Source organism: Asterias rubens, chromosome 17, assembly GCF_902459465.1.
Source record: "Asterias rubens chromosome 17, eAstRub1.3, whole genome shotgun sequence".
NCBI classification, from domain to species: Eukaryota; Metazoa; Echinodermata; class Asteroidea; order Forcipulatida; family Asteriidae; genus Asterias; species Asterias rubens.
The window spans coordinates 4,989,833-5,115,239 of record NC_047078.1 but is presented as its reverse complement, the minus strand read 5'-3'; the positions used below and the strand labels follow the sequence as shown (position 1 = coordinate 5,115,239).

The following is a 125,407-nucleotide window of genomic DNA, read 5'->3' as shown; positions in this document are numbered from 1 at the left end:
TCCACTGATCTCTATTATTCTGACGAGGAATAAGCACGGTTTAAACCCGCTTTTGTTCTCAGTAGCTGCCTTTTTGGGGAAAACGCTTTACCCCGGGTTAACTTCCTTAACCCTATAAACCCTGAGCAGGTTTAACTATTTACCGGGAATTAATAATTTTCCGGAAAATTCCCGGGAGTTTTTTTGGTAGAGTAAACATATCGAGTTTCCCGGGCAATACCTTTAGTGTGAAAAGGGCTTATGGTTTACTCAAGAGACACGTTGCAGCGTAAAACATCACCAATAGCTGACCTACTGTGGGCTAGAGAATAAGTCTCATTTTGTAGGTAACCATTAATTATGAATTTTATTCTTATCCGAGCAGGGCGAGCCAATGTAAATCCATAACATTGTGTATTGTGATAAACTTGGATGCAATATACTGACAAGTCGTGCACACGCGTTTTTCACTCTCTGGAGCTGTTACAGTAGTTCAGTCTACTCGAGATAAACGCACAAACCACCAACGCTCAATAAATCCTTGAGAAAGTCTGTGGATCGAGAGGGATGGAGGAAACTGACTGACAAGTCTCCAGGGGGTGCCCCACGGTAGAAGACTACGGGATATACGTAACATGTAACAGTATCAAAGTATACTACTTAAACACATTATGTGGTGCTGTATTCATTTGGAATCGTTTAAGGTTTTGTTTTGCACAGAATTTGTTAATTTCCAAGCCATAGAAATACTAATAAATCATTAAACAGGCCTAATTAAGGCAACCTGGAGTGTTAATGAAATTGTAACATGAGTTTGTCTGAGAGAGTTTGATGTTAACAGGTTCACAATTAACTACGATTTTTTTGTTTGCCTTTTTCGGTAATATTAAAGAAAATGTTCTTGAAGAACAGTTTTTAAATTATGCTGTTTTTCTCCATACAATATTTTTGGGAGAACAAATTCAGTATCGGGTGCACAAACTTAGCATGATAAAGGAGGGGTAGATTTGTTTATCCCTTGAAACTAAAACACGGCAAAATGTGCGATATATTGTAACAAATCAGTGGAATTTATCTATTTTTAAAACGTTAGCATAGCAAAATTAGATTGATTCGTAAAATCTATGAGCATGTTTTTCACGATTTGGAGGATAAAAAGGTAAAACAAAAACTAATTGCTTTAAAATCCTGTTTCGAGAGCAATTCTCAGACCACAATGAAAATTTTAAGATATGAACTTGACAAATAACCAAAAATAAACAGGTTCACAATTAAATAAACAATTTTTAGTTTTGTACTGTTTTTGGTAATACATAGTAACTTTTCTTGAAGATGTTTTCAAAATGTTAAACTATACTGTTTTTCTCCATAAAATACCTTTGGGAGAACAAAGTCAATATCGGGTGCACAAACTTAGCCAAACAGAGGAGGGGTAGATTTGTTTATCCTTTGATGCTCAAAACCAACCGAAAAAGAGGAAGGGATAGATTGTTGTATCCCTTGAAACTAAAACACGACAACGAGTGTGATATAATGCAACAAATACGTGTGATTTATCCATTTTGAAAACGTTAGCATAGCAAAATTAGATTGAGTCGTAAAATCTACAGCACATTTTTCACGATTTGGAGGAAAAAATTGTAAAACATCCTGTTTCGAGAGCAATTTACAGACCATAATGACAATTTTAAGCTGTAAATTTGAAAAATAACCAAATCTAAAAAAATACAGTTAAATATGAACCTGTTTGTTGCCAATTTGACATAGTTATATAATCCCCTGTGTGAGCTTTGCCAAGTCACCCTTTCGGGATTTCTGAACCCTTTTCTTGGACAAGTTAACTCTCAGAGTTGCGCACACCCCATCTTCTAAAAATCGTAGATACACTCTTGTTATACTTACCAGCCACATTATCATTATTAGTTTTGACGATCGTCACTTCGAAGGGCTTAAGCTCACTGTTGTTTGCTTCACACTTGAAAATTAAGTTGTTTCTTTCAAGTAATATCTTTACTGTCACCTTGGAGTTAAACGTGCCGTCTACAAAGAAACATTCTAAGAAGAGTAGATACAAAATGGATTTAATTTTTAAAATATTTAATAACTTGCTCGTAAAAAAAAATAAAATAAAAACATAAGCTGCTAAAGGCTGTCTAAGTTATGGTAGCGGCAAAGACCCAGCGAAAGGTGACGGACGTGAAAATCCCAAAACGTAGGCGGCAAAGCGACGGCATAAGGGGGAAAACAAAAATTCGCTGGAGGGCGGTATAGTCTACCGTCGATATCACCAAACTCTTCCTAACTTAGGACCAATCTCAGGGCTAAGGACAAGATTTAAGTTCCGTATCCGAAGACGTTTAGGACACGTTTAGGACTCCCAGTCCCATAAATGGCCGACTGTGTTAGTTCGCAAAGTAAAATGAAAACCACGCAATTTCGAGGCAAATTTGTGTGGATCATTGTATTCTACTTTTAAAAAACCTTTCCAACCATGCAATTTGAAACAAACGGCTATAAACGCTTTTTATAGACCAACTCGTCCGATCCAAGGCAACGTGTTCCTTTAATGATGAACGCATAATATAATTTGGGGGCTTTTTCCTGACATCAAATGATCATAATACTGATTGATTGCTCCTTAGTTTTTGACATTACCATGATGATGACAAAGATTACTGTAAAATGGAAGTTATTAATGAGTAGGCCTTACCAATGATGACTACCTAGTTTTATTTGATGTTACGTTTTTTTACCACAAGCACAAGCTTTTGAAAGTTTCCTTTATCTACTGTCCATCCGTGTAAATTACTTTAAAAAATAAGGAAAAAACTGAACATGTCAATAGCTTGTCTTCTTCCGTACATGATCATCTAAAATTAATTAGGAATATTGCAGTAAAACTTTAATAAAGAAAACAGTTATAATGTATTTCAAAGCAAAATATTTGCCAAAAACTAGCTTATAAATGGATTATAGTGAAAGGCCAAAGATACACGACTTACTGTGACTAACGCATATACAGCAAATAAATACTAGTTTAAGAAAATGCTCATTAACTCAATAAATACTACAAATGGTATAATGTTTACCTTCCAATATTTGAGGGGTAGCTAAGTTGAATAAAGACACTGGACATGTTTGATAATAATAATATTGTCAAAGTTAGACCAGTATTCGCACCTGGTGTATATCAACATACTTGTATAAAAATAATAAATATGTGACAATCTGTTTCAACTGTTAGTCATCGAAGTTGCAAGAGAATAATGAAAGAAAAATAACCATCTTTCGCACAATATTGTGCTTGCCTTCAGATGCCAATAAAATACTTCAGGTCTGGAGTCTTTTTCAGATTCTAAAATATTATTTTAGTGAGAAGTTAACTCTTTCTCAAACAATCTTTCTCTAGAGGAAGTTGTTTCTTACAATGTTTTTTTTTTTTTAAACAATCAACAGCTATCATGTTTTTAGTAATTACCAGAAGTGTCCAGCGCTTTTAAAATAAACTATTACGAGTGTTTACGACCTTTTGCAATCGACGAAATTTAGCTACAATGACAGTTCAAAGAGTATTGACAGGTTTCAACCCATGTTAATCAAAAATCACTTTACTCCGGAATTCGCAACCTGAAAACCTCTGATAAAGTCACAATTCAGTCTTCTTAGGAGAAACTGCAAATCCCAACCATTCTTTACATTATATCAATCTTCAAAAAAAACAAAAACGTTTTTGTTATAACTATGAAAAAAAAAGCAAATATTTTACAGCAACGTCAGGCGAAAGACCTCTCTGAAAATTGCAGGCAACAATAAAAATCACTTGTATCGAATGTCAAGGCACAACTATAGTTAAGGCAAAACAATAATCATAGTAAATGTTTGCGGTAACAACATGTGATGATAATCTTTAAATGAGTTGGAGTCAGGATTATACTGATCGAAACGTCGAGTTGAAACCATCGGTTCTTTTCAGAACCACACCAACTCATTTGGAGATTATCATTACATGGTGTTTATCACAAACCTATATCGTATTTTCAAAATTCAAAGTTTCAAATCCTACAGAACAATAATGTATCAGCCATTGCTCGAAAAAGTCCGCCAATTATTAGTAGCTGTGAAATAAAGTGCTCAAAATTAGCCTTTGTCGGGATCTCCCGACAATATATCACGTGACCAATTCTTATATCTTTTATAAGAAACGTTTTAAATTTTGTTCATGGTTCCTGACCATTAAAAGTAAAAGTTAAACTTTTTTCGTTAGAGCGGGTAATACTCTTTGAAATACCATTCACTCAAAAAAATCTATTTTTTAATGTTTGGGGCCAAAAATCTGACATAGCATCTTTAAGGGCGGAGTACTTGAATGTCTCAACTCGAGATATGATTAATTCTACCGTTTCGTGAAATCGGCTGCTGGACTAATAATGTACATCGAAAAGTCCAACAGCAAGAATTGTTCTGTGTGGCAGGACTAACCGGTTTCACAAGGAGCACGTTCAATCTGACGTGTGCCTTGAATTTCCTCCCATCTTTTTGAAATTGGAAACCAGACGAACCAACTGATGTTAATGGCCGGCTTAGCATGTTCTACTCTGCATGTCAAGTTGAGGTCAGCTGTGTCGGATGGCACTTCAACTGGGTCGGATGACTCTATTTCTTCCCATGACGGTTGGTCGTCTCTATACAGAGAAACCTTAGCCCGTTTTGATTTGCAGGACACTGAAAGGACAATGTAATTGAAATGGATCTAAGCATGGATTTTGTTTCAACTCAGTTTTAAGATTGAACACTTTAAAGGTAAATGCCATCCGTACTAAGTTGAAAAAAATGGCAGCCAATTTTGCTTTTATTTGTTTATATATTATGTTCTGGCTTTATTTTTGAGTTTAAAGTCACCTGGAAATAATTTTTTTTCTTCTTTCACACATAAGAGTATATGCTTACGAACAATAAAACAATTTTTTTAGTAAATGTTTGTAACGATTTATATGTTTAAAAAATAGATAAAGTTGTTTGGGGGGCTGACTCCGCCTACCCCTTTTGTGACGTCAATCGAGGCAGACTTTGCCCGCAATGCGTATAGTAAACACACGTGCAAAGTACATGTACGTCCAAGTCGTGAGTTGGTACATTTCAAAAAGTGTTTTTCTGCATTCAGCAGCAATACGCCTGGATGGTCGGCATTGTTGGAAAAAAAACAACAATATTTCTTTTGAAATGTACAAACTCACGACTTGGTCCGTACATGCACTTTGCAATTGTGTTTACTCTACGCATTACAGGCAACGTCTGCCTCGATTGACGTCACGAACAGCGCCCTCTCGGGTCGGGGTCTACTCTTAAATTTGTAAATAACATAAGAACTGATTTTGTAAAACCTTAGTTAACTGTTTATTCAGATTCCACTCATCAAAACACATATATTGGTGACAAAAGCTTTATTTTGAAAAAATACCACTTCCAGGTGACTTTAAAGATAGTATAAAGCGCTATATAAATGTAATCATTATTATATGAACAATTAAAAATTAAAGCCTGGACAAGACCCCAATGTGCACCATTTCACCAGCAATTGCAATTATTAAAATTAACAAAAGTGACATATGGACAACAACACTGGGTGAGTGATGTTTTTTTTTTCAGGAATAAAGTGAGTCTGCACACGTTCGTCCTGGAAAAAAAAAACGTCACACGGATGAGCACACAGGGGTCAACCCGGTGGTGAAGCTAATCAAACCCACCCAGTGTAGCCAACATATAAGATGAAATCACATTACGAATGATTTGCCCAACGTTTGCCCAATGTCGCTCACTTCTTTTAAAAAAGAGGGAATAAAATATTGTCAAACAGCAGCAAGTATTACTTAACATTCGTTCAGTATTAATATACCATTAATCTTGGAAATGACTTCGCCTGATGACAAATTTGTCAAAGTATCTGAACAACGATTGTGCAGTGTGAGAACTTCTACGGATTGAACTTGGTTTTTGTTCTCACATGAGTTACAAAATACTCAGTAGGTCTAACCCTTCTATGAATCCATCAGTAAAACATAGTTTTTAAACTAGGTCACATGGAGTGTACGTTTCGAACAACATTCAAGAACTTTAATTCTTGCAAAGATATTACATAAGCAAACTATATTTCTCCAAATATAATTCTTTGAAATATTAAACTTTATTTAAGAGTTTGACTTCTCAAACACATTTGAAGGTAAGTTAAAGTTGTACGATCATACACCGTGCAAGCAATTCAGTGAAAGCATTTGCGTGTCGCGGCCGAGCGGATAAGAGCACCTGACTGAAGCGCCAGTGTTTCTGTTCAGTAGAGTTTGGGTTCGGGAGTCGTGACACTCTCCTTTAGCAAGACACTGAACCATTATTGCTGCGTCCTTCGGATGGGACTTAAGCCGTTGGTCCCGTGTGCTGTATTACGCAATTAAAAGGACACACAGTGCACTAATCGTAAAGACAGAAGGGGCTTGCATTGGCGTTCCTGGCGTGATCGACAGCATTAAGGCCGGTTTATAGTCGGTCGCGCGATGGTCGCGCGACGGAAATCTTACGCGCAATCCTAAGACTGAGGCCTAAAACCGTGTCTTTTTATGATCGCGCGTCAAGATTTCCGACGCCCGACCATCGCGCGACCGACTATAACTCGGCCTTTATGCACCACATCACATTGTAACCCATTACATTGTGCTAGATTAGAAATATGTCTCATACAAGTTTTCAATACTTGACTCCACTCTTCCAGGTTACAATACAGAACACTTTAAGAATTCAATTGTTAAGAACCCATACTCACCCTTTTCAGAAACATCAACTGATCCATCTTTGGGCGCTTTATACCATGACACATATCTGTAGCTATATGTGCCTTCTGCTGACACAGTTACATTGGTGATCACCAACGAAGTATTTTGAATGTCATACCGCTCAGTGTTACTGCTTTGATGGGTAGTAACTCCGCGGAAATATGTTATTATACTTTCCGGGGAATGCGAGCTTCCCTTCGGTAAGAAATACCAGTAGATTGCTTCGATGTCACTTGCTGAATAGCCTCTATCCACAATATCAGGACAAGGTACAACCCCTCGACTGCCTCTCTCGAATTCAACGTGCGTCGGAGAGATGCCACTGGTGCATGCAGCTGGAATCAGTCTTATTATTACCAATATGCCAATCATGATTGATGATAACATCCTGTTCAAAAAATTATAGTAGTAAAAATACTAAAATATTGAGCTCCAAAAACAAAAACAAAAACAAAATCAAAACAATTATTTTGAACGGTACGAGAAATGGAACGAGAATTCCCTATAATATCTCCATACGTTGAACACAGCAAGCGAAATGCGTACCTTACACACAGCCACGCAAACAATAATCACCAGGGGGTTTTCCAACTTGGGTAACGTGTATGTTTTTCATCAGGCCGGGAATCTCCAGCCTACAGATATACACCCCATTACGTATACATGTTTCTGTGAATACGTACGTAAACCGTTACTGGCCTTTGTACCTTTTATTCGAACTTAATTGCATGACTGTGTTTTTCTCTTCAGTTTAGCAATTATTAACAATTAAAAAGACACTGGACATTATTGGTAACTGTCAACGAGCAGTCTTCTCACTTTGTGATTCCCATCTGCATGAATTAACAAACCTGTGAAAATTTGAGCTCAATCGGTCATCGAAGTTGCCTGCTTTCAGATGCTTGATTTCGAGACCTCAAATTATAAATCTGAGGTCTCGAAATCAATTTCGTGGCAAATTACTTCTTTCTCAAAAACTACGTTACTTCAGAGGGAGCCGTTTTTCACAATGTTGTATTCTATCAACCTTTCCCCATTACTCGTCACCAAGAAAGGTTTTATGCTGATAATTATTTTGAGTAATTACCAATAGTGCCTTTGCATAACTGACCACCGACTGCCTGTGGCTAGAGGCAGTTCGAATCCTAGGTTTTTGCAACGGGTACTGCAAAATATTGTTATGTTAATTTGTATCGCTATAAAGCATATTCATTTTGGTTTTTACCCATATACACCGATCCCAACTAGCATCAAACCACCGGGCCAGGGCTGGTCCAGGCCTTGCTAGACCTGGCAAGGGGGTACTGCAAACGATTTAATATGCTAATTTGCATCGGGGACAAAGAATAGTCATTTTGGGTTATACTTACCCGAGGTTCTGTGAAAACATTATCAAAGGCATTTAAAAATAGCATTAATAAAACTAGAAGGAGAGGGCGAGAGACTACACATAATAATAATAAAACCCATAACCCAGATATATTTTTTTGCAAAACATGAAAGGACAAAGAGGTGTTGGGACATGACGGCGAGAGAACGAACAAAATGAATCGGCATAGAGGTCACCAACGCCAACACGACCGTCTCTTTTGTCAACACGAACATTATTTCAATAGCTCCCACAGCTTGGATTCGGTAGAATTGCAGTTTCAGTTTCTCATTGGGAATTTCCAGATAGCCTGGTGGGGATTTCCGATAACGGAAGTAAACCTACGGAGCTCCAGGAGTGCCATCCCACATATTTCATTACCAACATTATTTATCTTATCAAGACGACTTGTTTCGTGGAATAAGGTATCCTACCGACATAATTTACACTCATTTATTTCATCTAAATTTAAAATATCTGAAATATTTGCACAGATCCCAGATTCTCTGATGCTCCAAAGTATGTTTTGGTCAAACTATAAGCATCATATAACTTACAAAGGACTCCTGGGTATCGCACCTAGTGGTGCAATAACATTCATTAAGTCAACTGTATCCTGGATCAATGTCAGATAGAGAAACAGTTATACGGAGTGGGTTTCTGGATCCCAAGCTGTTTCAAAAGGGTGATGTTGTGATGGCAGACCGTGGTTTCACAATTGATGATTTGCTAAAGCCAATGGGTGTCAAACTAAATATCCCTGCCTTCCTCAAAGAAAGGAAGCAGTTTGAAGAAGATGAGACCATTGAGACACAGCAAATAGCAGCAGAGAGAATCCATGTCGAAAGGGCGATAAACAATGTCAAGAAATTTCGTATTTTTGACAGTGCGATTCCTCTGACCATGCACGGCTCCATTAATCAGATTTGGACAGTGTGCTGTCTTTTGACAAATAGTTTTAATCCAGTAATCTCATTATACTCAGATACGAATAAAACAAGCAGACAAATTATATTTTGATTGATTGCCACAGCCACTGAAAACTGTTTTATTTCCAAAACAAAAATTGTGAAGGTTGCCGAAAAACTTATGGCTAGCCAGTGACACACATAAAAATAGCTCAGGGTACACATGACCCCACAAGTGTTTGGCCAGTACTTGGCTTCTTCTGCCCACATAACACTCATCAAATTTGCCCAGTACCTGGATTCTTCTTCCCATGAACACGTGACCTCAACCATTACTGGACACCACGCCCGAAGTAATTAATTGGCAAACAATTGCCACACCACAACAAATCTGGCCAACATGGCTTCTTCTTCCAATGTACACGTGACACAACCATTAATGGGTACCACGCCCCTATTACTTATTTGGCACACAAATGTTATATTTGTTAACTGGCACCTGGCCAAACATTAATCTGCATGCCCACCTGACTCCAATCACGTGGGCACACAGTCAGAATGCACTAAAACAATTATTGAAACTAGTCATACCTTACACAATGAGGTTAACCCATCAATCAATTAAGTTGTAAAATTCCACCTTGGGACATGAGGTCGGACTTAGCCCCTAGGGAACCTCAGAGCGATAACACAACTTATTGTTACAATATTTTAACTCAATATTACAAATGGGCGTGTAAGTTCCTTAAACAATGTGTACAAAGTGAAAGAAATAATTTGACAAAGTACATTTACTTGCAACTATAACCCCCTATGCTGTGTATAAAGCATTTTTTTTCCTTGAAAGATACAATGTGATATTGTCTGGTAATGTGTAAAACAAACCATTCCTTGTAAAAAAATACAGACAAAGTCACTGATATTCATTTTATACGTAGCACTCTCATGCCTTTTATTTAAATACTACTTAAAGGTTTGTTAAAATACTAAGTAATGGTGCTTTTATGTTACACCTGTATTTCCTTAGTTAGAAAAAATCTTGTTGTACATTCCTGTGTACTTTTAAATGATTAACTAATTTGTTTTTTAAATATTAGTCTTCAGTAACGCTAACCTAATTTGGCCACTTGCTGATATAATGTATGGCTGAATTCTCAACGTGAGGTCACATGCATAACATAATAAGTCATCGCAAGTGTTTTTTCTACTATAAAGAACAGATATTTTTCATTGTTTTGGAAGACCCTGTCCCAGAACAATTGTTCTCTGGAATAACTTATCAATATTATTATGTAATGATGACTTCACATTGAGAATCCAGCTACATGTGTGTACATGTATTTGTCAGTACTCAGCAAGACTATTTTTTAAAATACACAGGAGTGTGCAAAATTATTTTTTCCAACTGAACTATTGTATAAAGAATACAAGATGCAAAATTAAAGGATCATCAATTTGTATTTCAGCAAACCTGTCAGAAAAGAATTATTTTGGAGCATTCATTCACGTCAAAGAATGTTTGTGTGATGCTTTGTAATGCAAGGCCTGTTGAACAAATATGAGGGCTAACTAAAGTGTTATAATTGGCTTGCTGAACATTTTTTTAACCGTTTTGGTTTGTTTTCATCTGAGTGCGTGGAAATAACCTCTGAATTGAGGTGTGCACCACGGATTGCAGGTTTTGACACTCAGTCAAGTCCTTCTGTGGCCTAATTCTCATGTTCACAGTGTCTATGTGCATATCTATCTCGCCGTGTAAGGGATGGAAGGCTTTCAAGCCTCTTACCCCAGTCAGTAGAACTGCCCCACTGGTGGTATGATCCTTTCTTGGGAAAAGGGTCAGCAGAGTGTATGGTGCATATAGGCCGAGTTGGTACCCTTTGTGCCCAATGCTTATCTGGGGTGGGATCAATGACTGTAGAATGCTTGCCATTTGAAACAGTCTGTTGAATTCTAAAATAGCAAATAAGAAAAGATGAAAAAACATATCAAATACAGACTTTAATTCATGCAAACAAGATTGCACTTGTCATCTGATATTTTCCCCAATACTTTCTCAAAGAAAACCATGCTGCTAGCTGCAGGCATGTCATGGGGGGGCGGGGGGGGGGGGGGTAGCTGTAAGAGCCCTTTCCCTCATCCCCTCCAAAAAACAGATTACCCCCTCATGACAGCCTTAAGTCTTTCTCCCCTGTATCCATTCTAGGCAGTTACTCTAACCTTGGCCAGCGACTAATATTACATGTATACCCTAAACCTCCCTTTCCCACAAACACATGGCATTCACTAGTTTTAATCAGCATCAAATGTGGTGTATTTTTTATTCAGCATACATACCTCTGTATCAGCTGTGCCTTGGTTTTCAGGCCTTTGCAGGAATCTCCACGGCATTGAAGCCAAAACTTCAACTCATGACATTTAAGTTTTTGCAGGGCAGGTACAGATACATCCTGTTTTGCTCCTAGGATGTCCACTTAATGTGTTCTGTGAGACCAGTGGACATTGCCTAATGAAGGATATGTCAACAGTTTTCAATTTTTTTTCTATAATTTATGCAATAATGTCAAGGAATGTCTCTGATATAAATTTTCTAAAACAACAAACAAACTCAACAACTGTCAAAAACATGTCGGTCACGTTTGTAACCAACCGGAAATATAATGAAAACCTGGATATCAAAATGACCTACTTTGATATGTTGAAGTAGCTAGTCTGTCATCAACATTGTTTAATACACTTAAGCATACCACAAAAGTGTGAAACTTGTCAGTCTAAAAAAAAAAAAAAAAAAAAAGGGAATGTTTGAAGTGTTCCCTAATGACACTTGAATAGAGCATTAAAAATTCCAACGTAGTCCAAGTAAACATTTTAGAATTGATTTATAATAAACCCTTATTATCCATATTTACAATCACTTTGTCATTAATTGTTGAACTCATTGATTGTATTTTATGATAATTTATTTTTTAGAAAATAGAATTAGCTGTTGCAAACAACTTACCAACCAAATGGACCGAGAGTATAAATGCGAAAAATAAGTTAATGGCCTGACGTTTCGACCCTGCAGAGTCTTTCTCGAAGGCTAAATGACAACACACAACAAACATGAACAGGTAACTACTTTTTGCAGTGAGGTGGAAATACATGAATAAGGTTAGAAAGCATACAGAAAAAGCAAGGGGGTAAACAGTGAACAGGAGAAAAAGCAAGGGGTAAACAGTGAGTAGGGGACAAAAGGGGGGAGGAAGGGGCTGGCTTGACTACAAGAAGATAGAAACACAAAGGACAATATCAAGGGTGGGGAGGTGGGGTAAAAAAGTAATTGATTAGTGAATGAGGCTCAAGCTAAAAGGCTGTGGGGAAAAAGGAGATGGCAAAACAAAAGGTTTATTAGTCGATTCCTTCTTGGATGTTCAGACCATGGGGTTGAATGGTGAGGAGGCGTCTAATCCAGAGTTTCTCCCTACTCAAACGCACAGTCTATCTGTGGTTGCCTAGTGCTTCTATGGCCTGTAAGATCATGTCAGAAATGGAGTGATTAGGAAGATTAAAGTGATGTCCTACAGGTATGTCTAGCTTTTGGGTCTTGACTGTAGATCTGTGGCCATAGAAACGCCTCTTGAGTGTAGTTCTTGTTTCACCTATTATGGAACACCACAGACTCTGCAAGATATGAGATAAATGAGATTAGTGGTGGTGAAGGTGACATGACCCCTTGTCTTATGGGTGGTACCGCCGGTGTTACTGGTGAAGGAGTCCGATTCCCCGATGTGTTGTCTACAGATGATGCATTTGGAGATGTTGGAACACCTAAAAGTTCCCTGTGGTAGAGGGGGATTAACATCATCATTAATGGGAGGGACTTCTGCTCGGACAATGAGATCCCTGAGACTTGGTGGGCATCTGTAGGCAACTATGGGTTCTTCCTGCACAGCACGTTGAAGTCGATCTGATGTGTGAAGAATATGATGGTTCGAACTGGTTATTTTACGAATGGGAGGAAGTGAGGGGTGGAAAGTGACATTAAAAGGAACTTTCCCCGTAGGACTCTGTTGTTTTTTGGGTCCTTTGGAAAGTACTGACTCCCTTGATATTCTGGATCGCTCGATGGACTGCTAGAGAGCTATGACCCCTGGAAACAAGGTGTTTCTTAAGTTCCTGTGAGTGGTGGATAAAATCAGAATCATAAGAACAGATTCGACGGAGTCTGAGGGCCTGACTGTAGGCTATGCTGGTTTTGCAGTGTCGGGGGTGACAGCTAGTGGAATGTAGGTATTGGTGTTTATCTGTGGGTTTAACGAAGAGATCTGTGGTTAAGCCTTCATCCGTCTTGAGGAGAACCTTGACATCCAGAAAATGTGTATTCTTGGTTGAGTATTCGCTCGTGAATTTGATGGCCCTGTGGAAGGAATTCATGTGATTAATGAAAGCTGTGGGGCTTGCTTCATCGCTTGTCCAGATGAAAAAGATGTCATCGATATAGCGCTACCAGACCCAGGGACGGCAAGGGGCTGTTGCCAACATGTGCTGTTCAAGATGGCTCATGAAAAGGCACGCCATTGATGGTGCCATACGTGTGCCCATTGCAGTGCCATGTACCGGTAGGAAATTCTTACCCAAGAAAGAAAAGTTTACTTTTTGTTAGAACATGTTGCATGAGGGATACAATGTCAGAAATGGGCGGTGACGTGTGACCACTCTTAGCCAGAGCTGAAGAGCAGGCAGCAATCCCTTCATCTTGGGGAATGTTGGTGTATAGAGAGGTTACATCAAAACTACCGATGATGGCTGTGTTTGGGACCTGGTTCTGAATACCTGAGATTTTGCGGAGGAAATCTGGAGTGTCATGAATGTATGATGGAATCTGCGGCATTAACGGGTTGAGAAAACTGTCAACAAAAAGAGAGATGTTCTGAGTGGGGGAACCATTGCCAAAAATGATGGGTCTTCCTGGGTTGTCTGGTTTGTGTACCTTGGGAAGGAGATAAAACCTGGCTGTTCTACAGTCGACCGGGGAGAGAAACTTGTGAGCTTTCTTGGTTAGGTTGTCACGGTCATGCATTTCGTCCAGTGTTTGTTGAATCTCCTTTGAGAAGGTGCCTGTTGGATCAGTGTCAAGTGGTTTATAATTAGTTTGGTTGTTCAGTTGTCTCATGGCTTCATCGATGTATTGCTGACGGCCCATGACAACAACAGCTTGTCGGCTGGCTTGATGATGATGTCTTTCCGTGCTCGTTGAGTCTTAAGAACCTCACGCTCTTCTCTAGGGAGGTTGTCATGAGTCCTGTGGGTAGAATGATCATTCGAGTTAATTTGTGAACTAACAACCTGCAGGTAAGTTTCAAGGGACGGAACACGGTTCTTAGGTGGTACCCATTTACTCTTACAATAAAATGGCTCAGGATCCATGGATGGTGAGTCGAGGAAGAATTCACGGAGTCGAATTCTACGGTAGTAGAAATTGTTGTGAATACAAAGAGTACAATAACTTTATTTCATTCCTCCATTCCTCCATGGTTAATACTTATGCTCTTCCTTTTTGGGCTTCATTGGGGGTAGGGTCTCTTAGTCTTAGAGCAAGGCTACCCGACATGCCCAAGTTTTCGGTACTCCCATTTTGTGCCCAATTTCCGGACACACCGTTTTTTTGTTTTTTTTTCGGGGATCGGGAATGTTTCATAGCACGGAAATCGTTAGCAGAGATTAAAAGGCAAGAGTTTTGAAAGTAAAGGTACCAGTAATTCACCGAATAAAATTAGAATTTGTCAACGACGAAATGTGGCAACACTGACCTCGAAAAGTGTCAAACACAAGGTGCTCCACATTAAGTGGTCGAGTTTCTGAACTCCAACAAGCAGTAACTCTACGTATTCGTCAGGTTCCACGTCACGTCAAGGATCAAAAACACAAACGGTGCGTCAAAACCACAACAGAAAATGGTCAAATTATCCTTTCATTTTAAGTGACATGATTACGAATTTATAACATAACAACATCTGATTTATTCCATGCAACTTCAGCTACAAAAAATAAGGTATAAGGTAAAAAACGACAGTTTCTCAGCAAGTAATATTTTAGGTTATTGGTTCACTGAATTTGGGCATATATTTCACAACGAAATTCCTTGGCATTTGAACTTGAGGTGGCTCTATATTCTAAAACTTACTTTTTTGGGCGAAAAGTTTTCTAAAACAGTTACCCTTCTGTCCATGGCCTCGCATTAAAGTCAACAACACTGGCGAAAATGTAACGACTAACTTTCAATCATTGGTTGGTTTTTCCTTACTTCGCAAAGAAACCACACCTCTTCAAAGAGCCAGAACCCACTTCCAGAAGTAAAACACATCTCCATTTTTTGAGAGAGAGTAGATTTTTGGCCACACAGCTGACAATAACCAGAATCATAAATTTAACATGGAATGTTTTCACAGGGAAAAACGAAAAGTTTGTTTCCAAAATGCTATATATGCCAATTGTTCTTTTTGTTTTTGGTAGACAACTTATTTTTTCCCTCAGTCATAATTTTTTTTTTTAAATAAACACAAAGATGTGATTTAAAAACAGTGTTATACAAACAGTTATGGTAAAGTAATCAAAGTTATCTTTCTTTTTGTTCATAAAATATTCAAGATGAGAATTTGTAGTGCAATTTTCTGCTGAATATGTGGCGTTTTGGAAATAAACTCTTCACAATTTTTTTTTCAAGGGTACAATAACTAGATATGCTTAAAAGAATTACATTTTGTTTAGACATCGGGGATTACAATTGGCAAGATAAGTTCACTTTTGTTGACATAACTTTCAAAACTTGTTTTATTGGTCCTGTCAGTAATTGAACATGCAGAAAGTAGTCACAACAGTTATTACTGAGATACGGTTTCAAGCGGGGCACACACACTAGTGCTGACTTTTTCTTTGTCCTGAATGTTCAAGACCGGCCTTTGGAAAAATTGCAGTGTCTTCCCTCAACTTTTTGGGATAGGACAAATTAAAAACATAAAACGATGCAAAGTACACCTCAAATGCAGAAAACAAGGGTGTGGTCTTCATGACGGTCTCCTCTTCGATGATGACCTTGAATGTGGTGTCATCGTGTTGTTGGATGACAGGATGCGTTTGTGAATCTTCAACTGAAAAGTGTGAGAAAAAAAAGTAATACATATCAGAGAGTGAGTAAATGCATGGATGTATGAAGGCCAGTATTCGGTGAACGTGTTGCAATAAACCAACCAATGAACCCCCATATTGGCTTGCAAGTAAAACCCCGAGGCTTCTTAAGTACCGGCCAAAGGAGCAACGGGATCATGCTTCATGTAGTCTAGGTTTGGAGTGTACCACTGAAATGATGACTGGAAATTATTTGGCAAAATGAAAATCCTGATGCAATTTCACCTGTACTTGATTAAGTACATGTGCACATTCATTCATATAGCTTCACTTGCAAGTATGATGGAGGGTGAATGGGGATTATGAGCATGTCACTATTTGAAAAAATGTTTCCAAACAGTTCGATGAATTTGAAAACTCCAGCCCATACTTATGTGTCTGAAAACCACTTCCAACCTTTTCATCATCCTTCCTGTTGAGTCAGCTGTCGACTCGATTCCAGGACTCGGACTCGATTATTTTCCCTGACTTGGACTCAACTTGAGTCACGTCGGCCAAAGACTTGGTCTCAGACTCGGACTTAACCTAGGTGACTCGACTACAACACTGCAGATTACTTTGAGTAAAGCCCGGAAAGCCGAGTGCTTAAATGCACAATGTGTCACCACTTACCCTGACGGTTTTCTTCAGTTGTTTCAAGTGATGCAGATTCAACCAGCTTCTTGATGATGGTGTGATCCTGCTTTTTTGGCTAGAGCAAAAAGCTGCTTGTGGTACTTCTGCAAACCAGTTGTCAGTTTCTTCCCCAGTTCTTCAGTTGATATGGCTTAAACTCTTTCAGAACCTGCACAATATTGATACAATATTCATAAATAAAACATAATTAAAACTCAACATAAACAAAACAAAATTGGCAATTGGAACAGTATATTAAACTGTACAGAAAAATTGTGCTTTTCCTATGTACAATGTATACTGCAGTTTGTACTCAAACAGTCCATATTAACAAACATATGCATCAAACACTTGTATTACAAACTATTATTATTATTTTTTTTATATATATATTTGTGTTTATACAATGTACATTTTATTAAATAAATTTTGCCAAATTGGGATTTGAATTTGAGGCTGTGATTTAATGTACTAGCGATCTACCGATTGAGCATTCTGGCTATATGTTGATGCTTTCCAAAAATACCAAATGTCTTTGCTCAAGACATGCCATTCAGAAAAACATAAAGTTACCTCACTTCCCCCTTTAAGAAGAGCTGGAAAATCTGCTTTGATCTCCACCGTCAGTGGATTTTTTTTTCACAATGATGTCCCTGCGATCAGCAAATGTAAGGGTCATTAGACGATCGATCCGACTTTGCTCTGGGTTCCTCTTTGTGAGTTCAGTCTTCATTGCAGCTCTGTGCCTTTCAATTGAGGTAGCGTCTTCGCCCTCCGGTCGCTGACTCATGTAGTTTTTTAGGCCCCACATCAATTTGTCACTCTGCTTTTGAGGTGGTCCCGCTGTTGCATTTTTATCTGAAAGTGTGCGTTTTCCTGGAACATAATCCCTTCTTCTCCTTTCGTTCTGAAACCGCTACTGAATCCTTTGACGCCACAGACTCTGAAAACAAGATAATTGAATTATAATCATTTTAACAACGACTGTTTCACTAAAGATCGCCAGGTGCTCTTAGTTTGGTTTTTATTTGTTTTTCAGATTTCATTGCAAGAAATATAGAATAATAACACATGATAATGATATTAAGTTTTGTATACTGCAATGCAGGAGTGTATGCTTCAACCACATGTTAAACTCTTACCATGGACAAATTGTCATTGGACTTCACTTTTGGAAACGTCTCTACGAAAGCTGTGACTACCTCGGTGTATTGCCACTCTTTTGTTGAAAAGAAGTAAAATTAAATGCCAAACATGAATGGGAAATTAAAGGATCAAATTCACCACTCAGCATGAAAACTCATTGCAAGCCCTGAAAATCCTGAAAAGTGAAGTTTTAAAAAATGAGATACATGTAATTCCATTTCAAGTTGCTTGCAGGGATCCTCTTGTGCTTTTGCTAACTAAATGGAATGAAACAAGTGTTGTAATATTGTACAGTTGTGGAACTTGCCATTTGTAAGGAAATAGGATGCTGCTTTAGAATAAAGTGCATGGAGGCAGTTGATAATGTAGAACTACAGGTCCCTTGATTTAGCTCGACTCATATGTATGCATAAAAGAAGGATTATGTCCAACTTGAAAAATACGTAAGTTATTCAGACTTACTATGTATACTTTGTCACATCCTGATAAATAGCATCGGTGATCTGTGTTCTGTTTCCCCTATCTAGCTTTTCACCACCTCGCAGCTTCTGCTGCACTCCAGCACGCAGAGCGTACACCGGAAAGTTGAACTTGATTGGCCACACCCGAAAAGCCTTTGCTGTAGTTGCAGTGCTCAAAGTAGGGCTGCTGAAAACATAACATTAAAACAACAAATATTTGATTTCAAATCAATGTCATTAACTGAGCAACGATTTTTTTTAAATGGTCCCTCAGAAAAAATTAAATGACAAAAACCGTAGTTGGACAATTAAAATATGGACACCATTTTTGTAGAGGATTTTAGTTTATTTTGTTTCAATTTTCATTCACCACAAAGGTAAAAATATAACAAAAAGGAAGAAACAGACTTTAGAGACTGATTATATTTTACAGCGTTTTATTTAGATATTAAGCTTTATTAATACACTGCACAAGATACATCTTGACAGTATCTGTATTTATACTGGCCAGTATATTAGAATCCATCCGGTGCGAATAAAGGGGGGGGGGGGGGTACCCCCTGCGCCGAAACAAAAATGATTAAAAAACATAATAGGGTGTTATTATCAGACATAAAGTATAAAAAAAAAACCTGACCACATGCAAACAACTCTGGATCCGCCCCTGCCTTCACTTAATGTTTAAAGCCTTGCCTGTGGTGATTTTTAAGATGGACACATCCTTTTTATGTCTATCAGGCAAAACTTACCATTCAATGGCTTCAGGAGTTTCACTGCAGCTACTAGACGCAGAAGACACCACATCATCATTGGCATCTGCAGTCAGGACTTGCAATCTCGTCATATATTCAAGAGAGGACATTGGGGCCACGTCGACCCAATCTCCGAAGTCTTTGTCAAAGTACTGCAGTAGCATGGTCTCCCATCTCTTGGTATTTTGAATTGGCTGTTTGTTTCACCCGGAAATCTGCTATTGTTGAAGCCATCATAGTGGGTTTATTCACCCTGTCAGTTTTACCATAAGAAAAACTCCCAATCCTTGTGTTCAGTTGGTCCAGGCTGAAGTAACCATCTGATACAAAGTACAACACCAGATTCCGAAGCACCTCTGGGACGAGCCCCTCAAAGAGATCATGGGCAATGTCCGATGGCAATCCTCTGGTAACATGGTAATATTCTAGATTATTAAGAACACAGTCTCCTTTCACGCCATAGGCTGTCGCCAATGCTCCATCTTCGGTCACCATTGCAACTTGTGCATTGTAGCTCTCTTAGGTTCTCATTTCACAACTATCTGTGGTCAAGCAATCATCAAGGTTTTGTCTCGTGGCCATACAGAAACGACTGATCCTTAACCCACTAAAGCTTTCATTGAATCCTCCTAGTGAATGAGCACCAATATTATCTTAAGAAACAAAAGACACTGTGCCTCTGAATCGATGGTCATGACTATCCCAGTGCGCACACAACGTTATTTCAATGTTGGATATTGGTTGATTTGGCGTCGCAACGTTGAAGTACCATAAATCAACGTTGTTTCAACGTCACATTTGCGACGTTGATTTTAGGTTGTTCTTTGACGTTCCATAATCGTTGGATAAAGGTTAACAACCAAAATTCAACGTTGATCCAACATCAGTCTGCCAACGTTGTATCAATGTAATGTTTTTGACGTAAGTACAACGTTGGATAAAGGTTGTTTTTGCGTCGGGATAATAACAACCAAAAATCGACGTTGATCCAACATCAGTCTGCTAACGTTGTATCAATGCAATGTTTTGGTCGTAAGTACAACGTTGGATAAAGGTTGTTTTTACGTCGGGATAATAACAACCAAAAATCGACGTTGATCCAACATCAGTCTGTCAATGTTGTATCAACGTAATGTTTTTGACGTAAGTACAACGTTGGATAAAGGTTGAATTTGCGTCGGGATAATAATCACCTAAAAATCGACGTTGATCCAACATCAGTCTGCTGACGTTGTATCAACGTAATGGTTTGGTCGTAAGTACAACGTTGGATAAAGGTTGTTTTTTGCGTCGGGATAATAACAACACAACATCAACGTTGATCCAACATCAGTCTGCCAACGTTGTATCAATGTAATGTTTTTGAAGTATGTAGGCCTGCAACGTTGGATAAAATCAATGTTGATCCAATATCACTCTGCGATGTTTTTCACGTTTTACATTGTTGCATAAAGGTTGTTTTTGCGTCACGGTAATAACCTCAAATCAATGTTGATCCAATATCAGTCTGCTAACGTTGTATCGACGTAATAATTTTTGATGTATGTGCAACGTTGGATGTTTTTACCTCACGTTAACAATAACCTCAAATCAATGTTGATCCAACATCAGTCTGGTAACGAATTGTTTCAACATGAGGTTTCTGACATACAATGTTGGATAAAGGTTGTTTTTGCGTTGTGATGATAACAACCTAAAATCAACGTTGGTCCAATCCGTCATCAGTCAGGTAGTTTCACAAATTGGATAAAGGTTGTTGTTGCATTGCAAAATAACCAACTAAAATCAATGCTTATTCTTCCAACGGGCAGTTTAAGAAATTGCCATGTTTATTTTGCAATCATTGTGCCATCAACATGTTATCTTTTGTGGAAAATTTATGTCTCAGCGGGAAGGGTTCGTGCACTCACCAAAATATGTGACACAATTTGTGTGTTCTGAATAAAATTAATAGACAACTTGCTGGCAGAGATTTCGGGATAAGGCCGGCGAAATGTGCATTATCTGATGAGGTCATGTCACAATCAATGCTTTCCTGTACATGGATTAATAAGCAATAGCGGAAAGCATGATGTGTTGCTTTCCAATGTCTCCACTGGCTTCCCGTATAAAAGAAAGAATTCTCTTCAAAGTACTTTTGTTTGTTTTTAAAGCCTTCCATGACATGACGCCATTATACATCAAGGGTTGCTTTACATTTCACAACCCCATCTCGCCATAATCTTCGCTCTTCTCGAGACCCATTTTTGCTTACCATTCCTAGGACCCGAAGCAATCTGGCGATCGCACATTCACTGTAACTGCATCCACAGCATGGAAGTTAAGACAAGTCCACAGACCAATTTCAAAAACTTCTGAAAACACATCTCTTCCCTGTTTAAGCTTTTCTCTTTTTCTTATTTTTTCGAACATTGTGTATGTAGCTTTTCCGCTAAGATTGTGCATTTAAGTTGCTGTAAGCGATGTGATATAGTTTTCTATGGGGAGCATTTCTAAATACCTGTTATTCTTAATATTATTAATGTGGGACCAATGATGGCTCTGTCTCGACATTTACCACAATGGACTTATGTGGCCAACGCCGGTTATTATAGTGCTGACACAATGTTGGCAGCATTTAAGCTATAAACTATAGCTACCATTGATTTTTTTTATTGGGTTACATTATCGGCGAGCTGCCGTGGGCAACTTATGTTGAACTATGTTGAAGCGGCAATTCATAAAATATAACTGTCCTAATAAAATAGTTACAGAATAGTTTGCTTGTTAATATTGTAAAACAGGTTTGAAGGTTGACGTTGACGTTTTTTTTTTTGCTTCACGCTATGGAATTACTGGAACTGCCCTTAACTGGTTCTCTTCTTATCTGAACAACAGAACCCAGCATGTTCTCATCAACAGTGTTAAATCAGATCGCCATCATCTCTGGTGTGGTGTTCCACAAGGTTCTGTAGCTGGGCTACTTGAATTTATATTGTTCAGTGCACCCTTGCAAGACCTCATTGCTGCTCATGGTATTTCTAGTGTTGCTTACGCTGACGACACACAACTTTACATTACATTAATTTGATCCAGCTGATCGCGCTTCTGCCATTGCAAAAGTTGAAGTGTGCATTCAAGATGTCAAATCTTGGGCGTTGTCAAATAAACTTGCTTTGAATGACTCAAAAACTGAGATTAATTTTTTGAGATCTCGTTTCGCCAAAAAGATTTCGCCGCCAACAATACAAATTGCCCAGTCTGTCATTGAACCATCTGAATTTGCCCGTAACCTCGGTGTTATTATGGATTCATCATTGTGCATCCTACCTGGATGAAGCAATTACTCTTCGTCTTGTTCATGCCTTCGTCACCAATTCACTTCTGTATGGACTCCCCGATAAAGATCTTGCTAAAATTCAACGTGCACAAAACACTGCTGCTCGCCTCGTTTCTTGTCTGCCTCGTTCTCACCATATTACACCTGTACTAATGCAATTGCATTGGCTCCCAGTTAAGTCTCGAACAGTTTACAAAATTCTTCTGTTAACTTTAAAGGCTCAAACATGTCAATCTCCTGCTTATTTATCTGAACTTGTTCATCATTATTCCCCTACTCGGACTTAACGATCATCTCAACAGTCATTGCTTTCTGCTATAGAGCTTCTTCCATTTTTTATGGCCACAGATCTTTTCCTACGCCGCACCGTTTCTTTGGAATAGTCTTCCTGTGCATATTCACCAAGCTAATACTTTACAACGTTTTAAGTCCTTGTTGAAAGCTCGTTTGTTTCAAGCTTCTTTTTTGTAATTTGCCTATTTGTATCTTGTATCTTTCTCTAATTATTTATTGTTTTTGCATTAGGCGCTTTACAAATGTCTTATTATTATTATTATTATAACCAAGATGCGAAAACTTCAGTGTTATACCAATCGATCACACTATTGTTGATCCAACATTGATCCAACGTTGATTTAACATTGACATGATATGCAAATTGGGGGTCACGTGGCCTAGAAGTGTATTTTTGATAATAAAACACTTTGGTGTAGTTAAGTTATCCGAGGAAAGTTTCTGAACTTTTGTGTTTAATTCGAATGTTAAAAAACACGAACAACAAAAGTCCAAGCAAAAATTTGTAGTTTAAACATTTGAATTAATAATTAAGCAGTTTTTAGCTAAAAACGGAGTAAAACCACGACTAGAAAATTTAGGGATCTTGGTCTACATATATACAAGACATACAGTGTGAATAGATGTATAGACCTTGATAGGTTGTAGTCATGTATAGAGTTAGTATAAATATTAAAGTACGTGTAAATAACTAACTAGGGAATTAAAAAGCCATTGTTTCTACATGGTGATTGCAACGTTGGTTCTACGTCGGCATTTCAACGTTATAACGATTTGCAAATCCAACTATTATTGAACGTTGTTTCAGCGTCTAAACCTGACGTTGAAACAACATGGTGATTTTAACGTTGTTTTTACGTCGGCATGTCAACGTTAAAACGATTTGCAAATCCAACCATTATTCAACGTTGTTTCAACATAGAAACTTAACGTTGAAACAACGTACAAATGCCGACATTGAAGCAGAGTTAATATTCCCACGTTGTTTCTACGTCGGCATTTCAACGTTAAAACGATTTGCAAATCCAACTAATATTCAACGTTACTTTAACGTCGGGGTATGACGTTGTTTCAACGTTATTTCAACGTATTTTGCCCACTTGGATTCTTATTCACACAAACATCTTCCTCTTCTAACACTGCAAGATCAAGAAGCAATGGCTCGAGTACTTTCTTAAATCCATACTTTTTTCAGTGTTTTGATTTGTACACATGCGACCTAGACCTGTATTGTGGTGAAAAGTTACCAAGCACAAAAATAAAATGCTGCAAATTTGTAATTCTTGACCTTATTTCCAGGTGGATTTACAATGTTAAAGACATCATAATATAACACAACCTGTAAACTTGAAGAGTCAAAGGCGAACAATTCATTTTCTCTGAAGATAGTACCATCACAAAAGTCTTTTAATTTACCATCCTCAGACTTGTGACTCTGCACAACCTCTGCTAATACATCTTCATTTTGCAAGAGTAACTTCAATGTTTCCAAAATGGGTATATAAAATTCACATTTACCCCCAACATCTGCACCAAGTACAAATTCGATTGGTTCAACAAAGGGAAACTCGGACTGAACATAACTACTCAGTTTTCTGTTATCTTCGAAACTGTGAAAAATGTCTTCTAATTCTGTTGACTTAATAACAGCCAAGGCAGTCGCAATCTCATCTCGATTGACATCATCTTCAAGAAGAGCTGCATCCAACTGAGAATGCATCTTTGTTTTAGACATCTGCAAAATATTTACAATCTCTGACGCAACAAAACTACAAACAGACCCCGGTACTTTATGTAACTCTCTTAGTTTCAGAAGAAATAGTACAACCTTTGGCTTAAGATCTATTTGCATAGGAAGGCCTACGTTTTGTACATCTTGCATATCCACATCACCTTGATCTTGTAAGCCTACATGCTGCTCAGGTGCTCCTCCCATGATGCCATGATTTACCACAAGCTCATTGGCATCATTACCAACATTTTCAACTGCATTCACGTAATGTATGCGGTAAAAGTCTTTGTGAAGTACTCTGATGTGGTTGACAAAACATCTTACTGAAGAGAGATTTCTGTGACATCCATTTATATCTAAAAATGGCATTTATTCTAAAAATGGCATTTTCAATTTCGTGTACAAACCTATAATGGTTGAATAGTCTCCTGAATTGATGGGTTTCATAATCACAATAAACGCAAATAAACACATTGTTCTGGTCTTCCATAATGGCGCAGGCAAAAACACAACCTTTGTTGTTTATACGCAGGGGAGGGCTGTTGCTCTATACTATAACGCAGGCAGCAGCAGCATGCGCGCGTGAATGTTATACATGTACAACTAAAAAGTATCACATTGCTTACGACAGCTATTACCTACACAATATACAGTACAGTACATGCATGCCTATATAGCCTACGTGCAGTGTACACGATGTGCGTATGGCGGCTGTAATACAGTCTACCGTGCGTTTTGTACAACTAACGTATGCAAGGGAAAAACGGCTTATAAAATTACAAGTCTGCCTCGAATGTATTGCATTTTAGCTCAAATAATTCACTACAACTGGGTAATGATCTTCAATCAAATTGTTACCCTTTTTTCAGAAACTTTACTGTTATGTGTCAATAGAAAGAATATCACACACGACGATGCGTCTGCTCAAATATTATTCACTAGTTCAACTGGGCAATGATCATCTGTCATCAATGCACAAAATGTTACCTTTTCAGAAACTTTACTGTGCCAATAGTAAGAAAGAATATCGTACACGACGATGCGTCTGCTCAAATAATTCACTAGTACAACTGGTTAATGATCATCTGTCATCAATCACAAAATGTTACCTTTTTTAGAAACTTTACTGTGTCAATAGTAGAAAGAATGTCAATGCATAAAGTTTTTTTGAAGCGCGCATCTGTTGGCCAATCGGTGACTTCGTTTTTCGGTCCCCGGAGCCGATTGTTTAATTCGAAGTCACTGATTGGTTTACCATATATTTCTCACTGCTGTGTATGTGGTCCTTGCCTTCAACTTTGAAACTTCTCACAGAATTCTGGGTCAGTTCTACTTGTAAAGTAGCGGTTACGGAAAAGCGGGCACAAATTAAAGTGGAATGCGAATTTCACCGTGGTTTTCCATTGCACGCAACCAACCATCACGACCAGTTGCAGTTATGGGTTCTACCAATGCAAGAATGAGCTTGCCCACAGACAAATTTAGGATTTGACCCTTTCTCACTTTTTTTGGCTTACAAACAGCAACGTTTAAGCGTAACTTTACAGAAAGAAAATAATTGTTGTTAGTCTAAAACAAAACAAAACTCAAAGAAAAACTATTTAATTATCTTTTGTGAAGTTTGTTTAAGTGAAATATTACAAAATAGAGACGATGTTCGTAAGTGACGAAAACAATCGTGTTTTTGTTTGGATTAATGTCCCCCTCGATCGGACCAGAGCAGAGATTGCGCAAACACGGATGGGCGAAAAACAAAGAGGGCGCTCGCTGTGAACATAATCTTGTCATACTGGGACAGGTATCTTATCAGTATGACAAATGTATCTTGTCGTTTCCATTGGCAAGATGGGTTCTTGTCACTGAGACCAGAATTGCGGATTGTCGAAAAACAAAGAGGGCGCTGTGAACATAATCTTGTCATACGGGACAGGTACCTTGTCAGTATGACAAACAGTTATTGTTAGCACAAAACCTTACATGGTAACGGGCAACGGAGAGCTGTTGATAGCATAACACATTGTGAGAAACGGCTCCGTTGGAAGTAACGTAGTTGAGGAGGCTTTTTCTCACTATAATAATTAAAACAATTCTGGCCAGAGGGCTTTTTATCCCTTTCTGAAAGCACACTTTTGCTGTCCAACAAGGGTGTCTTTTTCATCCGTGCAACTTCAATGACCAGTTGAGCTCAACTTTTCACAGATTTGTTAATTTATGCATAAAATTATGTTGGGATACACCGAGTGAGATACTGATCATGGACAATTACCATACGTGTTCAGTATACCTTTATTCAAAGATAAAGCAAATAATTTTTACTTAGGAAAACTATTAGGAGTAGGTGATTTTTTTCTTGATACTAAGGCAAGAGGGATTTGTTAAAAAAAGCACTGTGGACTGATATAACTTACCTAAAGGCCGAAACCGTGAATCTTTAGGTCGAAGTTGAATAGCCTCCACACTCTGGTAAAAAAAAAGGAAATGAAACGTTGTGACTTGGCCCATTATTTGGATGGGTGGTTGCGTACAACCTACGCCTATACATAAATTCCTGGCATCAACACTTTGCCGTACTATGATTTTCTAACGAACATACATATATATCTTAAACACACTGAACACTATTGGTAGATGTAAAAGACTAGTGTATCTCAACATATGCACAACATAACAAACCTGTAAAAATTTGAGCTCAATCGGTCGTCGAAGTTGCGTGATAAGTATGAGAGAAAAACACCATTGTTACACACCGTTGTGTGCTTTTAGATGGTTGATTTCGAGGCCTCAAATTCTAAGTCTGAGGTCTCGAAATCAAAATTCGTTGACAATTACTTCTTTCTCGAAAACTATGTCACTCCAGAGGGAGCCGTTCCTCACAATGTTTTATACCATCAATCTCTACCCATTACTCGTCACCAAGTAAGGTTTTACGCTAATAATTGTGAGTAATTACCAATTGTGTCCACTGCCTTTAAGATGGATCAGTTCTGAACTGTATTTCACCTACTTGTGTTTTTCCTTGGCTGACACAAGCAGTTAAATTTTCAGCAATTTGTAACTTCCTTTCAAATCGCTGCAATGACTTAACATAATTTGTGTGAATAGGTTTTTTAATCATTACATTTTTGGGGGTGGGGGGGGGTTGATTTGAGCTATGACAAGAACTCAAACCATTTAAGCACTAATACTGATATTAATATGTATTCGGCAAAACATTTACAAGTACACCCCCACACACAATAAAACTACATGTTTATTAAAAACTTAACTTAAACAACAGTTGGATGCCCACAGAAAAGCATCAGCCGGAGTTAAACATTTAAAAGGTGTATGTCTACAAAATCCCAGAAAAGCCAGACAAAAATAAGACAAGGAAGGGCATAAAACAACACATAAAAACATTTGCAACGGGGATAAATAATATTAATTCTGTTTTTTACAAATACACCGATGTTTGTTAATGTTAGCACGTACATTAGTTTGAGAAATCAATTAATCGTCACGATTCTATTTAACATCTCTTGTTTCGCACGTCAGTTGCGCTACATAGTGCTTCCTCATGTTAACGTGTCACAAGAACGTTTAAGACTTTGTAGTTATCGTGCAAACTCGACAGGGATTCAAAGTTCTCAACATATCGCAACTTTTTATACCAATAAGTGAATAGATTTACACCCTTGGCCAATGACCAAACAACAGTAAAAAATTACAACCGTAAAAATACAAAATACCTTGATCATTTATACAAAAGAGTGTCATATAAAAAAAATAAAAAAAATTAAGATGATTGGCAGAATTGATTTGCCAGCATTAAGTTTTACATTACAGTTATCAAACAGGCCTACTGTTCGTTTTACATACCGATTTCCCGCAGTAAAGGATTTAATACTCTAAACTCGAATCCAAACAAATGTAAATGGTTGGTGGTATTTCAATGGTTGCTGACACACAGTGGTTCTTCTTTTTCACATGAATGGTTCTCAATTTGAAACACCAATGATTAAATTAACAGTTGACACAAGCCTTGCCTCCGGAATGCAAAACGAAAACAAAACAAACGATGTCATGTTCTAGAACAAACATTTCACTTTGTGAATACAAATAAACATTACCTTTTCTCTCGTATGCGAGTTTCTTTATCGTTATTACTTTAAAATATCGTCACCGTTTTCAATAAGGGTCCTTACTTTATGTTTTGCAAACAAGACGGGCACATTCATTTTCATCAACAAAAAGTTGGAAATTCTTACGATGACACCAAGCCTCCGACTTTTCCCAGCTGAATCTGAACATGTCTTTGACAACACCAAAGTAGTCTTTAATAGTGCATGACTGTATGTGTAAATTGTAATGGTTCGACAGACCCACTTGATAATGTTTAATGCAACTTGCAGCATGCAACCTACTTTATCTTAATAAGTATTCCTGATCTCTGAGCCATGCGATCTTTGAACCGAAACAGTGAACATGTGCCTCCCCCCCCCCCCCCCCCCAAACAAAAAAAGGTTCTCTAAAAGGCCCGGTCACACCAGGCCCCGATAACGAGAACGGTAAAAATGCACGCCTCTGTTGGTTGAAATGCTCCACACAGAATACGCCCACGCTCATTCAACCAATCGAGGGCGTGCATTTTTATCGTTCTCGTTATCGGGGCCCGTGCGTTCAAAATATAGCTACAGTGGTCCAGCGCTTTACAAAACAATAGCATAGTTTTCGGGGACGGCACGGGATTGGGACTTGGTCAAGTCTAACGGTCACACAGAGTTCAAGCACAAACCTTTTATACAGTAATGTATGGCGTACACAGTGGTTGGCAGAATTATGCTGCATGAGTTAGTTCGATTTGAATGCGATTTGAATAGAATGTTAACCTTAAAAGGGACCAATAAGCACGACAACATACAGCAATGCTCTTGGGCAAATCGTTGAAGTATTTTCAGTGACGATGTCAAACTGAAACAAATGGTGTAATGAAGATACCTCGACTGTTAAATGGGAGCTAAAATGTGATAAATAAATTGAGTTTATACTGCGTCTTAATTTACATGTTCGAGCGCATAATACAAGAATTAGATAGTGATTAAAAAGCTAACAACTAGTAAAAATCAAGACAGTTATGAAAAGCACAAGACCTTACAGGACTTCCCAAACACGAATCAAAATGAATTGAAATACGAAAGATGTTTGGCACAGTTACAATCTGTTATTTGACGTCTTGTAAGAAATCAAGCATCTGAAAGCACACAACTTGTGCGACAAGGGTGTTTTTTTCTTCGATTATTATTTAGCAACTTCGACGACCATTTGGATTCAAATTTTCACAGTTGTGTGTGCATATTATGTTGAGATACACCAAGTGAAAAAGACAATTATTTGACATCGAGTTGGCCATATAAATAGTTCGAAGTATTTATCTCACTTTGTGTATCTCAACATGCACAAAATAGCAAACCTGTAAAGATTTGAACTAAAAAATTGGTCGTCGAAGTTGCGAGATAATAATGACAGTAAAAACACCCGAAGTTGTGTGCTTTCAGATGCTTGATTTCGAGACCTCAAAATCTAAGCGAGGTCTCGAAATCAAATTCGTATAGAATAACTTCTTCGGAGCCGTTTCTCACAATGTTTTATACTTAGCACCCATAACTGATCGTTACCAAGTAAGGTGTTATGATAATATATGTTTTGAGCAATTACCAATAATGTCCACTGCCTTTACCCTTGAAATAAGACACGTCTGAACCTGGAATACAATACAAACCCCGTCTTGCGAAATAAACTATTACGTTTCTTTTCAATAATTTAATGCAATGACTTGAAATGAGTACATGTAGTGCAATATTTTTGTTGCCAGCTTTTAATGGCAAATTTAGGACCATACAAAATGGAACATTAATATATCATTTTTATTTTAAAGTCGGAAATAAGTAAGCGGCTTGAGAAATTTTGAGTGTTTTTTTTCTCCTAAGTTTAAACAAACTGATTTTAAAAATAACGCTCATATTGTTATCCCACTAAGGTAATTTTATGCAATTGACGTCAGGTGTTGATTAGGACCTTTGTCAAAATTTAAGGTAGTTGTCTGAACCAGGATCATGGAAGTTGTTTTTAACAAATAACCATCTGTAAACGAGAACAAAAACGTTTTACATTTATAAATTTGTTCGTCACCAGGTAGAACTTGACAAAAATTATCATTTAAGGGCAAGATCATAGCTCGAATTGTGAACTTATGTCAAGGGTAGGGCCTACTTGTCCTCCCCTTACCGGTCCCCGGTAAGTCTACGAACAGCCATAAGCGGCTAACAGTGCATCGTGAACTGTCATTTCTCCGTCAGATCTCCACATTCCCCGTCAGAACTTCTTCCCAAAAACTTAATGCAGACCAACCTCTTAATTTATTTTACTATTTAGTAATTCCCTTCACAATTATTAACCGGTATAAAAGACAAAGACGTTTGTACTCACTTTTCAAAATACACCTTTAGAGCAAAATATTGTGAAGTTTTGTTGATTGTTAGCCATAGCGGTCGGGCCGACGCCACAAAACTGGCGCCGAGCCCAGAACACAGTTTTGAGCGCTCTACATACTCAAAACACAAACTGGCAACCGATCAAGTCTCAACACTTCAGGCCGTCCACAAAATACCACTAAATATGGCTTTTGACCCTCACAAACTACTTATGTGAAACATTCACGCAAACACAATTATGTAAAATTCCCGCGTGCTTCCCAGTCCCAATTGTTCATTCCCAGTTTTGTTTGTCCAAAGTAGACCCCTTGATTGAAGAACTTGTGTTGTTGTGTTAGCAACGAGAACAACAACTGCAAAAAACAACCCCCAAAACGCACGCTCATTGGACTTTAAAAAAAAGTCAAATCAGGCGACCAACTTGCAATTTGTTTTTTTAAGCCCATTAAACTGAACTCAAATGTGTTCAATAGAATTGTTTAAGCATGCTGGCTACTTTTTATCTTCTCTGGCAACTCAAAACCATTAATCCTCAATCGGGCTTCTCCAGTGCACCCTGAGTTAGGATGAGTTACTGGTCCTAACTTAGGATTGGTCCTATCTCTTAGCATTGCCTAGGACTAGTCCTAAGTTAGGACTACCTTTGTGAAATCCACCCCTGGGCCCCCAAGTAGTTCAGTGAAAACACCTAAATTTATTTTCCCTAAAATGATAAACCGATGTTTATAAAGCCCCCGGAGACAACACTAATACTTAATTGATTATGTCACCAACAAAATTTTTCAGTATTGTTACACAAAATAGGGAAAGTTCAAATGTTTACATACAATTACCGCAGAAAACACATTATTTCCTGTAGAACTTGGTGTGATTTTTAAAAACATTTATGGCAAGATCATGGCAAAAGAATATACTTTTGGAAAACACGTCGGGTTATTTACGATTTTACGGCAGGTTCTTGATTTTGTTTTGTATTACTGTTTTTTTTCCTTTTTTGTGGGGGGGGGGGGGGATCCTGTCCTGCAGCTGAAAGAACAATAATTCATGAAAGATTTGCAAAATCTTCAGGTCAGCGCAAACATTAACGATTGGTTTTCTTTTTCTTGTTGCAACAGTTTTCAATAGTAATAGCACAACTGATAACTTAAGCTCAATCGGTCATCGGAGACGGGAGAAAATAAAGGGAAAATCCACCCAATTGTTTCCGTTATTCTCTATAACGAGAATTGATAATTGTGTTAATGTTTTCTCTAAAAGTAAAGCATTTCATTAAATAATATTTCAAGGGAAGTCTTTCACCATTACCTTCTGTAAACCCTGAAACTTATTTGTAAATCTGTAAACTTTTAATGTTTGTTCTCTTCAGAAGGTGTCCAATGACTTTAAAGAGATGAGTCTTAAGGCGAGACTTAAACTAGCAAATGGCAGTTTTGTGTGTCACGTGGTACTTTTATTTGCCTTGAGGGTCAAAATTTCCGCATGAACATCTTCTGGAATTTATGTTCGCATGAATCCAAACTTTATAAATGTGACAAGTAGAATAATTCACATTCGGGTACTTTGCACTTATTCATACTCACCTTTTTAAATACACCGGTTAGCGCGCCCTCATCGGCCGCAAGACGTCAGAGGGCCACTCTTTCCTTTGACGTCGGAGACTTAACACCACATTATTTTCTCCGTCTTCAATCCAGGTAATTACCATTCTATTTTCCATCCATTCTCCCCTAGATTTCATATAAATTCCTCTTGTATAAATTATTCGTAGAGTTTAGCCTATTTTATGACATGTTTCTTTTTGACAAGAGAACGGTTTTCTAGAGTTAATTTACTTAGTGTTTGGTCGGGAAAGGAAACTCCCGTTATAGATATATTTCTTTTTGATTTGAATTTCCTCAAGTCTCCTCTCTTAGATTTTGTTTCTAGTTCTGCATTACTAGAGATCTAAAGTAATGCCGTACTTGTTTTCCGATTTAATGATGTAAATATTGCTGATTTTGCGGAGTTATCCTCTAATTTTGGTACAATTCCAAGATGGCGGACGACATTAAACTTTTGGCGGGAACTTTAATTATATTATTTAGTTTGCCGTTATTTATGCTTTTCTGTTTGCCATCCATTTCCAATCTTTGGCAAATCGTTTATTATAGATAGTCTTTACCCAAGTTCACGGATTATTTCATTGATTTGTTTATTCTAAAATACATAATTTCTAGGCTAGAAAACAGCAACACTCTCGCGTCTTTTAATGATTTCCTAATTAATTGTAAATAGTATTTGTGACCTGTAAGTTTTATTCTTAATGTTCTATTTAAACTATGTTTATTTAATTAGACTCTTTCCTTTGACGTCGGTGACTTAACATCACATTATTTTCTCCGTCTTCAATTCAGATGTAAATAAAAGTCTGGAACAGCGAAGATTGTGTCCCGCAGGATCCTTTATTTAAGCCGGTCACATAAAAAAAAAAAAAAAAAAAAAAAAAAAAAAAAAAAAAAAATGTTGTTTGAGCAGAATTTGTTTTATTTCCATTTAGATTAAATATTAACCAATCTATTAACCTCTTGAAATGGAAATATCGAGAAATGTAAATGTATGAACAATTTTTTGATCGTTATTTATTCTACTTTACCATTGATACAATTAATTTGTGGCGAAATCAGAAACAAAATATGCTCAAATACTTTGAAAATAATGTTAGTGGCACTTGTATAGAAAAAATAGAATAACATAGTTGAAAAATAAGTAACGGAACCAGCTGTTTGTCTCATTTGTTGATTGTTCTTTATTCACAGTTTAATCAGATGGTAAATCAGGAACGGTGGATTGTTATAATTCGGGCTAATTGGATCAGTTGGTTGGTACGAAGGCTGGGTAATTACTTGTAGTTCAGGATAGTAAGGTTGATTCATTTCTGGATCTGGATATTATACTCCGATAAAAATGGATATCCGCATCGCATCATTTGTTTATACCAATTATATAATAGTCTGCAAACAAAGGGAACAAACAGGGATTAGGAAATCAATGATGAAAAACAACTAATAAGAGCGATTGGCAGATAATTGGAAAAGGCGATGATAAATTATTCCCATTGGATTGATGCATACAAATATGGAAAGGACGTCTATTTCCGACTGACTTTTTTTGGCTAAAAATTCCGATACTTACACAATAGTATTTCACCAAATATGAATGATAAACAATCTAAATCAATTATACTAAACAATTACAGACTAGGTTTTATCAAAACATTATTAGATTAATCAATAAGTTTACTTTGATTGGGAAAACAACTAGCCTTTCTGAGGAGGACGCGAGAGCACCTTTTCGCCGCGCGGTCCTCTTTACGCTGCAATTTCACAACATAGTATTATTATTATAATTTATGCACAATACACTTGTATGTACAAAGTAAGTCCCGGTTCATACTTCCTGCGACAACAAAGATGTGTTGGGACATGGCAGCGAGAGAAAGAGATGAATCGGCATAGAGGTCACCAACGGCAACACGACCGTCTCTTTTGTCAACACGAACATTATTTCAATAGCTGTCACAGCTTGGAATCGGTAGAGTTGCAGTTTCAGTTTCTCAAAGTGGGAATTTCCAGAAATAATTCAGCCTGGTGGGGATTTCATATAACGGAAGTAAACCTACTGAGCTCCAGAAGTGCCATCCCATATATTTCATTACCGGCATAATAATTTCATCAAGACGACTTGTTTCGTGGAATAAGTTAACGTACCGACATAATTTCTACTCGTTTATTACATCTAAGAAAAAATAAAAAATAAAAATAAATAAATAAATAAATAAATAGATAAACAAAATAGTAACATTTAAAATAGTCCGTATCAACATGTCAGCTCTTATTTCGGGTAACACCATTATAATACTTTCTCTAGTAATATTTAGAGAATACTGATCGAAACGTCGCGACGTTTAGTTGAACCCAATGGTTCTTTTCTGAACCACCCGAACTCATTTAGAGATAGTCATTACATGGTGTTACCGAAAACCTTTCCATATCGTGTTTCTACCACGCAATATTCAAATTTTAATTATAATTTTTGATATTTGACTGCAATATTGTGATCAAAGTGACTTTTTTCTTTTTTTCTTCTCTCTTTTTTATATTAACACATCATTTATATTTCTATTTAAAAAACACACGATACGATCGCTGGTAAGCTTATACGGCCGCACCTTTCATCCTTATAAACATAATTTGCTTTATCGAACGCTAAAGTGTGTGCGTCACATGAATGTGTTTGGATGTGCTGTGAGTAACAAAATGCTTGACTAGCATATCCCGTTATGCAGTTATTAAATGGTAAGTATATGCGGCTGTAGTACAGTATATGCGGCTGCAGTACAGTACATCCTTTGCGACTGTTGTGTACAAACCTAATCGGAAGACTGTGTTAGTTTTGAGGGACACAAGTAGCAAGCAATGGGTGTTTTCGGGATGCATAATACGCGAAGGCCTATGGTAGATGACAAATTAAGCTTGATAGTCATCAATTATTGATGTTTTTTCTATACCTGACTGCCAGACCTTCAGAAACTCCTGAGTAATCACAAGCATCTTGTTAGGTGCTGATTGTCAGGGATTCCAACAAATTGCATAGAATCATGTCATTGAAATACTGTCCAACCAAACTTATCCTCTAAACCATTCTGTGATTCAAAGCAGAACTGGTAGTATATTTTAACTCACCTGTATTATGACTGTACTTTTTGTGACCGCAGTGGTTTATTTACTTCATGCGAACCGTCAAGACGCCGCACAGGTGAACTGGAATAGTGAAACATTGACAGACATTGAATTCACAAATCTTGTGGCACACTGATAATACGTCACAAAGGGGCAAAGAGTGAATACAAAGTCTGATAACAATACATGAAGGTAGCTAAACTGATTTTAAAGAAGTCTGCCTACCGTGTGCGGGATAACACATTAAAGAGTTGCAATGCTTTGGATAGTATGAACATAAACCTGACAATGAACGATTGCAACTAGAAGAGTATAAGACAACCAGGAAATAACATTATTTGAAACTTCCGCATTAAAGTCAAACGATGAACCTTGACATACAATTATGCAAATAAGTTCATAGACATAAGGTATGCAACAAATACCCTTCGAGCATAACACCCCGAAACGAACGATCATGTTTACTATCTATACTATTAAAAGCGTAACCTGCGCCATCTTGGATTGAAAATTAGAAGGTCCAGTGGCATGGCATCCTTGTGGAATCCAACACGGTTGTGTCGTTACAGACGTCGGGTTGCAAGTTTACAAAACCCTGAACCGAACTTCCTCTTACGAGTTGTCTGATTGGCTGGAGTCACGAGCGATATCTCCTAACATGTGTGGTTGTCTGGTTTTGATATGGGCCACCTGTTGGTCGAAGGGGGAAGCCGTAGGCTGCACACAGAGTCACCTCTGTGGTTGTCTGGTTTTGATACGGGCCACCTGTTGGTCTAAGGGGGGGGGGGGGGGGGGGAGAGCTGTAGGCTACACACCGAGCCACCTCTTTAGGTTTGAAGTGGGTGGCAACCTCGGACTTCCATTAACATTCCAGAGTGACTCATTGATGTTTCGCAGAGGGGTAAATGGCATTGTGTATATACCTTTTTGTACAGGGGGAGGGGGTTAATTTCGCGTGTTAAGCTAAAAACATTAGGCTTTAATTATGGTGGCCCTGAAGGGACACAGCATGTCGTGAATATTTTTTGCGACGTCGTGAATTTATTCACGACAAGTCGCGAACATTTTTGCAACGTCGTCAATATTTTTGTGACGTCGTGAATTTATTCACGACAAGTCGCGAATATTTTGGCGACGTCGCGAATTTTGTTCACGACTAGTCGCGATTTTTTTTACGACTTGTCGCGAACATTTTCATGACGTCGTAAATATTTCTGCGACTAGTCGCGAATATTAATTTTTTTCAGTAGCTTGAGTGTGTAATTACTGTATTCACGTTGACGGCTTAGTAAGACTAAGTAAAAGCTGTTCCGTACGATGGATCCGGAGGAGAATTCCGACTGATGCAAATCGATGGTGGGTTGTTTAAACACAACTAAGGTAAAGGAACACGTTGCCTTGGACCGGACGAGTTGGTCTATAAAAAGCGTTTGTAACCATTTGTTATAAAATGCATATGATTGGAAAGATGTTTTAAAAGTAGAATACAATGATCCACACAATTTGCCTCGAAACTGCGTGGTTTTCCTTTTACTTTGCGAACTAACACGGTCGGACAATGTGTTCAAATATTTTTTGCTTTCAACCAGAGTAGTTTCCTTCTCTATGGCTCTCAAGAATTAACATTAATTGACAAATATAATTGAATCCTCTTTGATTTCTTGAAGTGTAACAAATGCTTATTTTATCAACAAAATTTCTCAAAAACACATACAATAAATAATATAAAAACAGAGGAAATTTATGTTTGTTTTTTATTAATATAAACAAAACTGTCCAGCTAACTTACACGTAATAAAAATATAAAAAACAGTACCAATAAAATAGTAAAACAAAACATTAAGGTTGGTTGAAAATAAAAAGTAAGTAAAAATTAACTTACACGTGATAATAAATAATATCAAAATCTATTCATGTAAACTCATTCACACCACATTCAAGTGAACTTACATTTAAATTTAATTAAACACATATTAAAAAAATAAAGGAAATAAAGGACGAGAGTTGACTTGGGACCGAGTTGACTTGACCGAGTTGACTTGGGACCGAGTGACTTGAGACCGAGTTGACTTGGGACCGAGTTGACTGGGACCGAGTAGGCTTGGGACCGAGTTGACCAATACCCAAACACATAGCCGAGTTGAAACAATCGTCATAGCTTGGCTCTCTACGCGTGCCATGTAAGAATTACACACTCAAGCTCCTGAAAAAAATATTCACGACTAGTCGCGAATTTATACGAGACTTATCGCAGAATTATTCACGACTAGTCGCAGAATTGTTCACGAAGTCGTGAAAATATTCGCGACTAGTCGTGAACATATTCGCGACTAGTCGTGAAAATATTCGCGACGTCGCCAAAATATTCGCGACTTGTCGTGAAAATATTCGCGACGTCGCAAAAATATTCACGACTGGCTGTGTCCCTTCAGGGCCACCATATTTAAAACATGCATCTGTTACATATGTGTTTATTACCCTTAAGGCACTCATGCAGGCCTACCCAACTTTCCAGCATTTTGTAAACGCATCAAACGGCAACCCATTGTTGTGAAACCTTATTTGTTCCATTTAACTCTGCACCATTAGTCGTACAGTTCATCTCCCCTGCACACAGAACGTATACACGCAAAAGTTGAAACATTTCCAAAAAGAAAGTAAGTACATTACTGATTCTTTTCAAAAGAGTACATTAAATCACCGTTTAAGAATAGTATGCTTTCATAGTTACGAACTTTGTGAAACATCAACGGCTGTTTTGAAGCTGTAAACGAACATTCCATTCAAAGTTCTGAAGCAACAAAATTGTTAGAATGCAGTTTGGTCAGGACTCGGGATGTAAATTTTGCCAAATCCGTTTTGTATTAAGCAATCGGCCGTCGGGTTTTGTTATCGAAAGAGCCCCCATGTGCAGCTGAATCGGGTACTTTTTACGAATTTCTCAATACAAAATTAACCAAACTGGCCTACAAACCCTTAAAACAACGAGGCAAATGTTTTCTGAAAGTGAATTAAGTGAGAAGATGTAGGGGTAGCTGGCATACAAACCCTCAATATAACTAGTCAAATGTTTTCTGAAAGTGAATTAAGTGAGAGAATGTAGGAGTAGTTATTAAAGACCAATAAAATTACCGTTTCTAATATTTTAGTTTGTATAGGGTTCCACAGATAATTATGATAACATATAACATTGGATGTTTTACCAGGGGACTTCGTCACGCGGGGCGCGCGCCCCGGCGGATGTTGACCAGAAAGTTTACATGAGAATTAATTGATATGAGAATAAACTAAAAATTAATGAGGCCGACGCTCTGTTACTCTTAAAAGCGGTGCTAAAAACAGTAGATAAGATGTTGCACAGCGTGTTCCGAAACAATTATTAAACACAAAACCAGAAAGTATAATTCGGAAAGAAAAAACGTCGCCTTCGCCGATTGAGTGCATGCAAGCACTACGCTACATTCCAATGTGTCAACGGTTTTGTCAACGGCACGAATGTCTTGACAAAATGCCATGTTTGTTTTCCGCACAATTGTAGGCCCCTAACAATTTCAATCTTAGATTCTGTGATTAGAGTGTTGTTTTTCACTCGTGGATTTTAAGCATGATAGGAACACATGATCGAAACAAACCTGTAATAATTGTCTTGCATGCGTAATAATTAATGTGCAAGAGCATGTTTCACCCCGGCATAACGTGCGGAACACTATGAACGGTGCGAATTGTTTAGGGTTCGTCTCAACAGCACAGAGGGTTAGTTAGCACAAATCGTCATCTTTATTCAGTTTGAATAAGGTACAAAATAATAATAATAGCACATGCGTGTGTACATCTCATGCGACTGTTGTGAAACGGTTTGTCATTTTGGATTGCTTTCAAGGGTGCATATACAACTACCGTAGACATTTACCGACAACAACAGCTACATAGGCGGCCAAACCGTCGAAGGCAAAGCAATACAAAAACACTTTTAGTGTTAAACATAAACCAACACATCGGTGGTGTTAAGTTTTCCCGAAAATATTTCACCATATCAAAACAAAACTTACCTCTTGTGCGAAAGAGTGTTTTGTGGTATTATTATATCCTACCAATGGTTGAATCGCTATCCGAGTGTGTGCTGACTAGCATAGCCTCGTGCATTTACATTAACATAATCTTTGCACAATGACGGTGGGCCAGGAGGTGCCTCACTGGATTGAGGAATGTGTGAAAAACATCTGACGATCCATTAAAATTCCGATCGTTTACATTTTTATTTTCTGAAACCCTGGGAGGTCAGCTTAGTAGCTATACGCCCCTTTTGCTTCTTTATTTGTTCATTTTTCTTCGTTCCTTCTTTTTCTTCTTCTTCTTGTTTGTCTTATAAAAAGAGTGTTTCATAAAGGGGTCCTTTATTGGAATAGTTTAAGAAGATTTTGATTGATTTATACACTACTTATTAATTATATATCTTTTTTGTTTTAATACACAACTTTTTTTCGTAATTATTTATCTATAGCCCAGTCTCACTCATGCTTAATGTACATAACGTCCATGTCCTCTTTGTTTGTTTGTGTATGCTTTTGTGTAAAGTGTCCTTGTCTTTAGGGAAGAGGGAAAACAGCTCTTGCTTCTTCTTTCTCCTACATCTTAAAGGCAGTGGACACTATTGGTAATCGTCAAAGACTAGTTCACAGTTGGTGTATCTCAACATTATGCATAAAACAACAAACCTGCTCAATCGGTCATCAAAGTTGCGAGATAATAATGAAAGAAAAAAAACACCCTTTTCGAACAAAGTTGTGTTCGTTTAGATGATTTCGAGACCTCAAGTTCTAAATCTGAGGTCTTGAAATCAAATTCGTGGAAAATTACTTCTTTCTCGAAAACTATGGCACTTCAGAGGGAGCCGTTTCTCACAATGTTTTGTACCATCAACCTATCCCCATCACTCGTCACCAAATGAGGTTTTACGCTAATAATTATTTTTAGTAATTACCAATAGTGTCCACTGCCAATACGTCAAACTGTTTTTTTTATAATTGTTCATTAACTGGATTAAGTTTTCCTTAGTACAAGTTATTATATGTTTTCTGAACAATATTATCACACTGTATTAATTGATGTTGACATGAAATAAATGTATCTAAAAAGATAATTGGTACCACTCTGCAGTATGTCGTGGTTGAATGTCATGGCTTCTATCACATAACGATATGCACTGTCTGGCATTTGGAAGGGCGTGCATAATATGCAAGGCGGCGGTATTAATGCGGTCGAGGTCATCAGTGAAGCAGCTGCAAGTCTGGTCTTGTTATTATTTTGTTAGTTCAGTTTGTATTGTATTTTTTGAGAACACATTTGCGGGTATACAACCATGCAATAAAGCTTTTTATGGCGGCTCTGAAAAGAGCCGCGGTTTGGTTTTCCACGTTTCGAACACAGCAAAGTGACGTCCCATATACTAAGGTGACGTTTGACGTCAGTCTACAGGCCTAGTCAACTCATACACTGCAAAAACTGGTGTTGTTTACATAACACGATCCAGACAGTACCTGCTGGTGGGCATCGCTCTCGGTCGCGCAGCAATAATATGCAAAATTTGCAAAATGATTGTCGTGTATAGAGTGTGACCCTGTGTGCAAATATGTCGGCTCAAGTTCAAGGTTCATATCATGTACTCAGACTGATTGAAAGATATGATATACACGAATGGCACGTGACGCATCATGGCAATGTAACCAGAGTATAGGTTAAAGACAGTGGACACTATTGGTAATTGTCAAAGACCAGTCTTCTCACCTGGTGTATCTCAACATGCATAAAATAACACAACCTGTGAAAATTTGAGCTCAATTGGTCGTCAAAGTTGCGAAATTACAACAAAAGAAAAACACCCTTGTCACACGAAGTTGTGTGCTTTAAGATGGTTGATATCGAGACCTCAAATTCTTAATTGAGGTCTCGAAATCAAATTTGTGGAAAATTACTTCTTTCTCGAAAACCATGTCACTTCAGAGGGCGCTTTTTCTGACAATGTTTTATATTATAACACCCCTTACAAGTATTCTGCCTGCTCATTGGTTTAGAGCGCGTCACATGACATGTCTTAGTTTGGCTAGACGACGACCGTGTGATAGTGCGTTGGTTTGCCGTGCGCTAGTCCGAAGACTAGCACACGGCGCGCAGTACCCAGACGTCCGTTGCGTGTACGAGGATGATAAATTAATAGTCTGTAACCATTTCGGATTGCACGACACTACATGCAGCACAGTAAAAGTTTTTGCAATCTGTATTCGCGTCGTCCGTGGATTGTAGCATTCAGGTCTGTAACTTAATAATAATAGTACAGTATTTAGAAATGTTTGGGGTGTTACAAAACAAATATTGGCTGCTTTTATTCGTGCAATGGTTTAAACTATGACTCCCTCGGTGATCCCCGTAGCGTTCTATTTTCCCTCGGCTTCGCCTCAGGAAAATACAACGCTCCGGGGATCACCTTGGGCGGAGTCATAGTTTTAACCATAGCACTCGAAGCAGTCAATATTTATATACTATCAACCTCTCCCCATTACTCGTCACCAAGTAAAGCTTTATGCTAATAAGTATTTTGAGTAATTACCAATAGTGTCCACTGCCTTTAATGTCGACAGCAGCTGTTGTGCACAGGGGACAGGTTCAAAGGGCAACACTCCTACACAACGTGATAGGTCAAGTGTGTCGCGAACTATGCTTTCCCTTAGCCTTTCCGTTTAATAATAAACTTGAATGTAATTTCTTTGACACTGCTTAGAACTACTCTTGCGTTACTTCCTCCAAATACACAGCGTTTCATAATGGAGTTCTCCCATGATGGTTTCATACTGCATTCATGCAGTAATCATACCTAACAGACACAAGTTGGGGTTACACAACAGAACACTGAAATTAAGTCTATGAAATGTACTGATGGTTGGGCAACAATGCATTCAAATTGTACATTATTGTGGGCTGTTTGTTTCATAAATGATCCCTCTTATATCCTGCAACATATTCAAGTGTCACGGGTGTTGTTTAATATAAACAAAAACACATTTCCTGTCAGTCAATAGCTGTTTTAAGAATGATGGAAAAGGGTGAAATGCTGTGCTCTTCGTTTGAACTGCGAACGATGCCAAAGTTGTTGTCTATTTTTATCACATATGTTGTTGTCTGATTGTACATGTATTATCTAACGTCAACCCTTTTTTGCAATAACTCGTGTCAATCCTCAATTTTTGTTAACATTAAGTTTCAGTAAATCAAAGACAGTAATCACAAGGAAAACTAACAGGAGTGGGTGATTGAAACTATGGGAACAATATTCCCTTAAAGGCACTGGACACTATACATTGGTAATTACTCAAAATATATGTTAGCATAAAACCTCACTTAGTAATAAAACATTGTGAGAAACGGTTCCCTCTGAAGTGACGTAGTTTTCGAAAAAGAAGTGATTTTCCACGAATTTGATTTCGAGATCTCAGGTTTAGAATTTGAAGTCTCGAAATCAAGCATCAGAAAGCACACAACTTCGTGTGACAAGGGTGTATTTTCTCCCAACTTCGACGACCAAATGAGTTCAAATTTTCACAACTTTGACATTGAGTGCATATGTTGAGTGAGATACACCAAGTGAGAAGACTGGTCTTTGACAATTTCCTAGCGTGTTCAGTGCCTTTAATCAAACATTTATAAAGCAATCAAACAAGGGGAAGCTATTAGGAAAGGGTGATTGTTTTTGTGTTGAAAATAAAACAACACCATTCCTCAAGAGAGACTTGTTTTTGCGCTTTGTAAGTTTGTTTCTTTATTATTATCATTCATATTAGAATATTTCGAAACGAATGTGCATTTCAAAAAGTTAAAGGTTGCCATCTGATTTCCATTTAGCTTTGTTTATCAGCAATCTACCGTCATTTAGGCCTATGTTTTGATGACACTTAGTATAACATTGGATGGGAAATCCCCTTATATAAATCGAGCACGCAATCACAATTTTAAGGCTCGGGCTTATGAATACGAGTACGTGTGAATAGTCAGTTCTTGCCGCGCCCGTTGTATTGCGTGAATGTACAACTCGTGGAAAAAAGGCAAACAAACAATAACTTACAACTACTGTTCGTTAGTCTAATAGACATGAATACACGCGTTCGCTATAAGTCCCGCCTTCAAATGCTAGCAGATGTCCCATTCACGTGATTACAATAGTATGACTGAATAAAGCAGTGTATTTTGTTAACCATTTAAAGTGACCGCTTCACCCTACGCGTGTAGTCATTTGTTTGTATATACCAATAAATAATAACATAAATCATGCAAGTTAGGTAATGCAGTATCCTCTCTCGTTCAGTTATATTTTTTAATGAATCACCTAACTACCGTCTCACCGCCCCCTCCCCCCCCCAAAAAAAAAAAAAAAAAAAAAAAAAAAAGGAAAAGCAAGTCTGATATCAAAATAATAATTAATTAATTAGGCAAAACAAAAAAAGAGATAATAGTAATAATATTATCACGTTTCGAATAATCCAGTGCTACTATTGAATTGAAAACAGTTGCAAAAAAGAAACAGAAAAACAGTCGTTAATTTTTTGTGCTGACCTGAAGATTTTGGGGGACCGGTAGGGAAATACAAGTCATAAGGCTCTAGTAGGCTACCCAAAAGCATATTTCACAAAAAAAAAAAAAAAAATTCCCGATTCCGCATTAATGGTTTTGGTTTAAAGGCTGACAACATTGTAAATGTCAACATAATCAATAACCTGACGTCATATTATTAAATTACAGTGGGGTTACATGAAATATCTGGTTGTCTCAAACTCGAAAAACACTCACATTTCGTTTAAAGTTTACTTTAAAGTTGACATTAAACAAAAATAATATATTTGCTATATCTGCTCCTCATTTTGTCACATAACTGCCATTAAAGGCTTGTCAACAAAATAGTTCACTAGGCCTACTCATTTTGTTGACTGTTGTTGCAGAATGCGTATTATATGTTTTTCACACGTCACTAGGGTTTGTGGGAAATGAATCACCCTTTCAGTTTCAATGTATGGTGCTACACTACTCCTCAAAAGCTACCAGAGTATGACTGCGTATTTGTGTGATTACCAATGTGAAACATAATAGCTTATTTCGCAAGATTTGTGACATGCATGACTGTCGATGTGATGTAGATGGCTCACCCACTTCACAATGTTGTTGTGATACTGCAACGTACAGCTTGCAACTGCATCTATTTTTAGAGCCTGTGATCTTTGACCTGAAACAGTGAGTAGCAAAGGGGTCTACTTTGGACAAATACGACTATACAATAATATGCATTGACAAATGGGAGTGTGAAGTACACGGGAAATGTATATTGTGTTTGCGTAAATGTTTACTAAGTAATCAAAAGCCATGGTTAGTTGGCGTACCAAACAATCTCGCAGTTTAACGCACGCTGAATGAACTCTGGGCTTGGCGACAGTTTTGTGGCGTCGGCCCTACCGTTACGGCTAACAATATTTTGCTCCAAAAGTGTATTTTGAAAAGTGAGTACAAACGTCTTTGTCTTTTATATCGGTTAATAATTGTGAAGGGAATTACTAAACAGAAAATTAAGAGATTGGTCTGCATTAAGTTTTTGGGAGGAAGTTCTGACGGGGAATGTGAAGGAGTTCTGACGGAGAAATGACAGTTCACGATGCACTGTCAGCCTATGCTAAAAGCTTGTACACTTACCGGACTTTCGGGGACCGGTAGAGAGACAAGTCATGGCCTTTAGAAGGCTACCCTGGACATCTTTCACAATTCGAGCCACAATCTTGCCATAAAATGTTAATTTTGTGACGAACAAATCAATGTAAAACTTCAAGGGGGTTTTGTTTTTGTACTCGTTTATAACAGATTCTTATTTGTTAAAAACGACCATCACTTCCCGATTCCGCATTTTTCCGCATTACTAAATTTGGACATAGGCCCTTATCAATAAACTGACCAGGCATGAATTACCATAGTGGGGTAACAATATGGCGTTATTCTTAAAATCAGTTTGTTTCAACTTGGGAAAACACTCATATTTCTTAAGCTTACCGATTTCCGACTTAAAAATAAAAATGCTATATTTCTGCCCCTCGTTATAATGTCACAAAATAGTATTGCACTACTCATTTTTTGGTTTTTGTATTTTTTGTTGTACTGTCAGACGGCAGACAGTAGCGCATATGCAAAGCTGTTTTTATAACACGTCACTATGGTTTTGGGGAAAGTCAACCTCTCATCGGTAGATGCGCTCCACTCCTTAAAAAGCTGTCATGACTGCATATGTGTGATTACAAAGGCAAAAATAATCAGAACTTATTGTGCAAGACAGGCTGTATCTGTATTGTATTCATAGAGCTATACACGCTCTATGATTGTATTTCAGTTTAAAACCCTGCGTTAAGTGACCTTGCCATGAAGACGATCAGAGCATACCGATCGAAACGTCGAGTTAATCCAACGGTTCTTTTCAGAACCACCCGACCTCATTTAGAGATTGTTATTACATGGTGTTACCGCAAACTTTTCTATATAGACATTGCCATGGTTTTATTGGCACAATTAGCGTGTTTTGTACACTCCTCTCATGAATAAAGTAGAAAACCTTTTTTTTCTGGACTTCCTCCACTATACGATTGAGAAGCATAATGTAGAATTTGAGTGACCTAGCTTATCAGGTTTGTCTGTACAGGTCCAAGGTTCTGGGTGATTTCCCAATAGACTAATGTTGCAAGAGAAAACTTAGCATACATGACATGTACCAACCTACTGATTGGCATGAAAATGCCAGGCAAGCTTTGTCTGTCAACAGATATTAAGTTTAAAAATGTCAAGGGATATTATGTTAATAGTGACGTATGGTTCGACATACCCACTTGGCAGTGGTGTTATGGGATGCAACTTGCAACCTATTATCATATTTTGGTCCTGCGTATAATATGGACTGCCTGTGTGATCTTTTGACCTGAGACAGTGAATAACATCTCCAGAGTAGAATTCTCAAATCGTTCCATTGTCCTTTCTCTATGGCTGTTCACACTTCAACAGGTGGCCCATATCCTCTGTAAGGCCGGGGATATTAGCCCCCCCCCCCCCCCCCCCTAACATTACTGACCACCCACCTGCCCCCCCCCCTCCGTTGACCATTACACCATCTCACTTCTAGAATCTAGGTGATGATGTCACCAATCTTATATCATTTCTAAATTTAGTGTTCCCCCACCACCAAAATCCTATATAAGCTCTGCCCAACATTCACTCTGGTGGAGAATTAGCATTTTTCCGCATTACTAATGAGTTCTGGGGTTGCCGACAGTTTTGTGGCGTCGGCCCTACCGTTACGGCTAACGTAACGAAAAGTGAGTACAAACGTAAAAAATATTTGTTGTGTAGAAGTCGATCAACTTAGGAATATTAACTGCCCATCCATCGTCCTTTGGTATGTGCACACTCACACCTAGCATTCCTGATGGTGCCATCGTCATTCAAGTCTATCTGGAAATAAAAAAAAAAAAAAAATACAAAAAACAATTATAATTTGTTTACAAATACTATTGAAAACACACACGAAATTCATTTGGTAAGTTAAATTGTTTTTGAACATTAATAGTATAATACTTTTCAGACGCAACCTAGTTTTTTTCTAGTGTCTGAAATAAGACCCACCTTTGTATTGCAATGTGATTTAAAAAAAACAAAAAAAAACATGGTGCTCTTAAAATTTACGTTTCGGCTCGAACTAAAGCATTTTTGTTTTGCTACACCTGAAGCAGAAAAACCAACATGCACCCAAGTACGATCCGCTAACAATTGATAAACGTAACTATAAATGAAACGACCATCGAAAAACATTGTACAAAACACGTTCGTTAGCGATTTCTTTTTTTTAACGAAGGTACTTAACCTCTACTTTGTAGTTCTTGTTTCGCTGACTAGCTTGAACACTTCCAAGGAATTGTAGTTCGTGTTTCGCTGACTAGCTTGAACACTTCCAAGGAATTGTAGTTCTTGTTTCGCTGACTAGCTTGAACACTTCCAAGGAATTGCCCTGTTGTATTGTCGAAATGAAACTTCACCAGATGATTAGATTTCAGGGCAATTTCACCACGTGTGTATTACGACATCGACATGTTGTGTGGATCTTTGATCCCCAAACATGCAAATTACACAGGTCGCACAGCGCGTGATCCGGTTGTTATGGAGACGCCCTCTGAGGTCACCTCAATGACGTCACCACTTCGCTCGCGAATATCGTGTATAACCCTTCGAACATTATAGCATTCATCTCATTGCTTTCCAGCGGCAGTAACATCAAGGCAGCTGTCAGTGAAATATTTGTTACCAGGAGGATAAAGGCCAATGAGATTTGCAAACACGCTCCAATTGATGCTGAATTATTATTCATCAGTTGGAATCTGAAGCAACAAAATTGGAAGAACTTACAGCAGTTTGGTCAGGACTCAGGATGTACATTTTGCCAAATCCGTTTTGTACTAAGCAATCGGCCGTCGGGTTTTGTTAACAAAAGAGCCCTCATGTGCGGCTGACTCGGGTACATTTTTAGGAATTTCTCGATACAAAATTAACCAAACTGGACGTACAAACCCTCAAAATAACAATAAAAATGTTTTCTAACAGTAAAATAAGTGAGCGGATGTAGGAGTAGTTATATTCAAGACCAATAAAATTGCCGTTTCTATTAAGGTTGTATAGGGTTCTAGAGATATGATTCATATAAAATTGGATGTTATTATAAGCAACTAAAACCATAATCAGCCTCAATTCCCAAAATGCTCTAAAATCTATAAGCCTTATTTCAAATTTTGAAGTTGTGCAAAGTGAATTTGTATGTTACCAAATTGTTGTATTGGTTTTTTTTATTTTTTTATTCTCGTACTTTGTAATGGTAAACAAAATTCCGGACTACTTTATTCTAATTATGAAGTGGCACAGTGGCTACTAGTGTTCAACCGTTTCAAAATATTCATCCGTAGAAGATAACTGGAAACTGAACAGTATTTTTTGAAGTCGTTGTGTAAACAAAGCTGCGTAATGATCATGTGAATGGTTTCTGACGGAGTACGTGTGGTTCATGGTGGCACTCTCCGCATACTGTCCATATACTAGCTTACATGAGGAATATTTCTTTATCAGAAAAATGCAGCGTACTTCCGTGTGTAGTCGAGACCAAACAGTTCGACACTGTGAAGATGTGAACGTGGGAAGCTTGTGGGAAGACGTACAAAACTGGCACCATAAAAACTGTTCGAATACTTTGAAAATAACGTCGGTAGCGCTTGTAAAAAAAAAAAAAAGATAGCATAAAATATTATTTCTATCATCATAATTTATGCACAATAAAAGCGAATTTCTCTGCCTAACAAAGGGAAATGGAGTGCGTGTACACGGGTTGTTGCGTTACCGAAATTCGCTTCGCACTCGCCGTCTCAGGGTGAACCAGGTCTTACTTTTAAGTGTAGTGTGCATAAATTATAATGATAGCAATAATATTTTTTACATTTTTATAGGTGTTCGTGCATTTCAGCACGAACACCTATTGTTTTTGTTCCGTTTTTTTTTTAGGTGTTCGGCCAACAGCCGAACAACTATTGTTATTGTTCTGTTTTTTTTTTTTTTTTTTTAGGTGTTCGGCCAACAGCCGAACAACTATTGTTATTGTTCTGTTTTTTTAGGTGTTCGGCCAACAGCCGAACAACTATTGTTATTGTTCTGTTTTTTTTTTAGGTGTTCGGCCAACAGCCGAACAACTATTGTTATTGTTCTGTTTTTTTTTTTTTTTCCTCGCGTTCTTCTTTCCCTGCGAACCTTCTCCAGCAATTTTAAACAAAAGTAAAGCTTGTACAAACTTAAAACTTACTATGTACATAGGCAATAGTGAGTAGACGAAACCGCCACTTTTTGGGAATGATGACGTCATTGATGACGTCATGGCAAGGTTTTTAAAGTTGAAAAACGACATTTGCTTTTCGCTGTATCTCAACGAATATCAATGCTATGATGTTCATACTTGGGCATCAGATAGATAAAGACTTGGACAACATTTGAAAAGTTAACGCCAAAATCGTATGACCTTAACTTCCGGTCGTTACCCTGGGTCAAAGTTCGCCTTTGTGTATTTTACATAAAAAAAAACAACTTTTGAGCTTTAAAACAAAAGTAAAGCTTGTACAAACTTAAAACCTACTTTGTACATAGGCACTAGTGCGAAGATGAAACTGCCACTTTTTTGGATTGATGACGTCATTGATGACGTCATGGCAAGGTTTTTAATGTTGAAAAATTACAATTTGCTTGTTGCTGTATCTCAACGAATATTGAAGCTATGATATTCATATTTCAGCATCGGATAGATAAAGACTTTCACAACATTTGAAAAGTTAACGCAAAAATCGTACGACCTTAACTTCCGGGTCGTTACCCTGGGTCAAAGTTCGCCTTCGTGTTTTTTTATTCGTTTTTTCATCACAAAACAACTTTTGAGCTTTTAAACAAAAGTTAAGCTTGTATAAACTTAAAACTTACTATGTACATAGGTACCAGTGAGTTGATGAAACCGCCACTTTTTTGGAATGATGACGTCATTGGGTCGAAGTTCACCTTCGGGTTTTTTTTTCGTCAAAAAACAACTTTCGAGTTTTTCCACGGAATAACTCAAGATTGAGATTGAATGGAATGTTGAAACTCAACAGATAGTTGAACCTCAGTATCAAGACAACACATACTTAATAACGTCATTATGACGTCATCGGGAATTGAATTACGTTAGATAAAAGTTTGATATTTGTAAAAATCATAACTCAAAAACTATGATTCGGATTTTGACAATCTACACATCATCGGATAGATCATTAAAAGTCGGACAAATGCTTAACAGAACACGTAAAATATTTTTAATACTTCTAGTGCTAAACGAAAGTTGAAAATTTCATAAAATCTTATCGTATTCATGTTTTTAAAACTACTGATCATTTCAACGTAATTTTTGTTTCAGATTGTAAAACAGCAATCCCGCTCAATCTTTTGCACAGAAATAACAAAATTTGGACCTTTACATCAGTCGAAAAGCGACGTCAAAGCACCTGTTGACCCACGCGTTTACCCCATTTTGATCAACAACGCACGCTATGTACGCTATGCAGTGCAAGCGCCGAGTTTTTTAGGTGTTCGTGCAATATGAGCACGAACACCTCTTGTTATTGTTCTGTTTTTTCTTTTTCTTCTCCTTCTTCCACGCAACTCTTCTCTGGATAATAACTCAATATTGAAACTGAATTGAACCTTGAAACTCATCGGACAATTGAACCTCAATAAGAGGACGGCACAGTTGTCATTACGTCATGATGACGTCATCAGGTGTTGAATTACAGGGTTTTTAAAATTGAAAATGACCTTTTGCTTTTTGCTGTATCTCAGCGAATATAAAAGCTATGATGTTCAAAGTTTTTGCATCTGATAGACCAAGGTTGGGGCAACATTTGAAAAGTTAACGCCAAAATCGTACGACCTAAGCTTCCGGGTCGTTACCCTGGGTCGAAGTTCACCTTCGTTTTTTTTTGTCAAAAAACAACTTTCGAGCTTATCTACGGAATAACTCAAGATTGAGATTGAATTGAATGTTGAAACTCAACAGATAGTTGAACCCCAATATCAAGACAACACATACTTAATTATGTCATGATGACGTCATCGGGCATTGAATTACGTTAGATCAAAGTTTAATATTTGTAAAAATCATAACTCAAAAACTATGATTCGGATTTTGACAATCTACACATCATCGGATAGATCGTTAAAAGTTGGACAAATGCTTCACAGAACCCGTACAATATTTTAACTTACTTCTGATTATAACGCGAGTTGAAAATTTTAGATTATCTTATTTTATTCAAATCTTTAAAACTCTTGATCACTTCAGCATAATTTTTGTATCAGATTGGAGAACAGCAACCCCTCTTAAACTTTTGCACAGAGATAACAACATTATAATCTGATGCATCTAGTCAAAACTAAAAAATGAAGCGCACCGTCCTACTCGTACCCCCCCCCCCCCCCCCCACCACTTTCATTGAACACGCATTGTACACATAACGTGTAAGAGCTTTCGCATCCATCGGTGTTACAACATATATTGCACCTCATCGGATAATCCATACACGCTAAATCTACAATGCACGTGAGACTCCACATTTGTATACACTGTACATGTACTGTAGGTATTAATCTTGGCCCAAGACGCCAACGATCGATTGTCGCGCCCTATTATGGCTTGAATTAACCAACTTGATTAGAACAAATGAGAGCTAGTAACACAATACGACCTCCGCTAAGTGTGAATAGCGCCCCCAAGCATGGAATTGGAACAACCACGTGTAGCGTACATTGAAGAGAACACTTTAATGGTAGTCTATTCATGTAGTTCATGTAGCAGCCACTTCGTAAGGGAGTTTCAACCTTTCAGAAAGACCAAATAACTTCCAATCAAACCTCAACAAATTGTTATTAAAATGAAATCCTGATTGTTCTAGAAGACAGCTCATACTGTAAACATCTTTTTGTAGCTATTGCTATTTATTTATTGATAGTTGCTTCTATCAATCAAGTTTATTTAATTAAAATGCATCAAAAGAAAAACACATACAAATGACAATAGTTTTAGATTGGTTGATTCTTGGACCTTTAATACAATCGTTTATGTCATTACATGATACAAGCAATTTAGTAAAGTATACCAAGCTTAATAATTCAGAAGACATTATTATCTGTAAAACAAATTGCTCTTTTTTATTTTGTTAATGTGTGAACGGTTGATTCTTTGAATCTTATAACACAATCTTTTCTACTAAAGTAAAAACAATGGTGCAAGTTAGTATGATACACGTTACCCATTAAACCTAACCTTTTTTTTTTCTTCTCCATCTTCTTTCTTCTTCACCGTCAACTCTTATCTACAGCATAACTCAAGATTCAAGCCAAACTGAACATTGAAACTCACCAGACAACTGAACCTCAATACGAAGACGGCACAGTTTTCATTACGTCATGATGACGTCATTAGGTGTCAAATTACAGGGTTTTTAAAGTTGAAAAGGGACCATTTTCGTTTTGCTGTATTTCAACGAATATGAAAGCTATGATGTTCAAAGTTTCCGCATCTGATAGACCAAGACTGGGGCAACATTTGAAAAGTTAACGCCAAAATCGTACGACCTTAGCATCCGGGTCGTTACCCTGGGTCGAAGTTCACCTTCGTTTTTTTTTGTCAAAAAACAACTTTCGAGCTTATCTACGGAATAACTCAAGATTGAGATTGAATTGAATGTTGAAACTCAACAGATAGTTGAACCCCAATATCAAGACAACACATACTTAATTATGTCATGATGACGTCATCGGGCATTGAATTACGTTAGATCAAAGTTTAATATTTGTAAAAATCATAACTCAAAAACTATGATTCGGATTTTGACAATCTACACATCATCGGATAGATCGTTAAAAGTTGGACAAATGCTTCACAGAACCCGTACAATATTTTAACTTACTTCTGATTATAACGCGAGTTGAAAATTTTAGATTATCTTATTTTATTCAAATCTTTAAAACTCTTGATCACTTCAGCATAATTTTTGTATCAGATTGGAGAACAGCAACCCCTCTTAAACTTTTGCACAGAGATAACAACATTATAATCTGATGCATCTAGTCAAAACTAAAAAATGAAGCGCACCGTCCTACTCGTACCCCCCCCCCCCACCACTTTCATTGAACACGCATTGTACACATAACGTGTAAGAGCTTTCGCATCCATCGGTGTTACAACATATATTGCACCTCATCGGATAATCCATACACGCTAAATCTACAATGCACGTGAGACTCCACATTTGTATACACTGTACATGTACTGTAGGTATTAATCTTGGCCCAAGACGCCAACGATCGATTGTCGCGCCCTATTATGGCTTGAATTAACCAACTTGATTAGAACAAATGAGAGCTAGTAACACAATACGACCTCCGCTAAGTGTGAATAGCGCCCCCAAGCATGGAATTGGAACAACCACGTGTAGCGTACATTGAAGAGAACACTTTAATGGTAGTCTATTCATGTAGTTCATGTAGCAGCCACTTCGTAAGGGAGTTTCAACCTTTCAGAAAGACCAAATAACTTCCAATCAAACCTCAACAAATTGTTATTAAAATGAAATCCTGATTGTTCTAGAAGACAGCTCATACTGTAAACATCTTTTTGTAGCTATTGCTATTTATTTATTGATAGTTGCTTCTATCAATCAAGTTTATTTAATTAAAATGCATCAAAAGAAAAACACATACAAATGACAATAGTTTTAGATTGGTTGATTCTTGGACCTTTAATACAATCGTTTATGTCATTTACATGATACAAGCAATTTAGTAAAGTATACCAAGCTTAATAATTCAGAAGACATTATTATCTGTAAAACAAATTGCTCTTTTTTATTTTGTTAATGTGTGAACGGTTGATTCTTTGAATCTTATAACACAATCTTTTCTACTAAAGTAAAAACAATGGTGCAAGTTAGTATGATACACGTTACCCATTAAACCTAACCTTTTTTTTTCTTCTCCATCTTCTTTCTTCTTCACCGTCAACTCTTATCTACAGCATAACTCAAGATTCAAGCCAAACTGAACATTGAAACTCACCAGACAACTGAACCTCAATACGAAGACGGCACAGTTTTCATTACGTCATGATGACGTCATTAGGTGTCAAATTACAGGGTTTTTAAAGTTGAAAAGGGACCATTTTCGTTTTGCTGTATTTCAACGAATATGAAAGCTATGATGTTCAAAGTTTCCGCATCTGATAGACCAAGACTGGGGCAACATTTGAAAAGTTAACGCCAAAATCGTACGACCTTAGCATCCGGGTCGTTACCCTGGGTCGAAGTTCACCTTCGGGTTTTTTTCGTCAAAAAACAACTTCCGAGCTTTTCTACGGAATAACTCAAGATTGAGATTGAATGGAATGTTGAAACTCAACAGTTAGTTGAACCTCAGTATCAAGACAACACATACTTAATTACGTCATTATGACGTAATCGGAAATTGAATTACGTTAGATCAAAGTTTAATATTTGTAAAAATCATAACTCAAAAACTATGATTCGGATTTTGACAATCTACACATCATCGGATAGATCATTAAAAGTTGGACAAATGCTTCACAGAACACGTAAAATATTTTTAATACTTCTAGTGCAAAACAAAATTTGAAAATTTCATAAAATCTTATCGTATTCATGTTTTTAAAACACTGATCATTTCAACGTAATTTTTGTTTCAGATTGTAAAACAGCAATCCCGCTCAATCTTTTGCACAGAAATAACAAAATTTGGACCTTTACATCAGTCGAAAAGGGACGTCAAAGCACCTGTTGACCCACGCGTTTACCCCATTTTGATCAACAACGCACGCTATGTACGCTATGCAGTGCAAGCGCGGGAATTCCCAAAAGTGCTCTCTTTAGTCCAGCGGAAGAGGGCGCTGTAACGTTTTTAGTAACATCGAGCGCTGAGTGAATCGCGGTGAATCGCAATAGTTGAGTAATAATGAACAACGTCTCGCACCAAAACTACAAGTAGGAATACATATGCATTGATGTTATAAGATACATTATACACCTTCAGATAGTCCATCACATAATTATAAAATGTTTACAAGTCATACATCAGCTGAAAGGTTTTAATGAACTAGTCAGGATCTACACAAATGAAATCAGTTTAAACTTGGCTTCTTGTTCAAACCAGAGGTTGACAATAATTGGTCAAAGAAAAATAATTTCACAACCACATATTTGATTTTTTATATATTTATACGTCATTGGGTAGGTATGTAACAACTTAAGAATTGATACACAACATTGACTATTAAACCTTGACCTCCAGTTAAACAGGACGATGCAGTTAATTATTTGAAAAAATATTACTTCAGAACCAGAAATTAGTTGTTTATTATCTGAACGTCGTCAGATAAGGCTTTGAAAAACATTACTAACGCTATAATTTGTGACCTGAAAAAATTGTCTTCCGGTTCAAACCGGATGTTTAAATTTTATATTTGAAAAAAATCATAACATCTGAACCATGCATTGGATTTTATCAATCTATGCATCATCTGAAAGGTCTTAATAGACTTATCACGTGCTATACAATATGCGACCCTGTTTGACCTTGACTTCCAGTTAAAGTTGGAAATTGATTATAATGTTTGAAAAATAAAAAAATCCTAAACCACATGATTTGATTTTTATCATCTATACGTCAAAAGAAAGAACTCAAAAGACATCACCAACGCTACCAAGTGTGGCCTCATTTGACAGTACCTTCCGGTTCAAAACGGAAGTTGAAACTTTATATTTGAAAAAATAATAACTTCTAAACCAAATATTGGATTTTTACAACCCATCCATCATTTAAAAGGTCTTAATAAACTTATCACGCGCTGCATAAAAAGTAACCCCTATTTGACCTTTTATCCGATGCAAACCGGAAGTTGGTGTTTAATTTGTAAAAAATCATAACTCCTTAACCAGTCATTGGACTGATGAGATAAAATGTTGTCACCAATTCATTCACTCACTCACCACGAACACCTTGTTTTTGTAGTAAACAAAAACTGTACATGAACCTCTAGTTTTTACTTATAGTGACACCGACGTTATTTTCGAAATATTCGAGCCGTTTTTCTGATTTCGTCTCAAATTTTAAGTGCTTCCCCCTTTTTTTTCTTCTTTTTTTTCTCTCTCTTTTTTTTCCTCAATACTGTTCTTTTTTTAATTTGACATATTCAAAAACATGGCATTAAATTATTTATAGATTGATTCTTAAAGGTTGTTATAATCACAGGTGTATCTCATTTAAGAGGATGAAACAAATAAGGCACATTTATTTTGTTTTAACATTTACATTACTCGATATTTCCATTTCAAGAGGTCTGATTGGTTCATATTTAATATAATTGGCAAAACAAATTCTGCTTAAACAATATTTAACAAAAAAATTATAAAGTTTGGATTTTTGCGAACACAAATTCCAGAAGATGTTTTGGCAGCATTTTTAACCCTCCTCAAGGCAAACAAAAGTACCACGTGACACACAAAACAGCCACATTCTGAAGAGCACAACAATTAAAAGTTCACAGATTTACAAATAAATTTCAGGGTTTGCAGAAGGTAATGGTGAAAGACTTCTCTTGAAATATTACTCCATGAAATGCTTTTTTTTTGGTGAAAATATTAAAACAATTATCAATTCTCGATATCGAGAATAACGGAAACAAGGGTGGATTTTCCCGTTATTTTCTCCCGTCTCCGATGACCGACTGAGCTTAAATTGTCACAGGTTTGTTATTTTATATATCAGTTGTGATACACGAAGTGTGGGCCTTTGGACAATACTGTTTACCGAAAGTGTCCAATGGCTTGAGGCAGTATTTTTTAACATTCTAAAATTCGAATTGTCGTTATTGTACTTTTTACATTGTAAAATGAAAACGCTGTTAGTATTGTCCATTTTGTATCAGTATTCTTGACATTGACATTAATTTAACTTTTTAATTTAAATCTCATCTTTTTAACTGGTGGTTTACATTTCAACTTTTTTGCCAGCTTTCTTTATGATTATCTAAATTCCTGAAATTATTTGTCTGTGTATTACTTTGCTTTGTATATAAATATTTGTCTGGTCCAGACTTTTATTGCTGTTCTTTCCGAGCGCCCTGAGGCGGATTCTTTCTGCTTTTGTTTTTGCGCTTTGTAAGTTTGTTTCTTTATTATTATCATTCATATTATAATATTTCGAAACGAATGTGCATTTCAAAAACTTAAAGGTTGCCATCTGATTTCCATTTAGCTTTGTTTCCCAACAATCTACTTCATTTAGGCCTATGTTTTGATGACACTTAGTATAAAATTGGATGGGAAATCCCCTTTTTGGAAATCGAGCACGCAATCACAATTTTAAGGCTCGGGCTTATGAATACTAGTACGTGTGAATAGTCTGTTCTTGCCGCGCCGTAGTATTGCATGAATGTGAACTCGTGGAAAAAAGGGCAAATAAACAATGACTTACAACTGCTGTTCGTTAGTCTGATAGACATGAATACACGCGTTCGCTATAAGTCCCGCCTTCAAACGCTAGCAGATGTCCCATTCACGTGATTACAATAGTATGACTGAATAAAGCAGTGTATTTTGTTAACCATTTAAAGTGACCCCTTCACCCTATGCGTGTAGTCATTTGTTTGTGTATACCAATAAATAAATAACATAAATCATGCAAGATAGGTAATGCAGTATCCTGTCTCGTTCAATTATAATGAATCACCTAACTACCGTCTCACCGCCCCCCCCCCAAAAAAAAAAAAAAAAAAAAAAAAGCAAAAGCAAACTACAACACAAGTCTGATATCAAAATAACACAGTCCGGGTCTCAATAAGGCAAAACAAAAAAGAGATAATAGTAAATATTATCACGTTTCGAAAAATCCAGTGCTACTATTGAATTGAAAACAGTTGCAAAAAGAAACAGAAAAACAGTCGTTAATTTTTTGTGCTGACCTGAAGATTTTGGGGACCGGTAGGGAAATACAAGTCATAAGGCTCTAGTAGGCTACCCAAAAGCATATTTCACAACTGTAATTGTAATTTTCACTATACTTCTGTAAATTCATATATATGTACTTTAATTCGATTCCATGCCTTTACATATTAATTTAAGTATACTGCCTTACAACTTCGGTTGGACTTCTTAAACAGTGATTGATGATCTTACAATTCCATTTTGTCACTTTTATCGTGATACATTTTACATGCACAAAATTAATTTGCGTAGTTTATTGACTTTATGAATATCTGTTACTACTTAAAGTCCAATGCTCTTTTTGATGATTAACGGTAATTATATAATTTCACTTTTACAATCTAAAAACAGGGCAATTTAATTCCCCCAGATAAATGTAATGTGAGGAAGAATTCCTAGCAGTATTTGTAAACATCCATGACAAGTGGCACAAATCATGACAAGTCTCAACCCCAACTTTACACACAAAACAAAAGCACTTTCCCAGGCCACTGGGTAAGGATGATTTCCCACTATTTTATCTCTAGAGTAGAATTCTCAAATCGTTCCATTGTCCTTTCTCTATGGTTGTTCACACTTCAACAGGTGGCCCATATCCTCTTTAAGCCCGGGGCTATTAGCCCCCCCCCCCCCTAACATTCCTGACCACCCACTTATACCCCCCCCCCCCCCATTGACCATTACATCATCTCACTTCGAGAATCTAGGTGATGAGGTCACCAATCTTAAATCATTTCTAAATTTAGAGTTCCCCCACCACCAAAATCCTATATCAGCTCTGCCCAACATTCACTCTGGTGGAGAATTAGCATTCAAGAACATTATTTCTTGCGTTACATCGTCACATAATATTTATTATCAGCGATGGCATCAAAACACATTTAGTGGTCGTCACACTTGGTCTCGTCATGGTCTCGTGTTATCAGAACTAAACCATTTCCACATCACAGCCTTGCAATAAACCATGCTACCTTTGTTTACATGGTGACCTTGTACATTCTAAAGCGTTTCCTGGAGGGGGCATACTACACACAGGCTATGGGAAAAATTTAATTTTATAATTTTCACATAAATTCAAAATTTACAAAAGCAACCTGTACAGTTTTAAGATGTGCCCCCTTTCTTCATATCAAAAGTTGAGAAAAATCAGACAATGCAATCTCCATAATATAAAACATAACATTTGTTGTTTTGTGCAATACTCTATGGTACAATGTGCCTGCAGGAAGTTAAGACTCTGTGGCTCTTTTGGAAACATTTGACGACACAGTTCACACATCGTCTATACCCGGCCCTACAACAATAGTCACAACTGTACACGTACATACGCCACCAACGATGATTTTTAGTCAGTCCTTAGTTTGTCGTAAATGTTGATTACATGCTCAGGAGACTGATACGGTTTGCATTTTGTCCTTAGCTTTGACAAACGCCCTCAACATTTTGTAATAGTTAGTTTGAGTTGCGTTTACAACGATAGCCGATTGATGATTTCTCTTTAATAAAAGTTGGAGCTCTATTAAGTGCTATCCTGTTAACGTGTCACATGAACATTATACTTTGTGATCACCGTGCAAATTCGACAGCGGTGCAAAGTTTCCAACATATCACAACTTTTTATAACAAGAGATAGATAGGTAGCTTAGTTTATTCTCGTTCCATTTCTCGTACCGTTCAAAATAATTGTTTTGATTTTGTTTTTGTTTTTGGAGCTCAATATTTTAGTATGTTTTACTGATATTATTTTTTTGAACAGGATGTTATCATCAATCATGATTGGCATATTGGTAATAATAGCACTGATTCTAGCTGCATGCACCAGTGGCATCTCTCCGAGGCGCTTTGAATTTGAGAGAGGCAGTCGAGGGGTTGTACCTTGTCCTGCTATGCTGGATAGAGGCTATTCAGCAAGTGACACCGAAGCGATCTACTGGTATTTCTTACCGGAGGGAAGCTCGCATTCCCCGGAAAGTATAATAATTTACTTCCACGGGGATACTACTCAACAAATCGTTAATCCCGAGCGGTATGATATTCAAAATACCTCGTTGGTGATCACCAATGTTACCAAGTCGGCAGAAGGCATATATAGCTGCACGTTTGTTCCGTGGGATGGAGCATCCGAAAAAGGATCGGTTGAAGTGTCAGAAAGGGGTGAGTAAATGCATATACTTATACTTACTTATTTGTGTACGAACTGTATAATCGTACAAATATTATACTTTTTGACAGACCCACACATTTCTAGTGTGTTGAAGAAGTCAAACCATTGAATAAAAAGTATTTGAGAATCACGTTGGCACATCTTTGCAGCAATTTTAATGATCCATTTTACATATACTTCCGTTCAAAACAGGAAGTTGTGGGCATGACCTTAACAAAAACCCTGATAAAGTTCTCCAATTATGAGCTTACACACTCTATAAACGTTTTTGTAACAAATCTATAAACGTTTAAAAAAAAAAGAAATGCAATTAGTCAAATACTTTTTACGCTTCAAATTGCAGATTAAAATGTTTGGTCTTCATTCGGGAATACGTTCATTTTAAAACATTCTTATAGTGAAACGCACAACTATGTTTTACTGATTGATTCAACTTAAAAATAATAGAGGGATAGACCTACTGAGTATTTTGTGACTCAAAGTGAGAACAACAAAACTAGTTATGTTGTATCACTGGGAACTTCCCACAACAGAGAAGGCAGCGTCAGAGCCATGAGATTGGACATCGGTCTCCCAACACTTCAAGACCGACGATTACAATCACGTCTAAGTCATGATGTACAATATCCTCAAACATCAGATAGCCATTCCTCTCTCAGACTACATCAAACATAAGGACAGAGCAACCAGAAGTCAACATCGCCTGAAATTTACAAGACTACGAACATCATCAGACTCACAAATACAGCTTCTTTCCTCGCACCATAAAAGACTGGGATGAGCTTCCTCAAGACATCATCGAGCTCGCCTTGGAGCAGTTCAAGGAGGCCATCATGCGAGTAGGCATCATAGAGTCATGTTTTTACTTTCACACATCTCTATTTGTGTACATATTTTGGCACCCACTGAGCACACAAACCGTCCACCGTCGGCAACCGCACCCTTGTCTAGATGCTGAATATGCTTTGACAAGTATAGCTGGATAGATATAGATTTAGATCGTTCTTTTAATAATTTGACATGGTCTGCCATCAGGTGAGGTCATTTCCAAGATTAACGGTAGGTGAATACTGATCGAAAAATATATTTGCTGCTGTTGGACAATGATATCCTCTTTTTGTTTTAAGAAGTGAGCAAAATTGGGCATAAAAAGCCGGAACATTACATAAATAGTTTAAAACAACATTGGAAACATGTTTACATTAATTTAGATGACATTGTCTTTTCAGTTTCCTGCAAATCAAAATGCCCCAAGGTTTCTCTGTATATCGACGATCAACTGACATTGAAAGGTACAGATTCATCCAACACAGTTGAAGTGCCATCCGACATAGCTGATCTCAAGTTGACATGCAGTGTAGAACATGCTAAGCCGGCTGTGAACATCAGTTGGTTCGTCTTGTTTCCACTTTTGAACAGATGGGAGGAAATTCCGGCCAAACCTCGTGTTCAACCTGCTTCCTGCGAAACCGGTTAGTTTTACCTGCCATACAGAACATTTCTTGCTGCTGGCCAGTCCCATGTTCAAAATTAGTGCAGCAGCCGATTTTTACGAAGTGTTAGTATCCTATCTCGAGTTAGGACGAGTGCTCATCCTAACTTAGGATGAGTTCAGTAAGTCCAACGTTTTCTGATGCGGAATTTGAACTCATCCTAAGTCCTAGGATATAGGTTAGGAAGAGTTCGGTGAAATTGACGGCAGACTCTTGTAATGTAACACCAAGTTTTTGCCATTTCGTTTTAAAATTTTAAAGTTGAAGGAGAGACGATCATCCATTCGTTTTTACCCGCAGGCTGGATTGACAAATAAATCAATGTTTAGTAGAAAATTAAAAAAACAAAACATTTTGTTTTGTAAAGTCTCTCGTGTAAGTTTTATTATCTGTTCACAGTAAATTTGACAGCTTAAAGGCCGGCTCACACTATGACGAATAGGGGGTAGGGTACACTGGGGTAAGATGGGACACTGCCTATTCAATGCGTTATAAAATAAACCAAATCATGTATGGCAAACCCATCCTATGCATAACAGTTATTTCGTCCATATCTGGTCTGTATATTTGGAGGTTGCCCCTTTGCCATTTCCTTTTTCTTCTTTTTTCGGTAAGCGGCAGCAAACAAAATTTCGTGTCCGTTGTATGATTTGTTCACGGTCAATGATGTTTGTTTCCAGATCCCCCTGTCCCTTATGGCTATTTTCAAAAATTACAAAAACTGTAAACTAAATTGTTAGTATTACATTTTGGCTTAAAAACCATTTTTGATTCACCAACTCGTCATCGTCGCCGCAACCCACCGTCAGTTACCGTTCCTTGTCGTCAGCCAATCCGCTGACCTCGTTCCTGGTTACCAGGCTCCGTCAAGACAACGTCAACTTTTGCTCGCTAGACCCAGTTCCCGGCTGCAGCCATTCCCCATTTGCCGTCGTGCTATCGCTGATGGTCGTTCCCGCCCGTCAGCAAATTTTGGTTTTCCCCCTCTTGCCGTTGCTTTGAGCAAGCCTTTAGCAGCCTTATGTTTTTTTTCTTACCGAGCAAGTTATTAATTGTATTTTTAATTAAATCCATTGTGTTTCTTTTCTTAGAATGTTTCTTTGTATACGGCACGTTTAACTCCGATGTGAGATTCAAGGCATCACTTAGAAGTAACAACTTAACCTTCAAGTGTGTAGCAAACAACAGTATCCTTGAAGACATCGAAGTGACGATCAAAACTCAAAATGATATTGTGACTGGTAGGTATTACAGGGCGTATCTACGATTTTTGAAAGATGACCTGTGTGCAACCTTTGAGAGTTAACTTGCCAAGGAAAATGGTTCAGAAATCCCGAAGAGTCACTTGGCAAAGCTCACACAGGGAATCTATAGCATAATATGTCAAGTTGGCAACAATCAAACTCTCTCAGAAAAACACTGGTTGGAATCTACCCAAAACTTGAAGTTCCAGGTTGCCAAATAGGCCTGGTTGATAATTCATTAGTTTTTCATTGGCTCGCCCTGCTCGGTTTAGAGTTTATATTCAGAATTAATTATTACTTACAAAAACATGATACCAGTGTTCTCTAGCCCACCGTCTTTATGTCAGCTTGTTTCTGTCTCAGGCCCTGTCCAGTCATTGCTTATGCAATTCCGGTGACGGTATTTTTCTTAATCTTTTGGGGATCGAGCTTTTGAATAGGCGTGAGATCTTTTCTTCCACGGTAAAAAAACAAACCGCCCCTGATATCCCACCCGATGTATTTGAGCAACCAGGTATACTGGCCCAGCTTCAAGCTGTTCCCTTTTGGGTCATTGTTGTCCAGTCCACAACCGTGGCTCCCCTCCTGAAACCAAACATTAGACACAACTTTAATTCCCCTGAGTCAAAAATCTAGGGGTGTTTTTACTGGTTAACTTAGCAGCCCTGATAACCGCAATGTTTTTTAATCTGTTTGGATGACTTTTCTTTACAAGCTTTTTACTAACTATGCTATTATTGTTGCACCCCCACTGCATATAAGTACAGTGTATTGTACTGTATTAAAGGAACACTTTGCCTTGGGTCGGTCGAGTTGGTATAGCACGGTCGGCCATTTTATGGAGTCAAAATTATGAGTCCACAGAATGGCCGACCGTGTTTCTGAGCGACGTATAAAAGTAAAACCGTGCAATTTCGAGTGATACTTGTATGGATCATTATTCTGCTTGTAAAATAGCTGTCTAACCAAAGGCATTTCATAACAAACGGCTACAAACGCTTTCCAAAGACCAACTCGTCCGTTCCTTTAATGTTAATTAGTTTCTGTGATGTATGTTTTTTTAACCGTATCGGAAGACCTGATAGATCACTTTTGTTATCTGTTTTGTGGATTGTGGTATTTTCGAGGTTTTTACAAATTTGTGTGTGCTTATTTTGGGATTTTCAGGTTTTAGCTTTCCGATTATTTTCTTATTGCGTAATGGTTTGTTGTTGATTATTTTGGCAGGCCCTTGTGTACGATTTATGGAATGGGCGTAATGTAAAGTAATGCATTATAATAAATAGTACTGACTACTTTTTTATATCACCCTTTATAAGACAAAAATTCCAGTTACCGCAATATCAATTGTATAGTTGTTTTGTTTCAGCTAACCCACAAGAAGTGACAGATCGTGCAAATTCTGGCTTGAATGAACCAACGACGCCGATGCCAAACCTCACTATGGGAATAGGTATCTTGATCATTCTGGTGACTGCTACGGTCTTATTGATGGTATGTTGTACATGCAGTTGTATTTATTACTGTTGCTTTTTTCATGCATGGTTTTAAAGTAAAATAAAAGTTTCACCTTTCTAATTTTCAGAACATAGTGCTGGTGGTCCTACATTTGTTTTTGAGGCATAGACATTTGAAGCGGTTGGACAACAATCCAAGACACCAAGAAGAACCAAAGTTCGACAACTTATTAGTCCGAAGGGTTAATATGAAGTAAATTCTTTATACAAATAAAGAAGTGGGAAAACGGTTCCAGAAACAACAGTCTGTTGAATGAAAAGGGTCAGTATTTATAAGCCAGGAAATCTTGGATAGCATGCAGCCGCATGACTTTGGTAATTGAAGAATAGTAAAGCCTCGGTCACAACCCACCGTGCGTGTTTTTTTGTCCGTACGTTTTAATGAGAGGCCAGGGCCGCCACGTTTTTCTGAAAACTTGGGGAGGGAGTACTTGTTTGTGCTTTTTTGGGTGGTGTTTGGGGAGGCTCTCTGCTATCATTGTCCTCGGGCCCAGTGGGTTGGCATGAATCTGTGAGGGTGCACTCTGTGCCAATTTTATTTTTTATTTTATTTTTCTGAGGGTTTTTAAGTCCATTCTATGTTTTTTTATTATTTTCAATTGTTGTCCCTTCCTCTTATCGCTGCGGTGTTTTGTTGTGGGTGTAGTCTTGTGTTTTAATGATTTCTATTGTGTGATTCTAAAATGTTTCAGTGTAATCTCCTTTTTATATTGTCACGGTCCAGAGTAAATGGTCCAGAGTAAATATCCGGTTTTGTAAATAAGCGTAATAGGATTACAGTAACAATGGAGTAATGTTTCTTTAGTTAAGTAGTTAATACTATACGTGTAGAATGTTATAGATTTCCTTAGAGGGGCGAGCACACATACTTTAAGTTTGGGGTGAGCAGTCACGCGTGTGTTAAACTCGTTAATCGGTTGGAACTTTTCTTCGTACGCCACACAAACACCTGTTTTGCAGACATGAACAGAATATTGGAATTCGCAGAGTTTGGAGAATGCTGATAATTCAGGATTCGCTTTATAAGGAAGGATTGCGGCCATCCTCGTCCCTCACATTTTTAATTCTTCAGTTTCGGGGCGGAGGTCTGCAGAGTAGCAGGATTGCGGCCATCCTCGTCCCTCACATTTTTAATTCTTCAGTTTCGGGGCGGAGGTCTGCAGAGTAGCAGAGTTGAGTGGGCGGAGAATTCCCTCTGAGTATGCCCACGTTGGAGCGGCGTTTTTAATTGCCGAACTGTGATGTTCGACATGTGTTAGTTTCGCCGTTCCTGGACGGATCAATCCGTGAAGCCTCCAGTAAAGTTAGTCGCTGCCGAAACCATGCAGTAGGCTGCGGTGGCTCTTCAATGACGGGGAGTTTGCACGTCGACGAGGCGGAGCTGTGACTTCCCGAGAGCGTCGAACTTTACGACACACAGACTCGTGACTTGCGTACTGTGTGAGTTTTCTTTTCCTCCGAGCTGCGGTTGTCGGACTTTGTTGTACCGGTTGCGTTAAGCAACGACGGTACGAAAGCAGAGAGCACCGAGGGGGCCGACCATTTTTCCACACCGGGTTTCATCACATCGCGTACCTTGGAAGGACAACAATCTACGGGGACATTTTCATCAGAATAGGCGAACACTGGTCTTCAGCTCTCTCCGAGAGAGTCGAGGTATTTCAGAGGCTGTTGGGTCTTCAACCCTATTTTGCCTATAGCTGCTCGCCCCCCCCCCCGTTTATATCCAATTCATGTAACAACTGGTTAACTGCCTTTTTGTATTGCCTTATTTTTGTTTAAGTAATGGTTTATATTAAATTTAATTGAACATACTTGCTGTTTCATATTATACTGGTCTGTTTGACTACTTTTGTTACCCTTATTTTTTTAGGGCGGGGCTATTTTTCGAAGTCTCTGGCCATAGGAATTTGGATCGTAACAAATTGGGGGCTTGTCCAGGAACTGCAAACCAAAAGCAAAGCCAATTCTTGTTGTGTTGTTGAAATTTAAGGTTGAACAAAAGTCAAACAGATTGTTACATGATTGTAATTTGATTGTTGTGCCATTTACTCATGTGAGATTAATTCTTTAGTACTCATAGGTGCGGATGGTTTATGTAGTTTTTTTCTCGTACCATCATAGGTCGTCATTTTCAGGTCAGACCAAACGTTGGATGGACGTCAATGTTTGACGTTAAAGTGACGTAATTTTTACACCCACGCGCGACGTCAAATTGACATAGGTTTTTGGTCAAACCCAACGTCTAACTGACGTTGCATGACTTTGTTTGACGTCATTCCTACACTGATGTAATGTTAATTCAACGTCAGTTAGACGTTGGTCTTGACCAAAAATCTATGTCAACTTGACGTCGCGCTTTGGTGCAAAAATTACGTCACTTTAAAGTCAAACATTGATGGCATTCCACACCCAAATAGACACGTCCAATCGACGTCACCAGCAACGTCTAACAATGCAATAATGACATGGCTGGACGTCATTCCAGCATTGATGTAACATTGGTTCAACGTCGGCTAGACGTTACCCAGAAAGCATACGGACGTTGTCTCAACGTTAATTTGCTCATTAATAAAAAATGTCAAATTACGTCAGCCAATTAACGTTGAAACAACGTTACTTGGGATGTCTCATTAACTTTTACCTGAGTTATTAGTGTAATTTATGCATTTGTCTTTATATAAATATTAATACTACACTACTAATACACTACTAATGTTGATACTACACTACTACATGCTATCCCTCATACCTATAGCATACAACACGTTTCATATATAAATAGTCTAGGATACATAGAATCTGCAGTCATGGTTTTATTTCATTTAATTGGTTACATTTTTAATTAATAATTAGCAAATGAAAGTATTGAAAGAAGTGTTGAGGCCCAAAACATTTTTTTTCTAAAAGAATTTAGAAAAGAAACTGAACAATAAATTATTTAATTTCCCAATTACACCAAAATTGTTGCATATTAACTTCGAGTTTGGACTGCTATTTGTATCCGGCTATAAATGTGCATATCGAGGTCAACCTAAGGCAACGTTGACACCTGACCAAAATATGACGTCTATTAGACGTCATACTTTGGTCGAAACTAACTACAATATATCAGCGCCAAATTGATGTCAAAAGTTGACCTTCAAATGACATTTTACTGATGTCAGTAAATTGACGCCAAATTTACATCACGGGATGACCTTATAAAATGGACGTTGTATTAACGACGTACCAGCATTTTACTATATCTTAACATGACCAAAATATGACGTATAACTATTTACGTAATTCCGACGCTAATTGATGTCAAAAGTTGACCATTAAATGATATTTAACTGATATCAATAATTAGACGCCAAATTGACATCACAGCTTGACCAAAAATGATGTTGTATTAATGTCAGCATAATGACTCAAACATTACATCTCAACGTGACCAAAATATTAAGTCTAACGAACTATTTAATTCCGACGCCAAATTGATGTCAAAAGTTGACCATTTAATGACGTTTTACTGATGTCAATCATTTGACGCCAAAATTACATCGCAGTTGACCTTAATATGACGTTATTTTAATGTCCGCGTTTGACTCCAAAATAACATCTAAACATGACCAAAATGTGACGTCTAACTAACTACAATATTTCGACGCTAAACTGATGTCAAAAATTTACCACTAAATGACGTCTTACTGATGTCAATAATTTGACTCCAAAATGACATCGCAGGTTGACCTTAATATGACGTTATTTAAACGTCCGCGATTGACTCCAAAATAACATCTAAACATGACCAAATAACGACGTCTAAATGACGTCAATAGTTTCACACCTCACTGACGTCTCAATTTGACAACAGTTTGACGTCTTTCTGACGTCAAAACTTAAACACCAACCTGAACGTCATAGGTTGACCAAAATATGACGTCACACAAACGCCAGGCACCGACGGCGACCTAAATTGACCCTTTTTAATGTCAGCCCGACGGCGGTATGCTGTGTGGGGTTGGTCTAGTGGTAGAACCATTTGCCTCCGAAGTCGGATGTCCCTGGTTCAAATTCCGGGAGGGGTGTACAAAGTTTTCTGTTACGACTTAGATTTAAACAACATCGATGGGTGACGGAAATGTATCAGTAGTTTTTTTTTCATGATTTTCAAACTGATCAAGTTGGTCTAGTGGTAGAACCGTTTGCCTCCCGAGTCGGATGTCCCTGGTACAAATTCCGGGAGGGGTCTACAAAGTTTTCTGTTACGACTTAGATTTAAACAACATCGATGAGTGACGGAAATTTATCAGTAGTTTTTTTTTTCATGATTTTCAAACTGATCAAGTTTGTCTAGTGGTAGAACCGTTTGCCTCCGGAGTCGGATGTCCCTGGTTCAAATTCCGGGAGGGGTCTACAACTTAGATTTAAAAATATTGATGGGTGACGAAAATTTATCCGTAGTTTTTTTCATTATTTTTTAACTGATCGAGTTCGTCTAGTGGTAGAATCGTTTGCCTCCGGAGTCGGATGTCCCTGGTTCAAATTCCGGGAGGGGTGTACAAAGTTTTTGTTAAAACTTCGATTTAAAAAAAAGCGATGGGTGACGGAAATTTACCAGTAGGTTTTTGTCATGATTTTTCAACTGATCGAGTTGGTCTAGTGGTAGAACCGTTTGCCTCCCGAGTCGGATGTCCCTGGTTCAAATTCCGACAGGGGTCTACAAAGTTTTTTGTTTCGACTTATATTTAAAAAAAATCGTTGGGGGACGGAAATTTATCAGTAGGTTTTTGTCATGATTTTTCAACTGATCGAGTTGGTCTAGTGGTAGAACCGTTTGCCTCCCGAGTCGGATGTCTCTGGTTCAAATTCCGGGAGGGGTCTACAAAGTTTTTTGTTTCGACTTAAATTTAAAAAAATTGTTGGGGGACAGAAGTTTATTAGTAGTTTTTTTACTTGATTTTTCAACTGATCGAGTTGATCTAGTGGTAGAACCGTTTGTCCCTGGTTCAATTTCCGGGAGGGGTCTACAAAGTTTTCTGTTACAAGTTAGAGTTAAAAAAAAAATCGGTGGGTGACGGAAATTTATCAATAGGTTGTTTTCATGATTTTTCAACTGATCGAGTTGGTCTAGTGGTAGAACCGTTTGCCTCCGGAGTCGGATGTCTGTTGTTCAAACTCCGGAGGTGTCTGAACAGTCTTTGTTACGACTTAGATTAAATTAAAATCGAAGGGTGACGGAAATTTACCAGTAGGTTTTTTTCATGATTTTTCAACTGATCGAGTTGCTCTAGTGGTAGAACCGTTTGCCTCCGGAGTCGGGTCCCTGGTGCAAATTCCGGGAGGGGTCTAAAAAGTTTATATTAAGACTTAGTTTTAAAAAAAAAACGATGGGTGACGGAAATTCATCAGAATTTTTGTTCATGATTTTTCAACTGATCGAGTTGGTTTAGCGGTAGAACCGTTTGCCTCCGGAGTCGGATGTCCCTTGTTCAATTTCCGGGAGGGGTCTACAAAGTTTTTGTTACGACGTAACAAAAAAAAACTATGGGCGACGTAAAATTATCAGTTGGATTTTTCCAGGATTTTTCACTTGATCGAATTGGTCTAGTGGTAGAATCGTTTGCCTCCGGAGTCGGATGTCCTTGGTTCAAAAACTTGCCGGGGTGTCAACTTTATTGTTACGACTTAGATTCACAAAAATTTATGGGTGACGGTCATTTATCACCAGGATTTTTTCAACTGTTTCGCCTCCGGAGTCGGAGGTTACTGGTTCAAATCCTGGCCAGGGCAAGCACAGTTTTTGTTACGACTTAAATTTGAAAAAAAATGATGGGCGACGGGAATATATCAGTAGTATTTTTTAAGAATCATTTAAGAATCATGATTTAAGAATCATTTGTCTCCGGAGTCGGATGTCCCTGGTTCAAATTCCGGGAGGGGTCTATAAAGTTTTTGTTTCGACTTGGATTTACAAAAATCGATGGGTGACGGAAATTTATCAGTAGGTTTTTTCATGACGTTTCAACTAGTCGAGTTGGTCTAGTGGTAGAACCGTTTGCCTCCGGAGTCGGATGTCCCTGGTTCAAATCCGTGGCGGGGCCTTTAAAGTTTTTGTTACAACTGAGTGTTAAGAATTTGGATTTATAGTTGTTTATGCAACCTTACGTAAGTCACATCATGTTAATCGGTGGTCACGATTCTCGTCTTGATGACCCATTGTACCCAACCGCAGAACATTGGAATTCAACACGAAATCGGTGTTTAAAATGACGGACAATAGCCTACTCGCGACTTGGCAGATTCTAAGTTTTGGTTTCCAGAGACGTACGGATGAGAACTCCAACTGCCGGGATAGCAGCCATGAGGCGTGGCCCCGATGACTTCTAACATCTGGCTGACTGTGCTGGGTCCTTGCTAGTCTTGGTTCAAGACTCTCCTGGATTTGTCACAAGAGGGCGCGCTATCACCCCAACGCGCTATCAACCACGAACCGCTATCACCCGAGAGCGGTTCTCGGGTGATAGCGGTTCGTGGTTGATAGCGCGTTGGGGTGATAGCGCGCCCTCTTGTGACAAATCCAGGAGAGTCTTGAACCAAGACTAGGTCCTTGCAGGTGTTTGAGCGTCGACGACCGGGCTAGCAGCAGTGAGGCCGTAGCCCGGTGACTTCTAACATCTCCTGCTGACCGTTCCGAGTCCTTGCCGGTACACCGACGAGTGACAACCCAGTAGAACACCTCGCGGATCCGTCCACGACCGGGCCATGGCAGTAACGAGACTTCAAACCCCAACTGAGAGTTTCAACGGAGGTAACTACTCCCCTATTTCACGCGTTCCGTTACCACCACCCCCTATTTTAATTGTATTTAATTTCTCTTCATTGTGTTCATTTATTTTCATTTTACAAATTTTTTTTATTGTGTGTAAGTAATTCCACTTCTCAGTTATGCTCATTTATTTTGAAGCGCTGAGTATGTTATATTTTGTTGTTCCAAACCTTGACTCCCATTCACATTAATTCAAGTGCGTTGTTCCCTTTAATTTCTGTGAAGTTGTTGGATTTTCGACTTCGTAACACTTAGATTTACAAAAATTGATGGGCGACAGAAAATTTTATCAGTAGGATTGTTCAACTGATCGAGTTGGTCCAGTGGTAGAACGTTTGTCTTAAGAGCCGGAGGTCCTCGATTCAAATCCCGGGCAGGGCACACAACATTATTAAGGTTTACAAGGTGCTACGGCGCATACAGCAGCCACAGCCAGGAACACCGGGGCGAATCCCTTCTCTTTTCGATAAGGACACACATTCCCTTCTTGTGCAACCCTGTGGAGACATCTTTTGTTCTTTCCATCGTCCCTTGTACTGTAGATCTTCCCATAAGCTTTGTACACAAAATTCCATGTGAAGCACCCAGGTCTTTAGAATTTCCCCATGGAGTCCTTTTATTTTCCCTTTTTTGTTTTGTCCTTGGTCTCAATAAGGTATACAAGAAAGGAAAGCACTGGGTTCTTTCACATGTGTTGCACAACTGGGCCCAATTTTATGGCTCTGCTTACCGCCGAATTCCTAGCTTACGATCACGATTACCCCGCTTACGTGCAAGCGCCGAGCTTCTGTGCTAGCCTTGTAATCATAGAATATCTAGTAACGTGGAGTACACACGCGCAGAAGCCAAAATTCGCCGCTAAACCATGAAATACGCTCGCCGTAAGCACAGAATTCCCTGCTTCCGTAAGCGCCGATTATGTGCTTACGGTAAGCAGAGTCATGAAATTTGGCCCCGGTTAACCGCAAACAGGAACCCTGGAGACACAACAAAACCGTTTATCCAGGTGGGGGTCATTTGAATAAAGTAACGGTACAATGATAATTATGTAAAATCTACTGGTACAAAAAGCAACTGTATTTGTTTTCTTTGTACATAATATTATAGTGTTTGTCAAACAGTAGGCCCAAGTGTCGTGCAGTACATCTAGCCAGCCTATGTCAATCAAGAGGAAGGCCTCGTCAACACCATTCCACCTTGATCTTTCTTCTGCCTGTCGCAGCCTTTAATACAACGTGTCCACATTCTCTGATGTCGTCCATCCAACGCCGTATTGGTCTGCTGCCTCTTCGCCTCGTCGGTTTTTCTTGGGGTCCATGCTGTCATACAAGGTGTCCACCTGTTGTCAGGACGCCTTCAAGGTGGCCTGCCCGTATATCCAGTTCTTAATTTTTTACTTCCCTGTATGGAGTCCCCGTCATTTGTTTTCTTACGTGAAGTGTTCTGCAAAACAAGACTTATTAAAGCATTGGTTTTGCTTTTCAAATCTGGATTTAGATCTCCTCAGATATTGCTTTTCAAATCTGGATTTAGATCTCCTCAGATATTGCTTTTCAAATCTGGATTTAGATCTCCTCAGATATTGTTTTTCAAATCTGGATTTAGATCTCCTCAGAAATTGCTTTTCAAATCTGGATTTAGATCTCCTCAGAAATTGCTTTTTTTCTCAACATGAAGGCCTGGAAGAAGATATCCATTTTAACTGTTACCCTTTGCTTGTACATTGTTCTTGGCGGGGTTTTATTCATACACTTGGAAGAAGAACAGTCACGGGAGGCACAAGTACAATTTATTGACTTTGTCCAGAACTTTTTAGCGAACAACAGCGAGTGTGGCTTAAATATTGACGCGACCAGGCAACTGATTCAAGAAATAGAAACTGCCACGACAGACAGAGTGTCATCTATTGTGTACGGTAGCCCTGCGGGTGTCGCGAAGGAGGTTTGGTCCTTGCAAAACGCTGTTGTGCTTTGTTTCACAATAGTCACCACAATGGGTGAGTTGAATTTCTTTCAAGTATTTTCCAGTAAAAAGGTAAATACAAAAATGTTGTTTCACTTTTTGTCTCTAACTCATGGGAGTTTTGTGGCCGAGCGGATTATAGCATCGGACTCAAGTTCTGGTCGTTAAGGTCATCGGGATATGGGTTCGAATCCCGGTCGTGACAGCTGTGTCCTTGAGCGAGACACTTAAAGGAACACGTTGCCTTGGATCGGTCGAGTTGGTCTTTGAAAAGTGTTTGAAACCGTTCATTATTGCAAATGGTTTTAGATAGATAATTTAAAAGTAGAATATAATAATCCACACAAGTATCACTCGAAATTGCACGGTTTTCCTTATACGTCGCGAAGAAACCCGGTCGGCCATTTATGGGAGTCAACATTTTTACTCCCATAAATGGCCGACCGTGTTAGTTCGCGACGTATAAGGAAAACCATGCAATTTCGAGTGATACTTGTGTGGATTATTATATTCTACTTTTAAAATATCTTTCCTAACCATAATGTGTTTCATAACAAACGGTTTCAAATGCTTTAAAAAGACCAACTCGTAAAGACTTCTCTTGAAATATTATTCCATGAAATGCTTTACTTTTTGAGAAAACATTAAAACAATTATCAATTCTCGACAACGAGAATTACAGATTATAGTAAACACATGTCATGACACGGCGAAACGTGCGGAAACAAAGGTGGGTTCTCCCATTATTTTCATCCGACTCCGATAACCGATTGAGCATAAATTTTCACAAGGTTTGTTATTTTACATATAAGTTGTGATACACGAAGTGTGGGCCTTTGGACAATACTGTTTACCGAAAGTGTCCAATGACTTTAACCACAAGTACCTGTGAGGGCAGAGATGGAACGCGCACAGCACAGGCTGTATACCCCCAGTCGGCTGAGATGGTTTAACGGCACTGTACACGATTGCTCATTATTGTCAAAGACCAGTGTTCTCACTTGGTGTATCTCATCATAAGCAAAAAATAACAAGCCTGTGAAAATTGTGGCTCAATTGGTCATCGGAGTTGCGAGAAAATGATGAAAGAAAAAAAAACACCCTTGTTGGACGAATTTGTGTGTTTTCTTGGAATAAAAGACTTCTAGCTAGTATTATTTTAGTGAGAAATTACCTCTTTCTCCAAAACTACGTTACTTCAGAGGGAGTCGTTTCTCACAATGTTTTACACTATCAACAACTCTCAAATGCTCGTTACCAAGTCAGTTTTTAAGTTGATATTTGTTTCGAGTAATTATCAACCGTGTACCTTCCCTTTAAGGGAATGAATATGACCCTGTGACCAGGGGTAACAATGGCAGAAGCTCTTTGTCGGGCCGTATAAAGCGCTATATAAAAGTCGATTATTACGGAGACGAACAAATTTATCTCGTGGTAAAGAAATACAATTTCGAGGGGACGAAATATTAAGTCCAGGTATCAAAATACTATTTCTAGGGGACTGTTCGAACCCTATCTTGGAAGGTCAGGATGCTTAAGTCTTTGAACATAATAAATGTTTATTCCCGTGTAGTTACTGCTCGTCAAAGAACACAGCACACATTACGAAAGAGGTTTTTCTCATGGTTCGTTACAGGCACACTCGCCCACAACTTTCCCCAGACTTCAAAGTTTTATTGCCTTTGTTGGCCTTCTAAACATCCTTAATTTCATGACCACAACAATAATATAGCAATACAACTACCATTATACAATTATAAGAAACCAGTGCAGACCTGGGCCCAATTTCAAAGAGCTGCTAAGCACAAACAAAATGCTAAGCGGGAAATTTCTTCCTTGATAAAAACAGGATTACCAACCAAATTTCCACCTGATTTTAAGGATAAGCAAACATCAGCCGAATGCCAGTAACAAGCAATATGCAACTAACAGAAATTTGGTTGCTAATCCTGATTTTATCAAGGAAGAAATTTCATGCTAAGCAATTTTGTGTACATATCAGCTCTATGAAATTGGGCCCAGCTTATACACTTTATGCATAACTGAAGTGAATACTTTGTTTTTAATATTTTGTTCTTTTAGGATTCGGATGGATCACCCCGAAGACAAAGGCAGGCCAAATGTTTTGCATATTTTATGCCATCATTGGAATCATTCTGCAGGGATACATGCTCTCTGTTATCGGCGACACATTCCACGTCTTCTGGTTGAAATGTTCCAATCTTTTCAAAAAAGGTGTTGCGTGTATCAAATCGAAGCGACGGCGAAGTTTCTTCGGTACAGCAGCAATTATTACCACCATGTGGGCCATCCTCATTGTTATCCCCGCAGCCATTTTCATGCAAACGGAGAACTGGTCTTTCATGACGGCGCAATATTTCAACGTGGTTTCACTCAGCACCTTGGGGTTCGGTGATGTTGCTCCTTCGCACGCTGCTCTTCCGTTTATGTATCATACCGTCTTCAATGAATGGGCGTACAGGCTTGGTCTCATGCTCTACATGTTCCTTGGTATGGCGATTATTTCCATTGTTTGCGTCGGTGTCTGGCGCTCTCAGAAGAAAAATATGAAGAGGGCCATTAGCAGTACTCGACTTCGTCTGATGAAACGTGGGATTGGAAAGAATAGCATCAGTCAGAATATTGAAGAGGACATCGAATAGTTTTAATAATAATATCGAAGTCTTTTAATATAGCGCACGTATCTACCAGACAGGGTACTTAAATGCAGTGGACACTATTGGTAATTACTCAAAATAGTTATCAGCATAAAACCTCACTTGGTAACGAGTAATGGGGAGAGGTTGATAGTATAAAACATTGTGAAAAACGTCTTGCTCTGAAGTAATGTAGTTTTCGAGAAAGAAGTAATTTTCATCGAATTTGAATTCGAGATCTCAGATAGAATTAATTTGAGGTCTCAAAATCAAGCATCTGAAAGCACATAATTTCGTGTGGACAAGGTTTTTTTTCTTCATTTTTATCTCTCACAACTTCGACGACCGATTGAGCTCAAACTTTCACAGGTTTGCTATTTTATGCATATGATGAGATACACCAACTGTGAAGGCTAGTTTTTGACAATTACCAATAGTGTCCATTGTTTCTAATGTGCATGGTTTATATAGGCATAACATGGGATGGGCAATAATATTGTTTGATTGTTTGAGTCACTATGGTTGGAATGTCCCGTCAGGAATATTAAGTGTTTGTAATGGGTTTCGTAGAGCGCACTATAAAACCAAAGGAATATGATTATATGTGGTTGAGATTTGCGTTGCTTGGTGCTGAGAAGGGTACTGTTTGGGTGTGAACCAGCGGACAGTTATATAGCCAGCGCTGAGGCTGTGTCGTGTCGACCTGTCTAGCACGGGTAGGGGTCCGTCGTATGTTTTATAAGGCCCATCAGCAACGCAAATCCTCCCGGGAATCTCGGACCCAAGGATAATTGGTGTCGAAGCCAAAAGCATTGTGAGTAACTTTAAAGTATAATTTATTGGGATTTAATCAAGCTATGGGTTATTCTCAAAATGTCCCTTGCAAAATTATTGTTGGGTACTTCTATTAAATTGTAGTTTCTTCATAATTTCTAATTTGGTGTCACTGTGTTCCATTCTTGTGTCTGGGTTTTATGTTTGATATTAGTCTGAATAGAGTGGCGCAAGGTTCCACGCGATAAATGGGAAGGTAGTGCTCACTGTTACATGCCAGGCTTCGGATTGATGATACCCAAGCCTTCACCAGTATGGACTGTAAAGGGGGTAACCCTGTTTCAGCCCCAGGAGTAGGTGGTCCCTATAAAAAAATATTGGAGCCCACACTTTAAAGAATTTCATAAAAAAAAAATGACGCACCAGATATACGTGTACAATATAGACTGTGCAAGTCTCGCGCGCACCGGAGCGAGAAAACACGACAACTGAATAACTTAATTTGTTTATGAATCAAATCTTTGCTTTAATTTTGTCTTAATGCCGAATCTGAACAACAAAAAAAACCCATTAGAGCTTGTTTAAATTAGTTTTAGCTTTTTAAACGAATACACAATTATCGGTTAAAGTCTATATATAGACAAAAGTAAAACTCTGGGACAAGGATGTTTGTTTGATCTTAAATGTTTTGAAACCCCTTTTGTAAATCTACGCCCGAATGTGAAACTACTGAAAGCTGGTTTATACGCGGACGCACGATAGTCGCAAGAAGGGCGTTAGATAAACGCGTGACACATTTTAAAGAGGAAGCCGACGCCTAAGCGACTAATGAAAAGGCTTTCCACCCCGCGCGGCCAAAACAAGCGTCTGTGTAAGTTTCGTGATCGGAGATGGGCACAAATTCTTAATTTTTTACAAGTAACCTGACCTGAGGTCAAGTTTAAATATCGGTTTTTCTTCGTTATTATGTTGACTTTAATTTTACTTTTATATATGTTGTTAATTAGTATTACATTTTTAACAACATATGTCATTTTTATGGTCATAAACTATATTAAACTAAAGTAATGGACGAAACAAAATCTCCCCAACGTAAAACTCCATCAGGTTGGGACCACAATGGTCCCGGAAGTTCAAATCTGCGCGAGACTTGCACAGTCTATTGGCAGCTCTGATATTTTGGGTAAAAACAATATTCATGTGAACAATTTTAATTTGAAGGCATAATCTCCTTGCATTTGTTTTCCCCTGGTTATAAAACCGGCTTGTGAATCAAGTGACCACACTTCCAAACACTGCACTCTATAAACAGTGTTTAGGTTTTTAACACACCTTCTATGCATAAGTTTTGTGACCCACTTTTTCCTCATGTTTATCCCTAAACTTGATTTCTTGTTGTGTTTGAATCCTAAAAACCATCTAAGCAGGTGTCAAAATGATAAACATGTTCGTAATTAAAACATGTTTACAAGGTGGGTATACAACTTATGTGTTTAAACTCTAAGCACTGTTTTGTGTCGTTGCTGTGCGGTTATGAGCATTGAAATTCCGGACTGCAGCCGATTTCACGAAACTGTACGCAACTGCGTAAGTCCACTTGCGCAACGTTTATGGCGCAACTTACGCCATAATCGTTGCGCAAGTGGACATACGCAATTGCGTAGAGTTTCGTCGTCTTTCTGAGTGATGGTTCGAATCCTCCGCCCGTGACGCTTGAGTCCTTATTGCCTCGTCCTTCGGATGGGGCGTAAAGCCGTTGGTCCCGTGTGTTGTGTAACGCATGTAAAAGAACCCTGTACACTTATCGACAACATCACCTTGTAAACCACAACATGGTGCTTAGGATTGGGTTTCATAATTCAAATTTCATCACACTCACCTTGCATGCGGAGCGGCGCTTTGCATATTTTGGGAAACGGGCGTTTTATCAGTACAGCTATTTTTTATTGTGTTTGTGTAATTTCTTCTCCGTTCATCCCCAAAAAGAGAAAATAATAATAATAATAATTGACCTTGTAATTAATAACCTGTAACAGAAGCCTTGGGAGCAAAGCACAATCGTTTTGTTGCTTGCGGGTAATTTAAATATTCAACCAGCTGTTTAGGTATAACAAATTCTAGTCTGTACATGAGGTGATTTAGCAAGATATCACAGCTGGCTGATTTTGAAACTGTTTTTAATAACAGACCTTACGGTACACTTCAAATCTGGACGTATTGGGTACTTCAGCATGAAAGCTTGGACGAAAATATCTATTTTATCTGTGATACTTTGCCTGTACATTGTAATTGGCGGTGTTGTATTTATGTACTTGGAGCAAGGAGAGTCAACGAGAGCGCAAGCAGAATTGTTCGACTTTGTAAAGAAGTTTCTGGCAAACAACAGCGAGTGTGGCATAGATATCAATGCGACGAAACGAATGCTAAAAGACCTAGAGATAGCCAGGCTAAACCATGCAGATATTACTTTTGGTGGTCACCCGGCTGAGATGATGCAGGTATGGTCCTTGCAAAATGCTGTCGTCCTTTGTTTTACGATAGTGACCACAATGGGTAAGTTTTATTTTTGTATTATCTTCTCACTTTGAGGCAGTAGACACTATTGGTAATTACTCAACATAATTATCATCATAAAACCTTTCTTGATTACGGGGAGAGGTTGATAGTATAAAACATTGTGAGAAAGTAATTTTCCATGAATTTGATTTCGAGACCTCAGATTTTAATAGAATTTGAAGTCTCGAAATCAGCCATCTAAAAGCACAAAACTTCGTGTGACCATGGTGTGACAAGGGTGTTTTTTCTTTCATTTATATCTCCCTACTTCGACGACCGATTGAGCTCAAATTTTCACAGGTTTGTCTTTTTATGCATATGTTGAGATACACAAAGTGAGAAGACTGGTCTCTGACAATTAACAATAGTATCCAGTGTCTTTAAGGAAATCATATTTATGGGGCTTTGATAAAGCCCGGTTCAGACTGTGTCACAGATTCTCAACGAACATTATTAGCAACAATTGAGCTGCTTATTCTCATCGTTAACCATATTGTACTACTGTGACTCCTGTGTGGAGAGAAGCAACTGTGATAAAGTAAACCTTGCTCAAGGATGAAAGTGTCGTGACTGACATCGCAAGGATTTGAAAGAACATTCTGTATTAATTATAGAGCTTGAGTCTACTTCCCTGGCCGCTTGACCAAAGAACGCCCGTCTATTCTGCGACGAAATAAAATTGTTGTTTCTTTCTTTTTTACTTTCCCAACAGGATTCGGTTGGATTACACCTAGGTCATTTGGAGGTCAAATGTTTTGCATTTGTTATGCAATAATTGGAATTCCTCTGGAGGGATACATGCTATCTGTTATTGGCGACACATTCCACTTCCTGTTTTTGAAATGCTCCAATCTGTTCGGAAAGGGTGTAGCGCGTATCAAGTCAAAGCGATGGCGAGGTATCATTGGTTCATTTGCAATCATTGCCACCATGTGGGCTTTCCTCATAATAATTCCCGCAGCCATTTTTATGCAAACGGAGAACTGGTCCTTTCAGACGGCGCAATATTTCAACGTGGTTTCACTGACGACCATTGGCTTTGGTGATGTTACTCCTTCGCACGTAGGTCTTCCACTAATGCAGCAGACCTTTTTCACCGAATATGCTTACAAGCTTGGGGTCATGCTCTACATGTTCCTCAGTATGGCGAGTATTTGCATCGTGTATGTCGGTGTCTGGCGCTCTCAGAAGAAGAATATGAAAAGGGCCGTTAGCAGTACTCGACTTTGTCTGATGAAACGCGGGATTGGAAAGAACAGCACCAGTCAGACTATTGAATAAGACATTGATACAAGTGTCATTCACACGACATCAATTTAACTGGGGTACCTTGCTTAACTTTAGCTGAGGTCTCGATTTCAATTCAAATATTTAAGTGAGAAATTACTTCTTTCTCAAACACTACGTTACTTCAGAGGGAGCCGTTTCTCACAATGTTTTGTACTACCAACACCTCTCCATTGCTTGTTACCAAATAAAGTTTTATGCTGATAATTATTTAAGTACCCTGTCTAATAAGATTTCGATATTATTATTGATATTATTCCATGTCCTCTTGAGTACATCGAATAATTGTTTTGAGTAATTACCAATAGTGTCAGTAGCCTTGGTGAGGTCACCAGTAGTAGTTGGTGATGGAAGTAGGGGCTGGTAAGGAGATGATCCGTTGTCTGCCGCTCTCTGTATTCACAGGTATTGGGACCTGCAGTGTTTACCACCTTTAGCATAATTCACAATACACCATCAGACTCTTGTGCGCAACCCAGCTATGTGGTCCATCCAGTATGAGTGCCAGCATATCATCGAATTTGAAAAAAAAATACAAAATAATAACAATGCTCTGATTTTGTTAATACTCATTTACAGGCTCTATCGGCAAGTCAACGTTTCCTTTCGAAGGGTGAAAACTGTTCTAAATTCTTTAACTTGAGATATTGTAAGTAACACATATACTAGCCATGCCGTCATAATTGACGTAGGTTCAAATGAAGAGTTTCTTCAAAGGCATCTATACAGTCACCTGGAGAGAATCTGCGGAAGATTCGCCGCTGGTGATTGCAACAGCGCCCTCTTCCATAATAAGATATCTGCATCAAGTATTAAAAACACAATATTGTCGTTTTATATTTTTCATTCTGCAGTTTATTTCTTTTCAAAACAATTAACAATTCTGATTTGGTTAATTGAAACAACTAATTCCTATACCTTGCCAGTTGTTAAAGTATGGCGAGGCTTTTGCTTTTTCTATAGAAGTTTCTAATGTATTCCCGTAATACGTACTGAACATTGCACTAGCATTGAACCGTGAATGTCATCAATTCTCCGCCTCGCCCCCGCACCTTTACTTTGTTTCCGTTATTGATTTGACCCCCCCCCCCCCTTTTCAGCTTTTACCTTTTTGTTTTGTGATATTATTAATAGCCTTTGAGAAAGACTCTGCTAGGGTCGAAACGTTAGGCCGTTATTTTTGTGTTTAAAGGCAGTGGACACTATTGGTAATTACTCAAAATAATTATTAGCATTAAACCTCATTTGGTAAAGAATAATGGGGAGAGGTTGGCAGTATAAAACATTGTGAGAAACGGCTCCCTCTGAAGTGGAGTAGTTTTCGAGATAGGAGTAATTTTCCACTAATTTGATTTCGAGACCTCAAGTTTAGAACTTGAGGTCTCGAAATCAACCATTTAAACGCACACAACTTCGTGTGACTAGGGTGTTTTCTTCTTTCATTATTATCTCGCAACTTTGATGACCGATTGAGCTCAAATTTTCACAGGTTAGTTATTTTATGCATATGTTGAGATACACCAAATGTGAAGGCAACTGTGACAATTTCCAACAGTGTCCACTGCCTTTAACCATGGCTATGGTTAAGGTCCTTAGCTATGGCACAGGTCCTTTTGCTTAATTCTATTTTCTTATGTATTATTAAAGAAGAAATTGCACAGTTGGCAGTGTTCAATTAACAGGATTACTACGAATTGAAATAATTATAAGTAATTATTGAAAACCCATTTTGTTGCAATGTGGTTCTGACCAATGTGATCATCTCAAACTTAAAGCAATCGCACAACATCGGTGAACAGGATTTTCCTAAGGCCCACACTTCGTGTATCACAACTTATATATAAAAATAACAAACCTGTGAAAATTTAGGCTCAATAGGAGACTTTCCAACGCTAGGCGGCAGCAGACATACCGGGTAATTCCCATTGTTTACGTAGTTCTGAACATGCGCATAATTCTGAGAACAATGGATTTACCCGGTAAGTCTGCTGCCCTCTATCGTCCCCAGAAAGTCTCCCATTGGTCATCGCAGTCGGGAGAAAATTACGAGAAAACCCAACCGTGTTTCCACACGTTTCGCCGTGTCATGACATGTGTTTAAAATAAATCCGTTATTCTCGATATCGAGAATTGATATTGTTTTAATGTTTTCTCAAAAAGTAAAGCATTTCATTGAATAATATTGCAAGGGAAGTCTTTCACCACTACCTTCTGTAAACCTTGTAAGTTATTTGAAATTCTGTGAACTTTTAATTTTTGTTCTGTACAGAAAGTGTCCAATGGCTTTAATCGTCTTGTTTTTCTTTTCTTTTGTATACTTGAAACTTTTTTTTTTTTTTTTTTTCAAAAATCTTTAAAAAAGCTTGAATCGGTTAGAGGAAAGATCTTCTCGTAGCTGTTTAGTTCTGTTCTTCCTTCCTAAGCATCATCATAGCACGTCTTCCTACTGTAAACACAAGAAAGACAAACGGTCATTCGTTGTTTAAAGGAACGTTACATAATTGGTAAGAAACAAAAATCGTGAAGATCGCAGATTTACGAAATAAACCTTACACAGTCTAATGATGATGATAGTTGAACACATCCCTTGAAATATTTCTGTCTGAAATTTCATATTTTATGAGAAATAAATAATCTAATCTCGCGTTTGGAGTTTATCGCTCAGTGAGCGTTTTATTCATTTTTTGTTTTGGCATCGATGCAATGCAAAATTTGGAATCGGTTTTTCACTATTCTCTCGTGACCCAGATGGCCGATCGATCTCGAACTTGTGTCAGTTTATGCATGTGGTGGATTACATAAAGTGCTTACACTGCCAGCAACTTGTTTGCTAGCAAAACCAATTCTGTAATGCTCCTTTAATGGTTGTCATTGTTTGATAATATAGAGTTAACATAAAACGGCACAACACATTTTCTTCTGTTCTCCCCCCACACTATTTATTCAAACATTATAAAACTATTTTACCGAAGTATTGTAAATGTCGGTGTTTAACGTGTGATCGTTAAATGTTGGTTCTTTAATAATTGGTAAAACATTAGTATGATGCTATCTGAAGGAGACACAATTATATTTTTGGCGACCTCTTACTAGAAAAAATGTATAATACATTGCTAAGCCAGGTAATGTCTGCTAAGTTAAAGTAATTTAGTGTTCAACATAATACGTTTGTGATTTAACATTGAGGCTTTTGCTAACTTTCCCGTCATGATTTAAAAACAGTAAATTGTATATTATTTGAAATATTGTTGTAACTCTTCCCCGGCGAAATGGGATATGTTCATTTTTTCAACAAATCAAGAAATACAATCAAATCAATGAGGCACTGGATACTATTGGTAATTGCTCAAAATATTTGTTAGTATAAAAACTTACTAGTAGCGATCAACGGAGAGATGTTGATAGTATAAAACATTTTTGAGAAACAGCTCCCTCTGAAGTATCGTCGTTTTCGAGAAAGAAGTTATTTCTCACTAAGATATTTGGTTTTGATTTCGATACCTCATCATTGATTTTGATGTCTCGAATTCAAGTATCTGAAAGCATCTGAAAGTTTTTTTTGTCTTCAATTATTATTTCACAACTTCGACGACAAGTTGAGTTCAAATTTGTACAGGTTTGTTATTTTTGGGATATGTTGAGATACACCAAGTGGGAAGACTGGTCTGTGACCATTACCAAAGGTGTCCAGTGTCTTTAATCTTGTGTCGGAGCATATTATAGTTGTCTTACCCAACAAAATCGCAGTAGTAATCTCTGCTGCATGAGGACCAATCCCAGTACACTTTGTTTTTACTCGCCCATGGTGACATTATGTATTTACCAGGACCGCATATTCCTGGTTTGTCATGCTTCATCGACAGGCTGTGTATATAAATAATTTAATAAGTATTTTGTTATAGCCATTAGAACAACAAATGCAACCCAAAAAACAAATCCGGGATTCCATTATCCCAGCCAGGGGGGCTTGACTTAATTTTGGGCCAGTTTGACCCGGAATTTGTATCAACGGGTCAAACTGACAGAGTCATGACTATGGGAGAATTTTGAACGCTAGGTGGCAGCAGACTTACACGGTAAGCTTTCGTTGTTTATGTAGTTCTAAACATGCTCACACTTTCAAGAACAATGGATTTACCTGGTACTATAGTGTTCCCGGAAGTCCCCAAGGTAAGGACACAAGTCATGTTAGGCATGCAATGTTAATCACCTCTCAGCAATTAATATTATGCAAATGATTACATGTGACGTACTTATGACCAATCTCGTGACACATTGTACCTGCCGTTGATGTCAGAGTCCGACGTATGGTGACGGACGCGGAGCCCTTCTTACCGCACGACCCAAGTGTAGCAAGTCCAGTTTTACCTTTGACTGGATATCTATATTATTGAAAACAAAAAAAGTGTATGCAGGACTTTTGAACAAACACAAATTTTAAGCGATGGACTAGCGCTGTTGTCGATAGTTTAACAAACACTGAACGCTTTGAAAACAAACAACATACTGGACCCACTGGGCGCTCCGGAAGTCATGTATTGCGTTACAGGTAAATAACGTTAATGCCGCGCATATAAATCTGGCGTTTCCCATTGTTTCAGCATCGGTTTCTTTCTAAGATGGCGGCTGGATGACATCAATGTATTATACAAATATTGACTGCTTCGAGTGCTATGGTTAAAACTATGACTCCCGAGGTGATCCCCGGAGCGTTCTATTTTCCCGAGGCGAAGCCGAGGGAAAATAGAACGTTTCGGGGATCACAGAGGGAGTAATAGTTTTAACCATTGCACGAGTAAAAGCAGCCAATATTTGTTTTATAACACCCCAAACATTTCTAAATACTGTTCAGACTTTACAGACCTGAATGCTACAATCCACGGACGACGCGAATACAGATTGCGAAAAACTTTTACTGTTACATGCAGTGTCATGTAATCCGAAATGGTTACAGACTATTAATTTATCATCCTCGTACACGCAACGGACGTCTGGGTACTGCACGCCGTGTGCTAGTCTTTCGGACTAGCGCACGGCAAACCGATGCACTATCACACGGCCGTCGTCTAGCAAAACTAAGACATATCATGTGACGCGCTCTAAACCAATGAAAAGGCAGAATATTGGTAAGGGGTGTTATAAAGGTATATAGATGGATTGCACATAGCGTTAAGGCCGAGTAAAGGTCGAGTTATAGTCGGTCGCGCGATGGCCGGGCGTCGGAAATATTGACGCGCCATCATAAAAAGACACGGTTTTTAGGCCTCAGTCTTAGGATTGCGCGCAAGATTTCCGTCGCGCGACCATCGCGCGACCGGCTATAAACCGGCCTTTATAGTCGGTCGCGCGATGGTCGGGCGTCGGAAATCTCGACGCGCGATCATAAAAAGACACGGTTTTTAGGCCTCAGTCTTAGGATTGCGCGCAAGATTTCTGTCGCGCGACCATCGCGCGACCGACTATAAACCGGACTTTACTCTCAGATAATGGTAGCCCTTCATGCGTGCACGTGTCATCAAAGATGGTGGTCAATGATGACGTCATGTGCAACCCATCTATAACCTTAGCATAGTTAAATGATGTCATGTGAGTTTAGGTTTGTGTTAATTGTGTCAACGACTTACCCAGAAACAAATGCAGCATTGTCCCAGTGCGTTGGATCAGACGCGGGTGGATTTGCCATGCCGCAGTATCCTTTAGCCGCCCTCAACGTCAGTCCTATGCTTTCATTTGATTTGAATACCGTCTGTTCATAACGCGGTATGTTCAAAGGTAGAAGGTTCTTGTGGTTAGTTTTACACAGGTTTCAATAGTGTAGTTCACACAATAGATTTCACATTAGTACAAATCAAATAAATAAAACATACCTTTAACACAATTCCGTCAAATTATCAATTTGAAGATCAATTAAAGCGGATGAAATGGATGACGCTTTCTTTTGTTTTGGCAAGGTCTATGTTGGATGAACATGTTGTGGTTACCCCGGCTTCAGTTGTTGATATCCAATCCATCAACTATTATTTTTTATTTCTAATTTAAAAAAAAAAGGGTAACTGAAATTAAATTAAGGCTGGCTAAATGAGTAGCCCTTCTTGTGGTTAACCTACCTCGTCGGCAAAATAAGCGGCATTGACTAATTTGGGAACCAAGTTCGTTCCGACGAGAGATGGCTTCTGGAAGACGCCTTTTACCTGCATTTAAAAAACAACAAAAACAACAACAATACTCTCTAATTAAAGATAAAAAATATGTTATATATTGTTATGTATGGACACTAGAGGGCGATATTCTTCAAATCCTGGGTGTTATGTAATATGCTTCCATGCCAACAAATATATATATTTTTCTAAAGTAAATCCAGCCATTTCAATGTTCATAAAAACCTCTTCATTGCCGCCAGCAAACTTGTTGTTTTCATAAAGGGGGCAAAATGTATCACGAGCATGGGGCGCTGTTCTTCAAACCCTGTTTGTATTCAGGCAATGCTCGTTAGTCGATTAAAAGTGTACGCTGTAAGTGTTGATGAGCTGATTCTAAACACTATTTATGCCCTCACCAAATTAAAAAGTGCCAAGTATTCAGAATGGAAAGTGTCTCCAGCTTGCTGCCAGGCTTGGAAGTCGTAGAACATTGCCAGCTCAAGATATTTAGTTGACTGTCCATCACACGAGTAGGATTCAAAACCAACTTCACCTTCGTCGATATCGTCAACATCTTCGTCCTCTATGAAAGAAAGAAAATGTAATAACTGTCATCCTACAAGCTGCATTCAGTTTATATGCATGTTATAATATCAAAGTTGACCAAAGAACAATGAGAGGGGACCAGTTGCTCTTTGACTTAAAGGCAGTGGACACTATTAAAGGCAGTGGACAAACATTGTGAGAAACGGCTCCCTCTGAAGTGACGGAGTTCTCGAGAAAGAAGTAATTTTCCACGAATTTGATTTTGAGACCTCAGAAATAGATTTTGAGGTCTCGAAGTCAAGCATCTGAAAGCACACAACTTCGTGTGACGAGAGTATTTTCTTTCATTGTTATCTCCCAACTTCGACGACCAATTAAGCTCAAATTTTCACAGGTTTGTTATTTTGTGCATGTTGAGATACACCAAGTGAGAAGACTGGTCTTTGACAATTATTAATAGTGTCCAATGTCTTTAATGCCTCTTTTGCTGGTTACCATACTTTTGCGGACGCGTAAAGTGGATTGGCCACATGCCTATATTAAATTGTGCCAGCACATGGACGTTGTCTCAACGGCAGATCTCTGGCAATATTCACGAGCCTCGAAGTGTGGCGTCAAATGTTCATGCTATTAGGCTGGGGGATCTATAAAAGACCGTGCAAGTCTTAGCTACTCGAACACTTTGATCCGAATGCGTGTGTTTGTCTTTGTTTCCAAAGTGGTCCCGTTTTGTTTTTATATGATGCTTTTGACGTGCGCTGTCTTGTATTTCTTACCCGTTCCACACATAACATCGTCGTCATTGCCCTTGTACACGACATGAGGATGACCAAGTCCTAAGGTTGCCATCTCCAGTGCGTTTTCCCCGCTCAATGGTTGGACTACCATCGTTCCCTTTTCATAGAAAATGATTGCAGTCTACAAGAGAGTAAAAATAAATAGTACAATATCATTGTTAGTTCATTATGAACCCAGCAATTGGTAACGGGCAACTTGAAGGCAACCAAATTGCAGTGCATGACCACTTTGGTAGCACATTGGTAACTTTGTTCAACCACGATGTCTTACGAACCCACAAGCACGCACGTGCACAAGCCAAAATTCCCCACTTACCCGTGAAATTAACACGCTTGACATAAAGCGCACGCCATTATTCGCTTTTTCCGTACCGTAAGCCATGATTCTTTGCTAATCCATGAAATTGGGCCCTGGTTTGAAAAAACCTCGTCACTACTCTGGTATTACCAAAGGGTCCGGGGTGGATTTCACAAGGAGTTACGACTAGTCTTATCTCGAGCTAGGACCAGTTACTCGTCCTAACTTAGGACTATCCATGCAATTTGTATATCTCGTCCTAAGTTAGGACTAGTCCTAACTCGTTGTGAAATCGACCCCCGGGTACCTTTTGTAGGACATAATTTTACACAGATTTACAGTAAAAACTCGCACAGTTTGAAAATAATGATAGTAGAAAGTTTCCCTTATACTTGATGAGGTGCTGCAGCTTTTAAGTAAAACGAGTCACAATTATGTTGGCATGTAAAACGTATTTACGTTACACTGTTTAACACATTTCTAAACTACAGCACCTCAGCAAGTAATGTTAACGTAGGCTTTCCTCTATCATTATCTTTAAACGGTTTAAGTTTAACGTTATTCAAGTTAATGTTACAAAAAGTACCCAAATCCATACAAATGTACTGTTCAGATTGTACTAAGAGATTTTTTTTTTTTTGGTAGGTTGTCAACAAACACTTACCAATCCATGACTGGTTTCTGCTGAGACAATGGACTCCGGGTCAGAGGTGACCGTTCCAGAGTACATACGATCTGTACGGAGTGGGATCTTGAACTCTCCTTCTTCAGATATTCTCACCATTTCTCGCGTGACAACGCCTTCGTCATCATGACGTAGGTTCAAATGGAGAGTTTCTCCGAAGGCATCTACAGTAATCTGGAGAGAATCCGCGGGGGATTCGTCGCTGGTGATTGCAACAGCGCCCTCTTCCGTTTGTATCTTAGGGTAGACAATTTCGTACTCAGGTGCTGCATTAAAGATAGTGGACACTATTGGTAATTGTCAAAGACTATAGTCTTCACAGTTGGTGTATCTTAACATATTTAAAGAAAAAACACCCATGTCACACGAAGTTGTGTGCTTTCTGATGCTTGATTTCGAGACCTCAAATTCTAAACTTGAGGTCTCGAAAAATTCGTGGAAAATTACTTCTTTCTCAAAAAATACGTCACTTCAGAGGGAGCTGTTTCTCACAATGTTTTATACTATCAACCTCTCCCCATTACTCGTAACCAAGAAAGGTTTTGTTATGATAATTATTTTGAGTAATTACCAATAGTGTCCACTGCCTTTAAGTAAACAACATGGCAACAAAAACGTGTTATAAGCTATCTTGATATCTCGTGGAGTGTCTGGGTATGGGTACATGTCTAAAGAAAAAACACAAACAATGGCAAAAAGAAGTCGATAATTAACATTTTAAATAATTTCTGCAGACATTAGAACGATGACGGTGATGATGGGGATGTGGGGTGATGATGATGATGATGATGATGGTAGATTTTTATTTCAGGAATATGCACCGATTAAGTCGAGTCATTTGTGTGTCCGAGAGGTCATTCGGTTGTGACACTGGACACTATTGGTAATTATAAAATACCAGTCTTTTCTCTTGATATATATCTCAACACATGCATACAATAAACAACCTGTGAAAATTTAAGCTCAATCGGTCGTCGAAGTTGTGAGATAATAATGCAAGAAAAAAAAACGCTTTTGTCACACGAAGTTGTGTGCTTTCAGATTCTGAGGTCACGAACTAAAATTCGCGAGAAATTACTTCTTTCTCGAAAACTACGTTACTTTAGGGGGAGCCGTTTCTCACAATGCTTTATACTATCAACCTCTCCACATTACCAATTAAGGTTCTAATAATTACTTTGAGTAATTACCAATAGTGTACACTGCCTTTCAGAGTCTGTCGAATAAGTTCATCACTAAAAACAACACGAATCGACATAATATTATTATCTGTGATTTCCACAAGTTTCACAACAAGGTTCTTACCATCGTCGTGATCCTGGGCTCCAAAGATTCTGTATACATCTGAGGAACCTAGTCGCAATGCTCTATTCTCAATCAAAGCTGACAGGTGACCAGTCTCTTCGTTTGAGGACAACTCCTGTGAAGAATGTCACATGTTTCTTATTTTGTTAATAATTAATACTAAAACAAATGATCGAGTGCACGCTTTACCTAAAAAGAAGCAAAGTAAAATAATCAAATATTCATACGCACACAAAGTAAAAGAAAGTATAAAATCTAAAATTAATATTCCGGTGTGCAACACAAAGGTAACAAAATGACAGGGAAATGATAACTAAAAAAAAACCTGATAAATAATGGAAAGGGGAGTGGAAAACAGCTCCTCTACAATAAACATGAATATTTTACCCCACTTGGCTTGGCCGAAACGGCAAGTGCCAACGACACAGCTAACAGTACTGAGATCTTCATTCTGTAGGACTTCAGTTTTCCCTTTCTGACTCCAACGAATTTGTAAAGCATTTTTATACTGAATTTTGCTCATCTCTACGTGAACAATAACGACATTCACTCTAATTATTTTTTTAAGACAAAACGAAACACGCGGGGACGAGAGCGACAAAAACGATATTATAAATTAAATAACCGTAAATTACTATTTTGGAAGGCATGCATCATGAGTTTTATTGCAGCTACATTATTAACTTTGTCATAGAAAAATCAATTAAGTAAGAATTATAAACCCTACCTGCAATAATAATGTGAAGTAATTTTATGGTAATTGTTTATATGTAAAGGTGAGCTTTAAGCCTAAATTATGGGTTTCCTAAAGAGTTCACCATGCACTCTGATCGAACCCATAGAGGTCATTAACACTTTCGTTGTGGTTTCGAGAGAGTTTTTTGTTTCGTCTTTTTCTGTAGCAGCTCACAGGGTAGGATTACATAATAATGCTGCTAGATAATAATAGGTTTTCTCGGTCAATGTCGGCAAATGAGCAGCCAAATCAACCTCCAAACTATTCTATTTCGCGCTAAATCGAATGCTACTTAAAAGGGTCATTCGATTTCGTTTTAAGACTAGTCAAATGAAATGTTGCGTCATTCGAATTAACAAAATAATCATTCAATTTAACAATTCATCAAAGCAGCATTCAAATTCGCAGACGCTTCTTGAGGCGTGTGTGTCACGAAAAAGAATGACGCTACGCTAACTTGAACAGAGTGCTAAAGGAATTTGACTCGACCCAAAACCAAATTGAATGGCCGAATTCTGAATTTGAAACGCAGTAACAATTGGAGAGGCAAAACAGCTTTAATTCGAACGCATGAAAATGAAATTGACTGCTCATTTGCCGAATTTGACCAAGAAAACCTATACTATGAACAAGCCTATACACTAATTGGTATGAGCTAAATTATTTCATCGAAGCTAACGACGATGAAATAATTTAGCTCATACCAATTAGTAAACACAAAGGAAATTGTATTTATTCATCATTAATATTGATATTGTCGAAAACTAACGCCTTCGCATTTAATTAGTTTGAGCATTGAGTCAGATAAAAGCCTTGAAAAGCTATTGTGTCCATTTTATCCTTACAAAAAAATATTCGAGAGCCGATTATTGTTCCCAATGGGAGCTTGTACTTTTATACAAACATTACCGAAAGGGTAAAAAATTGTGCATAAATATTAAGCTATCTTTTAAAAATTTAACTACGATTCCAGTTGTTTACTGCAAGAATCTTGAAAAATTGGTTTTCAGAAACTCGGGCGGTGCAGGGACTATAGAGGGTTAAATTCTTAATCACTTAAAGTACTTAGGTTTATAATATGTGCCGTTACTAATTGCGTACTAAAATAACAATGACCCTCCAGTTAGATATATTTTTAATTAAGTAGAGATTACTTTAAACTTTGGATGATTGGTGCATTTTTTTTAATACTCAATTCGTTTAAAGAGCTCTAAATATTCCTTTTAATTGATTGCTTTGGTGTTTTTGCTTATACTCCTTTTTTCCTGCCGTGCTTTTCAGCTTCTTCATGCATTCACCAGAATTACACAAACAGCAGAATTTATATAAAGTCGAAGTACATTATAATATTGTACTATTTTTAATTCTCAAATACTTTAACACACAATACACAGTACAGAATGCACATCAGTCGACACTTACTATTTAAAGTACACGGTGCCTTGGATCGGGCGAGTTGGTCTATGAAAAGTGTTCAAAGACACTGGACACGTCTATTGGTATTTTGTCAAAGACTAGCCTTCACAGTTGGTGTACTTCAACATATGCATAAAATAACAAACCTGTGAAATTTGAGCTCATTCGGTCGTTGAATTTGCAAGATAATAATGAAGAAAAAAACCACCCTTTGTCTCACAAAGTTGTGTGCTTTCAGATGCTTGATTTCGAGACCTCAAATTCTAAATCTGAGGTCTCGAAATCGAATTCGTGAAAACAATACTTCTTTCTCTACATTACTTCAGAAGGAGCCGTTTCTCACAATGTTTTATACTATCAGCCTCTCCCCATAACTCGTTACTAAGAAACCTGTTATGCTAATAATTATTTTTAGTAATTACCGATAGTGTCTACTGCCTTTAAAACATTTTGTTAAAAACGCATTATGGTTTAGAACGATATTTTAAAAGTATAATGTAATGATCCACTCAAAAATATACCACGAAATTGCAAGACTTTTCTGTTACTTTGCGAACTATTTCGGTCGGCCATTTGGTGGACTCAAAAATTTGACTCAACAAATTGGTGTTGCAGTTTAAGTAAGACGTTTAAGGAAAACCATGCAACTTTGTCGAGGCATTTTTTTGTGTGGAACTTTTTTCTTACCATAATTTTTCATAACAGACGGTTTCAAACGCTTCACACAGACCATTATTCCTCCATGCATAGACCAACTCTCCCGATCCAAATTATAATTTAATACCGAGTTAATTAAACAAAATTATTTATGAATTGAAGTTGAATATAATGCTGATTTCATATACCCTCGAAGCAATGTTGAGTAATAATAATAATAATACCAATAATAAGAGGAAGAAATGCTTATTAGCGCATTTCAGTACTGCAAGTACTCACAATGCGCTTTACAAAACAAATAAACACATTTATACAATAGAAAGCAACAAATAAACTATTAACAATACAATATTACAAAAAAGATTGAGTGAACAAGTGAGTTTTGCGATGGGATTTGAAGAGGTCCGGGTTTATCTGGGAACGGAGGGTAGCCTGCAGGAAGAGAGTTCCAAAGGGTGGGTGCGCTGAAAGCAAAGGTTCTTTTACCGTACGTTTTTGTTCTGTATGGGGGAACTTGTAGGAGAAGCTGTGAAGAGGATCTAAGGGACCTTGTCGGAGTGTATGGCGTTATCAGTTCAGAAATGTAATGAGGAGAGAGACCATGGACAGCATTGAGTAGTGGTTTTGACTGAATGCAAGACTTTTAAAGTGAAATGTACATCTGTGTTTGTCAACTTTGACCGGAAAACGTTTCATCTTTTTTATGTTCCAACACCGAGAAATTCGTAACGAGAAAAGAGTTTCAAACACTACGTTACTACAAACCGTCCTTTGAGGATGGCATTATTATACAATTTACTCTAACGAAATTTATAATAACTGTACATTATTTCTAATAATGTGTGCGCATAAACTCTTGGTTTTTTTTCTTCTAAATCTGCTTGCAGACAAAATTTAAAAAGCATAATAAAATTCCAAGAAATGCAGTTTATATTTACAAAATGTAATAAAAGTCTTTTCCTTCAATTATTAAAGAGGAACACTGTGTGAAACTCAATTGGCCGTACACGGTTGTTGACTATTAAACGAAACGCATGTTATGCGCTTCTTGAATAGGTATTCAAATCTCCAACCCCCACCCCCCTCCTACCCCCGTAGCCCCACTTTTTACTGTTTTGAATATTTCCGTAATGATTTACCTTTAATAATTATATTTATTATTTATTCTGTTTGGATTAAAACACGTAACATGCCAAAACTAAAATGACATGTTTACAAAATTCAACAAAAAAAGACAACATTTATTAAGTGATTAGTCTTTATATTTCTCTTATTTTCATGCTGCATTTCTTGAATGAGTAATCGAATCCTCCCCATATCCCCACTGGATCCCTTGACTGTTTTTAACACTTCCGTAAGGATAGTATTTACCACTAAGATGCGCGTCAAAACACCCAACGAACCACCAGGCACCTTCCCGTTTTACTGCACATTTTTCTAGTCAACATGAATCGCAGTCACGATCCCTTGTAGTGAAAGGATAATCCATTGTCAAGTCCCAGTGAGTCACCTGTTGTCTGGCTCTCAAACCAGCTGACAGTGATTTTGTAATCATCACCAGATTAAGCAAAACTCCTGTAAAGGGCCAATTGAGAATTATCATTCCAGTCAGTCAACTCAACACGTAGGTGCCACCGTCCAGTCGCAGTTAATGTACGCAGAATGTCATTGCCCAGCCAGAACTCACCATTGAGGTCCCCAAACTCTGCTTGGTATTCACCCCAGTTGCGGTAAAAGTCAACAGAGCCATCTTGTCTTCTCTGGAACAAGATCAAGCCTCCACCGTCGGTCTCCATGTCACAGTAGATCTGGACGCCCTCTGGCAGACCATCATCCCAGGGTAGATTGTGTATTGTCCATTGTCATTAGTACCTGATAATAGTAACTCTTTGCAGCTCTTGTAGGTACCTGGTGAGTTTGTTAGTCTTCAGTCTCTGCTTCTCGTATTTTCATGTTGCATTCTTTAAAGGAGTAGCCAACCCCAAAACCAGATAACCACTGAATCCCCGTGTAGTAGGCCACATTTGGGGTTTGAGAATACCGACCGTTGAGATGAGAATCCAAGCAGTTTTTAAACCACCAGGCACCTTCCCATTTCCATGCACAGTTATTCTGGTATGCATCGTTGTCATGGTCAAATGTTGTGAACGAATACCCATTATGGTTTGCCATCATTGAGTCGCTTGCTGTACTAAGAGTATCATATAAGCTGACAGTGATTCTGTACTCGTCACCAGATATGGCAAACCTCTTGTAAAGGGCCCAACGAGGGTATCCGTCCCAGTCGGTTAAGCTAACACGTAGATGCCACTCTCCACTCCCAGTTAAAGTACGCAGAATGTCATTGCCCAACCAGAACTCACCATTGAGATCGCCGAACCCTGCTTTGTATTCATCCCAGTTACGGTAAAAGTCAACGGAGCCATCTTGTCTTCTCTGGAACACGATCCAGCCTCCACCGTCGGTCTCCATATCACAGTAGACCTGGACGCCCTCTGGCTGACCATCGGGGTAGATTGTGTATTGTCCATTGTCGTCATTCGTACCTGATAATAATAACTCTTTGCAGCTTGTGTAGGTACCTGGTGGGTTTGTTAGTCCATTTGCCGGTTCAGCCTCCGCTTCTCGTATTTCCATTTGGCACTTTTTAAAGGAGTAGCCAACCCCAAAACCAGATAACCACTGAATCCCCCAGTAGGAGGCCACATTCGGGTTTGAAGAATACCGACCGTTGAGATGAGAATCCAAGCAGTTCTTAAACCACCAGGCACCTTGCCATTTCCATGCACAGTTATTATGGTATGCATCGTTGTCACGGTCATATGTTGTGAACGAATACCCATTATGGTTTGCCATCATTGAGTCGCTTGCTGTACTAAGAGTATCATATAAGCTGACAGTGATTCTGTACTCGTCACCAGATATGGCAAACCTCTTGTAAAGGGCCCAACGAGGGTATCCGTCCCAGTCGGTTAAACTAACACGTAGATGCCACTCTCCACTCCCAGTTAATGTACGCAGAATGTCATTGCCCAACCAGAACTCACCATTGAGATCGCCGAACCCTGCTTTGTATTCATCCCAGTTGCGGTAAAAGTCAACGGAGCCATCTTGTCTTCTCTGAAAGACGATCCAGCCTCCACCGTCGGTCTCCATATCACAGTAGACCTGGACGCCCTCTGGCAGACTATCGGGGTAGATTGTGTATTGTCCATTGTCGTCATTCGTACCTGATAATAGTAACTCTTTGCAGCTTTTGTAGGTACCTGGTGGGTTTGTTAGTCCATTTGCCGCTTCAGCCTCTGCTTCTCGTATTTTCATGTGGCACTCTTTAAAGGAGTAGCCAACCCCAAAACCAGATAACCACTGAATCCCCCAGTAGGAGGCCACATTCGGGTTTGAAGAATACCGACCGTTGAGATGAGAATCCAAGCAGTTCTTAAACCACCAGGCACCTTCCCATTTCCATGCACAGTTAGTATTATAGTATTCATCGTTGTCACGGTCAAATGTTGTGAACGAATACCCATTATGGTTTGCCATCATTGAGTCGCTTGCTGTACTAAGAGTATCATATAAGCTGACAGTGATTCTGTACTCGTCACCAGATATGGCAAACCTCTTGTAAAGGGCCCAACGAGGGTATCCGTCCCAGTCGGTTAAACTAACACGTAGGTGCCACTCTCCACTCCCAGTTAATGTACGCAGAATGTCATTGCCCAACCAGAACTCACCATTGAGATCGCCGAACCCTGCTTTGTATTCATCCCAGTTACGGTAAAAGTCAACGGAGCCATCTTGTCTTCTCTGGAACACGATCCAGCCTCCACCGTCGGTCTCCATATCACAGTAGACCTGGACGCCCTCTGGCTGACCATCGGGGTAGATTGTGTATTGTCCATTGTCGTCATTCGTACCTGATAATAATAACTCTTTGCAGCTTGTGTAGGTACCTGGTGGGTTTGTTAGTCCATTTGCCGGTTCAGCCTCCGCTTCTCGTATTTCCATTTGGCACTTTTTAAAGGAGTAGCCAACCCCAAAACCAGATAACCACTGAATCCCCCAGTAGGAGGCCACATTCGGGTTTGAAGAATACCGACCGTTGAGATGAGAATCCAAGCAGTTCTTAAACCACCAGGCACCTTGCCATTTCCATGCACAGTTATTCTGGTATGCATCGTTGTCACGGTCATATGTTGTGAACGAATACCCATTATGGTTTGCCATCATTGAGTCGCTTGCTGTACTAAGAGTATCATATAAGCTGACAGTGATTCTGTACTCGTCACCAGATATGGCAAACCTCTTGTAAAGGGCCCAACGAGGGTATCCGTCCCAGTCGGTTAAACTAACACGTAGATGCCACTCTCCACTCCCAGTTAATGTACGCAGAATGTCATTGCCCAACCAGAACTCACCATTGAGATCGCCGAACCCTGCTTTGTATTCATCCCAGTTGCGGTAAAAGTCAACGGAGCCATCTTGTCTTCTCTGAAAGACGATCCAGCCTCCACCGTCGGTTTCCATGTCACAGTAGACCTGGACGCCCTCTGGCAGACCATCAGGGTAGATTGTGTACTTGTCACTACTTACATAACCATCTGACAATAAGTCCTTGCAACTCTTAGGCAGTATTGTAGGTGCATTTGATAATGTCAGAGTTTCAGTTGAGGTGTCGAGCTGTGCATGTGTGGTGGATGATGTGAGAGTAGACATTTCGTCGCTAGATTCTGGTACTGTCATCTCTTGCGCGGAAGTCTTCGCCTCCGGTCCAGTAGTCGTTTTCTCAATTGTTGACGAGGAGTATGTTGATTGTGTGGTTTCAGCTACCGTTGTGTTACCGACTGAACTTGTTCCAAAAATGGAAGCTGAGACTGCCTGGGACAAACTGACAACTTTAGTTACGGCCTGGGATGTACTGTCAACTTGGGTTATGTCTGTTATAACTGAAGTGATATCAGTTGTGGGCATGGTTTGTGACCCTACTTTGCTATGGGTGGCAGATGCTGTAGTGTTGGCTCTTTCTTTCGCAGTTTCTGGAACAGAAACGGTTTCAGTTGTGGTAACCGGAACCACTGTGGTTTTCAGTGCATCGTCAGATGGCAAAGTGTCAAAGTTCTCTTCATAATAAATACAGCTTTGCAGCTGAAATGTATCATCAGGTGTTGTGGCTTTGGATGCATTATTCAACTCACAAAGATGGTTGGTGGAGCAGTAGTTGAATGATTGACATTGGGGGCTGATGGAGCAGTCTCGACCACACAGCACTGGAGAAGATACAGTCTTCCACTGGAAACCATGGGCCTTCAAGAGGTGGTTGTCCGTCGGGTAGTAGTTGACATTCAGCTTTCGATCACACCCATGACAACTTGTTAATAGCTGAGTGGCCAGAGCTAACACAAAAACTATCTTGACCTTCGTGCAAATTGAGCTAGGCATGTTTATGATCAAATTGACAATGCTAATCACAGTACACGGTAGTGTCTCTTTGACGAGCAAAATGTGACTGTAAACCAATTATTCGAGCGATGACAGCTTCGTCCAACATCAGAAAATTGTTGACATCAAAGGTAAAGCGTTGCTCTGACGTCCACGCAAGCTGGGCAGTTATGCCAGTGCGAGCGACCGTTCGTCCTTCATGTACTGTTCAATACAAGTAAATTTTAGTTGAATACGGGAGTGCCTTGCTAGTTTGAAGAGCTCAGTTTTTCTGTTAGAAGAAAAGAAAAAAGGGACTCGATTGTGATTGGTCCACGTCTTGCTTAATGTTTTATTCAAGGTAACGACTGTTCATATTACTCTGTATACCGGCAATTGCCCGTAGATTTACATACAGTTATTGGCTAAATTGCTTACTGCACTTTCTAGTAGAAAGACTTTAAAGGCAGTGGACACTATTGGTATAATTACTCAAACTATTTGTTAGCATAAAACCTTACTTGGTAACAAGTATGGGGAGCTTCTGATACTAATTATAAACATTGTGAGAAACGACTCCCTCTGAAGTGACGTAGTTTTCGAGAAAGAAGTAATTTTCCACGCATTTGATTTCGAGACCTCAGATTTAAAACTTGACGTCTCGAAATCAAGCATCTGAAATCACACAACTTCGTGTGGCAAGGGTGTTTTTTGTTCAATATAATCCCGCAACTTCGACGACCAATATTGGGCTCAAATTTTCACAGGGTTGCTTTTGTATGCATATGATGAGATACACCAAGTGAGAAGACTGGTCTTTGACAATACCAATAGTTTCTAGTGTCTTTAATCGCTGAGACAGTGATTATAGTTTCGAAAAGCAGGATGGCTGATTTTGAAAGGGCCCTAAAGAGACAATAGGAGACTTTCCAACGCTAGGTGGCAGCAGACATACCGGGTAAATTTCCATTGTTTACGTAGTTCTGAACATGCGCATAATTCTGAGAACAATGGATTTACCCGGTAAGTCTGCTGCCCTCTATCGTCCCAGAAAGTCTCCCATTATTATTTATTAATATTGTCAAAATATGTATAAACGACCCCGTACATAACGTACAGACCAGTGTGGCGTCAACGAACGTTTTATTTTATTTATTTATTTATTTATTTTTTTTTTATTGGGGGGGGGGGGGGGTCCTGCCAGAAATAGTTGAAGGCTACCAACCACAGCGAGTTTTTGCACCATTCAACATAATAGACCCTTTATAAGAGTTTCTTCCATAATAATCTCTTGGGGAAAATGAGTAGATCACAAGACTAAGTTTGAACATGGAGCCTCTCTTTAACCATTAGCCACTGGACCGCATAGCTGCCTAGCGATACACCGTATGCGGTAAGAGGAAACCTCGCTAGCTTGTGTTTGTATAAAAAAAAGGGAACATCTAGTTGTTTGTAGATCATTAATAATTCTCCCTTCACAGTTGACTTGTCGATGCTAATGATGATGAAATAATTTAGCTCTTACCCAATAACAAAAAGCTCATTAGTAAACACAAAGGAAACTGTATTTATTCATCATTCATGATGATATTGTCGAAAACTAACGCCTTCGCATTTAATTCTTCATTAGCATGAACATAAAGTCAGATAATTAAAAGCCTTGAAAAGCTATTGTGTCCATGTTATCCTTACAAAAAACATTCGCACAAAAAAAAAAAACGTAGCCGTTTATTAACGAGAAGCGATTATTGTTCCCATGAGAACTTGTACTTTTATACATAAAGTATTACCGAAAGGGTAATAAATTGTGCATCAAATGTTATTAAGCCATGGCTATCTTTTAAAATTTGAACTACGATTCCAGCTAGTATTTTACTGCAAGAATCTTGAAAAATCTATTTTCAGCAAACTCTCGGGCGGTGCCTATAATTACTGAAGTCTTTTAAATAGATGGACTGCTTTGAAACAAATCGAACTATATGCACAATTTAAGAAAGAGAAAGATCAAGAAAAAAACTGTTGTACATTATGCTTTAAATTACGGCTGTAGTGAGTTTGTGGATGTAGAAACACAGTGGTGTCCCCTCTCGGTACATTGATCCTTGCTGTGTCTCGATGAGTTAGGTGTATAGGCCTTACACATTCAAACCGAAAAGATAACAATAGGCTATACGGTTCGGGGAAAGGTCCACAGTTAACAAAATGTGTACAAAACCAACAGGAGCTGTTGCAAAAAAGGTTAAAAAAGAGTATAAACAAAAGAGGGACAATATTGGAGGCCACTGTTGCAGGGGAATCTAGCCCTGGCGGCCTTACACTTTCTTCGGATTATAATTACAGTGATGTCCTGGATCAGGGTCTATTTCTGGGGCGGAACATTTTCAAAGCTTCATAACTCAAATCTTACCTAAAAGAAGCCACTAATTTCAACAGATTCACATTCCATATAGACCCCTTACAGGAAAAAGCAATGCACTAAGAAAGAAGTATGCTGCCATGGAATGTGAATCTGTTAAAATTAGTGGCTTCTTGCAGGTGAAGATTTGAGTCATGAAGCTTTGAAATTTTCCCGCCCCAGAAACAGGCCGTATATAGCTCTGTGTCTGTGTACAGCACAGAGGAGGAGTTATAGGACTATGTATACACCGCACTTGAGTGCTTTGAACCCGTCCTCATTTTATGTCAGGGAACGTTGAAATTGAGGTCATTTCAGAATAATGATGTTCTAAAATTTCAAAGAGGCTCATCTCGATTAGCTGCTAAAATATTCATCAGGGGACGTTGGCCGATAATGTACAATGCGTATTGTCAGGAAACAACAACACGCAACTTTTGTTTGTGTGATAGGAATTAGTTTTTGTTGTGTGGTTTTTATTGGTCGTTAGTAACCAATTTGAGTTTTTAAAAGCACTGTGAGTGCCCCGTACATCGATAATGTACGTGCTCAAGGACAGTCCGTCTCCCAGTAAGATATTTAATACTGATGACAGTTGTTTAATTGTTTGTGGGTCAGTGTACTTCTTAATTACGAGGCACAGTCAGGAATTATTTTGCTCGAACAAGAAATTGCTGCAACACGTTGTTCCTATATCACTGCAAAAATTGGGGGTGTTAAAGTGGTTCTTACTGGTATCTATACGAGACATCACCAACATGGTGTTTTTTTATCCCCATTGATCGTTGATGAAATCATTCCTCCATGATGAAATTAACACCGTGTCGGTGTTGTCACATAATTCAAGAAAATTAATTTAACACCCTGGTTTTTGCAGTGTACACCCCTTGTGTATTTTCCTAGCCCTAACCCCATGCAACCTTACAAATCCAACCCTATAACCCTACCTGCAGCCCTAACCCTAATCCTAACCATGGCGTGTAAACCTAGGTTTCGAACCAGCAGTCAACCTTTTAATTCCTAGTCCATTATGACAAATTGCTACTTTGTCCTATGCAAACATAAATAGTGGCGAGCCTCTAAAGTGAGACGTTTTAATGACCCCGTTCCCATTGTGATCGATGGTTTGTTTTGTTAATGATGCGTCCAAATTGCTTTTTTTAATGGTTATAGAGTAAAATTTGAACGTGATTGTTGTGGTATTGTGTACGCATGTTAATTGAGATAGACTATAGGCAAAACAAATTGTCTTTCTAAATAATATCTCAAGGCCAAAAAATTAAGAGACTGAATTGACAAAGAGCGTTCTTCAACTTGATAACTAGACTCGATTGTTGGGTTGTCGTTTTTTTTTTGCTTTTCGGAATTACTGATTTATTTGAATTACAGGCCTTTTTTCGAATCCAATAATCGGCTTTGGATTCGGCTTTCCCGGCTCTCGTCTGAAGCCCTGAGCGCGTACGCAAAGCATGCGAACTGCTTGTTGCCGACATAGACCTTTCTTTTGCAACGTCACAGCCCGAGTTTTTGCCAACCCAGATTGGAAAACTATGGAAAGCCGTCCGTAAGTGCAAATTAAGAAAAGATCGCTATTTTTTGTAACAATGTAACCAAATTTGTTGATTTTGTTAAAAACAAAACAAATAATTGTGAGAGGTATTTTATTTAATTGAAAATTTGCAGAAAATGCTGAATTTGGTTAAAACATCTGTTTTTAAGATTTAGTGTGTTACTAACATTCGGCCGACCATGCCAACCAAGGCGGTTTGTTTATCAACAAAAGAAAGGTCTATACTGGATGGACCGTATTCGTGCGCGAGAGGGCAGTAGTCTCATAGCGGGCCCAGCAGTCTCACGAGAATCCGCGGGAATCGCGGGGAGATTCGGAATAGAGTCGGAATGCTATCACCCACCGTGACAGACATTTTAACGACTTTTTCAAGTCTAGCCTTGAGCCGAATCTGGAGCCGAATGGGTTCGAAAAGGGCCGGTGTGCGGTGTCATGACCCGCGAGCATTCTGTTGGTTAAAAGGCAGTGGACACTGTTGGTAATTGTTTGTTTTAGTTTTTTTTTTGTCCAAATATCACAATAAATAATCATAAAAATACAAGAAAAAAAGAACAAAGGGTGATAAGAGGAGGGCACCAGGAAAAAGCCTAGGCATGTACAGAGCCTGGACCCTGTATGTATAAATTAATTGGTTTTACTTTATAACAATAACAATGTTGATTGATGAAATAAAAGTCCAGTGAAAGGTATAATGCATACAGCCAAAATAGCACAAATTTGTGTTTGTTTGTAATTAAACTGTTTTCAACAATTAATTTGTTTGCTATGCAGCCTTAAATACATATTGATAGTTGATAACAAAAACGAAAATTAACAGAAAAGTTTAATTACAAAACCAGATATTTTGGAATGGATAATCATGGTACGCGTGTAGTTACAGGCTAGGTGGTGTCATTTTAAACGATACTGGCGTTAAGTAGTTTTTTTGTCATGTATCAATTGTGTCCTCAATGCAATACTGTCAGCTCCGGACACTTTTGCATATGCAACCGTGTCCGGGGCTATGCAAAAACCGTCTGGCGGACATGACTGTACATGTATGTGCGCGTGTATAGGGAGCGTACATGCACTTCACATACGTACAAAAATATGCAGCATGAATATTCACATAATTATTTTTATGATTGCAGCGAATACTCAACAGCCGAACATTTCCCATGTCATTCATGAATTGTACTTAGCTTGTAAAAAATGGCGAACGTATTACGCGACCAAGGGCGTTTGTTTTACAGCAAGTACAGTTTTGCACGGAGCGGACACAACTGCATATGCAAATGTGTCCGGGCGGATACAGTGCATAATATGCAGCAGCAGCAGCGGACACGATTATGCAAAAGCGTCCGGCGGACATTTTGCATATGCAATAATGTCCTCCGGATAGTATTGCATAGAGGACATAATTGCATGCGACACCGGCTTCAGAGGAGAGAACGGAGCCTCAAGCCGAACCCGAAGCCGAAGCTGTATTCGAAAGGGGTCGCAAGGAAGCCTAAAGTCAGGCTAAAGTCTCACCCTACCTAGACGCTTGAGGGCGGGCTGTTGGTTGGTGCAGAAGTTGAACTTTGACATGTTTGATGAAGAATCGGGCATTATTTTTAACTTTCCGCGCAGTTTGTCTTTCGGTGTTTTCACCTTCAAGAAGTGGGTGAAGTACTTTGAAAAGTCTTACTAAATGAAAGCAGGATGCCTGCCATTAAGTTACAGTATGTTGTGTCGTCTAGCAGTGAAGATACGGTGAGTATCCGTCGTAGGAAACTTGGGTCTTCTCCTTGCTTGATTGAATATTGATCATCATGTGTTGTTGATGCATTGTATTGTATTTGTAATTGTTGATCATGTTCTGTATGTGTTGTGTAGGCAGAACAAGTGTCCGTATGGCGCCACCACTTTTTCATTAAATATTACATAGCTATATATAGCAATAGGAATTTATTTTTTATAGGATCCGATAGTAAAACTAAAACTCAGTAAAATAAAATTATCTTATTTAGTAATTAATTTACCTCATAATAATATTTATAAAAATAATAACATTGACTCGAGTTGAGAATGAGATATCCCTTTTTGTAAAAAATAGTGAAAAAGTGGTGGCGCCATACGGAAAGTTATCCGAATAGTTCAGTAAATTGTCCTAATTAGATTTAGCCGACAAAAAAAGCTACATGATTAATAATAATATTATTAAAATAATAAAAAATCTTTCCATATATCTATATATAAATTATAAAATTATTTATAATGTATAAAATAATAATATATTTTAATCCTGCCTACCACCACCTTTTCACTAATTTTTCCAAAAAGGGATCTCATTGATTGAGGTACACTAGATATTATATTATTTCATATCGAATGGAAAAGTGGTGGCGTGATAAGTTAGGTGTAATACACAAACTTTTCCAACAGATAATAGTGTGGTGGCAGGGTACGGAAACTTTTCCATCTGGGCTGATCTCCGAGACTCTTGTTCAGTCAATTTTTTGGTGGTCTCAGACTTGGAATTGGACTTGATCTCTCGGAGCACCGTGGCGTGGGGGTTGTCTCAGACTCGGTCTCGATGGGATTCGGTGCCACCTGACTGACTCGGGACCAGCAAAAGTCTGGGAAAGTCTTGTCCAATCGTTGAATAAAATGTTTTGTCGATACCTGCTTCTTACCTCTATATGTATGAGGTTGTTCGGCTATCGTCCGTTGAGACGAAAGCGGAACGAACCCCATAGTTCCAGTAACGAATACCCGTTTTGCCTGTCGTCGTATACAAATTATACCTATCAATTTACTGTTGTTATACATCACACATGTAATAAATAATATTCTAATGTCTCTGTTTCCAGACACACAAGGCAGACAACCTTTTGAAACCAGAGTCTTATCGGAAGTGGAAATGTGCTGAAGATGCTGAAAGAAAAGCCTCTGTTATTCTGCAGGTAAGACGCGCCCAGCTGTGTGTAGTTTAAAGCCATAGGTATTCTAAAAAAAGTGCAAGCAATAACTCTGCTTGACCTAAGCGCGTAATTCCCTGCTTCCATAATCGTTGATTTCTTACCTTTGGTAAACAGTAGCCATAAAATTGGTCCCAGCTATGAAATTGGGCCCAGGGCCCAATCTTGAATGTATGAGTCGTCTCATGAGTTTAAATCGCAGTCAGAAAAAAAATGTCTGCTCTAGGGGTTTCGAGCCAAGAACTTGAAGACATTCCTTTTGATCCAGAGTTTTGTGGATACAGGTCTTCTCCAGTAGGTTTTGTTGCGTACAGTGTTACAGACAGTATTCGTGTTGCAATAGCAGCAACTCTGCTACCAAAATGACTGTCGCCAATCAAGACGAGCAAAGATTTGAATGGTTTAAAACAACATCAAAATAACATGTTACCAAGTGTAGGAGGTTTCAAGTCATAAATTGGTAGGGTGGCCGATTGGATAAGAGCACAGAACTCAAGCTCTGGTGCTTCTAAGCAGAGTGTGTGTTCGAATCCCAGTCATGACACTTGTGTCCTTGAGCAAGACACTTGACTATAACTGCTTCTCTCCACCCAGGGGTCAATAAGCACCTGTGAGGGCAGAGATTGTTCTTGTAATTGGTTTAGCCGAGTAGCGCATATGTAATTGTCGCATAGGCTGTGTACTCCCCAGGGAGTTGAGATGGTTTAAGGAACAATTTAAGGCCCAGTAATAAAGTCGGAAGCGCTTTGAGAAGCCCTTCGGGTGTGAAATGTACTATATAAAAACTGGTTATTGTTATTATAAATTTAAGGTGTGATGTGTTTTTTTCTTCTTGTTTAAATACATGTAGTTTGAGAAAGCGTCCCAGATTCATTCCATTGATATTGGAAATGACAACTCTGCATTTGTGGAGGTGTTGGTCGGCCATTCCACTTCAACCTCATCAGATGACTATCAGGTAATTTTTTAATCCTCAACTCCCCAAGTATTAACCAAAACAACGGGGAAAAAATCATATTCAAACTGGCTGCAAAAGATTTAAAGACACTGGACACTAATTTTGGTAATTACTCAAAATACTTGTTTGCATAAAAACTTACTTGGTAACAAGCAATGGAGAGCTGTTGATAGTTTAAAACATTGTGGGAAATGGCTCCCTCTGAAGTAACATAGTTTTTGAGAAAGAAGTAATTTTACACAATGATTTCGAGACCTCAGATTTAGATTTTTAGGGCTCAAAATCAAGCATCTAAAAACGCACAACTTCATCGTGACAAGGGTGTTTTTTCTTCCAATATTATCTCGCAACCAATTGAGTTCAAATTTTCACAGGTTTGTTATTTTGGGCATATGTTGACATACACTAAGTGAGAAGACTGGTCTTTGACAATTACCAAAGGTGTCCTGTGTCTTTAAAAAGAACTGGACATGATTGTTTGGTTATTGTCAAAGACCAGCTCGTAAAATAACTAATCTGTGAACATTTTTACTCAAATGTGCATCAAAGAAAACACACCCTTGTTGCACAATTGTGTGTGCCTTCATATGCCTAATAAATGCTTCAGGCCTGAAGTCTTTTATTTTTTTTGTGACAAAATTACCTCTTTCTCAAAAACTACGACGTTTCTGCAGTGCAAGCTGTTTCTCACAATGTTTTATACTATCAGCTGCTCTCCATTTTTTGTTCCTCTTTTATGCTAACAATTATTTTAAGTGATAACCACAAGTGTACCAGTGCTTCTTAAATCAAGAAACTGGGCAGACAAAAGTTGTCGCACATGTACCATGTAATAGAGTTTATTGCGTCATCTGTTTTACTCGTCATTTATAAATGCATCTAGACCTATACTATTTTCACTTTCTGAGTTGTTTAGGTGGTACTTGTTACATCGTCATTCATGAGCCCCATGGATAGCAAGAATGGAATCAACACAAACCGCGTCCGCATGTTTGGTCCTGAGAAACTCTCTAAAGCTGTCTTAGACAAGAAATGGGATCGAGCCAAAGTTGTTTGCTCTCAGCCTTTTAATAAGGTAATAATCAAGCTTGTTAACATTTCCTTATTTGTCCTTGTGTTGTGTTGTGTCAAGGAGGGCTTAGAGCTCCGTACTCGGGTAGGTTTAACTTTGACAAACTATGCCCATCCAGTGTGTGTTTTTTTTTGGTTTTTTTTTCAGTTGAGTTCATACGGCTTGTCTTTTATCAAGTTCCACTCTCCGCCTGAAAAAACTGAGGTGTCTTCATCAGCCAATCAATCGGAGCAACAGGTAAATATTTAAAGTCATTGGACCCTTTCGGTACAGAAAAAAAAAAAGTCCACAGATTTACAAATAACTTACAGGGTTTACAGAAGGTAGTGGTGAAAGACTTCTCTTGAAATATTATTCCATGAAATGCTTTACTTTTTGAGCAAACAGTAAAACAATATCAATTCTCGATAACGAGAATTACGGATTAATTTTGAACACGTGTCATGACACGACGAAACGTGCGGATACAAGGGTGGGTTTTCCCGTTATTTTCTCCCAACTCCGTTGACCGATTGAGCCTAAATTTTTGCAGGTTTGTTATTTTTTATAGAAGTTGTGGTACACAAAGTGTGGGCCTTATACTGTGGGACAATACTGTTTACCGAAAGGGTCCAATGGCTTTAAAACAATGTCGGATGTTTCTAGTCTACAGTGAAAATGGAGGGAAAACTCTGAAATGTTCCTGTTTGAATTCAAGGCCTAAGATTGAAATTAGACTTTTGATAATATTTCTTTCTGACCTTTTCACCATAACACTTTGTATGTGTACATGTACGTGTGAATTGACTGTGAATCTCCGTGTGCAGTGAATGCAGGGTCAAAGTTATACTGTAAGGAGTTCATCTGAGGCTGGTGTCTGGTGTAATCTTGAGCTTCAAAGTTTGACGTCAGATGTTGAGGCTACCTGTTGCCCAACTATTCTTTTCCAACATGGTTGTTATTTTCCCTCTCTCTACTAATATATCGCTCCAATGTTTGTTTATTTTTGTAGAGTTCCAGTAAACTTGGAATGTTCAGACTGAAGGAGGACACCAAGTCCACAAGTTTAACGGCTGGAAGTTTCTTTAAACAGAGAAGCATACCAAAGACGGAACCAGCGCCACTTACTGGTCAGTCATTGCTCTAACTGGTGTTTCTTTCTTAAAAACGTTTCTTGGTGTTCAAGTGCCTTTTTAGTACCTTACTGGTAGATATGTGTGCTAGATAAGACTCAGGTGTGATATTAATCCATCAGGTAAAATGTGCCACAAGGGTTTTTCAGACCATCAGGTTTTCCTCCCTCGGGAAAGATCAAACACTTTTGATCACTGGCTGTGCTCCGTGGTCATAATGGGTTCATGTGGCTGGCTGCCAAAGGCGCCCTTGCATGTCTGCTTCTCGAACACGTTGTAGCCGCGTCCTTCGCAATTCAGCTTACAGCTGCGAGTAAGGATGATTAGCCTCCCAAATTATTATTGTTATTAGTATATAACTTGTGGGCGTTAGCACCTAATACAGGGTCACTGCGGCCTAGTGGTTAGATTGCAAGATATGCAATCACACAGTTGTTGGTTCGAATCCTCCCAAGCTAACCGCTGTTTTCACAATGACTAGAGTAAGTATTGTCGTCTATTTACTGAATCACAATTTCTTGATTTGTGCAAGTAATAATCATAGACGTTAAAGACGTTGGACACTATTGGTAATTGTCAAAGACTAGCCTTCACAGTTGGTGTATCTCAACATGCATAAAATAACAAACCTGTGAAAATTTGAGCTCAATTGGTCATCGAACTTGCGAGATAATAATGAAAGAAAAAAAACACCCCTGTTGCACGAAGTTGTGTGCGTTTAGATGGTTGATTTCGAGACCTCAAGTTCTAAATCTGAAGTCTCAAAATCAAATTCAAGGAAAATTACTTCTTTCTCGAAAACTATGGCACTTCAGAGGGAGCCGTTTCTCACAATGTTTTATATCATCAACCTCTCCCCATTACTCGTTACCAAGAAAGGTTTTATGCTAATAATTATTTTGAGTAATTACCAATAGTGTCCACTGCCTTTAAACCAATGTTTGTATGAGAGTGATTGGCTGTTGCAAGCTTTGCTTTTTTATCCCCTTGTGGGAATTTGCCAAATCCCTTGACAAAAAGATCATCTTATCAAAGAAAAAAATACAAACAAACATGTGACAAGAGCTGCAGAAGCAAAACAATTGGAATGATGATGATTGAAAGTTACTAGGTAAACCAAATATCAATTTGCCTTGAACTTTGTATTACTTCATCAGACCAAAGATTTGCCTGAACCATCTTAACCATCTAAGATCATGCAGCCCTGGCTGTCGTATCGACTTGAACAAATAAGTGGTGATGTTACCTTGGACTTTTTCTCAGGGCCATTTAATATATTAGAGTCATACAAATGAAGAGTAGATTCCGAGTCATTGATGCTATTTTTATTGTGGAATTCTTCTTGACTTGCAGGTGCTGCAGCAGTGCGGGCAGCAGCAACTTTAGCTGCAGCATCCTTAAAAACCTCAGTTTCAACCTCACAATCGACAATGGCAGCAGGACCAACAACAACAACAACAACAACAACAACAACAAACCAGGTATGTACATGTATGTATACCCACTCTGTGTCCAACTTTATAGAGCTACAAAAAACACAAAAAGTAGCCAAGCACAGCAAATTTATTGTTTATAATCAAAATGCTATAGACCTTTAAAATAGTGCAGCCACCTGAATTTCTTCCATATCAATGTTACAAAACCGAGGCTGGATGAACAAAATAGTCTGTTTCCTATTTGTATAATGATTATTAGCATCCATTATTGTTATTCAATACAAGGAACATGACCAGGTTGGAGACAGCATGATAAAGGTCTATAGACTACTTCACAAATACTTCTTCTTACACGGGCATTAGCCGTGATAAGAAAGTGCATGCTGTTCTAGATAGTAACAGTGTTAGTCCAGCAAGCACCTCATTCCTCGGCTAACGCTTGCATGAAACGTATTTTGCAAAGTGCTCAATGTCACATGTACCATCTGCGGCTGGCATCTTACTTCTTTTTTTTGACAAGCAGGCAACTTTTAAACAAATGTTAAAGATGGTGCGTAGTATCAACTGGAGAGATCATGTGTCCAGTAAGGCATGTTACCACGGATATCACAAAAGATTTCCTATAGACGGATGGACCTGGTGGGACCAACTGATGGGGTGAGGCTGAAGGTCAGACAGAGAAGGAGCTATGTCAGTTCCTCAGGAGTGGTGCTGGTGTGAAGACCACAACAAAGCTTGGACTCCGATACATCTACATGTACTCAGCGGTAGTAGAGAAGTCTCACGATTTCCGAAAAATCTACTCCGAAGTAGTAGAATATAAAGCATTCAAATGTAGAGTCAATAAATACCTTAAGTAACGTCCTGTTTTACGGCAATTATGATTGCAGGTGATGCTAGTTGTTGTGTCTCTCATCACTTTCTAGTGAGTAAGGCATAGTCCAATAACCATTTTTCCCTTTCTTTTCTTCGTGTTTTTTATCGTGGGATGGTCTGTTGAAATAAGCACTTAGCTATCCCTATGGGATATTATGCTTGTTTTTTTTTTCATTGGGCACTCCTTAAAAAAGAAAAAGAAAGAAAAAAAAAAAAGTTCTCAAAAGAATATAATCTAACAGCGAGGAGATATACGTATAGTGTTACCGCAAACCGAGTTAGTTGGGTTCGTTGAAGTTGTGCCTGCGGCCGACATAATCAATACCAGGGTAAAAAATATTGTAATTTTTCCCCCAGGTCAGACCATCGACCAACTCCACTCCTAAACCAGCAGACAAACACAGCGACCGACCCCAGAAGGTGACTCAGAAGAGGAGACTCTCTGATGAGGACTCTACTCCGTCATCGAGACCAGGAGACTCTCGGAATGCTGCGACGAGACGGAACAACGCTGATAGAGAGGAGAAGAAGACTGCAGCCCCGCCCTCTAAGAAGAGTAGAGGTTTGTATTCTGCCGACAGAAAAATGAGACTGAGATTTTTAGTTTTTCATCAATCTCATTGTTGCTCTTAGTGAAACCTTGGGAAAAGGGTATAGATCTGTTTTGTTCACGCCTCAAAAGTTATCTGCGTATGTGATGTAAGGAAGATGCTTATCGATAAACTGTTCGGGATATTTTTAAAGTGAGATTTCTTCTCAAATGAAAGGCTGGTAGAAGTGCGAGGCGGCTGAGCTGAGAATAAAAAGAGAACAGGTTATAGTGGCGAGTCCAGGAATAAGCCCCAATTACAGTTTGAGGAGGAAGTGTCCACGAAACGCACGTCTACATGTATATCGAATAATGGTATTAAATGATGATGATGAACACAGGATTCAAAATGCCTCTAGCTACCGCGCCATCTCGATTGTCTAGTTGGTAAGACACTGCTCTAGAACTGCAAAGGTTGTTGGTTCGAATCCCATCCGAGTAATATATCTGTAATGTTTTTTTCTCAGAGCTCGGGAAAGTACTGAGTATACAGTGCCAATTTTCCACAGAGTAATATGGATAAATCCCAAAGGCATAAATCATGATGCCAAATTTCCTTCTTCTTTTGATGAATATTGTTGTGAATATTGATTGTTTTTTTCCCTTTATTTCAGACAATGAGGATACATCAAGGAAGAAGAAATCCTCCAAGCCCTTTGAGAGGTTAATGGAGGGAGTGACGTTCGTCTTAAGTGGTTTCCAGAATCCCCTGCGAGGTGACCTTAGAGACAAGGCAATGGCGATGGGCGCTAAATACAAACCGGATTGGGGGAAGGGATGTACACATCTTGTGTAAGTTAACTGTTGTCAAAGATTCATCTTGTTGCTGAATTTTATTACAATGGAACAATGTCTTGGCTAAGCGCTCTTCTGATTGTGGTTTCAAATCTCGGTCATGACGCTTATAGTCCTTGCTTGAGCAAGATGCTTTACTATTATTTGAACACCTCGGGGTGAAAACGGGTACCTGGGAAGGTAGAGGTTGATATTGTCTTTGCAAAAGCCTTCACATAGCGCCTTGGCAGCTCGGGGCTGTATACTCTCCTGGGAGCTGAGACAGATTACAGGAATGTTAAGGTATAAGCCCATTGACCAGGGTACTTACACGTACATGTATGAAAAGCGCATTTTATACATTATTGTAAAGAATGCACTTTAATACAAGAAGTTGTAATTATTATTATTCTTATTATTATCGATACAAAATATTTATTGATCAGTATGAATCAGGATTCCACAGTTATCACCCAAAAGGTATTAGTTAAAGAAATTATTTGCCACTATCAATTTACAGGTGCGAGAAAATGGTCACCTCAACACTCTATAGAGCTCTCCTAATAGCACTAAATCTCACCCATTCGCTCATTTTCTATCGAGTACACAACTCCTTTAAAGCCATTGGACACTTTCTGAACAGAACAAAAATTCAAAGTTCACAGATTTACAAATAACTTACACCTGGTACAGAAGGTAATGGTGAAAGACTGCCCTTGAAATACTATTCCATGAAATGCTTTACTTTTTGAGAAAACATTTAAAACAATTATCAATTCTCGATATCGAGAATAACAGATTTGTTTTAAACACATGTCATGACACGGCGAAACGTGCAGAAACAAGGGTGGGTTTTCCCGTTATTTTCTCCCGACTCCGATGACCAATTGAGCCTTAATTTTCACAGGTTTGTTATTTTATATATAAGTTGTAATACACGAAGTGTGGGCCTTTGGACAATACTGTTTACCGATGTTGAGCGATTGCTTTAACTAGACTAACTAGATTCTTTTTCTTTCTTTGTATCCAAGTTGTGCCTTTGCCAACACACCTAAGTTTAACCAAGTACAAGGCAAGGGCAAAATAGTCACCAAGGGTTGGATACTAGACTCCTACAAGAAGAAGTCTGTCCATCCGTGGAGGAGGTGAGTTGTTCATTTCGGCTCTGGACACTATTGGTAATTATATATTCAAAATAGTTGTTAGCAGAAAAACTTACTTGGTAACAAGAAATGATGATGATGTCGTGTGCTATACTGGGCCCAATTTCATAGAGCTGCTAAGCACACCAATTTGCTTAGCATGGAATTTCTGCCTCAATAAAAACAGGATTATACCAACCATATTCCCACATGATTTTCAGTATGAGCACACAACAGCTGAATACCAGTAACAAGTAATATGCAACAAATGGAAATTTGGTTGGTAATCCTGTTTTTATCAAGGAATAGCAGCTCTATGAAATTGGGTCCTGATCTCATTCTGAAGTCCGTAAGCCAGTTTACAGCTGGGCCCTCAGCCAGGTGAAGGGATTCGATGCCACCATCAAGGTGAGAGAGTGGGCAGTCAGCTATCACATGGCACATAGTCTGGAGCCACAAAGCGGAGACGCGAGGTATCCCCACTTGTGCAGGCTGCTGCATCAATGGAGAGCTGTTGATATTAAAAAACATTATGAGAAACGGCTGCCTCTGAAGTAACGTAGTTTTTGAGAAAGAGGTATATTTCTCTCTCAAATAATAAAAGACTTCAGGCCTGAAGCCTTTTTTAGGCGTCTGAAAGCACACAAATTTGTGCAACAAGGGTGTTTTTTTCTTTCATTTTTCTCTTGCAACTTCAATGACCAAATTGCGTCAAATTTTTTACAGATTTTTTTTTTTTACGCATTCGTTGGGATACACCGAGTGAAAATACTGGTCTTTGACAGTTAACCAAAGATGTCCAGTGCCTTTAAAGAAGATCACACACAAGCAAAGGCAGTAGCTATTTTAAAACATTCAACGTGATACAGAGTCTTTAATTTTGAACTTTCTGTCGAACTCACAATTTGCAGGTACAATATGGTGTCCACCAGCGATGACAGCTCAAGCTATGAGGAAGAAAGTGAAACTGAGGATGAAGAAGACAGGGAACCAAACAAGAGGAGAAGAGCACCACCCAAGAAAGCCACACCTAATAAAGCAACTGCCACGTCTAAAACTGCCACGCCTAAAGTAGACACACCCAGAGATGGCCGACCTGATGATGAGGATAAAAAGGAAGAAGTTGCTGCTTCATCAATGGCTGATCAGGTGGGACTTTTTTCAAACTTTCTTAACAATATTAATAATACTGGCTTCTTATATGGCGCTTTATTGCAATCCTAGGGGTATATCAAAGTATTTAGTATTTTATCATGTAAGCATCATGTAATGTTTACAAGGTGCCGTGCCGCAATATGCTGCTAATCAGACCAGGAACAAAGGGGCGAACCGCTTCTCTTTGCGATAAGTGCCTTTGGTTCTTTTACGTGAATTACACAACGCACTGGACCTACAGCATTACGCCCAATCCGAAGAATACAGCATTAACAGTTATGTGTCTTGCTAAAGGACAAACCTGATCAAAAACGCCAGAGCCCGAGTTTGGTGTTCTTACCCGCTCAGCCTCCACAAACCACTTTTGACCTTTGTATTTACGAACAAATCAGTGTATTGGGTGCTTTATTTGTATGTGTGGCATAGTTAAAGACACTGGACACTGATGGTAATTGTCAAAGACTAGCCTTCACAGTTGGTGTATCTCAACATATGCATAAAATAACAAACCTGTGAAAATTTGAACTCAATTGGACGTTGAAATTGCGAGATAATAATGAAAGAAAAAACACCCTTGTCACACAAAGTTGTGTGCTTTTAGATGGTTTATGTTGAGACCTCAAGTTCTAAATCTGAATTCTCGAAATCAAATTCGTGGAAAATTACTTCTTTCTCGAAAAACTACGTTACTTCAGAGGGAGCCATTTCTCACATTTTTTTAGACTCTCAACCTCTCCCCATTACACGTTACGAAGTAAGGCTTTATGCTAATAATTATTGTGAGTAATTACCAATAGTGTCCACTGCCTTTAAAGACATCACTCATTTAGAAATTAGCAACAGAGTCGTAACTGTTTTTCTTGCAAGTTCAAAGTGTACACAATTATAGAAGGTTACACTTTACGATGATTCAATCACAAGAAACCATGATTGTCCTCTCATGTGCCCAATTACTGCTGGATGGACATAAGTTTTCATAGTTAAGTGTCTTGCACAAAGACACAAGTCATGATGGGGATTCGAACCCACACGTCACACTGATGACTTATTCACTAGATCTTGAGTCTGGTGCTTTAGAGTGCTCAGCCATGAAACGCTTCATATGATGGTATTTAATTTGAGAGTCTTCAACAAAGCTCTCTATCAAATAAAACATGTTTGTCAAACACTGTTTTATCACAGAGGACTGACCCTACCAAAGCTGCTACTGGGTCTGCTGATTCTGTACCCGCTGAAGTAGCTGCTGCTGTTGATGATGACTGCAGTACAACAGACATTGAGAGTGAGGATGGAGGGAACAACCTGAACCCCAAAGCATCCTTTCAAGATGATATATCATCAGGAGGTGATACTGAGGATGAAGTCAGAAGGTGTGGTACTAATCATTGTTGTAGCCACGGTGGGCGGTGCTTGGCAAACCCGCCCAGGACCCGCAATTTCTGCCCAGCACTCTGAGCAAGACACATTGTGCCTCCCACCCATCACAGATTTCCCTAAAGAATAAATCAAAGTATTGTCCATTACCATTGATCCGAGACACAGCTAATGATAAGGAAGTATTACATGTACATGTCACAGAGAATGAACGCAGTCAAAAGGCCATTCAAAATATTGCATGGCCCCCACAACATGAACAGTTTGGAAACCTTGCACTATGCCTTAAGCTTGCACTTCAGCAATGATTGCCCCATAATTACAAATTTGGTTGATCCGCTCGCCCTTGGTGGAATTTGAAAAAAATAGCTACAACCCTGGCACTCATTGTGTACAAAAACAATGACCTCATACATTTTATGGCCTTTACTGGCAGGCAAGATACTACACTGGTCACATTTTCATATAAACGCAAGAGTTATTAAAAGAAGAGCTGAACAAGTTTTGAGATATGCCCCTTTCTTCATTATCAACAGTTGATTAAAATTATGATGCAATCTCTATGAAATGTTTTCTTCAATTGAGCTGTGTTTACAAATTGAGCCTGCATGAAGTCCAGGCGATATGAAGCTCTTTTGTAAACATGTGATATCACAGGTTTCATGGCCTACAACATCAACACAAAAATTAACAAATTAAAACATTGACTGAGACTTGTTTTTGCCAGCAGAACTGTTATCATTTCCCCTTTGGTTTGACTATGTTGTTATCAGGATACAAGAAAACAAGAAAGTCAAAGCTAAGCCAAGTTCTACAGATCCCTATGATAGTTCTACTGATGAGGAACCCGACAGCGAGACACCAGACCCTCCAGTCTCTCCACCGTTGCCTACTGCTGTACCTGACCTGCCTGACTTCTTTGAAGGGAAGGTGTTTTTCCTCTACGGGAAGTTTGAAGCAGAGGAGAGGAGGCAGTTGACAAGGCTTATTGTAGCATTCGAAGGGTAGGTGTAATTTGCCAGTTACAAAACAGTGAGTTGGGAAAGCGCTATTGAAAAATCTATCGGGATCCCGGCAGGATTTGGCGGGATCCCAGCGGGATGCTAGGGGGATCTCGGTTTCATTTTCTATGTGGAGTTTTATTGAGCATGTGTAAAGGAAGAGGCAAAGGTTGGTGTGGTAGCTACTCAAACGAATAATGACCATAAACACTTCTTTGGTCAGATGCACTGTAGCTGTTGGTAAACTAGTTTGAAAAGTAGAATCCTTTCGAAGTATTATTGGTTTGGCTCATTGGAAAGATATTCATGCACACTCTTTTTCTTGCATTATTAATGCAACTTCATCGTCCAATTGAGTTCAAATTTTCACAGGTTTGTTATTTTGTGCATATGTTGAGATACACCAAGTGAGAAGACTGGTCTTTGACAATTACCAAAGGTGTCCAGTGTCTTTAAGGAAGAAGATGGAATTTAAAGGAAACTTCAAATTGTAATTGCAAATACTTTGTTTGTTTTAGGACTGTGGAAGACTACATGTCAGACCAAGTTATCTTTGTTGTAACGAACTCAGATTGGGATGATAACTTTGACAAGGTAGGTCATTAATATTGTTGTTATCATTATTTATTCGACTAATACAAACAAACCAAAGCTACAATAGCCCAAGACAGAAAATTTTTAACAGAAAAACAGTTATAAAAAAAGCAAGAAAGGAAAATAAATACTAAATTAAATAAATTACTAAATTAAGTTAAATAAATAAATTATTTGAATAAGAAAACAAAACAAAAATAAAAAAATAAACACTGCAAGAGGGCGGCTGAGGGCGGAGCATGCAGGAGGAGAGCAAAACCAAATGGGAACAACAACCAGAAGGGATACAAAAACCAAATCATGCGGGTCAGGGGTAACAAAAGTAAACCAAATTTAACTGTTGCTCGGAAGCATGCTGCCCCACGCATGATGTAGTTGATGATGGGTGGATTTCACAAAGAGCTAAAGACTACTCCCTTTTGAATCCGTTCCCATTATTCCCATTCCATAGACCAACTTGAATCCTTAAGATAAAAATAAGTTACTCAGAACAGTTGGTACAGACACCAAGTTTTTAAAAAGGGAGTCTGTCAGGTTATAAATTGCCAGTTTGTTTGTGTGTGATCATGGTGTTCCTTTTAAACATTGATTCATTGTAATGCAATTTCCTAATGGCTTTATTTTCTGTCTTACACCTGTTAGTTCTGTCCTGTATTTTTAATGTATGTCTGTGGTTCTTTTTGGTCTGTCTGTTCATAGGCTAGGGAACAAAAGCAGTGCTTCTCCCCGGACCTAGATGTTGCAATTTGTTTGAAGTTACACTTTTTTATCTCTTTTAAATTTACTATAACTATGACCATATTACTCTGTATTATACACTTTTTGCAACATTGAACAAACGTATCTATCTATCTTTTCATAATATTCCAGGCATTATCGGATCATCCTGGCCTGGCGTTTGTGCGTCCAAAGTGGATCTACAATTGCTGTGAGAAATCCAAGAAGGTTCCCTATCAGCCGTATGTCATCGTGCCGAGCTGAGTCTGGTCTGCTTCAACAAGTTTAGTGTAGATCACTGAGGTGGCCAGGAGGTGTCGTGGCTGAGCGGTTGAGAGCATAAAACTAAAGCTCTGGTGTATCTGATCAGTGGGGGTTCAAGTCCAAGTCGTGACACTTGTGTCCTTAGGCAAGACACTTAACCGGTGCTTCATCCTTCGCATGGCACATAGATGTAAAGCTGTAGGTCTTGTGTGGTTTTATACAAACCTATCAACCAATGTACCCCAGTACACACTTATTGTTAAGAGAAGGGGTTGGCTCAGGTGTTTCTGGCAGTGCGACTATCTTCAATCATGAAGGCTGCACTAGAAAGGGAGAAGAAGACGAAGAAGAAGTTTATTCGATATCTGCATGCTGCATGATCATTTTATCACATGAACTCTTTTGAAGGTATGATAAAAACAATGATATATCAATGCTTTTATGGAAGCTGTCATTTGTTTCTGTGGTCTACACACAATTCAACCAACCCTGTTAAAAATTTTAACATACTTGGACGTAAAGATTGTTAACCTGTCCCCGCTCAACCCCAAATTTATTCAGCAGAGTGTTGGTTTGAATCCCTGTCGTGACACTTGTGTCCTTGAGCAAGACACTTAACCATAAACGCTAATGGTTACTATAGTGAGGGCAGAGATTGTTTTTGTGATTGATTTAACTGAGTAGCGCATCATTTGTTGTACAGGTTGTATAATCTCAAGGGAGATGAGCCGGTTTAAGGAATGAATTAAGGCCCAGTGACCAGGGGTATATATATATTGGAAGCGCTTTGAGATGCCCTTTCGTGTGTGAAAAGCACTATATAAAAACTAGTTAGCTATTATATAAGTTATCACACAAGCGCGAGTGGAATACGGAAAAATATAGCGCTTCTGCGTCCCATATTCAACGAGGCAGAAGGCCGAGTTGGATATGGGACGCGGACGCGCTATATTTTCCATATTTCCACGAGCGCTTCAAGCAAACTCGGTGCGTGACATAGAACACACAAGACGCAGGTAGTGATACTAGCCGTGCAATATAGGTTTTTATCACCACTCCATTCAGCGAATCTGATTGGAGGATTAGTGCGTACTTAATATAATTATTATTGTCAAAACAATGAAAGAAAAACACCCTTGTTGCACAATGTGTGTTCTTTCAGATGCCTGTGGAAGGGGAGGCCCTGGAGTGCATACAGATTATTTCATCCCAAAAATGCACCTGCTATTCGCGGGAAGAAGTATATGAACCGGGCCTATTTTTTAATGCTAATAGATATTTGTTGTAATTATACCAAACAAGTAGGGTCTACAGTGCCTTTTTAATCAATGATTTATGAAAAGCATGCATACATGTAAACTTTATAGTTTATTTAAAGGCAGTGGACACTATTGGTAATTGTCAAAAACTAGCCTTCACAGTTGGTGTATCTCAACATATGCATAAAATAACAAACCTGTGAGAATTTGAGCTCAATGTCGGTCATCGACGTTGCGAGATAATAATGAAAGTAAAATAACCCCTGTAACACGAAGTTGTGTGCGTTTAGATGCTTGATTTCGCGACCTCAAATTCTAAATCTGAGGTCTCAAAATCAAATTCGTGGAAAATTACTTCTTTCTCGGAAACTATGGCACTTCAGAGGGAGCCGTTTCTCACAATGTTTTTTACCATCTTGCCCTCTCCCCATTACTCGTTACCAAGTAAGGTTTTATGCTAATAATTATTTGAGTGATTACCAATAGTGTCCACTGCCTTTAAAGCCATTGGACCCTTTCGGTAAACAGTATTGTCCAAGGCCCACACTTTGTGTTCCACAACTTCTATATCAAATAACAAACCTGTGAAAATTTAGGCTCAATCGGTCATCGGAGTCGGGAGAAAATAACGGGAAAACCCACCCTTGTTTCCGCGCGTTTCGCTGTGTCATGACATGTGTTTAAAATAAATCCGTAATTCTCGTTAACGAGAATTTATATTGTTTTGCTGTTTTCTCAAAAAGTAAAGCATTTCATGGAATAATATTTCAAGAGAAGTCTTTCACCATTGCCTTCTGTAAACCCTGTAAGTTATTTGTAAATCTGTGAACTTTTATTATTTTTTCTGAACCGAAAGGGTCCAATGGCTTTAAAGGGAAAGTACACGTTTGGTAATTACTCAAAACAAAATTAACTTAAAAACTGACTTGGTAACGAGCATTGGAGAGCTGTTGATAGTATAACCATTGTGGGAATCGACTCCCTCAGAAGTAATGTATTTTTTGAGAAAGAGGTAATTTCTCACTAAAATAATAAAATACTTCTAGCTAGAAGTCTTTTATTTCTACCTGAAAGCACACAAATTCGTCCAACAAGGGTGTTTTTTCTTTCATCATTTTCTCGCAACTTATATAACCGATTGAGCCCAAATTTTCACAGGCTTGTTTTTTTATGATTATGATGGGATACACCAAGTGAGAACGTTGGTTTTTGACAATTACCAAACGTGTACAGTCTTTTTAACTTTTAATGGTTATAAACTTGAAATTAACAAACACTCTGTCTTTTAAAGAACAATCAAAGAAACATGTGTTTATTTGTAAATAAATAAAACATTGTTATATATTTATCTTCAAAGTGGATTGTTTGTATTGGTAACTTTGTATGGTACAGTGCAAAGGTTAAATAATTCAAATGTTGACGGTGTAGAAATAAAGAATACAGACTATGCAAGTAACCCTGTCAGCAGTGTTGCCATGTTTTCTCAGTTGTATGACCCCAAAATGTTATAAATCAGAATATTATTTAAAACAATTGGGGCGTAGAAATTATGAAAATCAGTTTGGTGCATGAATTTCTGCCAACCAAGGACCTTTGATCTTAATGTGCAAAAGTATAAAATGACAGGACAATTTCGAGAAGTGGGGGATGGGCGAATTCTCTTAACTTTTGGCAGCCCCCCTCTTAGTCTTGGCCCAAGACCATGGTGCTTGATTCTGGATAGTGTACTACGCGAGGGTGAATCGCCAAAGCGCGCCCCCCACGGTATGATTTAGTTAATTGGACGGCTTGAAATTATGGTAGCAGTGTAGTCTAGATTTCAAGCCGTCCAATTAACTCAATCATACCGTGGCGGGCGCGCTTTGGCGATTCAACCGCGCGTAGTACACTATCCATAATCAAGCACCATACGCCTCTCTTAATACTTATGCATGACGTCATAATTCCTACCCAAAATGAGGCTATGGGCGCATGTTTCCCATCACTTGCAGTGGCTGCGCCCATCGCCTCGTTTTGAGTTAGCATTGTGACGTACCTCATGCATAAATATTAAGAGAGACGTATAGTCTTGGGCCAAGACTACCCCGGCCCCTCTTGGCCTAATTCCTGAAAAAAACTATTAAAAAAAAACACCCTAAAAGTCATATAGGCATAGGCAGTTAAACCATTCATGGGGGAAGTTAATTTGTTTGTACATCACAAAACTTAATTATGGTATACATTCTATTATCTATAAACAAGTAATGGGGAAATCTACATGAGACGCCACCCCCAATGACAACCTTCCTTCGCCCCGCCCCCAATTTGGCGCTGCGTTTTTGGTGTCAAGTGGTGGCGCCCTACATGACAACAAGTCCAGGCAAAACAAGATGGCAGCCACCATGACAGCGACAGAGCCAGTTTCAAACCAAGGAGAAAGAACCGTTTTCAACGGGTGTAGCGAGGATGATCAAGCTTGTGCCAAGTTGTTCTGGCAGTCACTGACCCTTCAGCCACCGATTGAGTCACGACTCGTCTCTGGGGATGTGAAACAGAGGCTGAAAGTTGCCCCGCCGGGAAGACAGAGTAAGGAAATTACATTTTTAACAATTTACTACTCATCACTACACTACACGACTACGGTAGTCACTAGCAGTGGCACTTATGTCCCACTACAGTTTTGTTACAATACAACATTAAATGATACATGACTACAGAAACAATAATATTTACAATTAACAACAACATGTTAACATTGCAACTAACTAGTATATAACTGTTCGGCAGTCAGCAGTGCATTTGCTATGTATGTATGAATTTATCTAAACCAATCCAAATTCCAAGCCAAAAACAACAAAGGAGCCCAAAATGACAAAAAGACCCAAACGAAATAGCTTGAAAATCATTGCCTCCGCTACGGCTACATTTCATGATTTAGATTTACTTTTACTTAACTTAGTTACACTGCAGTCTGCACTTCCTCCTCTAGCCCAGTGGATTCCGGCACCCTGGATTCCTTCGTTGCATGCAACCCACTGACAGCTTCCTACCAGGGCTACAGTACACTGCCTTATGCCTGGCTTCTCTCGATAAATTAATATATTTGTCTAGCTATAGGTAACATGAGAATGAGATGCAACATCCCAGGCAATTAGTTTTACTCAAATTAGTTTTACTGAAATAGATAGTTGTTGTGTTTCAAATCGATGATTTTTAAGTGCACAATCTGGGAAACATATCACAAGCTTTTTTTTTTAATTGTTTGTTTTGTTCGGTTTGTTTGTTTGAATGATCTTCCCGTCAAGGGAACTCGGCAAACTCCCACAAAGGGATTAAACACCAAGCTGGCAACCGCCAATCTCTCATGTACAAACATTGGTTGGTAACGTCTATTTGTGAACTACACAAATCAGAAGTTGTGACTCATTAACTAGACGACAATTTTTTTCTTCTAGTCATTGTGAAATCGGCGGTTAGCTGGGGGATTCAAACCCACAACCTTGTGATGGCAAGTCCTGCAGTCTCATAGACTTTGGACTCTCACTCATGAGGTCAAGTGTCAGGTTTGCCTCTGATGCATTATGGGTAGTGGATGTGCTTTTTGATAACATTAGATTGATTTACAGACGAAGAAAACCAGATTAATGTTCTCCATTAATTATAATATTGTTCGTTTGTTTTCCCTCAGCTGTGAATCTGGCCTATGAGAAAATGGAAAAATCACAAAGTAAGTATTAAAGCCTGTTATAACTCTTATCTGGGGTACGTTTTGGCGGCTGTAACCAATGGGGCCTTTTAACTGTTTCGGTCATTGGTCAGTAATTAACCAATGGCCAATTCAACCGTCACCGTTATTAATTACGACCGCCAAAAGGCACCCCAAGAGAATGCTAAATTGTTTACTTTTAAAGGCAGTGGACACTATTGGTAATTGTCAAAGACTAGCCTTCACAGTTGGTGTATCTCAACATATGCATAACATAACTAACCTGTGAAAATTTGAGCTCAATCGGTCATCAAAGTTGCGAGATAATATTTAAAGAAGAAAACACCTTTGTCACACGAAGTTGTGTGTGCTTAGATGGTTGATTTCGAGACCTCAAGTTCTAAAATTGAGGTCTCTAAATCAAATTCCTGGAAAAATACTTCTTTCTCCAAAACTATGGCACTTCAGAGGGAGCTTTTTCTCACAAGGTTTTATACCATCAACCTCTCCCCATTACACATCACCAAGAAAGGTTTTATGCTAATAATTATTTGGAGTAATTACCAATAGTGTCCACTGCCTTTAAAGGGAAGGTACACTATCGGTAATTGTCAAAGACCAGTGTTCTCACTTGGTGTATCTCAACATGCATAAAATAATAAATCTGTGAAAATTGGAGCTCAATGTGTCATCAGGGTTGGGAGAAAATGACAAAGAAAAAAAAACACCCTTTGTTGAACAAATTTGTGTGATTTCAGATAGCAATAAAAGACTTCTAGTACCTCTTCTCAAAATCTATGCTACTTTAGAGGGAGCCGTTTTGCACAATGTTTTATACTACCAACAGCTCTCTAATGCTCGTTACCAAGTCAGTTTTTAAGTTATATTTGTTTTGAGTTACTGGTAACTACAAAACGTGTACCTTCCCTTTAAATGTCACACTCACACATTTTTGTAAGATTTGTGCCACAATCAACCTTTATGCCACTTCAGCTTATAGCGCCCTCTTTAGCCTTTGTTCAAATTGGTGGCTTTGGCTCAGCCCTAGAGGCTGAATCAGCGCATCATTAAGTGTTATAGGGATAGGACGTCCAGAGCAAGACCCTTAGCAACACTCATAGCCATAGTCATAACCATTAATTCAGTAATGTCCTCAGTTCCCGCAAGTTAAAGACCTATTAGTGCATGCTGTTTCTGGTCTTCTGAATGTGCTACCCCACTAGGCTTATCGTACATGTAGTAGCACTGGTCTAAACGAGAAAAAAAATTTATGACGTCCTTTCTAATCATAGGTATCCTGAAAGTCTTGTTATTTTACCGATTCTTTTATAGTAGTTAAAAGAAATATTGTTTCATAGTTTTGTTTGAATATTTTAAATTGTGTTTCTAGAACTGAATGACTTCCTGCAGAAAGCACAGGCAGAGGTGATCTACGCTCAGAGTATGAAGCTGACAAAACAGGTACTTGGGTGTTATGCCGTAGGTCTCAAACCCCTGACGATGACTGTCTTCGAGTCACCTCTTTATTAGTACTAAAGTCCTTGAGTCATAAATTTTGGTACTACAGTCCTGGAGTCACAAATCTCAGTGTTACAGTCCTGG

General features: G+C 38.5%; 6 protein-coding genes and 2 long non-coding RNA genes across 8 annotated transcripts in view; 6 read left to right on the top strand and 2 right to left on the bottom strand.

Annotated features, from left to right (window-relative positions):
• Positions 1 to 10,184: 10,184 nt before the first annotated feature.
• On the bottom strand, positions 10,185 to 36,218 carry LOC117301600. Its single transcript, XR_004520335.1, has 5 exons — positions 35,977 to 36,218; positions 35,755 to 35,832; positions 26,972 to 27,023; positions 11,415 to 11,583; positions 10,185 to 11,030 (listed from the first exon to the last, which is right to left on the bottom strand). It is a non-coding gene; the product is annotated as an uncharacterized LOC117301600 (long non-coding RNA).
• Positions 36,219 to 60,169: 23,951 nt separating this feature from the next.
• On the top strand, positions 60,170 to 65,446 carry LOC117301398. Its single transcript, XM_033785356.1, has 5 exons — positions 60,170 to 60,578; positions 61,818 to 62,060; positions 63,173 to 63,322; positions 64,695 to 64,819; positions 64,911 to 65,446. Exons 1-5 carry the CDS (start codon positions 60,182 to 60,184, stop codon positions 65,037 to 65,039), a joined length of 1,044 nt encoding a protein of 347 aa, XP_033641247.1. The 5' UTR covers positions 60,170 to 60,181; the 3' UTR covers positions 65,040 to 65,446.
• A 36-nt stretch (positions 65,447 to 65,482) lies between these two features.
• LOC117301396 lies at positions 65,483 to 66,704 on the top strand. Its single transcript, XR_004520304.1, has 2 exons — positions 65,483 to 65,927; positions 65,998 to 66,704. It is a non-coding gene; the product is annotated as an uncharacterized LOC117301396 (long non-coding RNA).
• Positions 66,705 to 73,327: 6,623 nt separating this feature from the next.
• On the top strand, positions 73,328 to 76,281 carry LOC117301729 (potassium channel subfamily K member 2-like). Its single transcript, XM_033785756.1, has 2 exons — positions 73,328 to 73,652; positions 75,701 to 76,281. Exons 1-2 carry the CDS (start codon positions 73,328 to 73,330, stop codon positions 76,279 to 76,281), a joined length of 906 nt encoding a protein of 301 aa, XP_033641647.1.
• A 2,999-nt stretch (positions 76,282 to 79,280) lies between these two features.
• On the top strand, positions 79,281 to 80,886 carry LOC117301728 (potassium channel subfamily K member 2-like). Its single transcript, XM_033785755.1, has 2 exons — positions 79,281 to 79,602; positions 80,318 to 80,886. Exons 1-2 carry the CDS (start codon positions 79,281 to 79,283, stop codon positions 80,884 to 80,886), a joined length of 891 nt encoding a protein of 296 aa, XP_033641646.1.
• Positions 80,887 to 83,253: 2,367 nt separating this feature from the next.
• On the bottom strand, positions 83,254 to 89,458 carry LOC117301289 (snake venom metalloproteinase neuwiedase-like). The gene is made up of 8 exons (XM_033785177.1): positions 89,338 to 89,458; positions 88,355 to 88,496; positions 87,449 to 87,615; positions 87,000 to 87,083; positions 86,517 to 86,638; positions 85,146 to 85,274; positions 84,625 to 84,756; positions 83,254 to 83,338 (listed from the first exon to the last, which is right to left on the bottom strand). Exons 1-8 carry the CDS (start codon positions 89,455 to 89,457, stop codon positions 83,311 to 83,313), a joined length of 924 nt encoding a protein of 307 aa, XP_033641068.1. The 5' UTR covers position 89,458; the 3' UTR covers positions 83,254 to 83,310.
• A 14,979-nt stretch (positions 89,459 to 104,437) lies between these two features.
• LOC117301828 (DNA repair protein XRCC1-like) lies at positions 104,438 to 119,655 on the top strand. The gene is made up of 15 exons (XM_033785825.1): positions 104,438 to 104,589; positions 105,690 to 105,782; positions 106,648 to 106,755; positions 107,672 to 107,830; positions 107,975 to 108,064; positions 108,819 to 108,936; positions 110,293 to 110,420; positions 111,609 to 111,813; positions 112,455 to 112,632; positions 113,646 to 113,759; positions 114,668 to 114,905; positions 116,094 to 116,281; positions 117,059 to 117,289; positions 117,805 to 117,880; positions 118,751 to 119,655. Exons 1-15 carry the CDS (start codon positions 104,539 to 104,541, stop codon positions 118,859 to 118,861), a joined length of 2,088 nt encoding a protein of 695 aa, XP_033641716.1. The 5' UTR covers positions 104,438 to 104,538; the 3' UTR covers positions 118,862 to 119,655.
• A 2,834-nt stretch (positions 119,656 to 122,489) lies between these two features.
• LOC117301589 (UPF0722 protein-like) overlaps positions 122,490 to 125,407 on the top strand; it is a 5,513-nt gene continuing 2,595 nt past the window's right edge. The window contains exons 1-3 of the mRNA XM_033785618.1: positions 122,490 to 122,685; positions 123,788 to 123,826; positions 125,196 to 125,266. Of these exons, the coding sequence (XP_033641509.1) occupies positions 122,490 to 122,685; positions 123,788 to 123,826; positions 125,196 to 125,266 (306 nt within the window). The remainder of the gene's footprint in view (positions 122,686 to 123,787; positions 123,827 to 125,195; positions 125,267 to 125,407) is intronic.

Excerpts from the sequence above, each read along its gene's own strand:
- LOC117301828 (XM_033785825.1), top strand. The coding sequence starts at position 104,539 with ATGCCTGCCATTAAGTTACAGTATGTTGTGTCGTCTAGCAGTGAAGAT. Across the intron at positions 108,065-108,818 it reads CCAATCAATCGGAGCAACAG|AGTTCCAGTAAACTTGGAAT; the intron begins GTAAATATTTAA and ends TTATTTTTGTAG. Across the intron at positions 117,290-117,804 it reads CTTATTGTAGCATTCGAAGG|GACTGTGGAAGACTACATGT; the intron begins GTAGGTGTAATT and ends TGTTTGTTTTAG.
- LOC117301289 (XM_033785177.1), bottom strand. The coding sequence starts at position 89,457 with ATGGTGAGAATATCTGAAGAAGGAGAGTTCAAGATCCCACTCCGTACA. Across the intron at positions 87,084-87,448 it reads ACTTGGCACTTTTTAATTTG|GTAAAAGGCGTCTTCCAGAA; the intron begins GTGAGGGCATAA and ends TTTTAAATGCAG. Across the intron at positions 85,275-86,516 it reads AATGCTGCATTTGTTTCTGG|ATATCCAGTCAAAGGTAAAA; the intron begins GTAAGTCGTTGA and ends TCAATAATATAG.
- LOC117301729 (XM_033785756.1), top strand. The coding sequence starts at position 73,328 with ATGAAGGCCTGGAAGAAGATATCCATTTTAACTGTTACCCTTTGCTTG. Across the intron at positions 73,653-75,700 it reads CACAATAGTCACCACAATGG|GATTCGGATGGATCACCCCG; the intron begins GTGAGTTGAATT and ends TTGTTCTTTTAG.
- LOC117301398 (XM_033785356.1), top strand. The coding sequence starts at position 60,182 with ATGTTATCATCAATCATGATTGGCATATTGGTAATAATAGCACTGATT. Across the intron at positions 60,579-61,817 it reads GGTTGAAGTGTCAGAAAGGG|TTTCCTGCAAATCAAAATGC; the intron begins GTGAGTAAATGC and ends TTGTCTTTTCAG. Across the intron at positions 62,061-63,172 it reads ACCTGCTTCCTGCGAAACCG|AATGTTTCTTTGTATACGGC; the intron begins GTTAGTTTTACC and ends TTCTTTTCTTAG.
- LOC117301728 (XM_033785755.1), top strand. The coding sequence starts at position 79,281 with ATGAAAGCTTGGACGAAAATATCTATTTTATCTGTGATACTTTGCCTG. Across the intron at positions 79,603-80,317 it reads TACGATAGTGACCACAATGG|GATTCGGTTGGATTACACCT; the intron begins GTAAGTTTTATT and ends CTTTCCCAACAG.